The sequence below is a fragment of the Pleurodeles waltl genome, chromosome 1_1, assembly GCF_031143425.1.
Source record: "Pleurodeles waltl isolate 20211129_DDA chromosome 1_1, aPleWal1.hap1.20221129, whole genome shotgun sequence".
NCBI classification, from domain to species: domain Eukaryota; kingdom Metazoa; phylum Chordata; class Amphibia; order Caudata; family Salamandridae; genus Pleurodeles; species Pleurodeles waltl.
Genome location: NC_090436.1, coordinates 777,712,367 through 777,856,545, shown reverse-complemented (window position 1 = coordinate 777,856,545; position 144,179 = coordinate 777,712,367). Strand labels below are relative to the sequence as shown.

Genomic DNA, 144,179 nt, shown 5'->3' with positions numbered 1-144,179 from the left:
CTCACCCTCCTGTATTTCTGCACTTTTGTCTCTCACTGGGGTGATTGACCCATCTTCCACCAACTCAGGATCAATCTCAGGTTCGACTTGTTCCGGTTCTTGCTCAGGTACAACTATCTGTTTTGCTGCTGTTGGTACTCTGACCAATACTTCTTCATGCTCTTGCGGACTCACCACTCTCTTTGTATGGCTTGCATGTATCCAATTCGGCAAACCTGCACAATTCACAGCTCTTGCAGTTGTCAGCACCACCTGGTATGGACCCTTCCAACGCGACTCTAAACAAGTCTTTCGAACATGCTTTTTGATGACGACCCAATCTCCAGCTCTCAGATTGTGACCTGGGTCATGGATGGGTGGCAGGGTGACAGCCTGCATCTGCTGAGATAAAGATTGAACCTTCTCATCCAGACCCTTGCAGTAGTCCAACACCATATCATCTGTAATATTGACAAGAGCATTAGCTGGAATTGCTGGCAAGGTCATTGCTCTGCCCATGAGAATCTCATGGGGTGACAGTCCTGTCTTCCTGTCAGGAATATTTTGCATTTACATCAATACCAAAGGTAATGCGTCGGGCCTCCCCCAGTTACCAGTCCTTTGCGAGGCGTTTGAATTCTCCATGTTCAGCGTGAGCAAGGCCCAGTGGAACTAGGCCTCTGGTTCAGCTAACTTAAGATTATTGAATTAATACAAAACATAGGTTATACATCTCATTATGACATATTAGTACATTTTTCTCATATATTTTCATTATTTCGCATATTGTATGTTATTTTAGTACACAGATGATCATACCCAGAAGGCACTTTTTTCAAACGCACACATTATTTTCTGTTATTAATTTCTCTATGCATTTTCTCATTAGTAAACACACATATGTCATTAATAATTTCTTAATTAACATATCTGCTCCAACACTTACATCGCTAAGACACTGCTGATGACACATCTCGCATTGCGTGGCTCAGAACCGAAGCAACACCTACATCCAGTGGGATTGATGCCAAAGCATCACCTCCTCTGCTCCACGCATTGAGCCCCATCAAATGTGCAACAAGGTAATTTTTTTTAAGGGGGGGAAGGTTGGTCCCTGTATCCGACCCACGCTCCATGGCTGTCAGTCTGACTTTTCAGATTTCACCCGGTCAAATGCAACAATATAGACACAGTTGGCGCCATATTCATTTAAGCACTATATTGCATTTTAATCTTTAAAAATGTGCATCTCTACTTCTACTTATTGGATGTGTGTCTTTTTGTTCATTTTTGTTCAATGAATTATGCTCTATTTTATAACCTGGTGTGGATTATTTTTGTGTGGTGTTTTCACTGTTTTAAGTGTTGCACAAATACTTTACACATTGCCTATAAGCCTGCCTGCTCTGATCCAAGCTACCCGAGGGTGAGCACAGGATAATTTCTAGCGTGTATCTGACTAACCCTGATTAGGATTGTGGTTCCTGCTTGGACAGGGTGCATACCTCTGCCAACCAGAACCCCAATTTCTAACAGTTTTCATGGGAACTTTACAAGTTTCAGTATTCACTTTGCTCCCTTGTAACTGTCAGGGTTAGGTGAACTGACTCAGGTTCCATACTCGTTGCTGAATTATTGCTGACCTTATGAAAACAACATTGGCAATGCCAATAGGTCTTACCTATGTGAACATGGCTGCTGTTCAACATGGATGAAAGTTAATGACATGACGAGTAGAGTGGCGTAGAGGAGAGTGGAGTAGAGTGGCATGTAGTTGAGTGGCACAGCACAGAATATAGTGGAGTGGTGTAGAGCAGAGTGGGGTGGCATGGAGAAGGGTAGAGTGGAGTGGAGTAGAGTGGCACAGAGTGAAGTAAAGTACCAGAGAGTGGAGTAGAGTGGCATAGAGTGGCACAGAGTGGAGTGGCGTAGAGTGTCGCAGAGTGGAGTGGCACCGAGTAAAGCGGAGTGCATTGATTGGCCTTGTGTTGTGTACAGTGGAATGGCATACAGTGGCATAGACTGGAGTGACAGAGTAAAGTGGCATACAGCAGCACAGAATAAAGTGGTAAAGAGTGAAGTGGCACACAGCAGAATGACGTAGAGTAGAGTGGCACAGAGCGGGGTGGCGTAGAGTTGAATGGCATAGAATAGAGGAGCATAGCATAGAGCGGGATGGAGTGGTATAGCGTGGCATGGAGTAGAATGAAGTGCAGTAGATTGGCATGGAGTAGAGTGGAGTAACTTAGAGCGGAGAGACAGAGTGGAGTTGCAGGGAGTAGATTAGAGTGACGTAGAGTAGAGCGGCATGAAGTAGAGTAGATTGGCATGTAGTAGGGTAGAATAGCATGGGGCGGAGTAGTGGGGCACAGCGTGGAGTGGCGTAGAATTGAATGGAGTGTCACAGAGTGGAGTGGCATAGAGTAGAGTGAGGTACAGTGGAGTGGTGTGGAATACAGTGGCATAGAGTAGAGTGGTGTACAGTGCCATGGAGTGCACTGTGTTGAGTGGCAAAGAGTGGCATGGCATAGAATCGAGTGGTTTAAAGTAGAGTGGCGTTGAGTGGAGTGGCGTCACGTGGCAGAGAGTCGAACAGAGTTGAGTGACATAGAGTAGAGTGAAACAGTGTAGTGTAGAGTATATAGCACAGAGTAGAGTGGTGCAGAGTGCAATGGTGGGGCATTGTGTGGAGTGGTGTAGAATGGAGTGGAGTGGTGTAGAGTGGGGTGGCATAAAATGTAGTGATGAAGATGAGTGGCATAGAATAGAATGGAGTGGCTCAAAGTACAGTGGAGTGGAATACAGTAGAGTGGAATAGAGTGGAGTGGCATAGAGTTGAGTGGTGTAGAGTGGCATAGATTACAGTGGAGTGGTGTAGAGTGGAGTCAAGTGGAGTGGTGTAGAGGTAGATAGGGTGAAGCAACATAAATAAGAAGCCATGTGCCCGTGTTAAAAGTAGGAAAGCACATCGCACATCCACAAATACTACCAAAAATCTTTGCACCATTTTTTGACACCTCCACCCACTCGTGATTTTCGCACAGGAGGATAAATAAGGCATAGGTCCTTAGAATCATTTTTTGCCCTGGAACTCCTACCTTGCATCTCATTGATGCAAGGTAGTCTTCCGCAGGCAAAAAATGACTTTTAACTCCAATATTTTGGTGCTAGACATGTCTAGCACCACAATATAAATATGGAGTTAAGTTTGCGCCGGATTTGCAGAAAAATAAAATGACACATATCTGGTGCAAACAGAGTATAAATATGCACCACAGTTTTTGTTTATATTTGGAATTAGGCAGCTGAATAAACCCATGAGCACTATTCCTCTGCAGTAAAGCATGTTCATGCTGAAGTAGTCCACTAAGAAACACCCTACCTTCTCTGAGCATAGTCCTGATTGTCAGTCATTTTCAACCCCAAACCACATGCTGGAAATGTTGCTGATCTGTGATGACAGACTGACATGCCAGTACTCAGTTTTTCTTTTTATCTTTCTGGACTTAACTGTGACCTCTAACACAGTGATTCCACTCTCCTGCTGCAACAACAAGAATCCTGTTGGTGGGTTGTAAGTGTTGCAGGTCTTTTCTCCCTGAGCTTCCAAAGCAGGAAAGAGCAGACAGGTTCATCTCAATGCATCTTTAATGTTAATCTGAAGCCTGAACCTCAGACTGCACTTGGGCTCTTGGGAAATATCACGCAGGTTTAATTCCAGATCAGAGATTTGCAGGAGAAGCCTTCCGTGCTGGCTCATGGTTTGTTGGTGATAATGAAGATGTTGATAATGCTGAATTTTACTAATAAATATTCATGTATTCTGAAAGTTAAATCTGCATAGAAAATTAATTAATATAGAAAATAATGCACAACTTTGAAAATGTGCCTACTTGACTGACTTCCAGTAATCACAAATTGTCCTTATTAACTGCTTTGTAAAATGGAATGTCATGCTGATGTTTAGATTAATGTAGTAGTATGTTATATTAATGGTCATGTATTATGTATTTGCTTTATTAATCCTAAACCTTAAATTAACAAGGTATTGGGCCTAGTTGCACATTTTCTTGTTAAGTTCCATTCCTCAAATGAGTCACACAAAATGGCTGCATAGAGAGTTAGATTTGTGTTTTTCCACTGCGTTGACCGAATGCTAGTAGTTAAATTTTCTTTCCCATGAGAACTGCTTGCTAGAAAATGTTGAACTAGATATTGATACTTTGTAGAATTTAGGGGCATGTTTATACTCTGTTTGGGCCGAATGTGCGTCAAAAATGTTGACGCACATTTGGCGCAAACCGTGCACCATATTTAAACTTTGACGCCCAAGCCCACGGACGTCAAAATTCCTCAGTGTGCGTCATTTTTGGGATGTGGGAAACTGCATTGCGTTAATGACATGCAGCGTAGGCGTTCCCGCCCAAAAAATGACTTTAAGGCCTGTGCCCCTTATTTATACTCCTGCATCATTTTGACGCACAGGAGGGGGCGGGCCTTAAAAAACAGCACACAGCCTGATGTGCGCTGTTTTTTAACGCCTGGGTGAGGGCAGGCGTTAAGGGACCTGTGGGCTCACTTCCATGGTCTCTGACCATGGGAGGAGTCCAGAGGTGCCCTTCCCTGCCCCCAGGGACACCCCCTGCCACCCTGGCCCACCCCTGGAGGACACCCATGGATGGGGGGACCCATCCCAGGTAAGTACAGGTAAGTTGAGGTAAGTATTATTTTGTATTTTTTTAAAGTAGCATGGGGGGGCCTAATTTGGGCCTCCCTACATGCCACTGTGCCCAATGACCATGCCCAGGGGACAGAAGTCCCCTGGGCATGGTCATTGGGCAAGGGGGCAGGACTCCTGTCTTTGCTAAGACAGGAGGCAATTTAATGGGGGTTGTGCGTCAAAAAATTGCGCAAGTCTGGTTTGAGGCATGATTTTTGCCACAAACCTGACTTGCACCATTTTTTGACGCACAACCCCCATTTTCCCCTACGCCGGTGCTGCCTGGTTTGAGTCATTATTTTTTACTCTGACCAGTCCGCAGCGCCGGCTAACGTCATTCCTTAAATAAGGCGCCTGCATGGAGCGTAGGAATGGCGTTAGCCGGCAGTAAATTTTTTACGCAAACCAGCGAAGGTAAGAGAGTATGACGGTTAGTCTCCTAAAAAAAGTAATTTGCAGATTGGGTAGGAGAAACTGGTGAAAGTTCAAATTTCCAGATTCAATAATACGAAGGGGTGAGAAAATGTGTCCCACAGAACTTAGGATGACTTTCCCAGAACTTTGGAGCTTGCCAATGATTGTTTGAGGATGTTCTTGGCATTCTAATGGCTGTAAATGGAATATGTTTCGCGCTTGTACAGCTTATGCAAATCGCAGGTGAATTGTGATATCTGGGAGGGTTTAGGGAGTCTGCGTACTCCAAATGAAGTTGTTGAAGGCGGTTGCGCATTCCAATTGAAGTTGCTGAAGGAGTTTGTGTACTCCGCAGTGTGAGAGTAGGGAAGTCATTGAACTTCACATGTGTGTGGCACTTTGTGCAAAAAAATTGTCCATGTGGTTGTTGGTATACGGCCCCTGCGAGGTCTAATACTTGAGAGTATATTGAAAAGTGTATGAGACACTTGGTTTTGCTGTAATTTGTCTGGTTTAATAGGTCAATCAGGCGTGGCTGACAAACTCGAGAGTGTGTGTTAAAATGAGTAAAAGGTTTTTCGACTAAGATCTGGCGAATCCTATGTGCACCGGACAGACCCACTGATCAGTTGAGAGCAAATTTTGCAGGTAGAATTTTGCTTGCGAATCAGGGAAACTGAGAAAGGAAGAGTAGCTGCTAGCGCAAAAAGCAGTCAGTGAAAAATCTGTAAGGTTTCTGAAGAGATTGTGTTACTTTACTGTAGTAAACGGACAAATTGGGTTGATTTTATTTAGTGCTTGCAATAATTTTGCATTCGTTTTGTGTGAGTCCGAGTTAAAGAGGACAAACCGCTGTATGTGTGAGTGTGACGTTATTGGAGCCGCACTGTGATAGGTCAGTTAATGAGAAGGGTCGTGCACCGATTGGTGGATAACCGTGAGGCGCAATTGGTTGAGGAGGTCAGCAAAAAGGATTCTGGATTGGAAGTCACTTCCTGATTTGATTTAGAATAACATAAAGGTCACAGAAATTAAATTTTTCAAAGCTTTAAAGAGTGCCCCAAGGTGAGATATGTATATTACAACGAGTATAGGAGACATTGCACCGCCAGAAGGTACATCTGCTTATGTTGTATTCGAAGAGAAGGGTGCTGCGCCTGCGTCTTTGGTTGAAACAATGGTGCAAAGTGACAGAGAAAGATGGGAGTTTAGCATTTTTGCCTTGGAACATTTAATTTGAGGACTAGTAGCCAGGCAGCAACAGCAACAGAAATTTGAGAGGAGAATGAGAAAGTCCAAAAAGACACTAGCGGAGGCTAGATGGGACAGCGATCAGAGATTTTGGAGAACCGACTTTACAGGGAATTTAGGGCCAGATGAAGGAAACTCCAATTTTGCGACTTGCAAATTGCGAGTCTGACCGACTCGCAATTTGCAACTCGCAAAATTGGATGCAGAAAGGTGTCTCAGACACCTTCTGCGACTCGCTATGGGGTCGCAAAGACCCATCTCATCAATATTCATGCAGTTTGCGACCCCATAGCGAGTCCCTGCAATCACAGGGATGGTGGCCTGCTGTAGTCAGCAGACCTCCATGTCTGTGACTGCTTTTTCAATAAAGCAGTTTTTTTTTCATTTTGCAGCCCGTTTTCCTTAAAGGAAAACGAGCTGCAAAATGAAACTAAACCGAAACCATTTGTTTATGTTTTTTTTCAGAGTAGGCAGTGGTCCTATGGACCACTGCCTGCTCTGAAGAAATATTTTTTCCGGCATTCACAAAGGGGAAGGGATCCCATGGGGACCCCTTCCCTTTTGCGAATGAGTTACCACCAGTGTGACACTGGTGGTAACTGCGAGTTGGTTTGCGACCCCATTCGCGGTCACAAAGCAACTCTGCATTGCGATGCGGTCGCAAATAGGAAGGGAACACCCCTTCCTATTTGCGAGTCGCATTCCCAAATTGCGAGTCGGTACCGACTCGCAATTTGCAACTCGCAAAATTGGATGCAGAAAGGTGTCTCAGACACCTTCTGCGACTCGCTATGGGGTTGCAAAGACCCATATCATCAATATTCATGCAGTTTGCGACCCCATAGCGATTCCCTGCACTCACAGGGATGGTGGCCTGCTGTAGTCAGCAGACCTCCATGTCTGTGACTGCTTTTTCAATAAAGCAGTTTTTTTTTCATTTTGCAGCCCGTTTTCCTTAAAGGAAAACGAGCTGCAAAATGAAACTAAACCGAAACCATTTGTTTATGTTTTTTTTCAGAGTAGGCAGTGGTCCTATGGACCACTGCCTGCTCTGAAGAAATATTTTTTCCGGCATTCACAAAGGGGAAGGGATCCCATGGGGACCCCTTCCCTTTTGCGAATGAGTTACCACCAGTGTGACACTGGTGGTAACTGCGAGTTGGTTTGCGACCCCATTCGCGGTCACAAAGCAACTCTGCATTGCGATGCGGTCGCAAATAGGAAGGGAACACCCCTTCCTATTTGCGAGTCGCATTCCCAAATTGCGAGTCGGTACCGACGCGCAATTTGGGAATGAGCATTGCGTTCGGCCATTTGCATGCCGCAAACTGCGTTTTTCGCAGTTTGCGACATGCAAACGGCTTCGTACATCTGGCTCCAAGTTGTTTCCTGCAATTACACAGGACAGCAAGAGAGAAGAAAGGAAAGCTACCAGAACGACAAACAGAAGTCCCTCCGAGAGTAGGGAGCAGAAATCAAAGGAGCCTAGGAGATCTAGGAATATCTTCAACATTTGATGAAGAGTCAGATGAGGATGAGTTCATTTTACAGTTACTGAGCAGTCGTCCCCCACCATATGCAGCACAAAAGAGCGGTCCGAGCGCTAGTGTGAAACCCTCTGCACCGACACCAGTTAAAATTACGACGAGTCCAATACAGATTAATCCTAACCTGACACAGAGCTAAATGCAGAGCAGTCCAAATCTGCCTACTACGTCGGCAGCTCAAAACCCAATGCCACAGCTGAAAATCCCTAGAATTTACCCTGATGTACTCATTGTGGAAACTGCAACAAATATAATAGTGCCAACAGGACAGGTTCTCCCGGAACGAACATTGGTTCAGATGGAGCCAACTCCACTCTTACTGCCTTGAGTGCAGACACAAACAATAACAATTACACTCCTATAACAGGAACACAGACAGAGATGTCCGTACTAATGATTCCCAATTCAGGAATCATGCAGCCACAAATCCCAAATGTTAGACCAAATCCAGATGCAGTGTCTGTACCCGTCACCATTGGTCCAGTCATACCCTTGTTTGCTCAGGGAAATAACAACACAAATGGCCAGGGAATCTTGAGTCAATATTTAATGGGAGGAGGACTTAATGAGAGTGCCAGAGAAGCCTCTCCTGTGGGACAGACCTTTGATGGAATAGGATCATTGTTAGTCCTTGGTCCTTTCAGAGCTCCTCCGAACACTGGAGCAGGGTCAAACATCAGTCCTAGCCAGAAGTTACTGACACCGCAATCTCCAAATCTAACTGTACAACCATTGCCAAATACTCTGCCCATCAACATTTCACTGCAAGGTTTGAAAGCCCAACAATTGACCGAATGGTTAGGTAAGCTGAATAGTCTGCAAAGTGCTTCTAGGGGAGAAGAATACTTGAACTGTACTAGACTTGGAATGGAAGAGGGTGAACTTATTGAAGGAACTATGGGTGTGAACCGACTCGAATCTTACACAGAAGCAGAATTACAATACATGTGCCCAAAAATTACAAAGGAAGAGGGTGAGGTACATTAAAGGCTAGCAGACGTAGCAGAGAAATATGGCATAGAAACTGAGAAAACAAAACATTTAAAGAGGAGTTACAGATCTGATTTTGACTCAAAAGATTTCGAACACCTGAGTTCTGCAGGAACGAAAGCACACCTTAGGGAGTTACTTCAAAGCGTCCAACCACGGGGAGCATTAGACAAATGGGAAGGCCGATGGGTAAAGAAAAGATATAAGAAGAAAGGGGATTCCGTGAATCTTACTCCTAATATGCAGCAGGTTGAGGACCTGGTAAAAAAAAAAATGAGAGAAATTCCAGGAGGGAATTTTGTCTATGTCCCTTGGAGCAGAAGTGACATTCTGTCATTTACCAATAATTATCCCATGTTGAGAGAGAAACCAGTAGAATGGTACCAGCAGACAGACAGGTTTGTGAAACTCGTAAAATGCCTGTGGGAAGATCTGAAAACCCTGTTAGAGATAATAGTTCCAGCAGATCTATGGATTGAATGCCAGAGAAGCGTAGATTGGCCGACAAAGGAGCCAGAAAGAGACTCCATTACAGGTGCACCATGTACTGAGGTGATGAAATATTACTATAAAGTGATTGAATTTTTTAAAACCAGAATTTCTCCTAAAAATATTGATTGGCAGCGCAGAGACAGGACATCACAGGAAGCTAAGGAGTCCATACATGTCAAGGAGACCAGATCCTCGGGGCTTGCACATGTTCCCAACATGTCCACCTCTTGGCAGCTCCAAACTCCATTAGTTATATAGCACAGAGTTAAAGAATGGCCAAGTGGGAGAATGGGTTTTGGGTTGGGAACAGCGGGGAAGGAGTCCTGTGGAAGCAAGAGTTAAACAACACTTATGCTGAAAACATGAATGGCCTAAGGCTTCACTATAACTAGGCCTCAAGAATCTAGGTACCTGGAAATCAATAAAGGTTATGCAAGGTTTTCTCATGAAAATTCCAGAATTAACATATTATATTTTGAACAATAAACTCTCTCCAAAATACTTCTTAGAATAATCTCTGCATTGTCGCAAGAATAAAAGAGCACATGGTTGTTTCTCTGCATGAATGAACTGTACAAGTACCATGAATAACACTGCTACGTCACTCTCTGATTAAGAGTTTCAAGACTCAAATGCTCAAGGAATTAATCAAACTGCACATCTAGGTTTCAATGTCTAGAAATGATCACGCACTCCGCCGATCAGTATTTCAAAAGTTAAACACCAGGAATGAATTGCGGATTCTGTTGCTGATTCGAACATTTAGATTCACATGCAATGAAACGATCGCACACACTGCCGATCTATGAGTCAAGAGTTAAATGCTGGGAAAGAATCGCGCACACTGTTGCCGATTCAGAATTCACAATACAAATGCCATGAAATGATCTCGAATACTGCCGATCTGAATGCCAAGAAGCAAATGCCTGGAATGAATCGCGCACACTGTTGCCGATTCAGAATTCACAATACAAATGCCATGAAATGATCGCGCACACTGCCAATCTGAATGCCAAGAAGCAAATGCCTGGAATGAATTGCGCACACTGTTGCCGATTCGGAATTCACAATACAAATGTCATGAAATGATTGTGCACACTGCCGATCTGAATGCCAAGAAGTAAATGCCTGGAATGAATCGCGCACACTGTTGCCGATTCGGAATTCACGATACAAATCGCACACGCGATTTAAAGTTTAGGCCCAAAACTCAAGTGTCACTGGAAAACGGAGTCGGGGGCCTAACCCGACCTCTGCCTTACCGCCCTGCTTGAAGATCACCAAATAAACGAGGGCAGGCCTGGAAATGACTGGATAGGCCTCCGGGACAGGAGCTCTGGAAAATGCTGCTTACTCTGCACCGGGACCTCTGAATAGTGAGCACGTGGAGCTGGGCTGGCTCCCTTATATAGAACCAAGCCCCACCCACGAGCCACACCCAACCATGCTGCAAGAAAGGCTTCTAGAAAGTCTTAGAATAAAGGACCACACCCTGTAGTCCTGCAAACAAGCCTTGCAAATGAACAATGAATTACAAACAGCATTAATGGCTTTTCAAGGTAAAAGCTCTGCAATGCAAAAGGTTAACATACTGCATAGAAACATAATGCATGAAATATTCCTTTGCATAAGGACTGGGTTTTTGCATTTATGTCGCCGATAGAGCGAGTACTGTCCTGATGCTGACAATACATGCGTACTATGAGAGATTGTTACAGGCGTTTAAACATTACAGTGGTACAGAAAAAAATGACCCGAAAGACATGATTCATTTTGTGTTCAGATTTGTTGAAGGATTGAGACCTGAAATTAGTCAGATGATTAATAGTCACTTAATTTGCTGGCAAGCAAAGACGATCGATGAGGTATTGCAGTATGCAAAGTACTATAGTGACGAGATTGAGTTGAAACAGAGAAAGCTAAAAGAGAAGGCAATGGTGATGCAGATTAAAGCAGCACAAACAGGAATGCAGAGAAATTTTCCACAGCAACAGGGAAATGTGGTAATTCAGAATCAGGCGAGAGGTAGAGGTTGTGGAGGAAATAGAAACTGAAATCGTAGTCCTGATTTGAATACTGTAGTAGTTCAGAATGATGAGCTGGGAATGAATAGATTGTTGCCACGTGATGCTTGTGGGGGGGCTCAGACATTGGAAGTGGGAGTGTCCGATGTTAGTACAGGAAAGTGTGGTTTAGCAGACAAGTAACATCAATTCTTTCCAAAACATGACAGGACCAAGAATGAGAGGTCATAATCCAAATTTTCAAAGTGTTATGAATCAGATGTAGAGTTTTCAACCCATGCAACAAGTGCAAATGCCACATATGCAGATGGCACAGTCGCAGCCAAGGCAACAGCAGGTTCAAATGGTACCTAGACAGCAAATTCAAATACCTCAAGCCCCAATGGAGCAGCAGGTGATGCTTTCTCAACAGGTCACCGGTCAAAGGTTTAACCAGAGCAATAACACAGTATATCAATTCCTATTACACAGTGAGAATGGAATACATGGTGATTGGGTGAGTGGAAGTTTGGATGAAGAAGAATGTGTGCCTGCAGCTTCCCTAGCAGTAGATCAGAAAGGACCCTATGTGAAGGGAAGAGTAATGGGTCACAAGGTTTCATTCTTGATTAACACAGGAGCTACAAGCTCTACAGTGAGAACTGCTGAAGTTCCAAATTTGCCCCTTTCAGGAAAAACAGTCCAGATTGTAGGAGTAGCGAATCAGTTCTTGACCAACCCAATTACAAAACCAGTTCAGATTAAAATTAGCAACTTTAAAGGATTACACAACATGATAGTTTGTGACTTGAGTCCGCTATCCTTACTGGGAAGGGACTTGTGTAAAACAAGATGTTCGATTATTTGCTCAAATGACAGAATTGAAATTCAGACAAACAGTGATGATGAAGATGACCCAGAGACAGATTGCGAGACGATAAATGAGGAGTACCCTTTGATTAGCTTCTTTCCTGTTTTCACAGTAAAGGATCTCCCTTCTGATTTACAAGGAACAGTTAAAATAAAATGAAGGTGTGGGATTTGATAGGAAAATACATTGGTCTAATAAAAGGAGTTGAGCCAGTTAAGGTTTTAGTCAAGCAGAACGCGATATTTCCCCATATTCCTCAGTACTACATGACACAGGACACCATTGAAAAGTTTACTCCCATAATTGCAGAATTTGTGAGCGAATGGGTTTTGAAAGAAGTGTTGAACAGTCCATGTAATTCACCGGTAATGGGATTGCGAAAGCCCTGTGGGAAATTTCATATTGTTCAGGATTTGAGAAAACTGAATGACATTGTGATTAACTGTTGCCCCGCAGTGCCAAATCCAGCAGTGAGTTTGTTTCAGATCCCATGTGAGGCTGAATGGTTCACCGTAATAGACCTGTCATGAGCATTCTTTTCTGTACCTATTCATGAGGATAGTCAATTTCTCTTCTGTTTCACATTTTTAAATTGAGTCTACTGTTGGTGTAGAATTTCTCAAGGGTTTTCAGAATCACCTTCTATTTTTAACCAGATCTTGAAAAAGATCTTGGAGTCATTGGAAATGCCTTTCCAATCGACATTGGTACAGTACATTGATGACTTGTTAATTGCATCCAAAACAAGAGAAGAATGCAAATATGATACGATTGCCTTACTGAATCATTTAGGGCAGAATGGTTATAAAGTGTCCCCAGCTAAATTACAATGCTGTCAGCCACGAGTGAACTTTTTGGGTCACCATTTTTTATGAAAGGAATTAGGAAAATATCCCAAGAAAGGGTTACAGCCATATTGTAGATGAATCCCCCAGCAACACAGAGAGATGTCCGAATGTTTTGGGGAATGATAAGCTATTGCCGTCAGTGGGTTCCTAACTTTTGAGTCATTTTGTAGCCATTGCAGAAGCTGACTCACAAAGGAATTACAGATCCCTTAGTGTTAGATCAAGCCTGTATGAAGTAGCTTTAGATGTGCAACACGTAGGAAAGCTTTGTGCATATAGGCCTAAATCTACAACTGATACATTGTTTGTGGGAACGAGTGAATGCAGGCATGTGTTTTTGTTTCACAGTAAGTGGACGTTCATGTTGAATGGACAGGATCTGGCGATTCCTGGAATCTAGTACATCTGTGGACCAAATGCCTATTACCGTCTTCCAAGAGGATGGTATGGCACATGTAACTTAGGGATAGTTTTCCCAAAGATATTTCAACTTGAGGACTTAAAAAGATAACCGAAAATGACGGAATTACATCACGTTAGACAAAAGAGAAAGTCTTCTTCTAGTATAGTTGGAGATATATTTGGAGCAATAATTCCTTCAGTGGGAGTTATCCTAAATTCTATAAAGATTCAAAAGTTGTCTACTATTGTGGTTAACATGTTGACGATTTTTTCAGGAGCCACGATCCTAATGGATACAGAAATGGCTGCGGTAAGATCTATGACTCTTCAGAACCGCCTTGCGTCAGACATTTTTTTAGCAAACGATGGCGGAGTTTGCAAAATGTTGAATTCAAAGCATTGTGGATCATATATTCCTGGTAACAGCCAAGAAATTAGAAGCTTACTCAGTAATCTTACTAACAATAGTGCTGATATGAATGAGCTGAAAGAAGCAGGTGTTTGGGAAAACGTTAGCAAAGGTAGGTGGTTTTTACCACCACTGTCAAAATGCGGGCCTAAATGACCTTATTGACTGCTTATTAAAATTAAATATCATGCTCATGTTTAGATTAATGTAGTAGTATGTTATATGAATGGTCATGTATTATGTATTTGCTTTATTAATCATAAGCCTTAAATTACCGAGGTCTTGGGCCTAGTTGCCCTGTTTCATGTCAAATTGCATTGCTTAAACGAGTCACACAAAATGGCTGCATAGAGAATTAGAGTTGTGTTTTTCCACTGCGTTGACCGAATGCTAGTAGCTAAATTTTCTTTCCCATGAGAACTGCTTGCTAGAAAATGTTGAACTAGATATTGATACTTTGTAGAATTTAGTGTGTGTAAAGACGACGTTCCCAGGAACCAGCAATGGATGCACTGACAGGAGTACAAGACAATAGATAATTGTTACCTGATGAGCCCAACAATGGGAACAGGAGAAGAGGAGCCAGTCATTGACATGTGAATTACAGTTTAGTTTTGTCTTAGATTTGAAGTTCTACTTTTATTGGACTAAATGTAAATGTACGATTCTTTGACCAATAGCAACGTGGAAAGTGTCCTGGATGACTTTAACTTAGCCCAACTGCATAGAGAGAGGAGAGCCCACTCTTTTCTTAATCCTTTGCTGAGAAGCGCCTTTCCAATTATCTCCATTCTAGAGACTTTTCCCGTTTCTTTCTTCATCGATGAGGAGTACTCGTCTTGATCCTTTACTTAGAGAAATTCTATCTTGAACTCTATTGCTATGTTCCGATGCTGATGCTGACTGAACAGATGTTCAATTGACGAAGACAGTTGCAGCTTGCTGATCCACTAAGGAGAGGTACTAGCCTGATGTTCTTGTTGAAGTAATTTGTCTTTTGTCTTTGGGTACCAACCGCACATTTTGATAGAGCCATAGCTAGATGTTTTTCCAAATTTGTGTTGACTAAATTGTTTTGCATGAAGCCTAAACATGCCATTCTAATCAAAAGGTTAGATAGGAGTCTCACAGAAGATGCTTGCTAAATATTAACAACAGTTGATGTATTTTCTTTGCTAAATTTCTAAATTTATGCTATTTCTATTGCACAGTTATTCTTGTTATTGATTTGTAATGTAACTTTAGAATGTGTAGTGATCCATGCCTTGATTAAATTGAGATTCTTTAGAAGATTCGGTCAACCAGTATTGTTTGTGTATGTTTATCATTTGATTTTGAGACTACGTTATGTGATATTAGCATTGATAATATAGGGAAATAAACTTTCTAACTTTTACGTAAAGGTGTGGTTATTCATGGCCAAAGGGGTCATGGCGTGTGGAAATTAATGACTCCCAAGATTATTGATCCTACTGATACAGATTGTTATGGATTGGTGTTAAAATGGAGTCTTTTGGTGGGAATTACTCTAAGCGCAATCAAAAGATCCATCGAACCTCTAACGCGCCCCCTAATAAATTAGAGATAAGAAACCAAATAGGGTCAGATGCGCTAACAATGTTAACATGCTAGTAAGACCTTACTGCAGTAAGACACATTTTTTGTTTCTGAGCCCTCATTCATTGGTGTTACATAAGCTCCCACAACTCCCGCGGTGCAGGGGGGGTGAGCTCCAGAGGGCCTCTCAGCAAAAGTGGTAGGTGATGGGCCGGGGAGAGGGCCCCCTCTCCGTACTTTGCATAGGGGCCTCCTCAAGTTTTGATACAGCACTGCCCCCTTTATCTTTTGTATTCTATCACTTAGAAGCCCTACACCAGTTCAACCACCACACAATCTTTGGCAACAAGACCAAGAACTTAAAGATGGTCTGGGATATCAATCTGGGGATGCTCTCCCAGCTCAGCTCATTGTTGCAGTTTGTATCTATTGAGGCAGCTATTAATGTGCTTTCCAGCACACTTGACTCAATATTGGTAGGGTCACCATTATTCCCAATTAAATTTCCCAGCAAAATATTTCCAACGAAGAAGGATCAGAACACAGAGGCCATCTGGTAGTTAAAGAGTCAGGAATCAGTCTCTTTATTGCTATGACTATACGTCTGGCTCCCTCTCCTCTTTTAAACTCAGAGTAAGATTTTTGTCGTATCTTCAAGTTTCTTGATGGCACTGTGCGTCTTACCTTCATAATGATATTGCACGGAAGACGTGGCTTTTTCCATATGGGTCTTAGTTATGTGGTAGAATCTCCCTATATTTATCACCTAACTACTCTATGCTATCTAATGTTAGCTTAATCTTGGTTTCTTCTAAGCGCCACAATAACGTTCCCTGGTTAAAAACTGTGCTATATAAAAAAACTAACCTCACATCCTAAGGAAGGTGCTGCTCTCAGCTGACTTTGTCTCCTTTCAAGGCCCTTGTGCTGATGAAGCCAGACCATAGGTACAATTTGTTTGTGCACACAGAATCTGTAATGCCTTCTTTCTGGATAGTGGACATTTATTTCCTCCGTTCTGGAAGCTTTAAAATTCACTTGTTCTCTTCAGTATTTTTCTAGTCACCTGCTGTGACTTGCTCGCTTCTCGATTGCCTAGAGGCCTCTACATTACCATTTGTACTTCTAATTGCTTCTATTTGCTGTGCTACTGCCTATGATTTTCTTCGTTTTTAATATAATCTCAATATTACTTCCTATCTGTGGTTTAGTACATGAAAGTAGATTTCTATATGCTATTCAAAAGATGTGAAGACATCAAGTAAAAAAAACAATGGCAAAGATAGTGGGCCTTGGAAAGCCTATGTTTTTTCATTTTTGAACACATATTCAAAATGCATTAAAAACATAATAGTAATGAAAAATAAAAGTGCCACCATCTAGAGGTGACATACATATGCTTGCAAAAAAAGTAGGTAAGTAACGAGCCTTCACAAAAACAAAAGAAACAAAAACATATAAGGAAAGCAGTGATTGGTCTACCGGCACTGGCACTGAAAGGGGTTACATTATAGGCGGATTTACCCGTGTGCAAGAGCAAAACTCCCCTCTTTTACAGTGAAGAGAGCCAATAACTAAAGTGGGCGGACCCAGTATCCCATGCTGTAGGCACTAGGGGACAGAAGCAAGGCGTGGAAGGCACTTGAACAGCCCCTCTCTGTGTGTAGCACCATTGTAGTTATAGTTAGGTTAGATTTTTCATAGGAGGAGCACATTTTTTTTCACAATAACTGTGGTGCCATTTGACGAATCTGCATGAAACTTTTTTTTAAAATCTTTGTTTTATTTATTTTCATGATATGCAACAAGATAAAAACTCAGAAAAAATACAACATAACAAGCGATGCAAAGATCTCCTGTACAAGGACTGTACAGTATGTCCCATTGGAAAAATTGCAATATGCATGTACAAAAAGCATCCCCAAACAAGGGAGTTTAACACAGCCGGACAACACATAATACGGGATACCCGGGCACACTGTCTAAGCCTTCAAACATGTCTCACCGAAGGAGATCGAACCTTACTGCACTTGGCTAACACATCATCTGGTGACAATACACAGCTTTCGGATGCTATGCCTCATATTCCAAGCCAGAGCCCGAATCTGAAATTCACTCATCGTTAACTTTGTCTAGAAGCCTTCCCCATGTCATCACATCTGCAACCTTGAAATCTGTGCGGGAAAGACACGTGTTGCTCCTCCGCCACCCCCCATTCAAGTAAATCCCTAAACCACGAGGACATCTGCAGTGATTTAGTCCCCAGCTATCCATTGACCACCCTTTGCTTAACCAGCAAAAGCGCAAGCTGGGAGAGTTTGTATGGGATCTTTCTCCCCTTAGGTTTCATCACCATACCCTGCAGGCAAGCCCCAAGGTCAAAGGGGATCCCGATGTCAGTGGGCGCTTCAATGCTAGGGGCCACCTCCCTCCAAAACCCCTGAACTGTAGTACAGGCACAGGCAAGATGCAGAAAGGAGACACCCATCAATGCTCTACCATGCACAACCCGCTGCCCTAGTGGGATCCATCTTGTTGAGATGAGAAGGGGTTATATACATGCGGTGCAAATAGTTAAAGTGCAGTCATTTAAACCTGTTATTACATGACACTGTTCTCATGAGTTCACAGGCATACACCTAGTCTGTTTCTGCAGTGGGTTTCCCAGGTCTGCTTCCCAGGCTCACCTGGCCTTATAGAGAGGTTGTATCATCTCCCTCTTAAGAGCCTTATATAAAAGAGAGTAATTAGGTGATGGCCCCCCTTCGCCCCCCAGTGTATTATTCATGCCAAACCCCGTGAGGGATGCAGCGCCACCCGGAACTCACTTCACACCTCCCGTGGCTGTTCGTTCCAGCTTAGCACAATGCAGAATGTGGCCTGGTCCCACATTGAATGCTTCTCTGGCCTCGGGGAAGGAAAGTAAAACCTCGTCCTGATATAAGTCTCCAGCCACCTAACAGCCCCCTGCTCTCCACTGATCCATGGATATGTCAGTATCAATCATCTGAAACTGTGCCAAGTCCCAGAGCCGCAATTTCCTGTTGAAGGGTGCTGTGCGTAGCACCCCATTGACCACTGTTTCCCATATTGCAGTCGCATGCCATACCAAGTACAGGAAAGGGTATTCAGATCAGCCACCTCACATTAATAATTGAGCCAAGGTGTTGCTCCCAAGCATGCCTCAGAACAGCATCTTTTCCTAATTGTCTGGCTTCGCTAACCCACGTGCGGTATGCTGGAGGGGAGCTGCAAAGTGATATAGTTCCATGTCCGGAAGACCCAGTCCTCCATCCTCCATGTCCCTTTCGAGAACTGACAGGCTGGCAGAATCAGTAGGCTATTTACCTTGCAAAAGATTTGTGGCCAAAGTGGGAACAAGGAGTTCTCCACTAAGTAGAGGCAGCGGGGAAAAAAAATTCTTGGCTACTTCCGCCTTTCCCATCACCAAAGGAGGCAATCTATTCCAGAGCCCTATCGAGCCAACAAAACCCTCAAGGACCCTGCCCACATTCAGATGCCGGTGGACAGCATCAGTATGGGTGACCATTATGCACAGGAATCAGAAGCTTTCAGTTTCCCAGAGGATCCCCAGGTCTGGAAGTTGTTCGAGAGGTCTTCCCACAATTCTTCCAAATGTAAATAGCAACATCTTCCTAATATTAACTTGTATGCCAGAAACCTCACCAAAGTCAGCCAGTAGCCTCATCGGGATTGCCACTGCTCTTTTAGGGGAATTAAAGTATATGAACACATCATCTGCATATAGAGAGATGACATGGTTGGTACAACCCACCTCAATACCCCAAGGATCCAATTTACTGCGCAATGCCAAGGGTTCTATGGTGATCACGAATAAGAGTGGTGAAACAGGCAGCCCTGTCTGGTGCCCCTTCCCATCGACCAGGCCGCAGACAGTTCAACTCTGACCTTGACATGCACCACTGCGTCTGTGTACATCAGCTTCACCCAGTCATGGAAGACAGTCCCGAAACGCATCCCAAGCTATACCGCCATCAGATAATCCAACTCCACAGTATCAAAGGGCTTCCTCAGGTCTATAGGTGCAAGAGCCATTTCCCAACCATCAGTCATGGATTCATGAAGCACATGCATGAGCCAACAGGTTAAAGGCTGTACTGCGAGCTAGCATGAACCCACATTGGTCTTCATGTACCAGTCCTCTTACAACTCCCCACTGCATTCTTGTTACCAACAACTTACAAAGAATCTTAACATCTGAATTGAGCATGGTGAGTGAGCAGTATGAGTAGGGGCCCACTGGGTCCTCCGCTGGTATTAGCATGAGGCAAACTGTACCCTCACGGGTGGAAGACGGGAGGATACAGCTCCCTCGTTCCTCTGTAAGAACTTCCAATAATTTCTCCCTAAATGCAGAGGAATAAGTCTGAAGGAATTCAACAGGGAATCCATCTCAATCTGGAGTCTTAGATTTATCCAGATAACTGAGGGCCACTACTAACTCCTCCAGGGTGATATCCGCATCCAGCTCACCCACAAACTCGGGCACCTGGCATGGTAGTCCCCCCTTGCAAGAAACCTCTCTAGCGTTCTCGGGTGACCCACCCCAACTGCTTCATAAATAGTCTGGAGGTGAGCCCAAAGGATACACAGAATGTCCTGCCTGCTACCAGAGTACCACACGGGGCATGGAGATGCAGAATACAGGGGGCTCTAATTCGTGCCTAAGGATCCAAGAAATAAGCCTACCAGACTTATCACTCTCCCTATGCTATCATTGGTGAAACATCTTAAGAGTAAATTTGTCATCTCGGCTCACCCCCGCTCCAAGCCCACCTCAGATCTATGAAGCTCCACCAGGCATCTTGATGTCAGCCTCCAGTTGTCTTTGGACGCCACAGGTGGTCCCTATGCACACCCCTCTCATGACTCCCTTTCCATTCAGTAGCTCTGGTGAAGGTGCTCCCCCAGTTAGCCCCAGACAATCAGTAAATGTGGTCTTTAGTGAGTCCCTGCAGACCACATCTGTTAAGAGCTCAGAAGGCATGCGCCAGCTTTGAGCCGAGCGGGGATCAGCACCCCACTGCAACTGGAGAAACACTGGCGCGTGATCAGAGAGAAACTCCCCTAGGTGAGTAAGGCTGCAGGTTGTACTTCAGCCAACAATATATGATCCAAGTGGCTAAATGTGTTAGGCGTCAGAGTGGCAGGTCAATTCTCGATTCTCCAGGTGAAGCACTCGCCATCCAGCCAAAAAAACCAGATTTTGCATGATTGCAGCGAGTGAGGCAGTCATCAACAGCTTAGTACTAAGCCTCCATGGGCGACGCTCCTGATCACCATCCAAGACACAATTGAAGTCTCCGGCCCAGATCACAGAGGTCTCAAGACTATTGTCCATTAAGTCCTGCATCCCCTCATATAAATTGCTGTCACCCACATTAGGGGTATAGATGTTCAGAATTGTGAGAGCTTTACTGTCCAATGAACCGCTTGACCTCCACCTCACTATATGTGAGGCACAAAAGGAACCCCAGCCGCAATCCATATGGCCATGCCTCTAGCATATGAGTATGTTGCCGAAAAGAGATCACCCCACCATTTCTTCACAAGCTTCTATGATTCAGTTCCCATAAGATGAGTCTCTTACAAGTATGTTATCTGGACCTTATTGTGTCTGAGAAATGAGCGTAACCTGCACCAACTCATTCCTGATGGGATGGATAATGCCTGATCCTAAGACTTTTGCTCCAGCCATCAACCTATATTCAGAAGGCCTGGTCAGAGACTACATTTTCAAGATACAGTTGGGTCTGGAGAATATGGTCCCTCTGGTGTTTTGGAGGGAATAGTGATCATGTGGGGACCAAAGTAGTCACATTTTTCAACTTCCTGTCTGAAATGGTTGAGACAGGATTAGCATATAGGTCTATCAATGCTTACAGATTAGCAATTTCCACAGATCACATTTGTAAATGGAATACCTGTGGAAGAACACCCTATAATTTGTAAACTTATAAGAGTTATACATCCTTCTTGCCCACCAGAACCTTGGTATTCTAACGTCTGGTCAAGGAATGCGGTCTTCTGATTCCTTTCAAGTTGGTAGTATAACAAGCAAAGAACTGTCAGTGAACTTGGCCATGTTATGGATTCAATATCCTATAAAAGAGTCCCTGATGTGGGAGCATTGGATATTTCTTCCAGCCTGTACACTCCAGAGAAGTCACTTTACAGTGTCTAGAAGCACAAAGTCTAACAGACTTTGCATTTCTTAACCGACATTTCCAGACAATCCTAAGCATTATGTATTTAATTGCATCAGGATATATGAGGCGACGGAGAAGATTAGAGCACTTGGACTGCACCAACTTTTCATCACCATCAGGAAGCCCTTTTCTTCTTTCCAACTGCAAGATGGATATGATGGATCATGGCAGAATCAGGGATTATTGTCTGTATTTCTGGGGTCCACTATGCTAATTGTGCGATGGCTTCTAAGGCATTTTCTCTGGAGGGTCAGTTAGAGGATGCAATGAACGCTACGGAATGGTCCACTGAATAATCTTCTAACATTTGTTATTTGAAACCAATTCCTGGAGTGGGATAATAGATGGTTAGTAAGCTTTAAACATCCATAATCTTTGCCTCTGGACCCTACACAGGATGAAACCTTTCCCAGCTAAATGTGAAGGAAAGTTTCAGTTCTATTAAGAATACTGAGGGAGAATTTTCCCATCTCGACGCTGCCTGTAGCTTTGCTCTGTTATATAGAATCAATAGACAATGCTTGGTAGAATTATCTTTATTAATATATGGTTATTATCCGGTGCATACATACTTAGGAAAATATAAAAAGGTATTCTTTAAGGGAAATGTATACCCACAATTGTTGAGACACTTTTGATGGAATGTAAGAATGTGATTATCTTACTTGGTTTTAATAGGAACAGAATAAAAACAAGATTATCATTAAGGATACATTTTTTCCGTAAAGAGGATATCTGAATTGCACGAAGAAAGAGAAAGTGTTTTTTAAGGTGGTTGTTTTGGACCTGGTACAGCCTGATTGGATATGGGGCTGATGCTGTTGTTTCTAGAGACTCATGGGATATGCGTTCTCTAAATTGATATAATTTTATATTTGATTGGCTGCTAAGTGAAGAAATGAATAAATAAAAGCATAATCCCTGCCTTCATGTTCTTAACAGAAACATTCCTTCAAATTAGATAGGAAATGTTTTACTCAACCATATCCTTTTACTTGTGCTCCTCCAACCTATCTAACAGACATCAGTTTTTTTTAAATGGGCAACTCCAGGTCCAAGACGATCCCAATTATCTGCTTAGTTCCTCAGGGTTCAACCTTGTCCCCTGTGATCTTCAACCTTTGCATGGAGCTCCTAGAGCTCTCCTTAACGATAATACAAACATTTGCCAATATGCAGACTAAATATAACTGTATTTGAATGTCCTCTGCTCCAGACATCCAATGCTTCAAACACTGCTTGTATCTCATCCAGACTTGGATGTCTAGCGCTTTCATGAAGATTATCCTTACCAAAGCAGAATTCCTTTTCTTTGTCAAAACCAACAAGCTACGAATAGTGCAAACATGTCTCAATGACTGGAACCTGGATGGATCTGAACCCCAACTTCCACCCCGTAACATGTTTTTTGGATTCATCCTGGACACTGATCTCACTCTCAAAGAAAACAGAGCTAAGTAATTGAAAACAGCCTTGTGGGAGTTCCCTGTGGAAGAAAGTGAAAAACACTGCTCGCAGAAAGTGAGTTCAGAACTGAGGTTCAAGAAATTGTTCTCACACAAGGGGATGGTGGCAATGCTCTACTCTAGTACCTTCTAGACTCCATAAAGGGCTTCCTACTTGCACCAGCACTCCATATCAAAGGCCTGAATACACATGACAAGGCGGCTTCCATCCTGCTGGAACTCTAATGGCTGCCTTGCCAGCCTGCACCGTCTTCACCAGAGGCTCCATCATCTACAAAGGAACGACAACTGGCATCCCTGCCTATGTGGCGGCCAAGCTATGCCTGGTGGCTCCTGGCACACCTGCAGCAAGGATAACATCAGAATGGAGACAAAGAAGTGCAAAAATGAAAAGCAAGGCAACAGGCCTTCTCCATTCCAGGATTTGGAACTACTTCATCATATCAATCAGGAGTAGCCCAACCCTGCTCCAATTTAAGAAAGAGCTGAAGACATACCTTTTTAAACAAAAGTACATCAGAATGTAATAACAGTACACATTTGTTCTTCGAAAACGTCACTCTCCAAGAACACACCGACTGTGTCTTTGCCTTGGACTCTGTGCAACACTTTGCAGCCTTTCAACTAGGTTTGCACTATATTAGTACCACATAACATCCCAAAAACATGTTTTTAAGTTTACGGATAACAGGAAATTCACAGGTGGCACAAATGGAATAATTGTCTGCAAAGACACCATTCAAAAATGTTATGCTCCCAAATACTTTTGTTTGATAACAGGACAGCAGGTATTCTACCCCTCCAGCCGCCAACCCCCACCTCCCACTCCCCCTTGCCAGGTACTGGACACCAGGAAGAGGATTAAGTTCAGAACTAGATCCCTCTGAGGATCCAGCTCAAAAACAGATCTGTGACCCCCAGCTGCAATCTACTTCTGGACGGATGCAGGACAGGAAGTAAGGCGCACACTAATTCTGATTCCAAGGGAATTTTGGAGGCGGCAGGAATGTAGCCTTACAGGACCCTTCCCAAAACCCAGCTGTCTGTAACAAAAGGCCTCCATACTGCATCAAAGTCAGAATGACGAGGAGCAACAACCCCTGTAGAACCGACGTACCTTACTCTTCCTACAGAGGTCAGAAAGGAAGCAGGAAAGCAGAACACACTGCAGGGTGATCCTGGGGAAGAGGTGCTGGGCTTATGCATGCCACTGCTGGAAGCTGAAGTGGAAAAAGCATCATAAGCTTGGCATCCTCTAAAGAATGTTTCACCTGTTTCCTCATTTTGTTCACCAAAGAGCCCCTGTCCATAGAAAAGGAGTAAAGGAGTTTGAAATGTAAGGCTTTCCCTGAAGTACCACTACTCCAGAACACCACTTGGTAGGACCTGCATGCCACAACTGCAAACACAGCCAAGAAAACAGCATCAAGGGCCACATCAGAGGCAAGTTCCAAATGCTTCTCCATCAATTCTAACAGGCGGCCATAATCTTCTGCTTCCTCCATAGCAACCAACAGACCTGCGCTATGTAAGTCACACTGGTCTCTGAATATAAGAAAAAGGTTGTAGTGGAGTGAACCTTCTTCGAGGATGCTTCTACTTTTATCCAAAGGATTAGAAGGACTTTAGTGTGCCCTGCCAGTCTGAGCAGTAGTAAATCCATTTCTAAAATATCGGAAAAGTTATCATCAAAAACTTGCAAGAGACACAGCCTGTGCTGGTAATGTAGGATCACAATATATCCCAGTTCTGCCCACCCCTTGAGGATCAGGGAGGGAATAATGGGAAGGGCCAGGAACACTATCTAGCAGCCAGGCCAAGTATCAACTCATTGGAGGTTAGTTTAGTGCAAATTTGTACATTTCCCAGTATTAGTGCAGATCAATGAACTGTCACGTGAACTGATGCTCTCACAAATCAGCCTGATCTCTGAAATGCACTATTCAGGCTGGTGCCTGTCTGTATCCAAGTCAATGACTTACCTGTGCTAGTTCCCTGTCAGCATTTAGCTTTTGCCATTGTTCGGGGGGTGGGGGCGCATTTACAGTACCGACAATGCAGAGTATTCCATTAGTCATGGCTTAGTATGCCTCTTCAGCGCTGTTGCATCCTCTGTTCTCAGAGGCAGTGATTTCTCATGGCTACCCAATGCTGTGCAGCTCAACTGTATACAGGCAGTACTAGCCAGTCATTCATTCCTCCTTTGTAAGCATATCACCAATTGGCTCAGTTGTGACACCACAATACCACAGCTGCCCTGTATGAACGTCTACCACTCAGCGTCTTGGATGAGATGAAACCCATACCGCCCAGCACCAGTGTCTTGAAATGCCTGGTTCCTAGGGAGTCTCAGAGACTGGACATACACTGACATAGAAACAAGATCCTTATTCACTTGAAAAATACCTCGTTGAAGACACTGTAGGGCAAAATATACCGCTCACCAACTCACCCTTTTCAATAATGAAATAAAACCTCACGAGGTAAGGCAGTACATTATTTCCAACAAATCTTGATTGCAAGAATTGGTCAAAGTAGATGTGTTTATTTTTATTTTCAAGAGAGATTGTAACACAAAATTAAAATGCTTGTCCTAGAGGGTTAGGTACCCAGGTTGGTAACACACAGACCAAGTTTCCAGTGAGAGCAAGCCTCTGTTGCCACTCTGTGTGCAAGGTCAGTGCAGATACCCTGAACCACTGCCAGCATTAAAATAAGATGCTGAGTAGTGCCCGTGGGCGGACGCTGTGTAGGCTAGGAAGCTCAGCACTCATCCTACCAAGTAAAGAATTGCCTCTCCTTTTTGTGTTTTGTTTCCTCCTACCGAGCACAGCCCAATTACTTGTAGCCTTATACTTTGCTGCTTATCTGTTCATTTTTTAGAATATTTTTCTTTTTTGTTTCCTGCTCCTGTTTGTTGAAGCGTTTTGCTTTGCCTTCACAGTTGTTTCCTTCTACCCCTGATGGTGCTTGCCCATCTCCACAACTCCCTCCCACAACACTGCTTGCCCACCCCACCACCACTCTCAGGTTACTGCTTGCCTGCCCCAACTCCTTCACCCCTGTCGCTGCTTGTTTTATTGAAGTTCGATCGCTGCTCAGAAGACCATCTCAGGTTCTTAATGGCAATGGAGATGCTCACATTGCCGAAATGTCCCAGGGACCTCTGCGAGAGAAAGCGGCAGTAAGCAGCATCTGTTGGACATAGCGCTGATGCCCTTAATTCCCGAAAATGATAGACTTTCCGGGTCACATCTCCTTTCCCGAGGTACCTCATGGGTATGATTAGGTGCGTGATGGACCTCACTGTTGTCATTGCGGCTGTTCACCCTTTTAAAAATCGGGGTCTAGCCCATCAACGCTGAAGTACAAGACTGATGGGCGGTAAGGCACTTTGTGAGCGTGACTGGCAACAGAGCCTCCAAGTGCAGAAGGTCAACACCACGTGCACAGTGCCATTCGTTTTGCTGTATGCTACACTGTACTTTTGCAGTAGGCCCCCTCACCCCTTAATAAACTGTTGACTTAGTATCCAATGTGACTAACGGGTCACCGTTTTAATGGTTACAAAACCACGCTCAACTCAGACATTCTCAAAATGCTTGCTTCTAGGGTGCGATGGCATTTCACAGTCACCACTCACTAATATACAGACACCAGAACTCTTGTTTTTCTTAAACAAACAGCGTTTAACAAGGCAAACGTGGGCTTTTACAGATTTCGCTCTTATTGTAACGTGTAGTTTGATGTAATAGATTTTCAGGTCTGCTATTCTTGCTATGTTATCAGATATCCACTATGTTTTTTAATCCTGTACTATAATCTGATGGCGGGCCACTTTAGTTATGTAAACTCATCAAACTCAGTGCATTTGGAATGTGCTGAATCAGAAAAATTATAGGATTCACATGTACTTACTGTGTTCCCCCCGTCCTTCCGAAATCGGACCATTCTGTCCTTTCACAATTATTTGGCTTGTGTTTGCTTGACACACTCGGAACTTCTGTGTCTTGCTGCACATTCTCATTACCATCTTTAGTTAGTGTTTTTGTCACTTCCCCGTGTTTGGAAGAGAATATTTCAAGCTGTTTACTACGAACTGATTTGCACTAATATTTGTAATCTTCTGCACATATGCACCATACCTTTTTTGAATGAGCTTGAATCTGTAGCGGAGTTAGACTTTACTACGATTGCTAACCTGTGGTTTGATTGACTTTATTTATTTGATTATTGGAATTCCCGGCGGTGACCTGGTGTTTAAATGCGTTCAGTACCATCACAAACCCTTCCTTTTGCCGTCCTCGTGCTCTGCATTGCTGTGTTGCAATGCCACTGTGGCCCATTGAGAACTGCCACAATTGTTTGGTTTGGAAGGTTCCAGGCAAATCCTTCACTGCTATTTTGATGTGGTAGCCGTGAAATACGACACCCCCCTTTCTGCTTGTGCCCTTAGGGAATTCATTTTAATGGACAGCCTCATGAGTTGTGCAAAGCATCCTTCAAAAAACCTTTGTTGCTCTTTTAAGACAGCTCCCCATCTGTCAGGTCAGTAGGCAAGCCTATGCATACCTGTATTTGTTTTCAGAGATTGACCCAACGATTTATAATTGACATTTAGTAATTAAGATTTCTTTTCTTTTCTTTTTAGTTAGCAATTGGTTTGCGCAGATGTAACCATAGACTGTTTTTTATTTCTACGACTTATTGTGTGTCTACATTTACCTAGGTAAAGGTTTGTCCACTGGAAGATGCTGTAAGCACTTCACGTTTGTGGGATGGGTATGGTGTGACTTCACAAAACACTCTTCAGTTTTGCCATTTATATGTTGTGGTGTCTGTGACTTTGGTATTGTGCTCACGGCATCTATAAAACACAATCTGTAAATAGTGTATCGTGAGCTCAGTGCAGCCAGACACAGACAGTAAACAATGTATCATTCATTGGGTGCTCTCAGTGCGGTCAGGCATAGGCCACAGACACTGGAATAGTGCACCCTAACACGCATACACACACACTAAACATAGTGTAGTAGCTGTATAGCTCTTCAATCCCTGGCAACATAGCACCCAGGATAATGTGCTGTATGGCTACACACTTATAAGGTCCGAAAGGCGGTGCCTATTGAGTATGCCAATGCTTGTTTTGAAAAGTAATTGCTGCTGCTCTACCTTCTAAAATTCCTTACCGCTGTTGCTTTTATTACTTATGCTGAGATATGTGCGACACACTTTCATCGAGGTCTGACTTACTATTCCACACCTTATTGTGACCCCCCATCTTGCCATGAATTAATACTGCTGCAAGGCAAAAGCCAACTTGATGCTTATTTTTTTGTTCCAACTGCCATGTAACAATGTAATGCTGGTTTAAGGCTGAATGTCTAGCTTCAAGTCGCATAAAAGCAGTTAATTTAAGAAATGTATCTCTTAACTGCTTTGTTGTTTTGTGAGAAAGTGTCATTCAAATGTAATTGAAATGTCACACATAAGCACACTCAAAACATGAAAATCTAACATGAGCAGCCAGAAAACTTGGCAGCATTTCTACTAACGTCATCACCCAGTAATAGAGCTGAAGAGGTGGATGGCTGTTGAACTTCCTTAAACCCCAAATTAAATTCAATATGGACCAATACCCTGACAGTATTTCTCTACATACCTACTAACCATGTCAACGTCCCTATTCATAATATCACCCCAAGAGAAAGGCATCTCCCCTCCCATCAAGCACTGGGAACCTAATGGCAGGAGCAGTGACGTAACGAAACTTGAGGGGACCCCCTGCAAAATACCTTGAAAGGGCCACATCAGCCCTAGGCTCAGTCAGAGGCCTGCCACCCATGCTCAGTGTACTGTACTGAGGGGGCCCCTGGAGCTCGGCCCCCCTGCCCTGCACCGCAGGGGCTGAGGGGGCCTTTCTTACATCACTGGGCAACAGGTTCACCACAGTCTACATAGTGGATTTGTTGAAGCATCGCAACTGGTTTGGTGGCACATTCGTTGAAAATGTCCAACACATTTTTGGGAACAAGGTGAACGGGACACTCACAGGAGGAAAGGCTTACTTCCCTCATCATACAATGCTTCTTGGACTTATGCCTTCTTGTCCCAGTCAGATGAAGAGAACCCCGGAGGGAAGCTTGGGAGACAAAATAGGCTTTTGGTGAATGCTTTCCCTCCACAGAAACAGGAGACAGCAACAGTGGCAAGTATAAACTCATGCTCTATCCCAAATATCTGTGTCCAAAAACTCTGAAGTGGCAGCTCGCCAACCTCACTCTTATAAGCAGCATGTAAAATCCTGACAGTCTAGCAATGTAAAGGAGTCCTGCCCGGGAAAAAGGAAAAATAAGCTGCAAGTATACCCATACTAGCTCAGCAAGTCACCTAAGGCACAGTCCACTGCTGCCAAGGGTGTGGACGCAAGTTACTATTCACAGCACAAGCCTCTAGACTGCAGAACCAACAGTCCTGCAGAAATGTTTGGAGTTTTAATACAAAAATCCATCTGTAGAGAAGCAAAAGGGACAGCATCAAAAGTAGCACAACTTACCTGCACAACAATTTACTGACTGACCCTAATAAGAGAGAGGAAAAACTATTTTTTTTGTTCTAGATCAGCTCCTTCCATGGCATAAGACCCAAGCTTAGGGGCAAGGATCTGGGAAAAGAGGAAAAAAAACAAATTTGCCTTCTAGACGCCATTCTTTGTGGATGATTTACCTTTTCTACGGGCTGTGATGAGGAAGAGGAACAAGATGATAAGGGATGCAGGAAGAGAAGTCTCTTTTGGGATTCACTTTAGAAAGAAAAAACATTCTACTGAAAAAGCCATCAAAATTTAATGGATGGAAATGCTCGAATTGGTCTGAAGCACTGGTAGCTATTCTGGGCCAGTGAGGGAGTTTTTCGGTTGATTTGTGCCAAAGCAGACAGAAAACAACAGTATTGTAGCGAAATATGACCTCCTCACCGCCCCACCCTCCGCCACCACCACAACCACAATCTAGGCCCATCAGCTGGGGCCATTCCTGTGAAAGGGAATACACTCAAACAGTTTTGGCTGTCAAAATAAACATGGCAACAGACGGCTCAACAATACTACTAAGCCTCTCTCACACAGATGTGATGAAGAGTGGGGAGTCACCTATGTCCTACTGAGTTCTTGAAAACACAGTCATCAAGACCCTCTCCAAAAGCCAGCTTTTAGGTCAGAAGTTATAAATAACGTCTCAATTTAAGAAAATAAATAGTGGATATATATTTTCGGATTTCTCTGTGTTTTTGTACTCAATAACATAAAATAATATCTCAGTCTTGCTTCGTGTGGACTCTGGCCTCTCATCGATGTAGAATGCAGTAAAGACGCCATCTAAAATCACACACAATGTCTGCAAAGCAGGTTTCAGTGTCAAATTACACATCCATAATCCGAGGTCTGGGCTTGAAATCTACATTTTGAACTCCAGCTTGATCCAAAAGGGAGTTTATTGGCATGTGGTCCATCCTGTTGCTATCCAGATGCATGAAGTGCACGTTGTTACCTAGAAGAAAAAGAAAACTAAAACTTAACACTTACATATCTTGTGTTGATATAATTACACAACTGGAACTTTTACAATGAAAAGCATATCGTAGATTTCAAATAGAACATCCTACCATGAAAGTCAAATATTTTTATCTTAGAAGGTACCGAAAGAGAGTTTTCACTCACAGAATACATTTTTGAAACAAACACTGGCAAAGCTAATGGGTTCAGCCTTGGCATACTGGCGTGGTGGTTACTTTTTTAAAAACATTACTGGAAGTATATGCCACAGAAAATAAGGAAAAAAGAAAATATGCCACCACTTAAACATGGCTGCTTTATATTTACAATAAAAAAATTTAAATGTAAAAACATTCAATTATATGACTGTTTTACTAGTGATGTATTTAAAGGATATAGCCTTCCAGATACACAATGCATTATTTTTAGGTATTATTGTTTGTGATACAGATAGGAATAAGACACAATCTAACCAAGTGCTGAAATTGTCGTGGGTTCATTCTACACTCTGCTTGGGCACACATATTTTAGCTTAGCTTAATCCTCTGGCCTGTGCTCTTTTACATACATACTACTCAGCTGTAAATTTGTGATTCTGCAAAAGCATTGTTATTATTATTCTGTGCGCAACATCATACCGTGCATTCTTGTCCAAGGTTCACACGAACAAGTGCATGATAATCCAGCTAGCAATTGTCTCCACAAGAGTATGTAAAGAGTTCGACACTTTGGCACATGCCCACGTCAGGCCTTTTTCATGGAACAAAAAATATGTTTCCTATAAAAACACTGTACAGGCGAAGGGACAACAGGGAGGTCATTCCAGTCAGGATTATGTCCATGCTGAATGCCATTTCATTGCTGACCTCAGACCTCTCTCTACAGCCATCCCGGGAGACTGCAGGAAGACCCCTATCCTTCGGGTAATGGGTATGGGTGCTCCTCTCATGTACTAATTACAGACAGATTGGACTATCACCTCCATGCTCTCGCTTAGGAGTTAGGGGTTTGGTAGAATTCATCTACGTATCTATGTATGTTATTCCAATATGTTGGGACTGTTTATTTTCTCCTTGCTGGTCCCCACCATTCTAATACTGTTATCTCTTGTTGCCCTAATAATTGCAGCCCTTATATTTTATCGTAGATTACAGTCTTTTCAATACCTGTATTGAAAACCATCCTGCAACTCTATCTTTGGCGTATGTGTGTGTAAGAGACCTTTTGCTAACGAGAGAAAGGGATGAGACTTGTCAACCATGACTTCCTCTGAGAAGACCTAGAGTGTCATGTTTCAGGATGGTACAAGTCACCTTTTCTTTCAGGTTTTGGTGAGGTGCTGCTAGCTAGCTAAAAAGGTTGGGCCGACAGCTGCCAAGATGGTGCGGCATGACTCAGTCTCCCACAAACAGTAGTGCTGCCACTCCTAATCCAGCAGTCTTGTCCTAACAATGGGAGACCTATGATAAAATCACAGGCAGCTACAATCTCACAAGGTCACTTAAACACTTCATAAAAGCAACTTAAAAAGCTAACAGAAAATAAAACCCTCTCTCACTGGGAGGCTGAAGTGCAGGCAAAATAAATAACCGGATTTTATTGTTAAATTAACAAAATGAATATGAAACACTACTTAAAACTGCTTTGTCACTGATAAGAAAGGAACTGTTTTTAGGTGGGCATCAACAATGTGCACAGGCTTTGTGCAGTCACTCAAAGTTAAAGGAGCCAATAGGAAAAGTGGGCTGTGGGATGACAGTTTAACCAACCAAAAGATGAAGTCTGCTGTCCAAAAGCTCCTCTGTGTATGTACGTTATGTATTCATTGTTTGCAAAAAATAAGAGTCTGGTAAGACAACTTAAGCTGTCGCAAAAACTACAGTATTTTCCACACTGTCTACAGTGAAGATTCTCATCAAACTATACACTTGAAACTCACTCATTGAAAAAAAGCCCCTGACATCAGCACAAGGCACAGAAAAAAACATGAAAATACTGCAAATCCACAAGTCACCCAAGCAAACTAAAGCAACAAAGTTTCCATCCTAAACAAACAAGTGAAGTGGATTCTATTTAGTTTTAATGGGAATCAGGAGTTAGCTTAGCCTTCTGGCTTGCAGGTCTGTGCCCCCATCTCCTAGTATCTTTTAACCTACTTTGCTTGCTCTGTTTGAGCACATGTATTTAATTATTTCTGCCAAAATGGCTGCTACGTTTATAGTTAGGAAGATGTTTTAGTTTCACGTTATTAGTGCCACTCTGCAAAGGTGTCACTATCAGTGTCAAAGATAAATAAGATACGTAGGTATTCACATCACGTACTGTCCCACTTTTGTGTGACAGTAACATAATGTACCTTTTCAGAAAATTGTGCATATATTTGCCATTCCAAGCATGCCATTTTATCTATTGTTTGGAAACATACCTGCATCAAGGGTCCTACAAGAGCTGTATAAATACATCTCACACAGACAAGATTATCAGAGGGATTCCTACCAGACGCCATCAACGCTACCTATACTACACATGTTGCATTGAAGCATGACCCAGCCTTCGTGTCACCACGGAGTCTGATCTAGAGACCTCATTCCAAGGTAATGCGGGTTGGGGGGGGCTCTTCTCATGGACATGGTACTGGCAGATTTGGTGTAACACACCTGGCTCTCTTTCAGTTAGAGATTAGGTTCATCACGCTAGGGTATTAGGATTCATTTTGCATCTATTTCACCTCTCAAGTTATTGCAAGATGGTGGGGGTCTTTGTATTCATGACTCTCATTTTTACCATTCTGTTTCTTGCATTGTTCATTATCCTAGTCAATGCAACCCATGCAATTTACAGTACATTGCAGTCTTGTCAATAAAATCTATTGAAAACTTTACTGCATCTCCTTCCTTGCCTGTGTTTGACTGAGACATGTAGCTCATGTGAGAAAAGGGTAATCTCTGTTTAACCACGACTACCCTGAGATGTCACACTCTTGAGTCCATGCATAGAGGCTGCCACAAATCACCTTTTACTGCTTGTGTTTTTGGTGAGGTACTGCTTGTGAGCCGGGAGGGTTGGGCCGACAGCTGCAACTTGTCGTAGGATTGGCCTAGTAGTCGTCTACAAACAAAAGTGCTGTTGTCCCTAAACCAGCAGTCTTGCCTCGAGCAAGAGTCCAACTATGACACAAGAACCGTCACAAATCTGAAGTCAAGCAATGAGATACAAATGTACAGGTGCCGAAAGCGTTATCCACAGAAACAAGAGAACACAGCAATTTCTACTACAAACATAATTGTGTAAGATCATATCCAGATGGCAGCCTTTAAGTTAATTATTCATGGTAATTAGCACTTATAGGGCGCCAAACGGCATGTCATCGCAGCACTTTTTGGTAGTTCATCGGAAACTGGAGTGTTATCTGGAACTAAAGGCTTAGAAAACAAAAAATAAGGGTGGGTCTGTGTCCTCTGGTGGTCACCTACAATCTAAAGTCCTGAGTACAGCATTATCAACAGCAACAAAGACACCCATCTGGAAAAGCTTGGCCATAACAGAGTGCATGAGTTAGTAATTCTGAAAAGGAACTATAATACGCAGACAGGAGAGAATAAGAACTCAAAATGACGTAAACATGCAAAACTCTACAAATTGAAATAAAAAGACGCTGCAGATGTATGTCCCAGTAACTTTAACACAGTCTACAGAAAAAAAGGGGAACACACAAACTGATTTCTCCCTTGTTCCCGTGGTGAATGTTAAACCAATCTTTCAAGTGGCTGAAATTAATGCTGCTGTGATTTCCGTCTTTTGTTAACAGTAGGTGGTCTATAACTATGAAAGGGCGTTTGTCATTTGCCAATCACTCACTACCTCTTGAAGGTAACTGTTGACCAAGACAGCTGAAAAAAAACCACCCCCACAAACCCACACACTCCACCACCACCACCATGTCACTGAAAGACCAAACGTTAGGGTAACGATTTGGCTTGGAAATAACACTTCAAATTATGTTTAAAAAAACACTACAGAAAACCTCAGAAATTCATGTAAAAACACAGTTAAAGAGCGTTTATGGTTACGAATTGACCTAAAAAAAACACTGAACTTCACAAGTTATGGTTAGGAACACAATTCATAAATAGCACAACAGCCATGCAAACCATAATTTACACACCAAAAGTAATGCATTCCCCCACCCGTTAAGGCATGTACATGTGCAATAGTCTTTGTCACCAAGGTCAACATACCCTTATTTATCGCTGGGGCATTATACCACTTCCCATAGACAGCGTAGTAACAGTGAGAGGTGAACAATTCCATGTTCTGCACAGTATGAATGGGCCGTGCTGCCTTAAAAACACAACTAACCTTATGCACGCTTACACACTCAACAATCATGCATAATAATACACAACGGCAGACACAACCCAATTTCTTCAGAGAGGACCAACCCCCACTTCGAATACAAAAATGAATTGTACGTTCTGATGCACCTAATCTAAAATACTTATTTAACTGTTGTGATATCAACTGACAGCCGCAGGCCCTGTAATGTGCTACACCTTTCAATATCAGAGAATCAAACAAATGTCAGCCACTCACACCATGCCAAGACAGTTTTCTCGTGTAAACGTAATTTCACAGCATGAATTAAAAATACATCATGCATGGGCTGTGAGTGTATGCCTGTGTTTTTTTTTCAAAGGACCTTTGTTGGTTTTAGGAGAACGACAATTGCTGTCTAAATCATTGATATGACATGGCACAGCTGTACACCTAACTCAACAACAACCAAAAGAAAAAAAAAACAGAAGAAAAAACATAACTCAGTCAGGCACAAAGAATACACTATGATTCAACTCCACTGGGTCCTAGGCAAATTGAAGCATACAGGCATTCCATTAGTCCTACCACAGCTGGTGTCACCTAGGATACACAAAGACTATCATGCTGCTATAGATTGGGACTAGGTTTCCAGAAAGGTAGCATGAAAGAGTAGCGCTACTGAAATCACTTAGCAGGTGTACCGATCCCTCTAAGATTAGCATTTCTCAAGGGGGTCTAATGTAATTCTTGTTATCACTTGCAAAGGCAAGCACTATTTCGTTCTAGTGCCTCGTGACAGGCTATTTCGAGAGACCTCTACCTTCCTCCCTAAGTAGTGCTATGTTTTCGCTTCAGACCATTTCTGAACTGACTGGAGCCACTGTCCCATTGTTGGGGATTCAGACTTTCACTTAGGGTTACAGGCCTGTGGCTAACAGCAGGCTGAGGAAAACAAACGTGGACCCAGCTCTGCTGCCTCTCGGACGTTTGTAAAGTGTGAGGAGTCAGCACTGAAACCCAGACAAATGACTAAATCCAGTGGCAGTTAAGGAGCTTCACACACCTCTCTCCAGCAGGAGGCGATGTGGGGACTATCGCAGAACATATGCCTTATGCCGGCCATAGGTGTGTAACATCTGCGGCACTAGGGAGTAGCGGTTGGTAGATATTATTGAATATCCAAAGGGGTCACTGTGTGCCCTGTGCAATATATTAAACTATATATACTCAAAGCAACCGTTACTGATATCTTGAGAGGATATGCTAGGATTTAGCTCCGCTCCTTCTGATTTAACGGCCTTATCTATGTCTACCTACCAACATTCATTAGGGCCTGTAAGGGAAACGCTACATGAGCGTCAATAGACTTCCTAAGCCAAGTTACTTGCTTTTTCCAGCACATAATGTAGCATGGATATGAGGTTCTGTGTCTGTTACTGCCCAATAAGTGTGCAAAGCCCAGACCAGTCTGCTGTAAATCAGAAAGTGCCCCATGTGTCGGTCACACTGTTTCACTAACGTACAGAATAGAAGAAGGGTTCCATCCTGGAAGAGGTCACTCACAGTCAAAAGGGCCACACCCTCCCAAAGTTCCTATGAATGCTTGGAAAGGTGTCACCTATATCTAGGAATACTCTGCACCGGAATTAGAGGGGCACAAAAGATTAAATGACCGCTGACTTGAAGACTCCTTTAATACCAGTATATAGCGAGCTGACAGAGATAATGTTGCAGAAGTGAGGCTTTAGATAATAAAAAGTTGTTATTTCTATTTTGCGCTGAGTGCATGCCTCTCTGCCAGGGATTGGTCAGCCAACCAACAGAAAACCTGCTGAATTGCACTGCTTAGTTAAAAAAATCTCAGGAGCTCCTAGGCTTCCCTGCTGCTAGGGTATTTAGCTTGGCTAATGAATGACACCCTATGTCTACTGACATTCCAAATTACATTTCCCAACATCCTGGGAAACTGCAGAGGCAAGTTTGAGAAGTCATAACAAGGGAAGCATAATAATTCTGGCAAAGGCAGTTCTACAAATTGCAGATACAGGAAAAGATTTCCAAAAGGAGGGCTGTTACCTATGTGAGGTGATTGTTTTCATTAGATTACCATCATGTAAATCGAGGTTGGAGTGATATATGGTAATTTCCAAATAGCAGAAAGTTGTAGGTTTCCATTTAATTGCTGCACTATATATAGTGAGTTCCACAAAAGCAAGGTGTACTGGGAAAAGGTATGACTTAGACCAGTTCATACACAAGCTTGATGTTAACTTAAAGTTATTCAGGATCAGTAAAAATGTGTAGGTTCGTTACTGCGCAGGGGAGTTGATGCGACGAGTCTTTCCTAACAGGAGAGGCGATGCATGGGTTCCTTACTGGCAGGGAAGGTAATGTGTCTCTTCTTTCCTCAGAGGAAAGGCAATGTGTTGATTTCTAGACAAGCAGCCTCGGTTTCTTACTACGGTTAGGGGGTCGATGAGAAATTAACGCCCCGGGGATGATGCATGGAAAATCTAGACACAGTGTATTGATGGAGCCCCGGTGAAACAGGTGCTGCATCGGTTTGGCAGCCGTGAGACAGGCGCAGCGTTGATTCCCCAGCTGAGGGACAGGCACTGTGCCGATTTTGTCCATCACAGTGAATCGGTGTATGGGTTTTCTCCTTCAGGTCATCAGCTTACACTTCCAAAAGGCCTAGGGATTGGAGCTGGCACAACTTGGCAAGTCATGACTCTCAGCAGAAGAGCCCAGGCACTGGCAGATGAAGTCTTTTAATGTCCCTGACACTTCTTACCAAGAGGCACGCTCAGTTCAAGCCCCTGGAGAACCTTGGAAAGCAGGATGTAAAAGCAAAGTCCAGTCTTTTCACTCCCAGGACAGAAGCAACAAGCATCAGGCCAGCACAACAAAGCAACAGGCAGAATGGCAGTCCCTCCTACAGCATCCTGCTCCTCATCTGGCAGAATGTCCTAGGCCAGAAGAGTTCTTACTTTGTGGGGTCAGAGGCCCAGTACGTATACCCACTTCTGTCTTTGAAGTAGTCAAACTTCAAAGAGTAGTCTTTGTAGTGCACAAGACCCTGCCTTTCCCTGCCCTGGCCCCAGACACACTCCAGAAAGTTGGAGACTGCTTTGTGTAAGGACAGGCACAGTCCTATTCAGGTGCAAGTGTCAGCTCCTCCCACCACTCTAACCCAGGAAGACCCATCAGGAAATGCAGGGCACACATCAGCTCCCTTTCTGTGACCATCTAGAGTAAATTCACAAACAGTCCAACCGTCATTCTGACCCAGGCGTGTATTCTACAGACATGCAGAGTCACAGAATGGTTAAGCAAGAAAATGCCCATTTTCTATAAGTGGCATTTTTACACGTACTAGTGAAAATCCAACTTCCCCAAAAGATGTATTTTTAAATTGTGAATTCAGAGACCCCAAACTCCATATCTCTATCTGCTCCCAATGAGAAAATTACACTTAAACTATATTTCCAGGCAATCCCCATTTTAACCTATGGTAGAAATATAGGCCTTGCATTACTGGAATCTAAATTTAACAGTATTACACAATCAGGACATGTAAAACACACCTTTACATGTCCTACCTTTTAAATACATTGCACCCTGCCCAGGGAGTTGCCTTGGGCCTGCCTCAGGGGTGACCTATGTGTAGTAAAAGAGAAGGTTTAGTCTTGGCAAGTGGGTGCACTTGTCAGGTCGAACAGACAGTTTAAAACTGCTCACACAGGCACTGCAGTAGCAAGTCTGAGACATGTTTTACAGGGCTACTCATGTGGGTGGCACAATCAGTGCTGCAGACCCACTGCTAATCCGTGGGCGCTCCTCCTCTATGGCAGCGGAGTGCCACCCCTCTCCAAACAATGAAACAATAATAAACTGTGTTTATTATCGTTCCACTGTTAAATGGGAAAGGTCCTGGGGGATGACGGGGACGAAGTGGAGTGCACTGTCCTCAGTGCAAATGAGTGTTTGGTCGGCCAAACACACATCTGCACTGTGCTCTATCCAATCCGGAACTGTGTTGCTGGGCTGGAGAGAGCAGGCACAGACTTCCAGTCTGTCTGGGAGCGCCCTGGATGCGCACTCCAGCCAATCCTAACGCTGCTCTGAGCAGAGTCGGGATTGGCCACAGGGCAGGCTGGAAGCTTCTGCCTGCCTGCTGTGACCAGGAGAGAGGAGCGGCACGGCAGTGGAGCAGGTAAGTTTTTATTCATTTATTTTTTTAATTAAATGTTTTTGTCGCTGCCCCCCCCATGTGCTGTCCTGCCCCTTTACCGTGCAAGTGCCTCTAGTGCAATTTACTGGAGACTTACAAGGAAATCAAATATGCCAATCATGGAGAAACCAATCACCAATCCAATTTAGACGGACAGCAATTTAGCACTGGTCAGCAGTAATAAACTGCCCAAAGTCCTAAAACCAGGAAAAACAAATCAGAAAAAATAGGAGGAAGAAAGCAAAAGGTTTGGGGATAACCCTGCAAAAAGGGCCATTTCCAACAATGAGGTAGGTGCCCCTTTGCAGAAGACCAGAATAATGCTGAGAAAGTTCCCCATATACACAGTGCAAAAGGACTAGTTCTTATAGGTCACACTGTCTGTCAATCCTTTTCACTCTTTCAAGGCCTCAGCATCCATGTTAGACGAAGAGTCTGGAAATAGCAGTGAATGTGGGTTAGCAGCTGAAATACAAATGACGTCCCTCTTGTTCAGCACCATGAGGGAAGCCGTTGGACCAGGAACCACGGGTATTCCTGAGCAATGGATGGATCTGGAGAACAGTGGAGTAACGGAAAGTGGGAGATAAAGTCAGTAGGGTATTACTCTTTTCTAGGTCTCCACACAATTAGGAAACTATAGTTTTGCAAGAGAAGGTCCTTCCTATTGATCCGTGGAAGCATTCGCACTTTCAGTTATCCAAAGATGGTGAACAGGCAAGATGGTCTGCAACAATCATGAACAACATTCTAAAGTGAAACAAATGAAAATGTTTGTAGCCCAGGGTAGAGCAAGATACTATTTCTTTCGGACAGTATTCATTGCTGGTTAGGTGAGACTATGATTGACACCAAAGAGGGTGGAGCAGTACTGTATTAAAAACACAGACCTTTGTGCAGTGCACACAATGAACTGATGTATTTCAGAGATCTTTTAAATGCGATGATAATGAAAAAGGACACACAGTGAATTAAACAAATTGCCACACTTTGTTCGCTATGTGGAACAAAAGCGGATAGGCACAGAGTTGGACACCTAATAGGATCAATGATGTCCTATTGAAAAGGGTGAATAATCTCAAACTCAACTTGCTTTTAAATGTTGAAAGGTCTCCCCCTGAACTATTGAGCTACTGGTTTGACATTTTCATTTATGTACAGGTGAATCAGATCTCTTTTGAGTTTGCCCATTCTGGAGAACAGTTCATGAAAGTTTGGTGACACTGAAATATTCCGATGTCTCAGTTTGGACAATTAATTATACTACCTGCAGCAGGTCGAGTTAAACTGCCATATGAAAACTCAGAATGCTGTCTATATTTGCATCCAATGCAACCACAAATCTTTAAAATTCTACTTGCCAGACATCATGGGATAATGCAGTTTGAAAACAGCTCCTGCAAGCCAAAGGCACACATTTGAAAAGTGGTCTGAGAAAGAAAATATTCTGCAACTTGTCAAACTTAGTGCCTATCATCAAAATGATTCTGTCTCCTGCATCAACCAAAACAGAAATGTTTATACCATCAATGTCAATATCTGGTACTGGTTCTCTGATGTCATCATCCTCCGTAACAAGACTATTGTGGCTAAAGAATATTTTCGCAATTTAAGGTGGTGTATGCTCTCAATGTGTACGATAGCTGCTGTTAGAGCCCCTTTCAGTTAGTTGTCTCAGTTGGTGTTGTTAATTTGCTTTCCTTTGCAAAGGCTGTGGGATGCACAGGAAACCTGGACTGATAAATGTATCTGGAATGACAAAGTTGGATATGTCCTTTTCTGTTGGATGCATTGTAATTCTCTTGAAGTGGTGGGTAGTCTCCCGCATGGGGTTGTCCGTATCTGCAGCATGGTCAGTCTCCTCTTGATGCTGATGTCCACAGGTGTTTGATGCAAGAGGACAATCACTACAGCTGCACACAGTATGTTGGTGATCCATTTCTTAAGCCAAAACATGGGCAGATAGAACTGCTCAGGGTAGGGGCACAATGTCCATGTTGTTTATGCTCCCGAAACAGTTCTTCTCTTGAACTAGAGGATTTACATCCAACTATGAACTGAAGATATTTTGAAAAAACTCAACTTCAGTTCTGCATCGTCACCAAAAGAGAGTTCACAGGCAATGTCCTGGTAGTTAGAGAAAACAGGTGTCCTTTCATTTATACCTCATCTGTAATGCCAACAGGATAAATGTAGATTTGGACGTGCTTCAACCAATGTGCTCATCTTGGGCCCAGAATTCCCCATTCATCTGTGTGGAAAGGAGGCGGCATGCCCAGTGCAACAGCATCTACCGCTGAATGGTCAATTTTGGTAGAATCTTCCACACCACAGGCTTCTGCACAGTCCCCTTCGGCAAAGTCACATCCACTTTGAAATTACTGCAGAAACAGCAAACTGTGACAGCCAGCTGACTTGGAGTACTCACAGACACACACATCGATGTCGAACTGCCTCATTGCCAGTATAGAGTTCAACAAATATTGACATGAGTACCAGGTGCAATCAAACAGAAACAACTCTTTATTTTAACTCTTTACAAAGACCAGCAAATTGCTTGCTTAATTACTGGTAACAGGGTCTGCTCTGTTCCAATGCCTTCTCATCTCTAAGTCTATGAAAAAGGAGGCTCTGCCACTTTTGAGATAGCCTGCCTTCTGCCAAGCAAAAGCAGTAGAACTGGTGTAGCCGCTGGGGTGCTACCCAGAGACACCTATGGGACCTCCAGGCCGAAGATACTGCAGCCTGGTACAGCAATGGCTTGAGTCTTATTTAAGAAAACATTTAGTAATGCCTGGTAGTACTGCACCTTTGTGAAAGTCTATTCAACAACTACTGTCCAACAAGATGAAATCTAGTAATGGCAGTTGTAGTGTATCTTTGAGAAAGATTCCTCGAAGGCTTACATTTGATTCAAGATGGACTTCTAATAAAGGCTTGCAGGACTGAGGTATGTACAAGCTTTCCATGAGTTTCAAAGCCTGTCATTTGCTAACTTCATGAAGAACTTCATCCTCCCTAATGAGATTAAGCATGAACTGAAAGAATGCAAGCACTGTGGTCCAGCTTAAAACCCACATATTTTCGATAATGTTATACAGCAGGGTCTAGGAGATTTAAGGTCATTCCAGACCGCGACATGTCTTGAAATAGTTCTGTTGGCTATCACAGAATGGAATTACATGTTCTGTGAGGTTTGAGTTGATCAGGGGCTCTCTGGTTTGACTTGTTACAGGAGTGGATCACTCAATCTACATCCTCATTGATGTGCATTAGTATTTGATGTGATTTACTCTGCTAACACATGCAAACATTTGTGTGTGTCCACATCGGCATATTAACACCACACCTACTGGTTTTGCCATCACTTGTTTAGGGAAAGCAGTAATCCAGTCAAACAAGTGCTTGTTAAAAACACACAAACAATTAAAGTTACAAGGTTTCAATATTGTGTCTACTCTACTTAAAATCCACAAACTGACAGACATAATGCAAACCCCTGAACAGTGCTTTGTTATAAACGAATATTGCATTATCTGATGTCACCAAGACAACATTTATACTAATTTGCTGTACATTAAATTCACTGAAACAGATAGAACAGGTTCAGAGTGACATTACAACCTATTTAACAGGAGGAAAGAAGGAATAAAATCGCCTTGATGCAAAGAACAGATGTTCACAATATGTAATTAAAATAGATTCTAAAGTTTATTTATGATTAAACACATTTTAATATATTCAGTATTTAGCTACAAATATGTTGGTCATTTCATCACCCAGTAACAATGTAATCACCACAAACTATTGGTCGGCCCCCATGTATATAATTTCTCAGATTTGTTTCTACAGCCATGCTTCGACCCATGGAATTTCAATCCATCTACCATTTTGGTTGAAGTGTGAAGCACATACCCTCCTTAACTTTTTATACCTGGGGCACCAAGCTTGTGATACTTAATTAAACGAAGGGATGACAGACAAGGAAAAAAGGCATCAGATGTGTCTTATCCTTGTTTTTACTCTAAGCATTTTGTCACCAACTTATGGAAAGATAGACCTCCAGGAGCTTCTCTCACTGTGCCCTAAGAGAGAGTTTCATTAGGATTAGGTGGAGTCATATACCTACCACCATGGTGTTTAATGGACCTGGCCAGTTGCTTGCAATTACATAACACTAATGGGTATACTATGGCAATGAAATTGTGAACAGCGTGGAAATGGAGCTGGATATTTGCTGTTGAGTAATGTGCTGGCCCGATGGCACTACAGACCTTTTCAAATAGTCACTTGACACTCTGTTTCCAGAGCTGGCACCTACGGTATCTTTATGCATCTTAATTTAGAGAAGACTCTGACTACTGCTGACCTAAACTTGGGCTGAGAAGGGATGATTATAATACTCCAGGTCACAGTCTTAAGGCCTAAAACATGCATTCTAGCTTCCATCACAGATAAGAAGGGATCACACTTAAAAGCTGGCCTAATCAACACTAGGTCGATGGTAAAACATGTGTTAGAGATATAAGATTTTATAATGCTCTCTAATCTAGACCTTCTATTTACTACAGAAACCTGGACAAATCACTGATTGACATCAGATATTGCTACGCTTGCTCAACTGGCTTTAAGGGTATTCATTTGTCATGGTCTGCCAAGAGAGGAGAGGCTTAGCTATTATTTTCAAAGAACAGCTTAAGGTCAAAACTCTAGACTCCGTTCGTTATCCAATGCTGAATTATTGGGATTTACTGTTGCGCGGGAAACTAAAACAGCCTTAGATGTATTGCCCCCAAGGACATGAAACTGATTTTGTGGATGCATTAGCTGACTTGCTAGCAAGTGGTTCATGGACCTAAAAATTGGGCTGTACCCATTTTAGATTTAATGTTTATACACCTGATCTTGTTCCTTTTGGTCAGGTGTCACCATTGGTTTGGAGTGACAAATGTATGATACAATTGAATATATTAATTGATCACAGGCTAGGAGATGTTATCGAAGCTAAAGCAGCAGTGGAAGATATACAACACTGGGCTAAAGTACAGAATCTGCTCTGGTATCTATTTTGACGACCTTTGAATGCTAGCAGATGCAAGTAATACATCTGCTCTGCTTTCAGTAGACTGGTCGGCTGCTTTTGATGTGGTGTCACATTCCAAACTCACAGAAAGACTTATTTAAATTAGCATTTCTGGATCTACACTGAACTGGATCAAACCCTGTCTGAATTCCCAAGTCCAAGCTGTTTACTTGCTACTGTATTGGTCTTGGTTTGTGACTGTGCAGCAGGGGCTCACACATGGTTTCTAGTTCAGTCATGCTCTCTTTAACATCTATGTTTGCCTTTTGGCTACACTCATATGCTCTTTTGTTTTCTGATTTAGGAGTTATGCAGATGACGCTAAATTAATTGTCTCACTGGACAGTTTTTCTCTTGGTGCTGTAGCTAATTTTCCAGAATGTATGCTCACAGAAGCACACTGGCAAGCAGACATATCCTCAAAGTTCAATTCTGACCCCTGTCACAAGTCCTCGACAGATTCTTTCAATTAACCTTTGATCTTCTTAACTAGGTACTGCCCCTGTACCAGTATAATCTGTACACAATTTAGGGTTTATTTTTAATCGAATCTCTCGCTAATGCTCAGGTTTATCAGCTGTCAGCAATGTGCTTCACGCTCACAAAAGTGCTGCAGAAAATCTTGCTCTACTATCCCACACAAGAACTTTGGTAATCCAGGCAATGATTTTGAGACACCTGGATTATTGTGACTATGGTGGTCATTACTACCTCGGCCGTCTTTTTACAAGACCGCCGAGGGACCGCCGTGCAGAAGACCGCCAGTGGTGGCGGTTTGCCGCTCAGCGTATTATGACTGCTGGCTGCTCTCCATCCTTTTTCGGATGGAGAGGCGCCAACAGCCATACTGGCGGGCGGCGGGGAAGTGGAGGTTGCTCCACCTTCACCGCCACGCCAAAAGAACACCGCCCACCGAATCACGTCCTGTGATTCGGCGTGGCGGTGTTCCGTTGGCGGTGTGGTGTCGGCGGAGCAGCCCCCATGGATCCCGTCCCCTCCCGGAGGATTGACGGACCAGGTAAGTCGATCGTCCGTTAGGGTTTGGGGGGCAGGGGGGTGTTGTGTGTTGTGTGCGTGCATGGGGGTGTGCGTCTGTGTATGTAGAGGGGGTGTGTGAGTGCGTGTATGCTTGCGGGGGTGTTGCTTGTTTGGGAATGAGTGCGTGTATGTCTGTGGGTATGTCTGTATGGATGTGTGCGTGTATTTTGAATGTGGGTGTGCGTGTCTGACTGTGTGTGTGGATGTTGGCATGTATGTCGGTGTGTGTGCGTGTGTGTGTTGGTGGTGCCTGCATGCGTGTCGTGTGTGTGTGAGTTATGTGATGTTGGGGGTCGGGATGGGGAGGGGGGCCCTGCCTCCTTTGCGGGGTTGCAGGGGTGGTCGGGGGTGAAGGGGAGGGAGTCGGGGTGGGGGTGGGGGGTGGGGGAGACCCCTATCAGTGCCAGGGAAGGAATTCCCTGGCAATGATAGTGCATACCGCCATGGATTTCATGGCGGTTTCAAACCGCATGAAATCCATGGCGGTCAGCCGGGTCAAAATACCGCCGGCGGTATAGTGACGGCCGCCAGGCTGGAGACCCAGGTCTCCAGCCCGGCGGTCGTCTCCGCCATGGCGGGCGGAGCAGGGAACCGGCAGATGACCATGGCGGTGTCATAATACTAAAAAAAAGACCGCCAGCCTGTTGGCGGTCTTACCGCCCCTTCTCCGCCTTCCGCCAGGGTCATAATGACCCCCTATATGTTTTTGGGTGCTTGTGATGGTACTATAGTTTAGCGCCAGAGCATTCAAAATACAGTTGCAGATTTGGCCCTACACAGGATTCCTCTTAATCTACTACAATGGATTCTCTACTACACTGGATTCTCTGCATTGGCTTTTGATTCAGTAAAGAACTATGGTGGTCATTACAACCCTGGCGGTCGGTGTTAAAGCGGCGGTAAGACCGCCAACAGGGCGGCTGTAAAAATGTTGCAATTACGACCGTGGCGAAAACCGCCAACAAAGACAGCCACTTTAACACTCCGACCGCCACGGCGGTACAAACAAACAGCGCGGCGGTCACCGCCAACAGACAGGTGGAGGACAATGTACCACCCACAGTATCACAACCTACTAATCCGCCACCTTTTCCGGTGCGGATTCACCGTGGATAAAAACACGGCGGAAACAGGATTCCAAAGGGAAAACGCTCACCTCTACACACCCCACGAGGAACTAGGACACCTTGGACCCGTAACTCCAAATTCTCCATGCGATAGTCTTCCTGCTCCTTTAGCAGGAGCACGAATGCCGGCGGCGAAGACCACGGTGAGTACTGCACCTACGACACAGGGGAGGGGGGAGGGAAAAAACAGGGACACACACACGCAACACCCCCACCCTCATCCACGACAACACACACGCTAATACATATTGATACATCACAGTTACACCCCCAACCCCCCCGGAAGAATGCCAAGACAACAGAAAATGAGTGTAACCATTGAAATATATATTAAAATAAAGTACACAAAAATATATATATACACCATTAACAAAATATACACCAAGAATAGTAGTCCAGGTAGTGCTCCAGTTAAGTCTGTGGAACACTGGGCCCCAAGGTATGGGCGAGGCCCACACAAGATCCCCGACCATGACGGAGAGAACACTGCAGGGGCATCAGAGAGCAAGAAAACAGGCACCTCAGGGGGAGGGAAAGGGGGGGCACCTCAGCCGCTTGAGTGCACAACGCCAAATCCACGAGAGGGCCACATGCCCACTGTTCAATCCTGGGGAGTGCAAAGCCACAGTCTCTCAAGTCTCACAAGTGGGTGGTCTGCCCACTGCCATATCCTGGGGAGTACAAAGCCACAGTCTCTCAAGTCTTTCCAGTGGGTGGTCTGCCCACTGCCATATCCTGGGGAGTCCAAAGCCACAGTCTCTCAAGTCTTTCCAGTGGGTGGGTTGCACACTGCCATATCCGGGGGAGTGCAAAGCCACAGTCCCTCAAGTCTCTACAGTGGGTGGGTTGCCCACTGTTCTATCCTGGGGAGTGCAAAGCCACAGTCTCTCAAGTCACTACAGTGGGTGGGTCGCCCACTGTTCCATCTTGGGGAGTGCAAAGCCACAGTCTCTCAAGTGGATAACAGTCTCCACTGGTTCTGGAGGGGGCCTTGTGCCCAGAGTGCTTCTTCCTGCTAAGGACAGAGGTAGTGGATGGATCTCTCCACTGGTTCTGGAGGGGGCATGGTGACCAGAGTGCTTCATCCTGCCAAGGACAGAGGTAGTGGAATGGATCTCTCCACTGGTTCTGGAGGGGGCATGGTGCCCAGAGTGCTTCATTCTGCCCGTGACGGACTCAGTAGTGTCAGTGCCCTTTGCGCTAATGGGCCAGCGGTGCTTGAGACGGCGGTGCCCTGTTCAGCGGTGCTTGAGACGGCGGTGCCCTGTTCAGTGGTGCTTGAGACGGCGGTGCCCTGTTCAGCCGTGCTTGAGACGGCGGTGCCCTGTTCAGCCGTGCTTGAGACGGCGGTGCCCTGTTCAGCCGTGCTTGAGACGGCGGTGCCCTGTTCAGCCGTGCTTGAGACGGCGGTGCCCTGTTCAGCGGTGCATGAGACGGTGGTGCCCTGTTCAGCGTTGCTTGGAGCGGCGGGCTCCTTTGCAGTGACTCAGCTGCTGGCGGTCCTTCATGGCCCAGCGGGGCTTGTGCTGGCAGTCCTCTCTGTACCAGCGGGGCTTGTGCTGGCGGTTCTCTCTGTCCCAGTGGGGCTTGTGCTGGCGGTCCTCTCTGTCCCAGCGGCGCTTGTGCTGGTGGTCCTCTCTAGCCCAGCGGGGCTTGTGCGGGGCTTGTGCTGGCGGTCCTCTGTAGTCAATCGGGGCTTGTGCTGGCGGTCCTCTCTAGCCCAGCGGGGCTTGTGCTGGCGGTCCTCTCTGTCCCAGCGGGGATGACGGCTGTGGCCTCCTGGGCAGCAGGGCTGGTGCTGGCGGTGGCCTCCTGGGCAGATGGGCTGCTGCTGGCGGTGGCCTCCTGGGCAGCTGGGCTGGTGCTGGCGGGGGCCTCCTGGGCAGCTGGGCTGGTGCTGGCGGTGGCCTCCTGGGCAGCAGGGCTTGTGCTGGCGGTGGCCTCCTGGGCAGCTGGGCTGGTGCTGGCGGTGGCCTCCTGGGCAGCAGGGCTTGTGCTGGCGGTGGCCTCCTGGGCAGCTGGGCTGGTGCTGGCCTCCTGGGCAGCAGGGCTGGTGGCGGTGGCCTCCTGGGCAGCGGGGATGATGGCGGTCTTCTCCGCCGTGCTGCTCTTCCCAGGCTTGCTGAGTTTCTTGTGCCCCTTCCCCACCTTGGAAGGTGTCGCAGCTGACTCCACACTCCCACCTGTACCCCTGGGAGTGGCTTTGGTGGCTAGAGTCTTCCCCCTCTCCCGCCGGGCACTGGCCAACTTCTGATGCTTGACAGGTGGGGGACTGTCTGTGCTGTGGCTCCGTGCCACACTGGCTGCTCTGGTGGCCGGTGCACTCCAGATTCTGGTGACTACAGGCACCACTGGTCCCAGAGATGTTGTGACTGAGGTGCTAGTTCGGGACCTACGAGACGGACGGGGTTGGGGAGGTGTGGGAAAGAGGTCAAGGTTGGACAGGAAAAGTTTCTTGGAGACACTGGGACGGGTAGCTGGAGGGGGTTTGGGAGTGGAGGAAGAGGTTGTGGTTGTAGAAGGTGTTCGTTTGCTGACTTAGGGTGAAGGTGCATGGGCTGGAGGCTGTCGTGAGGTGGATGGCTGTTGGGTGGGTGTGTGCCTGCGTTTGTGTATCTTGGGAGGTGGCGTCACAGACACACTGGGAGAGGACACAGGGGACGTGTGAATGGTAGTGGGGATGGTGACTACACATGAGCAGGGTGTGGTGTTGGGTGTGCTGGTGATGGTAGTAGTGGCTGTAGAGGTAGTGCATGCAGGTGAGAGTGTAGACGAGACTGGGAGGGAGGAGGGAGACGAGGAGGAGGGGGACACAGTGGAGGCAGTGGATGTTGGTGTGTCTGCATGGATATGATGCTTGCGTGAGTGCCTGTGGGATGTGTGGTGCTTATGTTTGCCTGAGCTTCCCTTGTGTGTTGACGTGTGTGCATGCTGGTCTAGAGGTGTGCTTGGGATAGGCTGGGGTACAGGGGATTGGGTCTGGGTGGAGGAAGTTGGAGGGGGGAGGCTGGAGACAGGGACAATGGCTGCCATCAGTGCTGAGGCCAGAGTCTGAAAAGCTTGCTGAAGGGCCGCCTGACCAGAATGAATGCCCTCCAGGAATGCATTGGTTTGTTGCAACTGCCTTTCTACACCCTGGATGGCATTCAAAATAGTAGACTGCCCAACAGTGAGGGTCCTGAGGAGGTCAATGGCCTCCTCACTGAGGGCAGCAGGGGTGACTGGGGCAGGGCCTGAGGTGCCTGGGGCGAAGGTGATGCCCACCCTCCTGGGTGAGCGGGCACGGGACACACGCGGAGGGGCTGCTGGGAGGGCAGTTCTGGTAGGGGAGGTGGCGGCTGCACCTGTAGAAGTGGGGCGCACAGATGGTGCCGCCACTACAGGGGAGCTCCCATCGGCGGACGAGTCCGTGTCGCTGGATGGTGATCTGGTGGCCGACGTGAAGCTCCCCTCGCCCTCCGTCCCACTGGTGAATTCAGAGTCTGTGGTGTGGCCCTCCATGGCCATGTGGGATGCAGCTCCCTCGTGCTCCGGTGCCACTGTACCTCCGCCTGTTGATGCTGATGTACAAAAGGACAGGGAGAGCAGGAAAAGGGGGGAGACAGAAGAAAGAGAGTTTTAGTGCATGGCATACCGCTACCGTTGGCGGACAAGACAGACGCAGCACCCTTGAAAGACTTGTGATGTGTGACATTGGTATGTTGGCCTTCCAATGGGTAACCTTTTTTAACACTGTAATTGACAATACAAAGTTCACAATCATTGACTGACTCCAGTTTTATTAGTGTTTCAAGGGTGTTTATTTAAGTGCATAACAATGAAGGGGGGTTGTGAAATGGGGATGGGTGATGGTGGAGGAATGTCCATGGCAGAGTCCAGTCTATTAGTCTCACAGGTACATTGCACATCTGGCCATTGGAAGTGGAGCTGGGGCAGTTCCGATTTGGACAGGTTAACAAAGTGGGACAGTGGGAGGACGATCAGGGTGGTCTTATTTCCTGGCGGGGGTCTTGCCATCTTGCTCTGTCCTGTTCCTGGATCTCAGGGCCCGCTTGCATGGTGGTGGTCCGTCTGCAGGGGATGGGGTGCTGGTGTGTTGGTCCTGTGGCGGTGCCTCCTGTCCACTAGCGCCGGCGGAGGTGGTGGGCATTTCATCGTTGTGGCTAGTGTCAAGGGGCCCCTGGGAGTGCCACGGTGTCCCTCAAGGTCTTTTGAATGTCCATCAGCACCCCTACAATGGTGTCCAGGGCGGAGCCAATGGTCCTGAGCTCCTCCCTGAACCCCAAATACTGTTCCTCCTGCAGACGCAGGGTCTCCTGCAACTTGGCCAGTACCGTTGCCATCGTCTCCTGGGAGTGGTGGTATGCTCCCATGATGGAGGAGAGGGCCTTGTTGAGAGTAGGTTCCCTTGGCCTGTCCTCCCTCTGACGCACAGCAGCCCTCCCAGTTCCCCTGTGTTCCTGTGCCTCCGTCCCCTGGACCGTGTGCCCACTACCACTGCCCCCAGGTCCCTGTTGTTGTTGGGGTGGTGGGTTAGCCTGGGTGCCCTGTAGTGGTGGACAAACCGCTGATTGACCTGTCCTGGGTAGGGAGGTTTGGGCCCGCTGGGTGGGTGCTGTGCTGGTGTTCCCAGAGGGTGGCAGTTCGGTGTTGGGCAGTGGCTGGGCAAGGGGAACTGACTGTCCTGAGGCCCACGATGGTCCGGGCTGGTCATCAAGATCCAGTGGGGCAGAGCTGCTGTCGTCACTGTGGGCCTCTTCTGGGGGTGGAGTGGTGTTGTGTGGTGACGTTCCTTCGGGTTCCTGCGGGGGTATGAGTACATGATTATTGCATGTGTGTGTTTCATGATGTGCAATGTTTGGGTGTGCGTGTACCCCAGTGCAGGCATTCCTGTGTGGGGGCTTGTGTGGTGATAGTTGGGGGGTGTTGTGGGTCTGTGCAGTGGACATGCTTTAGTGATGGGTATCCATGCGTAGTTAGGTCATGCAGGTTTTGGGGTTGGGATGGGTGGTTGGTGTCATGGGTAGATAGGTGAGGATTTTGAGTGATAGGGGAGGGTGTGAGGGTGGGGGGGTGTGATAGCATGCAGGTAGGGTGGGGGATATGATAGTTGAAATTTGACTTACCAGTGTCCGTTCCTCCAACGACTCCTGCGAGGCCCTCAGGATGCAAGATGGACAAGACTTGCTCCTCCCATGTTGTTAGTTGTGGGGGAGGAGGAGGGGGTCCGCCGCCAGTCCGCTGTACCGCGATGTTGTGCCTGGATACCGTGGAACGCACCTTCCCCCGTAGGTCGTTCCACCTCATCCTGATGTCCTCCCTATTTCTTGGGTGCTGTCCCACAGCGTTGACCCTGTCGACTATTCTTTGCCATAGCTCCATCTTCCTGGCTATTGATGTGTGCTGTACCTGTGAGCCAAATAGCTGTGCCTCTACCCGGACGATTTCCTTGACCATGACCCTGAGCTCCTCCTCGGAGAAGCGGGGGTGTCTTTGGCGTGCCATGGGGTGGTGTGTGTGATGTGTGGGGTGGTGTATGTGTTGATGAGTGTGGTGAGTGTAGTGGTATGTGGTGTTTTGTGCGTGGGTGCTGTGTGGGTGATGGTGTAGTGTGCCTCTGTGTGATGGGGTTCTCTATGCTGTGCTGTCTCTCTCTGGCCTTCTCTCAGAAATTGTGGTTGTAAGGGTTTGTGTGTGATGTGGGTGTGTGTTTTATATTGTATTGGGTGTGTGGGAGTGGTGTTTGTATGTGTATCAGGTGTGTGTATTTGGAATTGTCCAATGTGGCAGTGTTTTGTATATGTGTGTGTATTTTGAGCGCGGCGGTGTGTACCGCCAATGGAATACCGCGGTTGAAAGACCGCCGCGTGGATTCGTGGGTCGTAATAGCATGGGCGTGTTTCTGTTGGCGTGGAGGATTTGTTTCCGCATGTTTATCGCTGACCTTTGGTGTGGCGGTGTTGTGTGGGTGTCTGAATTTCGGCGGATTCCGAGATGTGTGTCATAATAGCTGTGGCGGTCTACCGCAGTCGCGGCGGTGTATTGGCGGTCTTCTGCACGGCGGTAAGCGCCTTATACCGCCAAGGTCGTAATGACCACCAATATATCTGTGAGAAAAGGGTAATCTCCGTTTAACCTCGACACTCCCTGAGATGTCTTATTTTTGAGTCCGTGCGTAAACGGCTGCCATAAATCACCTTTTACTATTGTGTTTCTGGTGAGGTGCTGCTAGTGAGCTGGTAAGGTTGGGATAACAGTTGCGACTTGTTGTAGGAAAGACGCAGTCGCCTACAAACAAAAGTACTGTCATCCTTAAACCAGCAGTCTTGCCCAGAGCAAGAGTCCAAACTACGACACTAGTACAACAATTGGATAACATTGTGCTCTTTAAGATTCCATTACATTACTCCTACTGTACCTACAAATCTTGCAAAGCCTACATTTATGTTACATCTTCTGCACCGTGGTGAAGGCTAACACTTCAATGTTCCTGCGCTGTCTTCTAGGTGCACTTCCAAGGAACTCTGAACTTTGAATATAAGACACATCTTTTTTCTTCTTGTCTGCTAGCTGTGAGAGTTGCTTGGGATTCCTTCCTGCCCACACCTAAATTTCACCATCTGTGATGCCTGGCTCCTAATCTGAGATCTTGTATGTTATCCACCCGGTAGGAAGGAACAAATGTTTGGCTTGCCTCCCAGGACAAGAAACTCTTCTATTATTTTACTTTCTTCTCTTCATCCTAAGCAAAAAATACCTGCACTGGAGACTTCATTAAACAGTGAATAGCCCTGGTCTGGATTTATAAGAGTAGTACAATTCTGTAACTCCTGCATGACAATGGTACCCCCTTTTACCAAGCCATTGTGTTCCAAACAAACAGCCTGACATTAATATAAGGGTTCTGTTTATAGAGCCCCTGAATCTGAATGACCAAACAGCATTTCAAGCAACTGGAAGAGAGGTGGAAAGCGAGCCACAGAGAATTGTACAAGGAAGAATTCAAATCAATCCAGAGATGCTATCACCAGCAAATCCGAGAAACAAAAATGAAGACCCTAGCCGAGCACATCAACAACAGCCTGAAGAGCAGCAATGATATTTTCGCTATCATCAAGGACTTCACCACACCAGCAGCAACTATCAGCAATTGCCACTCCCTAAGAACGGTATAACAGCCTATCAGATTTCTGCAACAAAATCACAGCCATCTACATCAATTTCAACCCTCAACTGGACCCTGCCAACTCTGCGATCAGTCTGTCAGTATCGAACAAAGGCATCACCTGGACAACATGGAACCTACTACCACAGACTACCAACTCCAGAGCCCTGTGTGGCTCTTGCCACAACTATGCCTTCGACAAAAGTTCAACCACTATCAGTAAAGCCCTCACTCCCATCCTGAACACCACCATTGATACAACCACTTTTCTGGAATCCCGGAAATATGCAACTGTCAATACGCTACTGAAAAAGCACTCTGTAGAGCCAGCCATACTCATGAACGCAACCTACCTCCTACATATACTGCCAAGATCCTAGAAAAAGCAATCCATTGTTGCCTCACTGACCAACTCACCAAACACCAGCTCCTCGATGCCAACCAATGAGGTTTTAGGTCACAGATACAACCCTCACTGCAGCGACAGAAAACATCTGGATGAACCTCGACAGAGGAGAAACCGCATTCTTATCAACCTCTCAGCAGCCTTCAACACAGTCTCCCATCCCTTTCTGATCAGACAACTTCATAAGGCTGGCATCCAACGACCCGCCCTCAAATGGATCTGCACCATTCCTACTGGAAGAAAAGAGTCATCATGCCACCATACTCCTCAGAACCCCTGAAGTTCACTTACAGAGTCCCACAGGGTTCCTCGCTCAGCCCAGCCCTCTTCAACATCTACATCACACCGCGGGCATACTGCATCCGCACACACAACACAACATACTCATCTACGCAGATGACACACAACTGACACTGTCCCTCTCAGATAGAACATTCAGAACCAGAAACAATTTCAATTTGTGCATGACTGGAGTAGCCACCTGGATGAATTCTGACTGCCTCAAACTCAACATAGACATGACCAATGTGGTGATCTTCAGAAAAGATGCCTCACTATGGAACCCGTGCCTGGTGGCAGGCTAAACATGTCCGCCCGGGTCAACGGTGCACACAGTTCATGTTCCTTACCCATACACACAAAGCATCACACCACATACGTCCCGCCTAACTCAACAGATGAGTGCAGTCCCACCAAACCACTAGGCACCTGAGCTCAGACAAACCTTCATTTGCACAAGTACCAAGCATACACACAAGCAGAACAGGAGACCATGCTTTCTTCTGTAATACACCGAAAGCATGGAATAGGAGGCCATGCTTTCTCATACATTACAACTAAAGCGTGGAAAGACCTCCCACAACACATTACAACCTCTTCATCACTTCTTGAATTCTGCAAGAAGCTGAAGACCTAGCTCTTTGAATAAGGTCCCTCGAAGCTAGCACCACACACCTGCTAAGCACCAGGATACCCTCACAGTGATTAGGCTCTATAAAAATCCTCATGACGTAACAATTAGTTTTAAACTGAATTACTGAAACATTAAAGAAAAAACTTGTCAGGCTCAGTTTCATGAGTAAAATGGACCACTAATTGTTTCTACAAATGAACAACAGAGATTAATGAGCACATTTTTTCAGTGTATTAGTACTAATGAGCCACGCACAGATAATGGGAGTCCTCTGTGATAGGAAAGTCAAACAGTAAGCATACAATAGTATAAAGATGCAAGCCTCTAAAGAACCAAAAGAGCAAAAGCCCCTTCAATGGGGTTCTTCCTTGGAAACAGATAAGAAGAACCCACACAGCCAAACTTCTGAGTAACTCATTTTTACCAATGTAGCTCCACTAATGCGGAATTCCTCAAGGGAAAAGGACGCAGGTAAACAAGTAACTGGGGGTGTGGAATTTAATAAAATATCTACTTGTCCATGGGGCAGGTTGCTTCTTAAATCTACTTCTCCTGTAAAAAAATCTACTTGTCCCTTTGGTGGTATGTAGTGTGGTGACAAATTATGGCAGAAGTCTCATTATGTATGAGCTCTGATATTAGCCTCTTTGATAATGCCAGGGCTACTACTATAGTAGGGCATGAATGCTTGTAATTTAATTCCCTACTATAGCAATTTCCTTATTTTGCCCCGTTTCAGCAGATCTACATACTGGGGTTGGAGGAAGCAGTAAGTAATAGTTCTAGGGCCGGAATGCTTTTGAGTCTGCAAACCTACTAACTTGCATATTTTAAGATTTTCACCAGCTCTTCTCTAATCTCTTCCCATAATGAGAAAGGAAGGAAATATACTCCTGACAATGGCAGAAGTAGAAGTTCTTTCAGGGCTGGGAAAAAAAGTGGTTGGAGAGAAAGTGAACTTATAAACGCTCAATAGATTTTCACATGAGCCAATCTACAATATTTGCTCATGCTAAAATATAGTTCACAAATATTCTCTAGGAGTACGATTTCTTAGTCTACTTCTGTAAGTTCTTGTGAATTTATGAAAGCCACTAATTCAAAGACATATATCATGGGTGCACTTTTGTGACTATCTTTAAGAACTGGGTTCCTAATTAGGTCTGGCGTTAAAGACATTCTGCTTTTAATAAATGTATTTTTCGCTCTCTATCGGCTAGCTTCACTGTGAGTGATCGCATTCTATTCTTCCACAAGGAACATACTGGCATACAAAATAGTTTTGTTCAGTGTAGGAACTACTGTGGCAATCAGTGGTGTAACAAAATTGGAGGAGGTCCCCTTTCAAAGAACATGGAGGGCCCCCCTCTAGACTCACTCAGGGCAGGTGCTGTGCTGAAGGGGGCCCCTGTAGGGGGCAGCAGGGCCTTTGTTACACTACTGATGGCAATGTGTGGTTTTTGAGACTAAACACTTCTTTTTGCCAGTGTTTGTTACAATGGCGATGGCCTGGCAACTCCCACAACAATAAAGTGTTACAGAAGCCATGTCAAAATAATACACGCATTGACGAAACCAAAAGACTCACAAAAAATGTTGGATTGGTTGGCTTTGCCAGTGCTTGTTTATTTTCATGCTTTCTATAATCTTACTGAAAATGGCTACACTGATTTTCCATTAGGAATATTTTTTGGAAATACTAGCATGTATCAACACATTTTACTAAATGACGCTTCAAAGAAATAGCATCTAAAATTTCATAGTAGCGAAACTTTTTTCTACTTGCATTTTTTTCTGAACATTTTATTTTGCAAGGAAAGAATCATCACTCTTGCTTCTGCAAATATTTGCATCTAATCAGAGAGCATTCTGGGGGCATTATACTTAGCCTCACTGACTGTAGTGCAGTGAGACCTTTAAACATTTATTTACAGCGCTCACCCTCATAATGAAGGCTTTTCATTATTGAACCATAAATACAAGATTGAACAGCATTAACTTTGGACACACACATTACCTCAATTGCAGACAGTTCCCTTCTCTGTAAACTGGCAGCCAAAGGGTTTGTGCTGCAGGGAGTTGGGCCTACTTGTTGTACCAAGGACAAAATAAACATGGAATCTTGTTGCCCTTCACCCCAAACAATATGTCTAGGAATTCCACATCCCTGAGTAAGAAGGTCAAGAGACCCATCAGCATTAATTAAGAAAAATGGAGAACACTTAAAAAAAGATGAGAACAAAAGTACCTTGTTAAGCTTCCAAAATTCAACAAACCTTTTTAAGGGGAGTTATGCATTTTTCAAATCTACAGATGAGTTGAATGCCTCTAATGAGATACACTGCAATTGTTTTAATGTGTGCAGATTTCATTTAGTTTTAACATTCTTAAAAGAGCAATGCGAATATTTTACATGCACATGCAAATAGATCACACACTAGCACTTTTACATGATTAAATCGCTTAAATATTTGCTTGATTTCAAACTTCCAAAAATGTATATAGTCAATTACACTACATATATAAAATGGTTTTATTTTAGAATATTATTCATATGAATATTGTCTGACATAAATGTTGTGTCCTAAATAAGATTTACAAAAATATCAACCCACTTAGTGTAGTTGTTCTACAATTAACTCCACTGGGACAATAATTTTGTAGACGATATTTATGTCAGCCGATATTCTAGAAGTAATATTTTGGTACCACACCTTGGTGATTTGCTAAAACAATAGTCTTGTGCACAGCATAATAAAAGATTTTTTTTTTTTTTTACAAGTACAGCTTTTAACTCATGAATATGAAATCCGCTAACTTACCAGGACCTAGAATTAGAGCCCCTCCTTGTTGAGCTGGATCTCCCTGAAAATCAAAGGCAGGCCCGGTGACAGCTCTCCATAAGCTCTTAAGGCTTCCTGAGAGCATGTTGGACTTCACATGAGGGCTTGGTGCTGAAACATCACAAGCAACGACTGATGAGTTATTGCACAGTGACACTAGACTGTGGAACACAAATCTAAGATACCAGTAGTAAACGATGCCACAGCATCTTAAACATATTGGGGCAAAATCAGCACAATGGGTCAAGACCAGATAAATCTCACACATGAGGACTGTCTGTTTTGAATCACAAATACTATTTTGGGGTGGACTCTAGTGAGTGGCCAAACAGCAAAATACTGATTCAAATCAGAATGTTACATTGGTGAGTCTATACACATACTAGGGCACCAAACGCTGATGTTCAGATTCAAAAACAGAGTAGTCATGGGTAAACTATAGGTTGGTAAGGAAGGACCGTCTGTACTAGTCTCGAAAAAACCAGCAGAATTACACATAGTACTAGATCCTAACAATGAAGAGCAGGACCCAGTAGCGGATACTGGAGAAACCACAATATTGGAGCTCAGTTCTTATTTTGGCATAGTGAAGTTTTACTATGAATGCCTTAGTTATGGTACAATGTTACATTCATTGCATCACATAATGAAAAATGACTTACGGTGTCAATGGATTTTTTCCTACAATTAAACATGTAAAGCAAAGGATGTTCTCAATCCGCTTTGAACAATGGCATTATGATGCCAATAAATCTGTGAGGATAGTCACGATGCCTCAGTATATGATTTGGATAGTCTAAACTACATGGTGGAAAGAGAATACTTAAGGAAGTGAGACAGCATCAAAAAGAGGTTAAAAATAGGTGGAACAAGAACCATTAGCTCATTAAAACCACAGTTCTACATATACCTAGATATATCTATATTCCTGAAATGCAGAGGTCTTCAAACTGAGGTGCACCCCTGTGGGGGTCGGTGACTGCATTCCCAGGGTGACGAAGGGGAGCATTGTACAAATGTAAATCATTGTTTATATCAATATATATTTTATTAATAAGTAGATAGACTATACTTAAAAGCATTTTTATAACTGTTCATCAAAAGAACACATTGCAGCGCTCAACTTGTAACACCCTTACATTATGTCACTAGAATAATAAATCTTTGTCGCAGTGGAGCTCAAAGTATCTTCATCAGTGAGAGCATACACTAGCTCCCAAGGAGCCTTTATGTTTGTTACTTACCCAACTGCAGAGGGTCCAGTGGTATGAGGGGCCACCTAAACCCAGGATCACTGAAATTACGCAACAGGGGAGGGCCAAATCATGAGAAATGGTTGACTAAATTATGTGGTAAGAAAATAAAAAATTATGGGGCCCAGTGCAGCACGTGTTATGATAGTATAACGTCATTAGTTTATCAATTTTACATTTGTTAACAATGTCTAAGCATAGGTTTCACCGCATTAACATTGATTTAACAACCAAATATAGCAATAAACAATAGAAAAGTGTCCAGCTAAACTTTGTGAAGGGCCTTTTCCTGTGTGGCAACATAAGTAGGTTTGTTTTGAGTAACTTTTAATCCATTTAAATGTGAATTTTATTTGCTCAACGCTGCGGATCATGCAGTAGATGATGGTTTATGTGGCAAATATTGCTAATCCATAATTATGAGGCAAACAACAATGTTGCAAAACTGCATAATTCCAGTGGCCCTGACTAAACACCAGTTATCGTTGTTTACTTTCCTTCCTTGCTTGCATGAGATGCCAGTGCACCCCTGCTGTGCCAGGGCTGCATTCAGCCTCAGCGTAGAGGACCACAGGAGGGGAAAATTGAAGCAGAGGAGCCACCTCAGTTTGGACGTGAGAGATATGACAGGAAGGAGGTATAGGGCAAAATAGGAGCCCATGTTTTTAAGAAAGACAGAAAGACAAAGCAGCAGCTATCATTAATGAAGCTAAGGGACCCACTAGCTAAGTAATATGACTGTCTTTCTCTAAAAGAATACATAGGGGGTAATTTTCTTTCGTAGCATTAGAAGTGAGAGCAACTTTGCTGCAAAAACGAGGGGGCAACACTGCAGCTAATCTTTTTCTAAAAGGGAGGAGATTTATCCTAAGGGCGAGAACTGCCAACTTTGGATCCAGGTTCAAGCTCAGCTCACCTTTCTGTGATTCTTGGCAAATAACTAAATCTTTATTTGCCTAAAAGAAACAAAATCTGACCTTGTGTAATGTAACTGGTGCTTATGCAAAGTATTTCAATGCCCTTGGTCTGAGTCTGTCCTACATTTAACACCACTGGCAAAGAAAAAGGGAGACAAAGGAATGTTTCGAGGTTGGGGTGATGGCCAGGCAAGGTGGGGGGGGGGGGGGTGGGTGGTGAACGAGGCAGAGGAGATAGACTGGTACAGCGATCCACAGCTATTATTAGTGGAGTAACTGCAGTTGCAAGGGGCTCACAACACCCAGTTTATGGGGAGCACAGCATAGGTCTCTGGTCAATTTCTGTTTTGTTTGCTGAATTTGCCCTATTATGTCTCACATGTATTGTGGATGATGAGCTACAGTAAAGGTATCCATGAATTGATCCCATAGGCTCCATGCCTGCGCTCAGCTGTGCTACTCTCGCTCCACCGAGCCCGCATTAAAAACATTTTGTTTTGAAGGGCTCAGAACAAAAAAGTCTGTCGACTTCTCCTGTAACATTACACTAATAACAGCCCACTGGACACAACTTGTCATGTTTTCTTTGATCACAGGTGTCCTTCTGAAGCACTACTCTCTTTTTCTAGCCCTATCCCAAGTAAAAAACAAATATCTACATTTGCTCAAAAGGATAATACTAATAGTGGTGTTTTATTTGGGCTTCCCTCAAGGACATTTTACCCATGAAAATACATTGATCAATTGGTTGACCCCTGGCACACCCAGCCTTTACCAAATCAACAAAATGTTGACTAGCTGATGACAGATGCAACAATGACAGGACCCAAAATTACCCCAGATGTGTTATTTACTCAAACTACCCTACCACCTGGGTCGAAAATGGCACTTGCTGCTGCACGGAATGCCCAAGCAAAAGGGAACCTTTTCATAACGCCACTGGGGGTTGCCACTCGAGCAGTGGGATGTCTATGGGGTACTCTTGTTTTCATACCAGAGAGACCTCCACTACACACTTTCACCTAGAAGCATACGTCAAAGAGTATTAAAGAAGGGGCTATAAAGTGTATGTGGCTAAAATCAATTTAGAAGTCCATTTATATTTTTGTCATAACTGGGGTACCTGTGGTCGGCTTCAAAGAAAAGATATAATCTAGCAAGCAGTACATGCAGACACTCAGGCTTTCGCTTCCCAGAACATTGTGGTAGTGGGCACACATAGATGCATTTGATCTATTGACTCTGAGCTGAACTGCAGACACCTTTTGGATTTATAGGAACATCTATATGCACTTGTTATAATCCCTGAACAATCTATTTGCTCTTGTTGCAACCCGCGACCTACTACAATGTGAGAATCTCTCCCGTATTGGACAGTCATAATAGGAGATATAATAGAAGAATGCATGTTACTGTTTGAATCTGCTCTTTTTGATCATATTACTATCAGTCTCTTATTTGCATACTTTGGTGCAAAGTGAAAACCTGAAGAACTATACACTTCTGACAACTAATCATCTGTGGGAACTAAGGGATACGGTAAGGATAAAGTACTTACCTGTAATCCTAGTTCTATTCCAGGGGAATCCTCATCTAAGTCAAAAGCACTGAATATTCCCGCCCGTGTGCGGGGACCCCAGAGCACATAAAATATATATATATATGTATATATATATATATATGGAAATACCGTTTGTGGCATATAGTGCTGCAGATTAACATGCTATGCATATCTCTTCTGACATCTAGTGTTGGGCTCAGAGTGTTACAAGTTGGTTTTCTTCGAAGAAGTCTTTTCGGAGTCACGGGATCGAGTGACTCCTCCTCTCAGTTACAGTGCTCACTGGCATCGACTCCATTGTTAGATTGTTTCCCCGCAAAGGGTGAAGGAAGGAAGGAGTGATAGCATTTAAGAATATAAAGAGATGTCCATGCAAATGTAAATGTATCTACATATGTTCAAAAAATAAACTTAAACGACTACAGGCTTCCGGGGAGGAGGGAGGGTGCATGTGAATCTGCAGCACTACATGCCACGAACAGATGTACACTAGGTAAGTTACATTTTCCGTTTGATGGCATGTGTGGCTGCAGATACACATGCTATGCATAGACTACAAAGCAGTTAATCCTCCCCAAAAATAAGCGGTGGCTAGCCTGTAGGAGTTGAAGTTGTTTAAAATAGTGTTCGGAAGACAGGTTGGCCAACATTGGCCTGTTGCTTTGAAAATACATCTACACAATAATGTTTTGTAAATGTATGAGGAGTAGACCCTGTGGCAGCTTTACATATATCAGCCATTGGTATCTTTCATAAGAATGCCATATACGCACCTTTCTTTCATGTAGAATGTGCTCTAGGTGTGCTCAAAGTTGTCTTTTTACCTTAATGTAACATATTTGTATGCATCTAACAATCCATCTTGCTAACCCTTGTTTAGAGATAGGATTGCCTTTATGTGGTTGCTGGAAAGCAACAAAAAGTTGTTTTGTTTTCCTAAAATCTTTAGTTCTATCTATATAGTACATAAGAGCTCTTTTAAGATCCAGAGTATGAAGGGTTCTTTCTGCAACTGAGTCAGGCTGTGGAAAGAAGACTGGCAATTCCACTGTTTGGTTGATGTGAAAAGGAGATACTACTTTTGGGAGAAATGTAGGATTTGTTCTAAGTATAACTTTATGTTTGTGTACTTGGAAAAAAGGTTCCTCAAGAGTGAATGCTTGTATTTCACTAATTCTTCATAATGAAGTAATAGCTACGAGGAAGGCAACTTTGCATGTTAAAAAATTGAATTTGACAAGAGTGCATGGGTTCAAAAGGTGGGCCCATGAGTCAGGTAAGTACGATATTCAGCTTCCAAGAAGGGACAGGTGGTGTTCTAGGTGGAATAATGCGTTTTAATCCTTCCATGAAGGCTTTAATAACAGGAACTAAATAGTCTGTTAATATGCAGACATTGCAGTAAGGTGAATTTTGATGGATGAAAAAGCCAAATTAGAGTTTTGCAAATCAAGGAGGTAGTATACAATATCTTGTATTGATGCTGTAAGTGGATCAGTGTTTCAGATTGACAGTAGTAAACAAATATTTTTCATTTGTTAGCATAACATTGTCTAGTAGTAGGTTTACATGCCTGCTTAAGCACTTCCATACATTCTAATGGACGTTTTAGGTATCCAAATTCTATGGCTTCAGGAGCCAAATCACTAAATTGAGAACACTGAGGTTTGGATGACTGATTTGACCTTTGTTTTGTGTTAACAAATCCGGTCTGCTTGGGAGTTTGGAATGAGGTACTACAGACAAGTCTAGGAATGTTGTGTACCAATGTTGTCGTGCCCACGTTGGGGCTATGAGTATCATGGTGAGGGAGGTCTGACGTAGTTTGTTGACCAGAAAGGAAAGGCGTGGGAGAGGGGGAAAAGCGTATGCAAATATCCCTGACCTATTGATCCATAGAGCATTGGCCTTGGATAGGGGATGTGGGTGTCTGGATGCGAAGTTTTAGCATTTTGTGTTTTCACTTGTTGCGAATAGGTCTATTTCTGGTTGAAAGTACTTCTGAAGTACCTGGAAGTGAATCTCCCATTCATGTGTTAGTTGGTGATTTCTGCTTAGGAGATCCGCGGGCTGAATGTGTATTCCTGGAATGTATTCTGCTACCAAATGAATGCGATTGTGAATCGCCCATTCCCATGTTGTCTAGTTTCATAGGGACAGTTGAGATGAATGTGCCGTGCCTTGTTTTCTGAGGTAATACATGGTTGTCATGTTGTCTGTATTTATAAGAACAACCTTGTGTTTGAGAAGGGGTTGAAATGCTTTTAGGCCAAGAAACCCAGCTAATAATTCCAAATGCTTTAAGTGAAATTCTTTCTGTTTGGAATCCCATTCCCCTTGAATTGTATGGTTGTGGAGATGAGCTGCCCAACCTATCATTGATGCGTCTGTTGTTATTGTGGTCTGAGGCACAGGGTCTTGAAATGACTGCCCCTTCATTAGATTGCTGAGATTCCACCATTGAAGGGATGTGTGCGTTTGGTGGTCTATCAACCCTAGATCTTGCAATTGACGGTGTGCCTGAGACCATTGTTGTGAGAGGCATTGTTGTAAAGCCTCATGTTGAGTCTTGCATGAGGTACTATGGCTATGCAGGATGCCATGATTCCTAGAATCTTCATGATAAATCTTACAGTGTGTTGCAGATTTGTCTGTATGTGTGGTGTAAGATTTTGGAAAGGCTATATCCTTTGTGTATTTGGATATGCTAGGACTTTTTGAGTATTTAGAATAGCACCTAGGTAAGGTTGTACTTGTGCTGGTTGAAGGTGAGATTTCTGGTAATTTAGAGTGAACCCTAGCATATGTAGGGTTTCTATTACATACTGAGTGTGTTGTTGGCATTGTGTAAAATTGCTTGATTTTATTAGCCAATCGTTTGGATATGGAAAGACATAAATGTGTTGCCTTCTCAAGTAGGCTGCTACTACTGCTAGACATTTTGTGAACACTCTTGGAGCTGTTGTTATGCTGAATGGCAGAACTTTGAACTGGTAATGTTTTCCTGCTATGAAAAACTTGAGGTATTTTCTGTGAGCTGGATGGATGGGTATATGGAAATACGCATCTTTGAGGTCTAAAGCAGTCATGTAATCTTGTTTCTATAGTAGTGGAATGACATACTGGAGAGTTACCATGAGAAAATGTTCTGACAGGATGTATAGATTGAGAGGCCTGAGGTCTAGTATAGGCTTTAGAGTGCCATCTTTTTTGGGAATGAGGAAGTATAGTGAGTATACTCTTGTTCCTTGCTGAAAATGTGGGACCAATTCTATTGCTTGTTTTAGTAGTAGAGATTGTACCTCCTGTTACAACAGAACGTTGTGTTCTGGGGACAATTTGTGGTAACGTGGTGGAATGTTTGGAGGGGTGGAGATTAATTCTAGGCAATAGCCATTGCAGAAACTGTGGCCTGCGAAAGGAGCCTCTATACGGTGTTGTGTATAATGTTCCCATTGCTTTGGCAGTATCTGAGTCTTTCCTCAGCTTTCCTATGGTCGTATAGACCTCAGGCCCAAATAGGTGTTTCTTATCAAAAGGCATGTTAAGTACTGCCTGTTGAATTTCTGGTTTAAAACCAGAAGAGCGTAACCATGCATACCTTCTTATTGTAATGGCAGTATTTACACTCCTTGCGGCTGTATCGGCAGCATGGAAGGCAGACCTTATCTGGTTGCTACTTATGGCCTTTCCCTCTTCTACAACCTGTTTTGCTCTCTTTTGATGCTCTTTTGGGAGGTGCTGTTTGAGTTCATGCATCTCATCCCAGTGGGCTCTATCTTATCTGGCAAGAAGTGCTTGCAAATTTGCAATTCGCCATTGGTTGGCCGCTTGCGTGGCCACTCTCTTGCCAGCGGCATCAAACTTCCTACTCTCCTTATCAGGTGGAGGAGCATCCCCTGAGGATTGGCTGTTAGCCCTTTTTCTAGCCGCACTCACCACTACTGAATCTGGAGGAACTTGATGTGTGACGTAGGGGTCTGTAGAAGCAGGTTAGTACTTTTTATCAATTTGCAGAGTAATTACTCTAGCTTTGACCGGCTCACTAAAGATTTGGTCTGCATGTTTGACCATTCCAGGCAACATGGGAAGGCACTGATATCTAGAGTGAGTGGAAGACAGAGTGTTGAACAAGAAATCCTCCTCTATGGGCTCAGTATGCATAAGCACCCCATGATAAGCAGCTGCCCTGGAAACTACCTTCGTATATGCAGTGGTGTCCTCTGGTGGAGGAGGCTCGGAGGGGTATAAGTCAGGATCATTATCTGGAACAGGATCCGGGTCATATAGATCCCAAGGATCCACTGTATTCCCATGAGAATACAGTGAGTCCATTGGTGAAGGCAACGGTGGTGGACTATTGTGTGGAGGTGAAAAAGGAAGCCGTGGTGAATGAGGAGGAGAAGTAGGGACAGGTACTGGCTTCTCCTTTTGATTGGAGACTTTTGCTGGTGGTTGAGCAGAGTCTAATTCCTCTTAAAAAGCCAGCTTTCGTTCTGTTTTCAAAGGACTTTGTGTATATGGATTCTGGATTGTGTTTCATCCATAACCTCCAGTATGGGCTGAATCTCAGTGTCCTCATCAGAAGGCCTGTAAGATTCTTGTATTGGCTTCGAACTTTGAGGCGGCTCGAAAGTCCTTGTTTCTCTGTATAAGAAGTTTTCTTGGGTTCCAAAGTTTGGATCTTTTTCGGTCCTGAAAATGGAGTCTGTTGTTTCGGCTCCGAAACAGGGCATCAAAGCTGAGACTTGGAGGAGTGAGGACGCTTACTGGAGTCTGAAGCAGAACTTTTTACCGATTTGCTTGACTCCGAAGTGAACAGAACCCAAAGGTGGGTAGACAACAGTCTTTTTTCGGGTCGAATCATGACCTTCTGGCAGTGGTGTACCCAAGGCCTTTGGTGTTTTTTTGTATGTGGGAGTAGTGGCAGACGTACTCATGTGCTGGCCAGCAGCGATAGGCCTGTCTTCTTCCGATTCTTGCTCAGTGTCGGTGTCTCAGATGGAGACTGCTGTCTGCGCCTGTTCTTCTTCCATGACGTTGAGATGTTCTGTACTTTTCAACGCAATCTCTAACCTTCTGGCTCTCCGATCCCGTAAGGTCTTCTTGGATCGAAACGATCGACAGGCCTCGCAATCCTCTTCTCGGTGTTCCAGAGAAAGACACAGATTACAAACCAGGTGCTGGTCTGTATAGGGAAACTTCGCGTGGCACTGAGGGCAGAACCAAAATGGAGTCCGATCCATCAGGCTTCCATGCGATAGGCCCGAACAGGCCCGAGTCGGGGGCTTCCGCCCAAAAGGGTGAAATCTATATTCCGATGGTACTATTGGTTCGAGTCTAGATGAAACGCGATCAAAACAATACCGACGATTATCTAAGTTTTCCAAGGTTTCCGATTCAAAATCTCGGAGCAAGAGGAAACACGTCCGAAACCGACAAGGGAAAGAAAACAATCTAACAATGGAGTCGATGCCCATGCGCACTGTAACCGAGAGGAGGAGTCACTCGATCCTGTGACTCTGAAAAGACTTCTTCGAAGATAAACAACTTGTAACACTCCGGCCCCAACACTAGATGTCGGAAGAGATATGCATAGCATGTGTATCTGCAGCTACACATGCCATTGAAGATAATATGTGTATATATATTTATATATATATATATATATATATATATATATATATATTATATACATACATATAAAAATGTAGATATAGAATTGTACCTGGAATTTTAACACACACATTTGTCTACAAATCTATGCAGTCTACGTTAAAAGCTATAAACTGCAGAATTTTCGTTAATTTTTTATTTAATAAATATTGAACTTGTCTCAATTATTTCTGTAAGTCAGAAAAAGAGAGGCCTACAATGCACAAATTTCCTTTATTGAAAAGAAACTGCACTGAAATGCAAAGGCATTGTTAGCCAATAGGCTGCATTAAACTTAGCAAAGCAAAAACTGTCACTGTGCCTTTCAAGACCTCCAGTATCCCACAATGCCTCAGAGGTGAGAGTGAGGTGACAGTTAGGGCTGTACTTTTTACAGTGATATAAAGAACAGAACACCACCATGTATTACCTGCTGTACACGAGATTTGTCAGGGAAGGAGGGCAGGCTGCTTATGACTTTGACGAGGAGTCCCCTGGAAGAGAACTAGGATTACAGGTAAGTAACTTATCCTTCTCTTCCAGGGGATCCTCATCAATAGTCATTAGCACTGTATAGAGTAGCAAGCACATCCCACACCACTGAGGACGAAATAAGAGTAAGCAAAGCAGATGACCTGTTTATTTAAATACATTTCTTAATGAGGCCTGTCCTACTTTGGTGTCTGTCTTAGTAGCTGAGCCTAGACAGTAATGCCTTGTGAAAGTATGTACCAATCTCCACGTTGCTGCTTTGCAGATTTCGGAGATGGGGACATTTTTCAGAAGGGCGGATGTTGCCGTCTTGACCCTTGTGGAGTGGGCATTGGGTCTGGCAGACAAGAGCTTAGTAGCTAACTTATAAGAAAAAACAATCCAAGAAACTGTCCATCTGGAAATGGTTTCTTTAGAGGCAGCGATGCTAGCTCCCATAGGACCATAGTTCACAAACAAATGATCAGACTGTCTGATGTCTTTTGTCTTATCCAGATAAAACTTAAGTACTCTTTTCGGATCTAAAAAATGCAAAGTTCTGTCCGCTGGTGTGGATGGTCAGTAGTGAGATATTCTGGTTAATGTGAAATCAGATACAACTTTGAGAAGAAAACTAGGATGGGTCCTCATCACTACCCTGTTATCATGCAACACTCTGTAAGGCTCTTTGGCACAGAGAGCTTGAATTTCGCTAACTCTACATGCTGAAGTGATAGCCACAAGAAAGGCTGTCTTCCATGCAAGATGATGAAGAGAAGCTATATGTATAGGTTCAAAACGCGGACCCATGAGTTTTGAAAGTACCACATTCAGCTCACAAGGAGAAGGTGAACAAACATGAGGAAAAACTTTTCATAGGCCCTCCAGAAAATCTTTAAATGATGTCTGAGAAGGTGGTTTTCGATAAGCATAAGTAGGTGTAAGATGTACCTTTAATCGATGAACACTGCAAACCTGATTTTTCTAGGTGAAGGAGGTATGGTAGTATGACATCCACCTGACTCAGAATTGAATGGAAGCCATTCCGGATACACCACATATAACATCTTTTCCATTTAAATGAATAGGAATGCCTTGTCGATAGCCTTTTTGACTCTTTGCGAATGTTCATGCCTTCCTGCAAAAGACCTAGATGACCATATTGCAGGAATTCAGGAACCATGCTGTCAAGCTCAGCGAGGGAAGGTTGGGGTGGAATATCTTCCCCTTGAGCTTGTGAATGAGATCCGGTCTGCATGGCACTTCCCTGTGTGGCCTTTCCAATATATGTAGAAAGTTTGTGTACCACCATTGGAGGGGCCATCTTGAGCTATCAGGATCATTCTGGTCCTGCCTCTGCAGAATTTGTTGATGACTGTCAGTATCAGGGGAATGGGTGGAAACGCATACAGAAATGTCCCTGACCAATCTATCAATAGGGCAGTCCCCTTTGTGCCTGGTCGGTAAAACCTGGATTCGAAGTCCTGGCATTTTTTGTTGTTTTGGTCAGCAAACAGGTCTATTTGAGGATAATCCCAGTCTTGAAAGATGTCTTGCACAAAGTCCTTGTGAAGAACCCAGGGTAAAGGGACACCTGTTAGCAGATGCTGTTGATGTGTACACCACAGTAGTGAGTTCATTGCCACTGGTGACAGAGTTAATCTGTTTTCTTGGAGTGATGTAATTTGCAATATGGCATTTGGAACAATGAAAATGCAGGAGGCCATGGAACCCAGAAGTGAGGTAACTTGTCTGGCAGACGGACGTAAAGTGTGAAGGAGCTTGTGACACTTCTGCGCTATTGATGGAGGATACACTTTTGTGAGGTTTGTATCCAGGGTTGCGCTAAGTAATGTAGCCTTTGAGTTGGAATATGTATGGACTTTTCTAGATTGACCTGAAGAGTGAGATATTGGAGGGTCTCCAAACAGATCTGGTGATGTTGCATTACTGAGCTACAGAGGAACTGTTCACTAGCCAATCGTCATGGTACAGATAAATGAAGATCTTTTTCCTCTGCATGTGTGCTGCCACTACCGCCACACACTTGCAAAACGTGCGAGGAGTTGACTTCAAACCGAAGGGTAGTTCTTTGTACTGGTAGTTTTTGGAACTGACTGCAAATCGCAGGAATTTCCAGTGTTTCTTTGCTATTGGGATGTGGGATGTGGAATTAGGCACCCTGCAGATCTATGGAACACATCCAGTCCCCCTGATGGAGCTCGGGGTAAATCTGATGGTGGGCACGCATTCTGAATTTTTCTTTGCAAATGTGTTTGTTGTAAAGTCTTAGCTCTAGAATGAAGTCTCTGTTTGGACCTTTTTTCCTCAGAATGGAGTAAAAGGAGTTCACTCATTGACTCCCATGGGAGGGTGGACCTTCTTTGATAGCTCTTTTCCGAAGTAATGTGACAACTTTGTTTTGTAGAAGCAGTTGTTGATGTTGAGATGTTTTAGATGGTGGGACCATTGGGGGAGTGCATATCCATTTTCAACAATATTTAAGACCCAGCTGTCTTTGTTTATTGAACGCCACTCGTCTAGATGATTGCTGATACTTCCCCCTACCGAAGTGGTTGACAGAACTGGGGGAAGTGATGTCTCCTCGTTTGCCTGGCGTTTTGGACGCAGGTGGAAGTTGTCTGTTAGCTCCTCGGTCCCTTGTTGGACTGATATTGAGGTTTCCCTTGTCATTGTTGCTTCCTTGCGGCCCAGTGGGGCGTTTGAACCCTCTGATGGTAGAGGCGTATCTAGCTCTGTTTTTATTTTGGCCATCTCATCATCCGTATGAGACCCAAATAAAGAATTGCTTGTGAACAGCAGGTTCATGACCCGTTGTTGTGTTTCAGGTTTGAGACCTGTCAGGCGGAGCCAAGATGATCGTCTGCCATGTATTCCTTGGACATATTTGTGAATCGTTAAGTCTGAGCCGTACATAGCTGTGCTAATTATCTGGTTTGGCACCAGGCCTTCTTCCTGTAGGATCTCCTGAAAATCCTGTCTATCCTCTCTATGTAGTTTCTCAGCGAATCTGGATAGTGAATCCCAGAGAGACCTGTTATATCTACCCAAGAGCGTGGAAGCACTGGGTACCTTCATAAAGGAGGGTGATGTGCCACACATTTTTCTCTCCAAAGAGTCAATATGTTTACTTTTCTTAGCTGGGGGAAAAGATGATGAAGAAGCAATACAATGTGTCTTCCTGGTGGCCGCTAAGATGACTGAGTCCGGTGGAGGGCCGGCTCTTAAAAATAAAGGGTCCTGATCTGGGGCCTTGTATTTCTTTAGGATTCTTGGTGGAGCCAAATGTAAGGATGCTGGAGTGAGGAAAATGTCCACCATTTGTAGGAGGCCTGGAACCAGAGGGAGGAGTCTTCTTTAAGAGGACCGATGGTGCAGAGTTTAAAAAATGACAGAAGACAAAGTTGTGGGAGCAGATATCTTGATATTTAATTTTTAGTGCCTCTAACCAATACTTCATTAAAGGTGTTTATGATATCCACTGGGGATGCTCTGACGGGGGAATGTCTATTAGAGTAGGGGAGTAGTTTTGTATGGATGATGTGGTTGTGGAGGACCAGGAAGGAGATCTGTTCCTTTGATAATGTGACCTAGGGCGATGAGATCTCCTGGTAGGAGAGTGTGATCTACTCCTTGTTCGTGACATTGGAGTATCAGTCACTCTAGGTACCCTGGAGTGTCTCGGGGACCCAGGTGTTGTCGTAAGCAAAGTCACCATCATCTGAGGAGTTTGTGACAGTGTCCTTGGGGGAGACCGTGTAGAAGAATAAACTTCAAATACTGCGAGGCCAGACCCCATCAAAGGCTCTCCAGCCGTCCTGGCGATAGGTTGACAGGAGACAATTGTTCTCCCTTTGTAGAGCCATGCGAAGAAGTTCCTGATGCTGTAGCCAAAGGGTTTGTGTTCTTTGTTTTTGGTTGTAAGTAAATCTTGTCTAAAAGTTGCTTAATGTCTTGACGTAGACAGAGGCCTCTTAGGTGAGGGAGTCTTCGTGTTCAGTGGTGCTTTGATGTCATACAATGTTGTATTGCTGTTGACGGCAAGTCTACGTCTCGACGCTGAGTGGTGTCTTGACGTCGATTGAGACAGTATAGGGGAAGTGTGTCTTAACGTCAAATGGCACCTGGCTGCTTTCAACAGAGATACAGATGGCTATTTTGATGTCGACGACAAATGGCGTGACGCTGATGAAGTATTCCTCATCATTGCAAGTTATCTCGACCTTGATGGGCTTTGAGGTACCCTCAATGGAGTCTCAGCACGCCGGAGCTGACTCGATGCCGATCGGTGAGTAACTGTCACCAGACTTCTCCAACCTTGCCAACAATAACCAGCGCTGTGTTACCTCTTTTGACATCATGTGTTTTGCCATTGATAGAGGTGTGGTTGAGTCCCTCAATACCGACCGATGTCGTGGATGGGATGACAACAGTGCAGGCACTGTTGACGTCGATCCCGACGGGGAACAGACAGGTATCTTCCTACCTTTAGAAGTAGATCTTGCACGTCGTTTTTCTGTAGTTTGTAGTCCTTTGTCCTTGGAGACCTTTTCATGAAGAGAGGTGAACCGGGATACTCCTGATGTTGCCTTTTCTCTTTCTTGCAGACCACGGAGACAAATCTTCTCCCTGTCTTTCAAAGTTCTCTTTGAAAGGTGTTGACAGTGTCTGCAGGTCTCAGGTGTATGTGTGTCAGGTAGGCATACGATGCAGACTGAGTGAGGGTCAGTCTGTGCTTTCTTTTTGCAACAGGCACGGCACTTGACTTTATTTAATTCTTGATTGCATGGTGTTGATAATATCCCCAGAAATTCATGACTGTAGTCTAGAGCACTGAGAACATTTAGTCTAATTGATGAAAATTAAATATTATGAATTTAGGACACGTACTGTTTAAAAGACTGGATGGACAGATTTGATTCAAGATATAAGATATTACTTTAAGAATCATGTACTTAGGCTCATAGACTTGTGAGTTGGGTTGTAATAATCAACACAGAAACAGTATACATGTATTAATGTTAATAATTGTCAGCTTAAAATGACTGCCACATTTTTCTTTGTGGGCTACACAGGGTTTGCACATTTAGGCCCTCATTTTGACTTTGGCGGTCTTTTGCAAAAACCGCAGTTAAAGCGGGCACCAAAAGACTCTTGCATTACGTGTCACCTATGGATTTCTGCCCATAAACAGGCAGAAATCAGACACCGTCGGCCTGACAGACGGCGGGTGAGAGGCGGTTCCACCACAAGCACTGCTGTGACGAAAGGACTCCGCCCGCCGTATTACGAGCAGTAATATGGCATGGCAGTCGTTGCACGGCGGTGTGGCATTGGTAGTGGAACCATTTACATCCACCCACTCCCGGACGTCCACCTCGATGTGGGCAGCCCAGATAGGTAGGTAAACCAACTGGAAGGGTGTGTGCGTGTGTGTGGTGTGTAAGTGTGCGAGCATGTGTGTGTGTCGGAATGGGTGTGCGTGCGTGACTGTATGTGTGCGTGGTGGTGGGGGTGTGAATGTATGTGGAGGGTGTGTGTGCATGAATGTGGAGGGTGGGGGTGTGTATTAATGCGGCAAGCATGCGTGCCTGTGTGTGAGCGAGTGTGGGTGCGTGTCTGTGTGCGAACGAGTGGAGAAGCGTACCTGTGTGTGTGCGAGTGGGGGTGCCCGTCTGTGTGCAAGCAAGTGGGGGTGCATGTCTGTATGTGTGCGGTTGGATGTGGGTGTTTGTATGTATGCATGTGGTTGAGTGGGGGTGTCTGTATGGGTTGGGTGGGGGTGTCTGTATGTATGCGTGCGGTTGGTGGGGTGTCTGTATGGGTTGGGTGGGGGTGTCTGTATGTATGCGTGCAGTCGGGTGGGGATGTTTGGATGTATGCGTGCGGTCAGGTGGAGGAGTGTGTCAGGACGTATGTGGGTGAGTGTGTCAGGAAGTGTGTGGGCGAGTGGGTGTGTGTGTCTGCAAGTGTGTTGAGGTGTGTGTGGCGTTGAGAGGAATGGGTATTCCTGTTGCTGGGTGCGTTATCGCCAGGGTTTTCGTGGCAGGGCAACAGCCACGAAAAGCCTGCCGGTTTGCTGCCTCGTAGTACGGCTGGCGGTATTAGGCATGTCGCCTGCCCAGAGGAGTTCACCGCCAGGCACACCGGTCCCTCCGTACTGGCAGGACTGGTGGTACTGTGGTGATTTGGCTTCGGCCAAACCGCTGAACTCATAATGCCGCTGTCTTTACCACTGGGACCGCAGCGCTAAGACTGCCACCGCAAGTGTGGCAGTCCTAAGACCGCCACACTTGTAATGAGGGCCTCAGTCTGTTTTTGATGTTTACATTGTATTAAGGCTTTTAAACGTGGATTGTACACTTAGAACTCAGCACATAATCAAGGGGCATAGTGCCGAAACAAGTTGGGTTATTTTGGTTACCCCCTTTTTTGCACTGAAATAAATGTGCAAAAACATTTTGCTTTTGTGGTGGTCTGAAGTGCGTGTTGCCGGTCGGCATGGTGTTTGGAATTTGGAAACGGGTACCTCACCTGTAAACGCACCGGAGTCGGGAGGTTCCCTGCCAAGAGAACTTGTGACCGTTATATACATAATGTGCTCCGGGGTCCCCGTGCATAGGCGGGAATATTCAGTGCTTATGACTATTAATGAGGATCCCCGGAAGAGAACGTCCTTTCACCCACCCCCCAACACATTTGTTTTTACTCCTCAGGCTGAGATGCATTTTAAGATTGCCAGTGTCACATAATTTCATACCTGATACGGAGATGACTTCACCCCTTTTCATGCCAAGCTTTTTATAAATTTCTCTTTCTGGATCTACATAGATTTCATGTGAATAACCTGTTAATCTGCAGAAAGGCTTAAAAAAAGAACAATGTATTTAATATTTGTCAAAAACTCACAACGAATAACCTCAGAATGTGACAACTAGTTACTAATTTCAACATAGCAAAAAAAGAGATCATATTTACCTCGATATGATGGAAAGATGATTGTCCAATAACTATTAGCCTGACATCAGCATCCTGTAAAGTTACAGAAAAAGAACTGAAAATTACCAGACAAGTTTTTAGCATGCACATGTGGACCAATTTTAAAATGACATCATTCTCCGCATTTTTGCCAAGTAAGCCAATTCATTGTTTACAGTCCACACTTTGCAGGTGCTATTTTTTCTAGAAAATCTGACAATCTAGGGTATTTCCATCCTTGGGAAGTTACCAGTGACCCCGGTATCAGTAATTTTGCTCCCAAAATCTTAAAGGAGCTGTTGAGCGTTGTAGTCTGTCTCATTCTGGTAGGAAGGGTCTTTCTTGTTTTCCAGTTTAATGTTAGTTTAGTTGTGCTACAATCATTCAATGCTTTGTGCCTGTTTCAGATCTCAATAAGAAAATATCAGACACTTTGAATTATTTTTGTAATTGTAAATACCTGATTACAGAGAGGGACTGGCTATGGGAAGGCTTAATATTTCACATTAGAGTAGCACCTCCGAAAGGCAGTTTTAGGTGTGGCAGTCGCATTCCCTGGTCTACTGAACTCCGCTTCTGTCCCACCTGTCTTTCAGCCAAACAATGCACAACTACATGTCTTACTTTTAATGCACTGTTACATTCTGGGGAAAAGGTGACATCTACGGGTGTTGTTTTTTTTGCCATTAATGCAAGCACCAGTTCACTGCATGATAGCACAATATACATCGAGTTAATATAATTTGCTATTTACAGAACACAGAGATAAAACCTATAAAGTGGATAATTATTCATGACTGTTAAAATGTTACCCTTTGGGAGCAGATAGAGATGTGGAGTTTGGGATATCTGAACTCACAATTTAAAAACACATCTTTTTGTAAAGTTGGCTTTTAGATTGTCAGTTTGAAAATGCCACTTTTAGAAAGTGGGCATTTTCATGCTTAAACCATTCTGTGACTCTGGCTGCTTGTGTATTCTCTGTCTGGGTCAGACTGACAGTTGGGCTGTTTGTGACTTTCCACTAGACAGTGACACAAAGGGAGCTGGGTTGTAGCCTTGATGAGCTAGAGTGGAGGGAGGAGTGTTCACTTACACCTGAAAGGGCTGTGCCTGTCCTCACACAATGCAATCTCCAACCCCCTGGTGTGAATCTGGAGCCAGGCCTCGGCAATGCAGGATCTTACAGACTTTCCTTTGAAGTTTGCCTTCTTCAAAGGCAGAAAGGGGTATAAGTAGTGGACCCAAAACCACAGATTTTCAGATTACTTCTGGATTCAAGAGGAAGAACCTCTGCCAAGGAGAAGAGTTGAAAAGCTAGAGGAGGAGTACTGACCCTGTGACTGTGCTTTGCTGGGTTGGCCTGCAGTTGCTGCTTCTGCCTGAAAGAGGACAAAGATGGGACTTTGTGGTATATTCCTGCTTGTGAAGTGTATCCAAGGGCTTGGACTGAGCTTGCCTCCTGATTTGAAGTCTCAGGGCCATCAAAGACTTCCTCTGCCAGCACCTGGACTCTCTGTTGAGACTCCTGCCCTGCCAAGCGGTGCCCTATCCAGTCCTTGGGCCCTTGAACATTGAAGCTGATAGAACAAGGGCTGAAATCCACGCACAAAAAGACGTGCAGGGAAAATTTCGACACAACACCTGCAACATAGCTGTAAAAACGACGTGCCACCGCCTTGCAGCTGAAATCGACCCACCACCTGTTTCGCGGCTGGGAAATTGTAACTGTATATATAGAGCACTTAATACCCTTTGACGAGGAGTCGAAGCACTTTTCGGCGAGTAACAGGTTACTCCGGACCCAAGAGGAAGTAGTGGTAGATTGGTATAGTGAACTATGAGTACAGTACTAGTATGATTTACTTTGAGCAGAGGATATGTGAGGTTGTTAGTTAGATTCACAAGAGTAATGGAGGGATAGAGTAGGGAAGAATCCAGAAGTGGTAATTGGGAGTTTATAGTAATAGGATGAGGCTTGGGATGAGTAGAGGAGAGATGGTGGAGGGAAGAGTTTGTGGATAGGGGTGAGGGAGATCATAGAAGCAGAAGGGGTTTTGGATGAGTCAAAGGTGAGATAAATGACGGGAAATTAAGTAGGGTTCTTTTGGAGATCATTGTAGTAAACTGAAGTTTAGGGTGAGCTAGAGGGAAGAGCTTCGGAAGGGTCATTTTGGAGATCAAAGTAGTCAAATGGGTTTGGAATGAGTCAAAGTGGGGATAGAGGATAGATTTATAGAGACATAGGGTGATGGGGAGACAGAGTAAAGCTTACGAGAGAGTAAAATGTATATTATTTTTTATTTATTTAATTTAATTATTTATTTATAGATTTATTTATTTATTTTTTCTCTAGTACAGTAGGACTAGAGTAATAAATAAATAGATATGTAAATACATAGCGAGGGAATACACGTGCAAGGAATATAATAATGGGTAAAATAATGTGAAAAGTAAAGTTGTATTGTATAAACAGACTTTCAAGATTTGTAATATGTGATGTGAATTAATAAGTGTACTTTTATAACATTCATTTATATTTCCTCAATTTTTCAATAGTGAAATGCTTGCTGCTAAACAGTTAAGATAATATTTGCTCACTGTGATATAAAAAAAAAGAAAGCAGGGATTCATGAGTATCTAAAATAACAACTTATCTAGGAGCTATGCAATGACCTATGAACATGTTAAGCATAGAATTAAAAATCATATATGTACATAGACACACACACACCTATTTAACCATGAGTAACTACAGATTTGTTAAACAGGCTTACCGAGTATGTGTATAATTTAATTGTTATGAAATAGTAACTATACATATTTCTTAAAGAACTATACATATCTAGAACATACACAATCAAATTATAAATATTTATCATCACAGGCAAATAAAAGAGCCAACTCTTGAGTAATCTTCTGAAGACAAGATAGTTATCCGCGGATCTTATATTTAGGGTAATAGATTACATAGTTTGGCTATTTGAACAGAGAAGGATGTACCACCTATTGTCTTTTTCTTGTATGGTGGTTTTTTAAGGCGGGGGACAATCTTGAGCAGAGATTTCTTTGTTGAATGTATTTGGTTATTTTGTTTCTGATGAAAAGCAGTTCTGTTCCATGTATAGCTTTGTGGGTGATACAAAGCAGCTTGAAGGTGGATGTTCTGGCAACCAGTAACCAGTGTAGTTCTCTCAAGGCAGGGGAGATGTGTGCTTGTGATTTTACATGTAATAGTAGCCTGGCAGCCGAGTTCTGAATACTTTGTAGTTGTTTCATAATAGATAAAGAAGACCCATGGTAGAGGCCATTGGCATAATCCAGTTTAGATAGTACAATAGAGATACTACCCTGCACCTTGTATGGAAATCCGAGGTGGGGAAAGATGAGTTGCAGAGTCTTCAAGGTGATGAAGCTTGATTGTGCTAATTTGTCCACTTGGGCATTTATTGTTAACTTGGAGTCCATGGTCATACCAAGGTTTTTAACTTCCTTGGATACTTGAGGAGTTGGTCCCAGATAGTCAGGCCAGGCATACAGTGGGTCATCATTTTTCCAGTTGCCACATGTGAGTATTTCCGTTTTGGAAGCATTAAGTTTGAGATGGCTCCAAGTCATCCACTGATCAACCGTTCTGAGGCAACTTGAGATTTGTGAGTTTTCAATGTCTTTGGGGCATTCCAATTTCAGGAGTATTTGTGTGTCATCTGTATAGTTGTAGCATGTGAGTTGAAAATCATTGATCAATTTTGATAATGACATCATGTAGATGTTGAAAAGCATAGGTGAGATGATTGATCCTTGGGGGGGACCCTGTTTATGTGAGGTAGGGTTTGGACAAGGGGGAGAATAGATATTATTAGTTCTGTTTTGAAAGTAGAATTTAATCCAGTCAAAAGACTTGTGGAGTCTTTGAATTAGGGCGTCATGGCCAACAGTATCAAAGGCAGCCGAGAGGTCCAAGAGAAGTAGTACAGCAACTCCATTGCGGTTGACTGTGTTTTAAGATCCTCTCAGATTGCTAGGAGTGCCGATTCAGTGACTCTTCCTGGGCGGAATCCAGTTTGGTAGTGTGAAAGTATCAAGTTGTCTTCAAAGTATTGTGATATCTGGGTGAATGCTGTTCTTTCTATCAGTTTGCCCCAAAAAGGTCCATTTGTAATTGGTCTGTAGTTGTTGGGGTCATGCGGGTCTAGGTTTGCTTTCTTTAATAATGGACCTGTGTATGCCTTTTTCAGGTCTTCAGGAAAAGTTCCTGTAGTTAAAGAGTTATTGATGATTCTTCTTACAGGTGTGGCAGCAGAAGTAGATAAAAGAATGTTCTTGAAGATGTGTGGTGGACAAGGATCAGAAGGGCAGCCGGAAGGCCTGCTTGTTTTGACCAAATCCATTCATTCACCTTGTGATATTTATTTAATGGAGTGCAGAGACTGGGTTGGTTTATTCTTGGAGGGGATTTTAGGAAACGGGTTAGTGCTTATGGTTTTCTTATGTTTTAAATAGAAGTCCAGTGTGTCTGTCTTGGTTGTGTAATGAGTTGTCAGTTTGTTTGTGAAATCATAAGTAGAGGGATGACTTCCTTCCATGCATTTAGGTTTTCAAAATTCATTGAGAATTTTATTAAATTCTTTAGTTGCAGATTTAGCATTTACAATTCTGTCTGAGTAGTACCTTTTTTGTCTTTTTAGGTTTTTTGATTGATGATTTGTATATTCTGTGTAGCTGATGTTTGTCCCGAATGTTGTTTGTTTTGTGCCGGGTACATTGCAGCCTTCTGATTTGTTGCTTTATATTTTTAAGTTCTGTGTTTCTCCAAGGTGTTGGTTTTCTTTTGTCCTATTTAGTTTTTCTGAGTGGTATAAGGATATCGAAAGCTTCCTGTAGACATTCATAAAGTTTTGGAACAGAATTAATTAAGTCTAGATTTGTGCTAGCTGTTAGTTGTGTTTCTAAGTCTTCAAAATTGAGTTTGCTCTATGGTCAATAGATGCATGTATGTAAGGTGCATTGGGATGTGTTGATTTGTGGTGTTTTAGTTGAAAAGTTACCAAATAGTGGTCTAACCATGTGATTGATGTGATGCTTTGAAAGGTAACAAGTTCAGGGTTTGCAAAAATGACATCTAGAATCAATGCATCACCCGCATCGTGGCTGGAGAAGCGACACAACACCCGCTTGCGGCTGCTGAAAACGAAGCAAATCCCACATACCATGGGTTTTCCATCACCATGCAGCCGGATTTCACAAGCATCATCGCTGCGCATCAAAATCAACGTGAACCTGCATGGATCGGAGGTGCCCCGTCCGGAAATCGACGCATCGCTCTCTTCTGGGAGAGAAAAACAGTGCATCACCTACCTCAGCGGTTCCCAACCTGTGGTACGCGGACCCCCAGGGGTCCGTGATACATACCCAGGGGATCCGCAGGCCTGGGCAGAGAGAAAGGCACTTCTCTAGCTGGGGCCTCTAACAGTAACACATGCGTGTTTTTATTTGTGCAGCAATGTAAAAGCCCTCAAAGTTCAGGGTAGAACCAGCAGCCTTACAGAGAACATAAAAGCGTCAAGATAACTCTGGTGATTAATGTACCTGCTGGAGCAAGATGGGAGTTTTGTCTATGGGCAATTTTGGCTCATCTAAGGTAGCACAAATGGTTAATATGCCTGCTGCAAAGAACTGTATTTTATGTGCACAGCACAATGGGTTACTGCTTTTGTTACAGAGATTCTTTTGTTACTATGCAGTTTATAAATTACAATCATAACACAGCACAGTGAGCTATGATCAAAGAGCTGCATGCAAATTGCATGGCTCAAATTATCAAGTTTGTTTTTCCCAGTCTCTCATTATCCTTATACTGCTAAAAATGGTTTTGCTTTCGTAGAAATGCATTCTTATTATTAATGCTAGCCACTGTGTTATGTTCTGAAACTTGAGTTTATATTTTTCCAGACCAAGCACTCTTAGAAAATGCCTATCAGTGTGGATGACATGTGAAGCCTGCATCTTGTAGTCCCCTGTAACGTGCACCAATAACCTGCAGTGGTATGAGAGGTGCTATATAATAAATGAATTACATGTGACAGAAAGGCTATGGAGATATGAGAGGCTCTTGTGGTTTTACTTCCTTTCCCCACCACATATTTATGTGAAAAAAGCTCTCAGATCTTATATACCTAAAAAATAAAAACAGAAATCGCCTGGGAGATGTAGAATCTGACCTGAGGAGTCAGCTTTCCTAAACAAAAACCAAATATTGAAAGGTTAGTTGCCAAGATGCAGCACCAACCTTCCCATTAAAATGTTTAGATTTTTGCATATTTTTTCAAAATAAAATAATTATATCATTAGCAATTCTTGTATGTGTTTGGTGTGTACTTGTTTATGTATTTTTTGCGAATTACTGTTTTAATGTTTGAAATTTAAATTGCACAAATTGCTAGTAGTGATTCAGTGGGGGTCCTCAGGAGTCAAAAGGTTGGGAACCACTGGCCTACCTGACCGGAGAAGAAACAATGCACAGCCTCACTTGTGAGTAAGGAATCAATACATTGCTGACTTTTACCATGCACGATCGCCCATTCAGCTTTATTTTTTACTCTAACCAGGCACTTTGTGTAACAACAACGTTTCCATTGTTTTCTATGGGATAATACTCTTTTTACTTTAGAAATTCATAACTTGACTTGCGTATATGAATTGTTGTCGTTTCGGTCTTGTTTGATTTAGGTAAAATTTGCCTATTTTTCTAAACTGGTGTGGTGCCCATTTTGTAGTTTTTTTTACTGTATTACTGTGTGTGTTGGTAAAAATACTTTACACTATGGCTTTGAGAAGCCTGACTTCTTGTGCCAAACTATTAAGGGGGTGAGTGTGGGTTGTCTTAGGAGTGTAACTTCCTTACCCTGGGTAGAGTGAGGGTCCCTGCTTGGACAGAATGCATACTGACTGCCAACCAAAGACTCCATTTCCAACACTAATGCATCCAACCCAAAATAGGAGGACCATCTTCTGTCATGTACACCTTTACTTTGATCTCTCTCCCCTCAAATTTCACAGTTGAGTCCATGTACCCCACCAAATCAATGATTCCACTTGGTAACCTCCAGGATCGACATCCTTGGGCAGCAAAACAGTGTCTGACCAATATTCAGCAAATAGTTCTCTGGGAATTATAGTATACATGCAGCCTGAGTTTACCATAAGTTCAGTTTTCCTATTGATTTCAAATTCTGCTTTGGGTCTGCATCTCCTCCCTTTTTCCATGCCTACATCCCCCACACTCACACACCTTCACCATACACCCCTCATCTACTGTAGCTACTCTTAGTTTGCTTCCCTGTTTGCAAACAAATGCAAAATGGCCTTTACAACCACATTTTCTGCACTCCTTATTGATCGCTATGCATTTGTGATAGACTGCAGTGTGAAAATAGCTTCCATATCAATAGCATGATTTATGGTGCTGTTTGAGCTTCCCTGTGGTAATGTTTCATTTAGGTATAGCACCTACATCACTCTACTTTAGATACACTGGAAACTTCACCAAAGTTGGTGTCTTTATTTTCCATTTCCCTCATGCACAGTTCCGATTGTTCCACCACGTTGGAAATGTCTATGGCACGCTTCAGGGATAGCTTTTTGCAGCCCATAGTGGCTCTTGAATCTTTTTACTTTTACAATGGACAATCAACTGGTTACAAATTAGTTCATCCATCATTGCCTCAAACTTACATTTCATCGACAGTTCCTTAGGTTTGGAAACAAACTCATCAATTGACTCGTCCTTATTTTGAAAATGTGTGTAAAATGTATGCCTGGTCATGACTAGGTTAATTACTTTAGCAAACCTGTATTCAAGATGTTTTTTTGCTACAAGATAAACATATTCAATTGGATCCCCATTAGGGTCATTTGCTAATGGTAAATATGTAAAGATATGCTAACCCTCCTTGCCCTGTTTATTCAAGAGTAAAGCATAGTGTGATGAAATTAATAATTATAGCTTAAATATGCAGGCCTCGAAAAATCACAAAAATGTTACTAGACCTCCAAGTCGATTAGTTTGAATAAGCTACTCGAACTAACTGTAATGTATTTGACCTGGAAACAGGTCTCAAATTGTGTGATCCTAAGCAAATATTTTTTATTTTGCAGTCACCTTTTTCTTCATAAAGTGTCGGAAGTCACGGACGTCGATGACATGGCACTTCGAGACTCACAGAGTGGAGATGCACGAACAGCCCAACTGTCAGTCTGACCTAGACAAGGAATCCCCAAACAGGCAGAGTCACAGGATGGTTTAAGCAAGAAAATGCCTACTTCCTAAAAGTGGCATTTTCAAACAATCTAGAAACCAACTTCACTAACAGATGTATTTTCAAAGTGTGAGTGGGGAGACCCAAAACTCCATTTTCTATCTGCTCTTAAAGGGAAACTCTACTTTAAGGATATTTAAAGGCAGCCCCCATGTTAACCTATGAGAGAGATAGGGTAAGCAATAGTGAAAATCGAATTTGGCAGTATTTCCTTGTTAGGACATGTAAATACACACCAGCACGTCCTACCTTTAACATAAACTGCATCCTGCCCATGGGGCTACCTACGGCCGACGTTAGGGGGTGCCTCACATGTATAAAAAGGGAATGTTTGGGCTTGGCAAGGGGGTACACTTGCCAAGTCGAATTGGCAATTTAAAATGGCACACAAAGACACCACTGCAGTGGCAGGTATGAGCCATGTTTACAGGACTACTCGTGGGTGGCACAATCAGTGCTGCAGGCCCACTAGTAGTATTTGATTTACAGGCCACTGGCACTGCTAGTGTACTTTACTAGGGACTTACTAGTAAATCAAATATGCCAATCATGGAAAAGCCAATTACACATACAATGTCCCATAGGGAGCACTTGCACTTTAGTACTGATCAGCAGTGGTAAAGTGCCCAGAGTAGCAAAAACAGAGTCCAGCACACAGCAACAACCTGGGAAGTAGAGGCAAAATGTTAGGGGAGTAGGGGAGACCACGCCAAGGATGCCAGGTCTAATATATATATATATATATATATATATATATATATATATATATATATATATATATATATATATATATATAAAGTGTCCTCCAAGGTAACTATAACTTGTGCCCTTGCCATGCACTGCTAAATACCCCACAAATTCCGGCACTCATGACATCTTTGATAACATCATTGATAATATCAATGTAACATTTGCAGTAAAATCTTTGCTGAAAAAACTGTGCATGGCAGGGGCGCGAGTTATGGTTTTCTTAGGGCATGAGTTATAGTTACTTGAGGCAACTAACTATAGTTGATGAATTTCTATGGTTTCGTACGTTTAAATGTGAGCCTAACTAAATGTCTGTGTAACCTTTGTTTATTTAAGTGAATTTCTATGTTGTTTTTAATTCTATTTCCTAACAATAATGTCCCTGTAACCTTTGTTTTTTTCAGTGAAAAAAAATAATATATATATATCAAAACAAATCCCTTTCAGGGTTAGAGTGACACATAAATTATACAAGAAAGAATAGATAACTCTGGGTAGTTCCCAAGTTTAGGTGGAGAGCAGCTCTAGTAAGGAGCACCCTGCAACACCAGTGACACTCTAGATTTGCTCAACTCAAATGTCTGTTTATCTAGCAAAGTTTTTAAGCATAGGATCAGCACAGTGCTATCCACGCCGAGCTAGATAGTGACAAAGTCTTTTGCCATTTATACAGCAAAGTCTTTAAGCATAGGTTTGACCCAGTGTCAACCTTGCCGAGATGTAAAATGACAAAAGCCATTTACCACTCCAAGCACAGTATTACAGCTCTGGGCTGGTAAAATACTGCCCAAGCCAACCTGGAATGAGTAAAAGAAACCCCTGACACGTTTTTCGCTCTCATTAGAGCTCATCAGAGAGGTTTAGCTTTGTCCAGACACAGGGGAGCACCCAGTATAAGTCAAAACAAATCCCTTTCAGGATTAGAGTGACACATATATTATACAAAAAAGAATAGAGAACTCTGGGTAGTTCCCAAGTTTAGGTGGAGAGCAGCTCTAGTAAGGAGTACCCAGCAACACCAGCGACATTCTAGATTTGCTCACCTCAAATGTCTGTTTATCTAGCAAAGTTTTTAAGCATAGGACCAGCACAGTGCTATCCACGCCGAGCTAGATAATGAGAAAGTCTTTTGCCATTTATACAGCAAAGTCTTTAAGCATAGGTTTGACACAGTGTCAACCTTGCCGAGCTGTAAAATGACAAAAACCATTTACCACTCCAGGCACAGTATTACAGCTTTGGACTGGTAAAATACCACCCAAGCCAACCTGGAATGAGTAAAAGCAACCCCTGACACGTGTTTCGCTCTCATTAGAGCTCATCAGAGAGGTTTAGCTTTGTCCATTCTCATTCTCAAATACATCAATACAAATGTTTTTTTTTAAAGTGAGCTCCATCTTGTAAGGACTCCTAGACATGATAAATGCTAAATCCATATAGGTGCTTGGATCAGTCAATTAAATATGGCTTATAATCCATTACTAATATATACAAATTCATTATCCTTAGTCAATTGTGTCAAATTTATTTAAATACTCCATCTCATGGATAATTAACTCAATCTAAACCAAGTCCCCATAATCTTAATCACCATCACTATCTTTACTTAATATTTCCCACCAGAATTGTATATTTTGAGTCTCCAAACCCCCAACATAAACCCTTAAAATACCATACATTTAAAAAAAACCAGCTCGATTACATTGTTAAATATTATAAACAAGAAAGAAAAAGAAGAAAAATAGAAAATATCCGGAAAAACTTTCATCTACCCAGGTCTTCACTTAAATTCAAACCTCTAGGGGAGAGAGTCATAAAGTTAATAATATACTTGGATTCCAAGATACGTAACATTTTCTGTCTGTCACCTCCCCGGGAGTTTAGTTTAATTTGATCGCACACCAGATAACTGAGTAACCATTCATCCCCTTGATGCATCTCATGAAAATGTCGGGCCACAGGGTAATTGCGATCAAAGTTGCGAATAGCCCTTACATGTTCTAACATTCTCTTTTTTGCCTTGTGTATCGTACTTCCCACATATATTTTGTCACATGGGCATCTCAAACAGTACACAAAAATCAGTATTACAGGTAAAAAAATCCCTTGATCTCATAGTCTTTTGTCCATTACCCAATCTAACATTTTTACAGTCCTTACTGTACTTACATGCTTTACATTGATGGCAACAGTAAAACCCAGTCACTTTAGATCTCACACTATCAGAAATGTTACTACTCACCATCATATTTTGACTAAGATTGTCTCGTAATGATCTGCCCTTTTGGTACGTTAATGCTGGGGCACTTCCTATAAAATCTTCTAGATCTGAATCTGTCTGAAGAATGTGCCAACTTTTGGTCAGTGCCTGTCTTATGTTATGTGGCTGATTTGAATAGGTTGTAACAAACCTGATTTTTTCATCAGTCATAGTATGATGTTGTGCTCGATATAACTCTAATCTCGAGCATCCCTCTACTTTTTTTTACAGCCTGCATGATGACACTATCACCATAACCTCTTTCTTTAAATCTATTGCACATGGTCATACATTCCTGCTGGTATTTTTCATTAGTACTGCAAATTTGTTTTGCTCTCAGTAACTCTCCATATGGAATGCTTTTAATCAAATTCGGTGGATGGGCAGTCATAGCATTTAATAAACTGTTGCCTGCTGTTATCTTCCTATATAGTTTTGTGTGCACCAAACCATACTCTACATTCACCTCCTGTGATGGGTCTCCTCAATCCGACCCACACTCCGCCCGGACTTGTGCTGACTCTGCCTTTGTTGCACCAGAAATGTCCCTGGATGACTGTGCTACCATTGGTTGTATTTCGAGACCGCGGTACCTACCGGGATTTAAAAGTCGGCTTCCTCTGTCGTCGGACGAGCACAACGGGAATAGGAGCTGGGAGGCATCGGAGCTCATGAACTTGGATGAACAGACGATTGGAGAAACTGCCGGGACCAGAACAGAAGCAGCCGCTCTGTGGAGGAGCGGAGCGCCGCCCGAATCGGAATCAACGAGAACCCCGAGGACGACCGCGGTCCCCGGGAAGCTGAATGGAAAAGCCGCCACGCTTCAGGAGAAGCGTGGCCTTTCCAGGTACGGGGAGCGTTACAAGGAGAAAGGGCGGGACGACGGGAGGTAGGAAGGGGGAGAAAAGGGCAAGAAGGGAAAAGAAAAGGCAATACGACACAGGAGCACTACGAAGGAAGGGAAAACAAAGGGGGACGAGGCCCGGGGAGCACTACGAAGGACGGGGAAAACAAAAGGGGACGAGGCACGGGGAGCACTACGAAGGACGGGGAAAACAAAAGGGGACGAGGCACGGGGAGCACTACGTACAAAGGAAATCCAAGGGGGACACAGTACGAGGAGCACTTAAAAAGGGGGGGTGGGGAAACGGGGCCACAACAGGAAATACTGGGAAGAAACAAAACGAACAGAAGAGCGATAGAAGACAGAAGAAGAGTCGTAAATGAGTATGATGAAAAGTTAAAAGCAAGGAATCGAGAAGGGGAAAACAGGAAGAAAAGAATATCTAGAATATTCGACCCAGACGAAGGAAAGAAAGAAAGAGAGCAAGGAGAGAAATAGAACAGGCCTCAGAGAAAGCCAGAATAAAGAAACAAAGGAGAAAAGACAGGAGGAAGGGGAATACAGGCGAGAAGAAGAGAGAGAGAGGGAAAATACTAAGAGAGTAAAACCACAATCCCACACTTACCGATTCTATATTCTTCTTTTTTCTCACGCTTCCCGCGAGGTCCTGGGAGAAAGAGAAGAAGAGGAGGACACGAGAGACGCGCCTGAGGGGGAAGTCACCACCGCCCACCAGAATAGAACAATCATCTGTAACTGTTGCCTATATATTACCTATCAATCCAATAAATCCAAATCTACTAAACCACAGACAACCCGCGCAGTCTGGTGTATCTATCCGACAATCCTACCACACCTCCACATCCAGAAACTGGATTGATGTATTGCTATGCTGCTCACTTAATTTCAAATTATAGTTATTATCATTCAAAGCCTCAACAAAGTTTAGTGCCGATTCTACATCACCTTTCCAGATGATGAAAAAATCATCTATATACCGGCATCACAACATAACTCTGTCTTCATAATCTGCTATGTCAAATGACACCTGTTCCTCCCAACGCCCCATAAAGAGATTTGCGTAACTGGGAGCAAAGCATGTACCCATAGCAATCCCTTGGACTTGTTTGTATATCTGATCACCAAACAGAAAGAAGTTATTGGTGAGGCAATACCAGATCATATCGCAGATCATTTCAGTATGCATTAGATGTGATATAGATCTTGCTCTCAAATAGTGTCTGACCGCTGCAAGGCCCAATTCATGTTGGATGCATGTATATAAGCTTGTAACATCTGAGAGAGCGTATTTTGATATTACATATTATAGACGTGAAATGCTTATGTCTAACAATGCTGTATTAATAAAACATTTATTAATAGCGTATTCATAAAAATGGAGAATCGTTCACATGTATAAACTAATGTCAACTGTAAGGAATAATCGTTTATAGTTTGCCTAACTGAACACATTAAAACGTATAAAACTGCATTCATTAAACTGTTATATCTTAAGTTAGCATGAGCAGAAGCTGTGTAGCTCTCATATTAAAGGCGTATTTTTCCTGTTTCTTCAGTGTGCAGAACTTGCAAACGACCATAACCCAGCTATTGTTCTCTCTGTATTAGTTCGACACATCGGGATAATTTCCCATCCGCATGCTAACATCTTTTAGTATAAAATGATTGTGCTTCGAAACATTTGTAGATACTTCCAAGGACAATGAGACGAGGGAACGAGAACTTTTAACCTGAGACGTGTGCCAAGCTGATGAAGTAACCCCGGATATGCCACCTACCGAAGACCAATTATGAAGACCAATCAGAAGACGATATATTATCGAGAGATGACAAATGCATGACTTAATGTATAATTTGATAGGTTAACGATGATGGGGTGTATTGACTAACCAATAGAATTTTGGGGGAATGAATTACTAGAAAGAGATAAAAACCCATGACACAGGAAATAACCAGACATTAGGTAGGGAATGATATTGATTACATCCCGAAACTCTGTCACACTATTTTGTGATTTGAGACTTAGACAAACCATCCTTGCCCATATTACTGCCCCTTACACTTTTCTCCTTAAGAGGAGAGTGTCTCTTGCCTCTAACTTAGATAGACTGACGGCGATCTAACTGATGTCCTGAAGACGAAGACTGATCCTGAATGCTGACTTAATCAGAGGAGGGTAATTATATAAAATTGCTAATGAGAACTCATTTTGCCTTTCTTTCTAGGTACCAACTGCTGTATGTTTTGATAGAGACCTTAGTTAGATGTTTTCCAAATTGGTGTTCAAAATTGTTTTGCATGACGCCCAACATGCTAATGCTAATTAGAGGTTAGATGAGGTATTCACTCTGACTGACAAATGACGTGACTGGCGTGGTGCTATGCTGAACTAGTATCTTAGAAAGTTCGATGTGTTATAAACTACTTATATCTATCTGATTGTCTATGCTACTGATCTTTGCATTATCAAAGGTTTATTGTGGTTGTCATCTTGTAATCATGCTTACATGTTTATTGACTTTGAGATTAATGCCTTTACTACTAGATTGTAATCAATAGGGAATAAAACTTATTAACTCCATTAAGGTGTGGTTATTCATGACTGAAGGGTCATGGTTGCGTCGAATGTTCGTTAATGTCTAAAGTGAGAGGTGTTTTGAGGTTAAACGTTGACAATGATATTGAGATATTGATTGATATTTTATTTAGTTATCTCGTCCTACGGTGTCTCACCACTGGGCCCAAAGATTCATTGGCCTAAAACGAGTCCTGATGTGTATAAATTGACATAGACGGACGCGTTAACACATCCAATGTTAAAAACAGAAAATCATCCTCCCATCCTAGGCCATTCAGCATCTTTAAAAATTGCGTAGTATCCTTCACATAAGAAGGTAGGCTTTCCACAAAAGGCCTAAGGAAAAAATCTATATATCTTGAAGTGTCCTCAAGTAATGATCCTATTGCTGACACGATCGGTCTGCCAGGAGGACTTTGCTTGCTCTTATGCAGCTTGGGTAAAAGATAAAGGACCGGAATCTTGGGTTGATCACATTTAAGGAACTGATATTCATCCCACTCCAATAGACCCCTGTCTCTCGATTCTACCAACAGCCCATGATACTGTAGAATGGAAGTTTTTAACTCCATCAGATTAGCACGAGTATAACATTTTACATCACACAGCTGTCGCTCTCCTTCTTGTAGATACTGACTCTTATTCAGGACAACTACATTGCCTCCATTGTCAGATTCACAAATAACAATACTTGAGTCTCTTTTTAGACTATTCAGAGACAATTTCTGTGAGGAGGAAAGATTATCATATCTTTTTCAAATACCTGAATAGCTTCACTCTGAACAGCTGGTAAAAAGGTCGATTTGGGCTTAAATGGACTGGGGCACGAAATATCTGTTTCTATTCCCAAGATATCCAAATTCACAAATGGATCGTCATGTGCCTGTGTGTCATCATCCAACACAGATAATGTATGCAACATATCAATATCTGAGATGCATAGTTTACTAGTGTTAGTTTTTTTCCATCATAATAGTTTCACCTACCACTTTATCTTTATACCATTTTTTCAATTTTAACTTTCTTACAAAATGGAAAAGATCTATCCGAGTCTGAACATAATCAAAATTATTGGTAGGGCAGAATGATAAACCTAGGGCTAGGAGACTTTCCTCCTCTTTAGTCAATACTCTTGTTAACGCGTCCCTTTATGACTAATTTATACACATTGGGACTCGTTTTAGACCAATGAATCTTTTGACCCTGACTGAAGACACCTTAGGACGAGATAGCTAATCAACATGTCAATCAATACGTCAATAATGTCATCAATATTTACTATAACAATGCAATTCACTTTAGTCAATGACATTAATACAACTCAGAAACCACCATGACCTTTAAGTCATGAATAACCACACCGGTTTAGCAAGATTTAGTGATATTTATTTCCTATTGGTTACAATTCTAATAGCAGGTTTATTAATCTCAAAAGCAAAACGCTCATTAACATTGTCATAATTTGGCAACTTGAATAAGACTTCATCAAAGCAAAGATCACAATTATTAGAACATAACACGGCGTCAACATAGGTTAACTTCAGCAGAGTATTATTAATGCATCAGTTCAAAAAAGCATGGATTCAGTCATTTGTCTATTTGCTTCAGTTTAGTGAACCCCTTTCCTAACCTCGAATTAGCATCGGCATGTTGGGCTTCATGCAAAACAATTTAGTAACACTAATTTAGAAAACATCTAGCTATGGTCTCTGTCAAAATAGCAGTTGGTACCTAGAAAGGAAAAGCAAACAGACAATCACAAGTTCATTGTCATATAGTTACCCTCCAAGTTTGGGTCAGCACTCAGGTTCGGTCTTCGTCTTCAGGACATCAGTTGATTCGCCATCAGTCAGGAACTCAGCTCCGGTAAAGGGCCACTTCCCTCATAAGGAGGTAAAGTATAAACTGGGCAATCTAAGGACAAGGACGGTTTTAACTAAAGTAGTAAGTCACTAAGCAAAGTGACAAAGTGTCTAGATCATAGCAAATCGCATCAGCATCTCCCCTAGTCTCTCTCCTAGTCTCCTATTCTCCAATCTCGGATCTACTTCCTGGTGTCAAGGGTTTTTATCCCATTTTCGTTGTACATTCCCCTAAAATCTAATTGGACAAGGGGTTGCACCCCACTATCTTTAACCAATTAACTTTACATTAGGTCATCGAATTTGTCACCCCATTACAGTTCTCACGCATTTTATTGGTCCTTATGATTGACGTCTCTAGAGGTAGAATGTCCGGTATGATTTCATCCTTTTGTAATTCTTTGCGCATTTTCAGTCAGTAGCTCCATTGTCCGTACCAGTTTAGGCGACCTTGTACCTAACGTTAATCTACACTGTTGCATTTAGCTAAAATGTTTCTACAATGAGGATCAACTTCATGAGAGCGGATCTACTACAGTTACATTCAGCTTCTAGTTTGAGGAAAACAAGAGTTCATGTCCTTTAGCAAGTCATCACACTGCACGTTTAGAAAAACACATTTAATATGAGAGTCAGGCAGCTAGGCCTCGACTCATGCTAACTAAGGCCTAAAAGATTTATTAGCAAACTTTAGTAACTTAACCATTAATAATTAGTATAAAACTATCTTTAAATGCAATAACTCATCAACATTAGTCATTTTCATTAGTCCCCGTATACATTGGTAGCCACTCCCCGTGGGCACATTTCAAACGCACGTTTTTAGCAAAACATATTAATACATTTTCTATGCGGCATTATTGCACATTAGTTCATAAACATTTCATGTTAATATTAAATATATAAGCTACGCTCTCTCACTCTATTGGACAAGTTTACCACAGTCATTGCGGTGCTGTGCATGCTCACAGTTTTAAAAAATTCGACCTACTAACACTCGTATCCCCATCTGAATTTTTCCCTAAAGAGATGTCCGGTACTTCAGAAAGACTACCATCCGATACGTCACTCTCTTCAGGCAATCGTAGATTGATATCAGACACTTCATTAACAACTGAAGATATGGGTTCCTTGTAATCTTCTGAATACATATAATCATATTTATGATGAAAAGTTAAAATTCTCCCTGCCTGGTAATCCTTAAAGTCCTGGATAGATTTTCTCTGTTTTTTTACAGTAATCTCCTCTTCAAATTTAGAAAGTTTTTGATCCAAATTCCCTTTCACTTCATCAAGGGTGCTCCGCGAGACTAATGTCAAAATCAACTTGGTGGTTTTTTTCAATCTCTTACAAGATTTTTTCTCAATCCTTCGAAGCATATTTTATCAGAATTTTCATCATGTTGACGGAACTTACTTTAGAATTTTCTGCCCATTCCTCCAACAGTTCCAGGTCTTCATATGCCGGAATTGTGTAAATACGTAGACCCCTAGGACCCGTTCAACCTCGATATATTGCTGAAGAGACTCAATCTCCCACCACTTGGAAAGTTCTTTTCTCATAAGCTTCTCCAATTTATCATATAGTAGTTGTATTTGTAAACCAGAGCTCACAGTAGAACCCCCTTGGTGTGCATCTCCCTCATCAGCATGCTTGGTGAAGAGTTTACTAGATTTCTCTTTCCTACGAGATTCTAATGAGGAAGCCATCTCTCTAACAACCTCCAAAGTTCAAAATTTCTAAAAATTGCAACTAACCGAATGTGAGCAATATTTAAAAATAACATACTGATCCTAAAGCCCACTCCACACCACACAGAGTCTGTCACAATTTAAATAAGGAAGAAAGGGATATTCTTTATCTTATTCTTAGATGCCAGTCATATACATTTGGGCCCTCATTCTGACCTTGGCGGGCAGCGGAGGCCGCCCGCCAAAGTCCCGCCGGCAGAATACCGCTGCGCGGTCAAAAGACCGCCGCGGTTATTCTGAGTTTCCCGCTGGGCTGGCGGGTGACCGCCAGAAGGCCGCCCGCCAGCCCAGCGGGAAACACCCTTCCATGAGGATGCCGGCTCCAAATGGAGCCGGCGGAGTGGAAGGGGTGCGACGGGTGCAGTTGCACCCGTCGCGATTTTCAGTGTCTGCATGGCAGACATGGAAAATCTTTGTGGGGCCCTGTTACGGGGGCCCCTGCAGTGCCCATGCCATTGGCATGGGCACTGCAGGGGCCCCCAGGGGCCCCACGACACCCCATACCGCCATCCTCTTCCTGGCGGCCAAAACCGCCAGGAACAGGATGGCGGTATGGGGCTCGGAATCCCCATGGCGGCGCAGATGGAGGATTCCCCAGGGCAGCGGAGAACCGGCGGTACACCGCCGGTTCTCCGTTTCTGACCGCGGCTGTACCGCCGCGGTCAGAATGCCCAAGGGAGCACCGCCAGCCTGTTGGCGGTGCTCCCGCGGTCGTTGGCCCTGGCGGTTTTTACCGCCAGGGTCAGAATGACCCCCTTGGTGCTGAATTATTATATGCTTGATTAAACATTAAATCAGATTCCAGTGTCAAAAAAACGATTCCAATTCACACATGCTGTCAATGTGTCCAATGTTGTGTCCAATGTTCTATTTTTCTTCTTTTTTCTTACTTGTTTATAATATTTAACAACGTAATCGAGCTGTTTTTTGAAAATGTATGGTATTTTAAGGGTTTATGTTGGGGGTTTGGAGACTCAAAATATACAATTCTGGTGGGAAATATTAAGTAAAGACAGTGATGGTGATTAAGATTATGGGGACTTGGTTTAGATTGAGTTAATTATCTATGAGATGGAGAATTTAAATAATTTTGACACAATTGACTAAGGATTATGAATTTGTATATATTAGTAATGGATTATAAGCCATAGTTAATTGACTGATCCAAGCACCTATATGGATTTATCATGTCTAGGAGTCCTTACAAGATGGAGCCCACTTTTAAAAAAAAAATTGTATTGATGTATTTGAGAATGAGTCTTTCTTTTATGTTTATGGGTTGTGTATTTAAACATGATGTATTGAGCAATCCCCCATCCGTGAACAAGGCTACGGCTGAAACGCGTTGGGAGGAGGTCTTTTTGTACTTCTGATAATAAAAAATTTTTTGCAACTACCGAAGGTGTCTTGGTCCTTTCCGTTAAATGGATAAGGATGTATTGGAAGCAATTTAATGGGATTCCCGATCCCGTGCCAAGACCGCTACATAGAGACTCGATATTTCGGGAACATTTTGTGGAATATATATATATATATACACATATATATATATATATATATCTCATCTTAAGCAGGCCGACTTAGCTCATTGTGAAAAACGGAGAGTAACCCCAGGTTAAAGGTCTGTACTTGTGTGGCGCATAAGTTATTGAAATCCCATGTCAACGCAGGGCCCTAGCAATGTGAATACCCAGATATTTAAAGTGGTCTGTCACCCGTTGCAGCAATGGATAGGCTGGCCAGTCTAACCAACCAACTTTAATCATCACATATGTATTTTTAGTTCAGATTATATGAAGGCAAAATGCGTTGACATGAATATGAAAGATCTCAAAAAATCTGGTGACTGAGCACTGAGGCTCTAGTAAATACATCAATAAGAATAGAGACTATCTTCTGTACTGTTTGCCTGTTTGAACCCCCAAATCTCAGCACCTTACCAAAGTCACCCTGCTAGCAGTTCAATAAGTAGGGCAAAAAGAAGCAGACAACGTGGGTAACCCCACTGAGTGCCTCTCTATATTGGGGAGAGTGATGAGAGTGCCCTGTTGAGTCTAATTTGTGACCATGGCTTAGGATACAGGGTTTAACACAACTAAGGAAAAACAGTACAAACATCATTTTATGAAGGACTTAGAGAATAAAGAAACAATGAACGTCAAAGGCCTTTTTGAAATCCACTTATACCAAGGTCAATGGTTCTGTAGGCACCTTAGCTCTGGCAAAACTTATGTAGCACCATCTACAACAGCCTTGGCTACTGTTTCTAACCAAGGTCAATCTTACCTTGCAGCTGAGTATATGCCTTAACAGAGAAAGAAAATGAACATCTGCAAGAGTATCTAAAGACGCTCTTGGTGAATGGGTTAATCCAATACTCAACATCTCCAGTGTCCTCGACACTATTTTTGTCACATAAAACAACAAATAGAGAACTTAGGCCATGAATATACTACAGTGCCTGGAATAAGCCACTGTAAAGAAGAGGTACTTATTAACCTTCGTCCCAGTACTCCTGGACCAAATATGACATGCAGTTATTTATACAAAACTGGACCTATAAGAGATGTAACATCTTGTCAGAGTCCAAGATGGAAAGGGCTGGAAGACCACATATCATACGAAACACAGTCTTCATGAGTCCTCTGCTATGTCTTTCAGGCTCTGTAAAGCTCCAGAGGCATTCAATTTTATTTTTTACTTTTTGAATGGTTGTGTGATCATCCACATGTGTGATATTTTAATCTACTCCAGTACTAAAGCTAAGCAAAATAGATGATGGCTGTCACTCAATATCTACATGAGCACTGTTGTTTCTCTAAGCTTGAAAATATACAAATTAGGAATGTTTAATTTCTAAGCTTTTATCATCATCCCACTAGTCAAAGATGGTGGAAGGCATTTTCAACTGGCTTCACCCTTATGTCAAAGTAGATCCCAAAAGTAGAAACAGCCTTCTAAACGTTGAAAGAGGAGGGTTTCACCTCCGTGCCTATCCTTAGGCACCCAGACCTTGCACTTCAGTATATGGAGGCTGATGCTTTTAAATTTGTGAGACCCAAAGACTGGAGAACTTTACCCTCATATGTTTTTCTCCCAAAATCTTTTCCCTTCTGAACAAAATATTACCAGCATGAATGAGCTATTAGCCATTAGAGCATCCATCCAAGATTGGAAGCATTACTTCCCCGTGGCCTGACCATTTATTCAGACCACCAAAACCTGCAATGGCTTCACTCATTATGAGCACTGTTGCATGGACAAGTGATTAAGTTGTTGTTTTTAGGTGACTTTGATTTTGGCTAGGAACCTTACTTGATGAACCAGAGAACAACATTCTCCCTTGACCATCCTCCATGAAGGAACCAGGATAGGCCCAATAGCCTGTGACATTTTTCTTGACGAAGTCAGTTCTGCTTATGTTCACAGAGATCACCTTAAGTGGCTGCAAGGTCTCGAAAACACTATTTGAGATGGTCAGTCCTTAAATATTGTGCTTTGTGTGAGGTATATGGAATCCAATTATAATTCCGCTCATTCTTCCCTCTGTCTAAAACACTTGATGGCACTGTTTGCTGTTACAGTCACAGCATATAATGTTAATTTTACATTTATACAAATCTGGTTTTCCAACAATAGTTCTTACTGTATTAGCCCACATTCCAGTTTCCAACAGTTTCTACTCTTTTAATGGCCTTGTTTGCACAAACCAAGCACCTTTGTGAGTTTAATTAGTTACTATTCTATGTATAAGTATCAAAACAAGCATGCTGTTCAGTGGTGCATGTCGCTACACCATAAAAACACAAAATGTAGAGTGTGCCCAATAGGGGACACAGCATCAGCAGCAAGAGTAATTCACTCCAAACAAACCAAGGGGGCAGGAGCAGCAGTGCACGTTTTATTCACATTTAAAATAGGGGCAGCATGAACATCATCAAGGCAAAATAATAGGTATTACCTGGGCAGCAGAGAGACAAATGGGATGGCATAGGCATACAGTAGGTTATCCTCTCCTCAAACATATATAAAGCTAGGTGTATGAGGAAAGGGCCTTTGACTAGGCCCTTCTTTTCACAATTGTGTGCCACAGCAAAGGTGAGAACAGAGGCCTGCCTACTCCTGCCACCACCAATTAAGGCAAGAGAGATGTTGAAACCAAGGGCTTCTGTTGTAGCCTCTGCCATGCCTTGCAGCTTCTTGTCGTGCCTCAGAGACCTTGTGCAAGCCATCCCTCCAAACAGACTTCTATATACACAGGGGAGTCTCCAAGTGTGTAGCCATCCTCACTCAGCTCTTACGATCTGCCTTTGCCATGAATGACCATTTACAAGAGATAGCAAAAGGGAGACCTTGTACAAACTTTGACTCCTAACAACATTGCAGGGTTGACTCCTTGTCCCGTTGTTATTCTCTTAAATGTTCCTAAGAGGCTACAGGAAGAGTAATGAGTGGAAACTACACAATGTAAATAGGACTCTTAGGGCCTCAGTTTATTTTCTATTTCAGCTGCTGCCTTCATGACCTCTGATACCAGGTGTAGCAAGAGCAGTGCCAGGGGTAACCAAAGGCAATCCGGCATAGCATCTGCTACACTTGGCTATTCCAAATTGACATCTCCGGCCTCAGCTTGCCATGACAGTTCATATTCTGGCTCTCAAAAACGCTAAGCTAGTAGTCGCATTTACCTCATCCAACCCTCAATGAGATTCATCAGGCCCTCATAGCCTATCATCCAACCAATAACAACCCTTAGGTAACTCTAGAAGATTCCAAACTAAACCTCTGCCAGCCATAAGCTAGCACTCAGCAAACCTCAGTTAGTACTAAAAAGTCCCTTGGCTGTGGAACCCTTTGCTGAGCATATAAGGTGGCATCCAGACATATCTGGCATACCGATGGTCGGCAGATCTCATAAATTGGCTCTTTATGCAGACGATGTGCTCCTCCACTTGTTCCATCCTCAGTCCTCCCTCCCAATGGTAATGGCAGAGCTGATGTGTTTTGGTGAGGCATCCAGTTTTTAAACCGATCTCACAGATCTCACTAAATCGTCCATTTTGAAACTCACTACACAGGAAGCTGAAAGGGCCTCCTTAGAGCCTACCCTCCACTTTTCGTAGGCCACGCAAGGGATTACTTATCTAGGCCTGTGGGTATTACCTACGCTGTAGGCTACAGTAGAAAACAATTATAATACGATCCTAAGTACTGCACGCTCGGATTTGACGAAGCACATGGTTTCTCCTGGCTTGGCCGTTTTAGCTGCGATTAAGATAACACTCTTGCTTAAGGTACTCTACATTATGCAGACTTTACCTTTGCAACCACTCCCCAACCTATTAGACAAACTGCAAATGCTTATCTGGGAATACATCTGGGATGGCAAGAGGGCTAGAATGGCAAAGGCTCAGGCCTACCTGCCACAGACTAAGCGAGGACTCAGGGTTCCACACTTGCTGAGCTACTACCACGCAGCTCAGTTGCATTATATGGTTGAATGGGCACGACCACTCATGGCTAAGTACTGGTGCTTTATCGACAAGGTACAGGTTAGGAAAGGGGTGTCCACACCGATCTCCCCACAGACACCGCTCATTGGAAACCCAGACTTTCTACCTGTACAGAGAAAATCCTCATTCGCAGTCTGGCAGTATTCAAATTGTAAGAGGACAGGTGATCTCATTGATGAGGAAGGGGTCATGGATTTTAACCACCTCCAAGAAGGATACGGTCTCAGCCTCCACTCACTGGCAATACCTGGTGGTCCACCACTGGGTAACCTCCGCGGTCCGCCCACATGCGAGCTGACCCCTCTCGCGATTTGAAGAATGGTTGCTAATGGTGAGACGGATAAGCGACTCCTGTCCGATATTTACGCTTTTTTACTCTCACCACCTGAGCTGTCCAAAACATCAGCAAGGTGTAGATGGGAGACAGAATGCAAACGCACTTTGACATACAGGTAATGGCGAGATGTCGTACACTGGGCACGAGTCACTGCGTGCACCACGAATACCAAAGACATTTTTGGGAAAATAGCCCACTAAATGTACTATACACCTGCGAGGGTTGCCAAGTGGAGGGTAACTGTCGATGGCAAGTTTTGGCGTCAACGCAGGCAGGAAGGCACACTTACGCAAATTTTGTGGCACTGCCTAAAATTGCTTTCTTCTGGAAAACCATCCTGCAAGTGGTAGCCAAAATATATGACACTAACATACCAAGGTTTCCTAGCTACGTGTTGCTGGGCCTCCCCAATTCCCAAACAAACCCATTTCGCACACCTAAGGTTCAGGCTATCTCTCTGTCTCTGGGGGCAGCTAAGCACCTACTACTTTCACTATGGGGTTCAGACGCCATTCCCACTCACACTGATTGCCTGCACAAACTATGGGCTCTTATGGGAATGGAAAAACTGACAGCAGCAGTAACTGGCCTGCTGTCCCTTTTCGAAAAAACCTGGGGCCCCTGTATCCAATATATGTCAGACGAATTCAGGGAACTAACATGCCCATTATACCAATGTATTCTCCGACTAACATGTACCACTGGAGACCTCCCTTACTTACTCTGAATAATGTGCTTCCAGTGAGAGACCCCTCGCTTGCAATGTACATTTTTAGTTTACCCATTGAGTAATGTAACTGTCACAATGCAAATAAAGGTGCCTTATCCTCACTCCCCCTCATTTTCTCTATCTTTATCCCTATCCCCCCCACCATTTCCCTCGTTTTATATGTGCTCCCCACCGGCCAGTGGTTGTAGGTGGGAGAAGTTGTACTGTTCTTATTTCCTATAAAAAGTTAATAAAAAAGTTCTTAAATCTAAAATCCCTTGGCTGGTCTGCAGCTAGACCCTTGGGGCCAGCAATCAATCATCGCACATCCTCAGCTTGCACCCAGTTCCATCAATGGTCACTCTAACCCCACAAAATTACACCACGCAGGTTTACAAACATATAGAATATTTATCTGAGTAGATTAAGGTCAAAATGATCCAGATTTGATATATACAAGTTGAAATATCACTTTTGTAATGACAGTCTTTAGTTCTTAAAAACAACAATGGACGCTTGCGAGTGCAAAGTACCTGGTTTGCGTCAAAATTATCCACACGGGACCACAGAGGAGGAGATGCGTGGAAAACGAGGAGGTGTGCGTTGGTTTCTTTGGGAGCACACAGAGAACGCGTCAATGCTTTTCCACACAGCAAGGGCTTTGTGTCGATTTCCGGCATGCAGACTTGGATCCTCTTCGGGTTGCGGGGTATTTGGACGCCCCATGGACGATACGGAGAAATCCTGGGCGTGCAGGATGAACTCACAGGAGCTGCGTCGATCTGGTGGGAGATGTGGGGAAATTTGTCACATGGCAGGCGCTTCGTCGATTCCTCTTACATGAAGTTGGGCTGTGTCGTTCCGGCTCGGCAATGCATCGATCCGGTGGGCTGTGCTTCGAAGTTCCAGTCGCAATGCTGGTGCTGCGCCGATCTCCACTCAGGGAGGCGGACTGCGTCGTTCCGGTTCAGCGATTTTCTCTCCGCAGCACAGGATGTGCGTCGATTTCCGTCACATAAGGAGTTATTTGCAGAAATGAAGTATTTTTTGCCACAAGACTTCAGGAAACAGGAGGCAAGCTCGATCCAAGCCCTTGGAGAGCACTTCTCAGAAGAGCCAGAGGGCAGCAAGGCAGCAGGGCAACATCAAGGCAGCAGTCCTTTACAGCAAAGCAGTCAGGTGAGTCCTTTGGGCAACATCACAAAACAAAATAAAATGATGGACAGAGTGTTGAAACTTTTCAAACACTCACACCCAGTCACAGATCTGGGTTTAATCCATTGTTATTTTGCTTGCCACGTCACCCCAGTTTAGACCCAGCCATATGCAAATCAGTCTTGACCCTGTTCCTCATGGGAACAGTCCAGCCCGAACTGCTAAGCCAGGTCCTCCCTGGAAAGGAAACAAGCATCCTGGGACCGGTTTCAGGGTATCACCCTTCATCAGCCAGGCTAGCTTGAATTCAGTGATGCAGCAAGCAAGGGTGAAGTGCTTCAGCACCGCTCATAGGGTAGTAAGCACTATACAAATACTATGACACAATAATATTGGCCATGGCATCAGAGATATAATTCCAGTAGCTCCTAAGTGAGTCCCTCGACACCTGGACCCCAGTGCAAGTCACATGAGAGACATAAACAATGAGCTGGCTGGTAAAAGGCAAAGAGCAAATAAGTAGACATCTGTGATGGATATGAAGCTCTTGTGAGAGAAAGACGTCTTGAAGGGAAATGCTTCACACCTTTTGAGTGTGGCCCATGGACAAAAACTTCCATTAAGGACAGAATGGTGACAGCAGTGCATGGCATGAACAAGGTGGTACCTCTTAAGAAAGTTCAATTACATCCATTGACATCTGATATAGAGGCAAGCAAATTGACTCACAGTTGCTGTCCAGTGATGACCAAAAATGGGAACAATAGGACTTTTTGACAGTAAGCCAGTCCTCACCAACAGCGACAGTCATTCCAGCAAGGCCCACTAATGCAGCTGAGACAATGTTGATGCAACTCGGACTCCTCCAGGAGGGCTGAATTGAGGCACTTGTTGAGATCCCATCCTCAATCTTCCCAAAGGCGTAAGACAATGGGGGATACACATTTAATTCCAGTAACTATAACACTAGTTAACTGCCTTGGTCAGGTTGAATAAAACTAAGTTGGAAATGGATGTAGCGTGCCACCTGGTACAGACGCATGCATGTATACACCGTGACGATAGGCATGTTGTCACTGGCACAATTAAAAAGGTATCTTCTATGCACAAACTCGATTCCAAATACAGTAATATGTCATCTGGTATCTTTCACTGCTACACCGCCACCAACATGCAAAGCATACATACTTGCTTTATACACAAAACAAAATTGTAAATCACCCTGGATTTCTCAGCATAGCATCCAGATGTGTTTATGTCATAGCTAATGAAGATGACACAATACTTAGGCCTAGCCTTAAGAGTCAGAAGCTATCTCCAGAAACTTTAAAATATGTGTGGCATGAGTAAGCAAACTTCCTCCCTCCAGTTAAACGCTAAAGGTAGAGGACAGCCTGTGGTCTGTTGATAAAGTAACCCATGACCTACATTATAAGGACAAGGAGTAAGATTATGGGACTCCGAGATGACGTGCAATATCCTTATCCTGTATTCTATAATACATGGTCACACCAATAACTTTCCTACAAACACCTAAAATCCTTGGTGATTAGCTATTTCATATGAAAGAGACAGCATATTTGCAAACATGAAGAATAAAAATAGAATCTTAAGTGTGAAATTAAACACATCAAAAAAGCTGTTAGTTTTGTAAAAAAAGATATTAGAATTTGTTTAATACAAGTCTGTTTAGGAAAACAGAAAGTGTAGATACATACAGAAGGACTAATTTTCTAGAATTCCTTAAGAAGTATAGAAGAAATAAACGTGTGGCTACAAACATCTCCCTACTACTTGGCACTGTACAGATAGAAAAACAGAGCAGAAGAAAGGAATTCCATATTTCTTTTTTGTTCTTTAAACTGTGGCTTTAATTATGCTATATGACAAAACCTGACTTTCCCTGGGCAGCTGGCTCAGGCAGCAGGAACTGAGATGTCAGAACTCAAGTGAAATAAATTAAAGTTGAGCAGCTATGCTATTTCTTTATATTAGGCGACTGGGAGTGTCACAAGTCGCCTTTTAAAAAGAAATTAGAGACATGTATTTGTATAGGGATTGCAGACTCCCATGTATTATAAAGGCTCATGTATTAAACATGCATATGGAATGGTAACTTACTGTCAAAAAACTCTTGGGAACTTTGGCAAGATCTTCCACATATTCTTTTGTGGTGTAACACAGGAAATGCTGGAGGGTAAAAAAAAAATAAAAGAATCATCAGAAACAAACGTTTGCTAAGCAACAAGCTTGGCACGGCTTCGGTTCTTTCAAGTCTGCTGAAAACAATGAGAATCCCAAACAGAAAATAACACGGGTAAAGTGTTCGCAAACGTTGATCAACCTTCAAACAAACACCAGAAGCTCAGTACTACTAGCTTATTGCCACAAAAAAGCACCTTCCGCCCACGGCTATGTAAGGGCACAGTACTTTAATAATTCTTCCGGGTAATTTTGATTCATTAGTGTTGTTTGTACTATATCTTTTTTTGTTTTCTTTTATTTGAATACCATATGCATGGCTGTGCCAAATTTTAACACAACGTGGCTATGTTGTTTGCTTGACACATACATCAATCAGCCTTCCTGCTTCATGCAGTCTTGGCGTGTTGTAAGTGTCATACTTGGCAAGAGTTTAAGAACTGGCATCGGAAACATTGATGAAACTCCTGTGTTTTTCTTTTCACAACGGAAAGTTATCACGGCGGTTTACAAACAAATTAGCTCAATATTATGGACGGTTTTGCAGTCCTTAGACACTCATTCAACTGTCCACTGCATGTAGGCGCTTTAGAAAATCCATGCCCCAGAGAAGCTCGCATGTCCTTATTGGGTAATCCAGCATGCGTGGGCGAGTATGTGGTTTCCTGCAAAGGTTCAATGTGCCTCATTCTCCTGAAATCATTTGTTAGGGTGGCTGCGCTATCTACACACTTACCCGAACAAACACAATCAGTGCCCTCTGCTCCCGGAAGAGGTCCCCGAAGGGCAGGTGAGTCCCGGTCCGGTCCACCACCGGGCAGAGAGCCGCCTCTGCCAACTGTGCTGCTCTGGGCAGGTGGGCAGCAGGAATCCCCCTCAGCCGCCTGGGCTCCCTCTGGATCTGCTGGGTGACGGGTGGTTGGGGCAAGGCCATAGCGCCGCCGCTTGTGCCTCGGAGTGTGCCACCCTGGCCCCTGTTGGGCTCAGGCGAGGAGGGAGGAGAGCGCAACGTGAAGAGCTGTGCAGGGCGGAGCCACAGAGAGCCTGGGGTTATGGCAGCGAGAGCGGTTCATGCTCCTATTGTGGAGTCACAATAAACAGAACTCGAAGCTTGACGATTCATGCTAGCAATCTACTGTAATCTATTCCGATTTAGAACTGTTTTGACAAAACATTTAAACTCGGCGAGTTTTAGACCGGCAAATGTTTTTTTGGTTAGATTTTCACGTGTTTGTATTTTTCGAGAAATCCGTAACTTAATCTGTGCGTTTGGTGCAGCCAAGGAAGCCTTAATTTTAATCCGGGGGAGCAAATTCAAGCGTTTTTAATCAGCAGACGAGATGGATCAGTGGGTTATGTAGTGTTGGGGCCCTAGGCCCCCATGCTACTAAGAGAGTGAGGACACGGACACAGTTTCTTGGTATCTGCAACTGGCCCTGGGCACGTGTGCCCGGCCCTTTTTATTGGCAGGGTCACCTGACCGGTGACGCCTGTGTTGGGTAGGTGTGGGGTGTAGACAGAAGGCCAGCCCTCAGCAGAGTGGCTGGCAAAAGACTAGAACGTGTCCAGCAGGATACTACATTCCTCCAAAACTTTATTGAGGAACAAAACAAAGTTCAACCTGTAAAATAAAACACAGTAACAAAAACACCACCATCTGTCTCTCGGCCTCAAGAAGGCAGGCCGCAGGATTACAGTGGGCAGGTGCAGCTGGGAGCACACAGATCCTTCTGCACGAGTTCATGATTTAACCAGTCACAGCCGGGCACGAACACTGTGTGGAAGAAGTCTGGACTCTGACAGTCAGATGGTTGGTTAAATGCCCCACTGATGCGTTGTGGTTCAGTCCTGTGGGCACTCGTGGCGAGGCTGGTGGTGTTTACAGTGCAATTTGTTCAAACAGGGTGTGTCATTTGAATTGGGTGTGTCATTCGAATTGGGTGCATCACCCGAATTGGGTGCATCACGAGCGTTGGTGGAGTCTACTGTGAATCTGCTTGCCGAGACATCCTGGCTTCACGAAGGCCAATCCCTTGAATACGGATGACATCTGTGATGGCGTGAGGTCCTCCTCTGAAACCTTTGTACGTTCTGACCCTCTGATAGCTAAGCTGCTTCCAGACCACCTCTCGGTTTTGGATTCTTCACTATGGAACTTCCTCGAGGCCTTTTCGAAGGGTTTGCCACAGGATAGGCATGGACTGTGCTGGGCTGCGTGTGGGCCATCTGCCGGCCGCTGCAGGCTCTCCGACAGGAGCCATGGTCAAATCATTTGTGCAACCACAAGGGTGGATGTTCCGTGGTCAGGGCGCTTGCCGACATGGATCAGGTGCATGTGGGCTCTCAGACGATCTCAGGGCAATTGTCTATCACTTTGCCTGGAGGGTGTCTTGTTGGTGTCATGTTAATTCACTGAAGACAGTCTTGGTGTGCTGTGACCTGTTGGAATCTCCATTGCACAGCCCTGTTTGTCTCTTTGACTTCATCGGTGGGGCAATGTCCAGTCCTCTCTCAAGCTTAAGAGGCCCCTTGTCTGGGTTGTCACGGGACTGCTTGTGGTCTGCGCTGGGGCTGCTCGTGTGCCACATAGGGTAGCTGCAAGACCTCCTAGGAGCCACTGCCTAGTCGCTCGTACAATTGCAGGGGTAGATGGGTCTAGGTCACGACTTGCTCTTGTCACCGAGAGCAGGATACAGTCAGGGCGAGCAGTTGGTCATTGGTTGACTGGTTCTTCAGAGCATTAAAGCAGAGGTGTAGGACTCCAGTCTGGTTGTTTAACTGCTCCTTTGATGGATACCGTGATGCACATGGCAATGATGATGTTTGCCATTTGGAGACCTGGACGACAAGTGATGTTGCTGGAGTAAGGGTGATTGGAGTAACTTCGTCATAGCGAGTGCAGTCTTTCTTTTGCTCATGTGCAGATGCTAGCAGTGGTGCCATCTGCTTCAGGCAGCCGATGACAGGTGGCTTGGATGGTCACCTTTGACGTGTGGGGTAAGTACGCGGTTCGCGCATGGCGTCTTACATTTTTGCACTCCCGCTGAGCTGTCTCCAGTGAAGTCACCGCACCCCGGTGGCTGTCTTGTCTGTGGGTGCACTCTTCCTTTGTTGTGTGAGTCCTCCATCTCTCCACCCTGTTGATCTTCCGTTCTTTTTCTTCTGTGGTCGTCAGGTGCTGCAGTGTGACAGGTGATGTCACACAGTCTCCTTTCTTTGTTGCAGTGTGACAGGTGATGTCACACACACAGTCTCCTTTCTTCCTTCTTCAAAGCGTGGTGCTACGCCACCACTTTCTTCTCCTTTGTTGTGGCGTCTGGCCACTTGTCTCCCTTTCTTGTGGACCTTCCGAAGGTCCTGTCCTGCCGAAAGACTAGGGGCTCTTCCACGTGTTGCAGTGGTGGCATCGTGCCACTCAGGGTGTGCGACTCTCCTCTTGCGAGTCACTGCCAACTCCGTCTTGAGGCAGTGTGGGGGAGGACACTCCTTGCTGAGTCTCCGGCCCGTTGCAGGGCAGTGACGGCGGGTCACTTTCTTTTCTGCTTCTTCTTCATTGGAGGACGCAGTGCTTGCGGCTTAAGGCAGTGCCTTCTCGGCACTGGGTCCTGCTTGAAGTCTTTGTGTGCTTTGCAGGGTTGGTCGCTTCAGATGACCTTCTGAGTGATGGGCCAACGGTGGCCATCTTGTGTTGCAGAAAGGCCGGCTGGCACGGCCTCTTGTCCTGTGCGTTATGTCATGCTCTCGGGTGCTCTCTCCAATTTTGTGGGCGCTTTTCCATGTCGTCACGTTCTCTGGTGCAGCTCTCTGCACATGTGACATATGGCCAGATGTAGCAAAATAACATTTTGCGACTTGCAAATTGCGAGTACTAGCGACTCGCAATTTGCAACTCGCAAAATGTTATGCAGAAAGGTGTCTCAGACACCTTCTGCGAGTCGGTATGGGGTCGCAAAGACCCACCTCATTAATATTAATGAGGTGGGTCGCAAATTGCGGCCCCATACCGAGTCTAGGCACTCGCAAACATGGAGGCCTGCTGTCGTCAGCAGACCTCCATGTTCGTGACTGCTTTCAATAAAGCAGTTTTTTTTTTTTTTAAGTGTAGCCGTTTTCCTTAAAGGAAAACGAGCTGCACTTAAAAAAAAAAATGAAACCTTTAGTTTCGTTTTTTTTTCAGGGCAGGTAGTGGTCCCTTGGACCACTACCTACCCTGAAAAAATATTTGTGGGTCCATTCACAAAGTGGAAGGGGTCCCATGGGGACCCCTTTCAATTTGCGAGCGGGTTACCATCCACTTGAAGTGGATGGTAACTGCGACACCATTTGCGACCGCATATGCGGTCGCAAATGGTATTGCATACCACTCGGAATCGCAAATAGGAAGGGAACACCCCTTCCTATTTGCGATTCTGAAATGCATATTGCGAGTCGGTCCCGACTCGCAATATGCATTTCTGCATAGCAAAGAGGCATTTGCGCCTCGCAAACGGCGATTTTCGTCGTTTGCGAGGCGCAAATCCTTTGCTACATCTGGCTCATAGTCTCTTTTCTTTTCTGGGCGTCCTTTGTTATTGTCTGGCATGTCCCTTTCTTGTCCTGCGGTGATGTCCATCACTGCTGAGACTTGTGGCGTTCTTTCGGCGATGGCGGTGGATGGCCGCCAGGGGCTGCGCTGTCCATGTGCGCACTCTTCGTGCCTTACGTGGCACTCACGTCCATTTCTCATGGGTGCAGCTTGGTTGGAGCAGCTTCAGTCTTCTCCTTCCCTGTGCAGCGCCGTCCACGTCGCGTCCTTCTTCTTCGCTGTTTCCATCTTCTGCGCCATTTCTGTCCAGGGGCGCACTCTTGGTTTGGAGCAGTCACTTTCTGAAAGTGCTGCTGTAGACTTGCCTTCATCTAATCTTGTTTTCCTTTTAACACAGGAATAGGGTGCAGTACCAACTTTGGCCACTGGATGCCACTAGTGTACCTTTCCATGTTTGAAAGACACTCTTTCTTCCTCTTGTGCCTTGTTGATTGGAGACAGACACCGGAGAGGGTCCAGGCTGGAGGGGGCTCTGGAGGAGACTGCAGAAGCTGCAGGTAAATGTATTTTCCTTTCTTTTCCACTTTTCTGTCTTCTTTTTTTTTCTCCAAAATGTATATATATTTTTTCTTCTTTTAGCCTGATTGAAAGAGGCTGTCTGACACTACGACGTTTTCAGTGGGGGGTTTGGGGGCTCTGGGCACTATTCTCTGTGGGTGCGTGTAAGCACCTCACTTCTTCATTCATTTCTTGGAGGTGGGGGCGCGGCCTTTAGCAATTATCTTGTGTTTGGTGCGTGTCAGCACCATGTATTTCAAGTTTTCGGTGCGTGTCTGCACCGACGTTCTCTGTGACTTTGCTTCTTTTGTTGTGTGCGGCCCCAGCAGACTTGTCAAGGCTGGGGGCGTGCTTCAGCTGACAGGTGGGGGCGGTTCCGTGCATTTTCACTCTGTGCACAACAGCACCATTTTCTTCACACGCGGGCGCAGCTTCTTTCATGCACGCTGCGGGCTGCGCACTTCTGGCGCTATTTGTAAAAAAGGGGGGGGGCGACCCTGGGCAATTTCTTCGGTGCGCGAGAGCACCTTTATTTAAAAGGAAAAGGGGCGACCGGCCCCAACCCCAATTTGGCACCTTGCTCTCCTTCTCCTCACGGCACGCGACAGCTTAAAGGAGAGAGGGGGGACACGGCCCCCGGTCGTCTTCTTTATTCCTGGTGCCCGATTGCACCATGTACTTCACATGCGGCAGCCGCAGCTTCTTTCATGCACGCTGCAGGTCGCGCGCTTCTGGCATTATCTTTAAAAGGGGGGGGCGGCCCTGGGCTGGGGCTGCGACGGCCTTCTTCTCCCCCAGCACATCGCAGAAGATGCTCCTTGCCACGTGGGATCGGACCCTCTCATCGCCAATGTAGTGTTGGGGACCTAGGCCCCCATGCTACTAAGAGAGAGACGACACGGGCACAGTTTCTTGGTATCTGCAACTGGCCCTGGGCACGTGCGCCCGGCCCTTTTTATTGGCAGGGTCACCTGACCGGTGACGCCTGTGTTGGGTGGGTGTGGGGTGTAGACAGAAGGCCTGCCCTCAGCAGAGTGGCTGGCAAAAGACTAGAACGTGTCCAGCAGGACACTACAGGTTAATGCTCCTTGCTGGCTGATTCAGGGAAGGTGTAGAGTGCCACCAGGCTTCACAATACAGTGTGGCAGCATCGCACCCGAGGACCGGGCTCTGATTGAGGGGATAAAAAAGGGTGTCTTCTGTGCAGGTGGAGGATCAGTCTATGGTTGATGAAAGACGTTCGGTGGTTGTGAAGCGCGTGTAGGCATGCGTGAGTATCTTGAACTGACAGCTCTTCTGGAAAGAGAGGCAGTGGAGGTCTCTGAGGTGTGGGTAAATTTGAGTCTGTGGCAGGAGGTGAAGGTGGTGCTGTGTGTGTGTCTGGTGTCGAAGCAGATATGCTAATTAGAAATTATCAATAAATGCTTATATGTTATGTTTATAAAAAGTTCACAGAGAAATTAATGGTAGAGACAAATTAATGTGCACGTTTGAAAATGTGACCACGTTTAATGGCAGCCACTTATACGAACTTGTACTAAAAGGACAAAAAATGTGTGATATAATGAAAATGTATAATAATAATGTAGTAGTATGTTATATTAAGATGTATAACCTATGTTTTGCATTATGTTGTAGAGTTAACTTAGGCGAAGTTGTGGCCTAGTTTTCCAGGCCTCATACAGAAGCTGAATTTCTAGCGCACTGCAGAGAAGCTGGTGCAGGGACTGTCCCTGAACTGCATACATTAATAAAATCGGCATAGCTACAATTTTCTGCAATGTACCGACCAACAGGAGATGAGGGACTAGGATATGTAACAAGTTTGGTGTAAGACAGATTCAATGTACTTTACCAGGACTCGAACAATAGAAGCACTGACTGGAGAAGAAGATGCAACATTTTCAATACCTGGTGAGCCGGATGATGAGGACATTGTACAGTGAACTGTAGTGTGGTTAGTTTTATGTATCCTTTGCGCATTAGCTTCAGGCTTTAGGCCTTTGTGCACTTTGCCCTGGATGTATTTTTATTCATTTGCTTGCAGCTTAGAGCCTTTGTGCACTTTGCTCTACATGCTTTTTATTAGGCTTCGTACTGTTATTTTTCAAATAGCCAGTTCTACGGTCTTGTTTTATATTCATATCACACTGTTTAGCCTACTTCAGCACTGGAGTTCTCCATAACACATTCTTGTTCACTCTGTGCTTCAGTCAAGGATACAGTCTGGTACATTGCCGATAGACGTGGTAGGAGTTTAGTCTTTGGCATTCCTGCGTAGGGACATTTTGTGATCACGCTGACATGTTAGTTATAAAAACACTTCCTTGTCCCAATACACGCAGGAGGGAGATTCCGACCAGGGAACCACAACTAGACGCTGACTGCCTCGTTGCAGATGCTGAACCAAGATCACAGGCCTTTGCTCAAGTATGAGGGCTGATGTCTCCCCAGGGATTCAGAAAGGCAAGTTAGAAGCTTAACATGCTGTGCTCGAAACAGACCAAGCAGAGGAAGAGTAGAAACTATTAGACACCATGATAGCTTTGTTCTTATGTTTTACTCTCCTGGTGACTATTTCAAACCTACCGTGTTGTATCGTTCTGGTTATTGCGGCTCACGCCTCATTATCTAAAATGCAGTCGTTTTATTAAAACATTATATAAAACTTATACTGCCTTTGTCATTTGTATATGAGATCATACTGTAAATGAGAGAGTTGGTTTGGATCTGAGTGACCACGACTTCCCTGAGAAGTTCCAAAGATGTCATGCGCTCGGCTGCCCAATCATCTCTTCCCCTTGGGAGAAATGAGGCACTGCTAGTTATCCGGAGCACAAACCGGATTTAGGGTGACAGAGTTCCTTACACGTGGGTCCGACTCAGTCCCCCACACCGTGATCGATCCTGCTGCCTAGAAATCCAGTAGTCTCATTTAGGATAATGAGAGCCCACGCGACATGGCGCCGCCAACGATTGGTCTGGCTCTAATTTATAGGTCCGGCTGACTCTCTCGGTCTCATATATATATATTGACTCCTCGGTTCCGTAAGCGGAGACGTCCGTGGGGATGAGGGTTTCCGCCACCACGGGATAGGTACATCCTATTACTTAGTGGTTGGTTGTTCAAGCTTGAACTTTAAAAGGAAAACCCGATATTGGTGTGCCTTCTCTGACCTAGTGCTGTTTTTTACAAATGGCGAATCCTAATGTAGTGAATATAGCAATAAATATGCGACAACCGCTCACAGGACATCTGGTGGCACATGACCTGATGGTCCAGGGGGGTCCGGTCACTTTTGTGGTGGATGCCCATGCAGCCTATAGAGCAGAACTTTTTAATTCTTGGGTCGTATTTCCAGCAGTTGATGGGGGTACAAACACTTTTCACGAATATACTGTTGCGAATGTCCCTGGACAGTACAGGGCATATGCATACTTAGAGATACCTTTATCTTATCAAGAACACCATAATTGGCTTGATGGCGCCCTCCCACACACAGTAGCACAGGTAAGGTTAGGTCCACTGAGTAATGATGGTCCGACCTGGCCTTTATTGGCTACTTACACACCATATTCTGCGGTTGCTAACTTGGCAGTGGCTGACGTTCGTCGTTTATATATAGACATGGCAACTACATACAGAAGACTGGTTCAGTTTGTAATGCAGGCATTAAATACTAATGCAGCGCGTGCTGCTCCGGCACACCCATAGGCGGTGGTTCCGGGTATCAATCCGGCCACTGTACACTCAGTTATGGGTAAGGTACCGGCTAAACGTGAGGAAACTCCATTTTGGCTGGCGCAAAAAATTAATACGCTGGAAGCAGTATTTCCCCATACAGTATGGGACCTCAGGATAAACATGGAATATTGACGATGTGTTTGCCGTATGGGATGGTTCCTCCGGTGGACCTTTGTAATACCTGGGGCACGGTGTTTGCCGCGCTCTACACTACGGCACACGGTACACCGACGTTAGCTAATTTACCGGAAGTGCTTAAACAAATTCAAGATGAATATGGGGCTGCCCCTGCCTTAGATTTGGGCATGCAGTTGATGGGCAATCTTGCTGCGGTTTCTTCTATTATTTTGAGTAATCTCAAGGGAGAGGCAGTAGCGCTAGCAGTGCGAATGCGTCTTCGGGACGTTCCGCAGATTAGTCAAGAGCGGGAACTCCCGAGAATAATTGCAGAAACATATTCTAGTATTGGTCGTGATAGCCTAGGGGCTAGACCACAAAAACCCCAATTACAGGGTAAAAATAATAAAGACAATGCTAAACAACAGCAACCTGAGGGTACTAAAAAGCGCTGGGATAAAAAACAACAGCAAACACCTAAGAAAGATGGGTGACAGTCTCCGCAACCAGAGACCCCGCAGAATAGGTATAATCTCAGGAATAGGGATAATTTGAAGACGCCTGAAAGATATCAGTATACTGATACACACCAATCTCGTTCCTTTCAGGACTCCTCAGAGAAGAGAAGTGAGAGAGGTGGGCGGTCAGAGCGGAGAACTGAGTACGTGAAACCAAGACAGGATTCACAACGCTCAACGGAGGTTTCTATTAAACAAGAAGAGAAACCGCTGCAACAAAAACAGCAATTTAAAAAGAAGAAAGTGGCAGCAGTCTCAGTTAGACATGCCGCTCAAGAAGAGAGTTCTCTTGACGAACAAGACATGGGCGTTGGCACTGTTAGACAGCGCGGCAGAGGTCACAATAGTTCACCGGAGTCTTCTAGAGCATCTGGAGGTGAAAGCAACTGATGACTTCATAGAAGTCGAAACGGCGGATATGCAAGTCTCTGATCCTGATAGAGTATATAAGGTGACTCTGCAATTAGAAGGGGACATTGACCGCATTGTACACGCCATCTTTTGGGACCATGTGGTACAATCATATGATGTTCTGCTGGCCGAACAAGATTGGCCGCCTGACTTTGTTCACGACTGTCCAGTGGGGGAAGAGGTTATTACACCTTCCTTCTCACCACTTGTTCCGAGAGAACTAGCGGAGTCCTATAGTAAATTATGGGCTCTTGCACAGGGCCCTGCTCTATATAGAAATACTGTGGGGTGGGATAGACAATCACCTTATCATGTAATTCCAATAAAGGGTGAACCTCAGCCGCAGCCGCAGTATCCTATCAAATTTGAAGCAAGGGCATCGGTTAGGAATATTCTTACACAATTGGAGTACCAGGGTGTAATTGAGCCCTGTGTCTCGCCGATGAATAATCCCTTATTTCCGGTTACTAAACCGGACCATTCATATAGGATAGTGGTGGATTACAGACATTTAAATAGTCATACACGCACATATGCAATACAGAATTCACATAGCGCAGCGCTTATGAATAATATAGTGCGTAAAAAATACAAAACAACGTTAGATATCTCAAATGGATTTTTCTGCCAAAATATAGCGCCCGAAAGTCGGGACTATACCAGTTTCAGTGCGTTTGGCTTTCAGAAAAAGTTTTGTCGTTTGCCTCAGGGGTATAGGAATAGCCCAGGACTGTTTTCGGCTCGTGTAACAGAAATTCTGCACGAGTTGGACCCTGAAGCGTTATCATATGTTGATGACATATATTTGACAGACAATGAGATTCTGCAACATCTAAGGCGTGTAGCACGCATTGTTGTGGGGTTTGTTGAAATTGGCTATAAATTTAATTTTAAGAAATCGAAGATTGCCTTCCTCAGCGTCATTTTCCTGGGATATGAGCTGTCGAGTGAGGGCAAGAGCTTAGCGCCACATTTTTTGGAGAAATGTGCTTTATTGCGGCCTCCTAATACAGTTCGGAAGCTCCAGTCATTGTTGAGTTTTCTGAATTTTGGCAGAACTTACATTCCTGATTATGCTACGCGTATAAAACCCTTATATGAGTTGATTCGCCCGAATTTTTAGAGTAGATTTTGGACGATTAAGCATACACATATACTACAAGATTTGCAAACTAATTTCTTAGCAGTTAAACATTTACACACACAGGACAATAAAACGCATTTAGTCATCAGGGTGATACCTGGGGCTGTTGGGTTTACATATGTCACCTTTAATGAGGGTGAGACAGTCCCGATTGCATACAAGTCCCACTTGTATTCTGCTGCAGAACAACGATTTGCGCAAACTGAGAAAATACTCACTGACGTACAGATGGCTGTGATTTAAGAAAGACCTCTTGCCCAGGGCCAACGCATTATTGTCGTTTCTCCGATTCTGGCCTTAGAGGCTGTTACAAAAGCGCGTGTCCCTAATTCGAAAGTTTTACACCCTCGATGGATACAATGGGCTACGTCTTTGACAGCCACTGATGTAGATTACATATTTGACCCTAAACTGCAGACTCAAGAATTTCTTCAATATGAAATGGAGTACCCAGTTCCTGCTGGCACATTGCCTATTGACCAATATCAGGTGGTCATGTATACCGATGGCTCTGCGCAACCAGCGGTTGGGACTAAACAACAGTATTCTGCTGCATGTGCGGTGGTGAGCGGCACTATGGAGGGGGAAGTGTTCTGCCCCGACATACTTATACTAAAACCTTGGGAGATTGCACGGCATAGCTGGCTGAGCTCAAAGCTCTATTGTTAGCGTTGGAGCACGCGGATCCGGCGATTTGAACCTTGCTGGTCTGTGACTCCTACTACTGTGTTCAGTCTTTCAATGAATATCTACACTATTGGAAGTTGAATGGGTTCAGAGATTCTAACGGCAACACCATTAAACACAAATTGTTGTGGGGTAAGGTTGTGGATCTGAAAGAGACGCTTCCTAAGGTCCATGTTGTGCATACACTTGGACACCAGCACGTTGGGATACACGTTGCTGGGAATACTTTGGCTGATGAAGCCGCGAAGTCGGCAGTGACTGTTGCCACTGTGGCCGCAGTGACTTGTTCGAGTTCCAAACCAGACACAGAGATCTCGGCTGCCATAAAAGCTATGGCTGATGGCACGCCATTTCCTTAAGGATTTCCTTCTAAGTATCGTTACTGCTTGAGTAGTGCGTTCAATGCTGTTGTTAATATTCCAGGCATTGGTGTACGTGATTTACCAAATAAAATTGAGAGACCTCGATTAATTTCTGCAGCACATGAGGGGGCGGCATCTGCACATGCTGGTGTGGCTGCCACTATTTCGCTTTTACAGGCTCGTTACTGGTGGCCTGGTCTCTATAAAGAGACAAAGCAATATGTCCTTTGTTGTGATGTTTGTCAACAAATTAAAGCTTCATCGGCTAGACGCCCGCAGCAGACGCCCCTTCTGATTTCAAATAAACCTTTACAGTGTGTGTACTTGGACCACTGTGGTCCGCTGACACCAGACAGTGCATACAAATATATATTGGTCGCTGTAGATTCGTGCTCCAGATTTGGGTGGGTCTAGCCACAGCGCTCGGCTGACGCTCGAACTGTTATTAAAGATTTGCGCATCTTTGTCGATACATTTGCAGTTGCGGCTTTTCATTCGGACCAGGGCCCTGCTTTTGCCTCTAAGGCATTCAGGGACACCATGGCTTTGTTGGGGGTCCAACTCCAATTCTCGTCTCCATTTCATCCCGTGGGAAATTCTGTCGTGGAGCGTTTAAATCGTGATTTAAAGCAATCCTTAACGGCCAGAGTTATAGGTACGGGTCGTAGTTGGCTAGCCCACCTGTATGGAGTACAGAGAACACTTAATAACTTGCCTAGAAGGTCACTGGGGGGTCGTACTTCATATGAGTGCCTGTTTGGAACACAAACGTATGTTCCTGATCTAGATGGTCCTGGTGTGGAGGTGGCAGATACACCCTTTGACATAAATTATCGTGTCACTGTTTTGCAGGATTTACAACAATTCCGTGAAGATAACTCTTCTGCAAGTGCTGCCTCCTCAGGAATTAAGGATGAGCCAGTAACTCCTACTGGTTGGATACCCAGGATTGGGGATCTAGTGCGTGAAAAGGTTGCAGTAAAGAAAGAATTTGGTCCTTCTTATCGAGCACCTGTCCCTGTGTTAGGGGTTAGCGGCACGAGAACTGTGATTTTACCGCCGCTGCAAGGGGCCAAAGGAAATCGCTTTGTTTCCATTGATAATGTCAAGTTACAACATGTGGCCGATTCTGCACAGCAGACCAAGAGGGACACCCAGTAGTTCCGGAATCCCTCTCACTACTGGGGAAGAAGTCCCGCTGCAGGTGATTTACACCAACGCTGTTTCCTCTCCGATCTTGGGGAGGGTGGAAGATGATCTTGCGATTGTTCCACAGACAACGATTAATTTGGAATCTTTTGATCAAGTTGCTGTACGTTCTACTGATGTTTCTGAACATGTGGTTTATAGTGTGCCAAGGCGAGAGCCTTCATCTGCTTCTTTGTTCACAGTTGCACCTTTTGCAAGAACTGCCTCTGGCTGCATCAACGACACTGATGATGCAGTGTCCGGCTCCTCGTCCTCAATGTCTTCAGTCCGAGGTCCACGTAAGCTGCTGTGTTGGCTTAAACGCACATATTTTGTTTTTCCTTGGAACTATTTGTGGCTTTTTATAGCTGTTATGACTGTTTTTTTGTGGTTGGGATTTGTGGTTACTTTTTTTCTAGTAATACATGGTCATTTTCTTCCTGAACGATCTGACATTGAGCACGTGGAGACAGTGTTAAAACCACATTTTTCGTCTCATATGGTTCGAATAGACTTGTCCAATGTAAACATTTCTGCAATACCGATTCCGGATGGGATTGTGTGGGATAAAGTAATGTTTGATATATATGGTCCCACTGAATTGATTCAAATACCGTATGTTCTAAAGTTATCAATGAATGATATTGTTATCCAAGGCATTGTTTCTGATGATTGGGATGTGAAGACAGTAGATTCTATGCTAACAGAATTGCAATATTATACTGTCTATGACGATGAAGATGCTTACCTATTTAGAGATAATCATGGTGACATGTTTTGCTACAACTATTATGGACACCACTTTATTCATAAAGCAAGTAGCCCTAAGTCCATATTTGATTATGTGCAATGGGAACATTGCCCAACTCCTCCACAAGGGAGTTCAAAAACGTATTATGATAAATTTGCATACTTTTCTGGGCATAGTCAACAAAATGCTAAGTCTTACTATTTTAAAGTTACTCCGTATGCTAATAAGCAAATGTTATTGACCGATACTAAATTACTGTATTCAAATTTGTTTGTGTCTAAACTTTCGGTTGAGGGCTATGAATATTGGTTTAAGACTGTTGATTTGAAAAGTGTCTGGGGAACGAAAAATTGGCAAATGCAAGGCAGGGACACATTATTTAGAGCATGTATTATCCCTGTGCAGATGATTTTCCTCAATGACACGGTTCAACAGACTAGCTGTTTGGGCTTGGCAACGATTAGAGAGTTAAATTTGCCTAGTATACCTGTCCCTTCCAAATTGAACAATTGGCAGCGATATGTTAATGCTACGTTTAGTGAGTTTACACGCTGGGTCCAGAATGGTACGCTTAACACTTCATTGGTACATCCGGGCGGGTGGTTAATATGGCCTGTAGACACTAATAAGTGTCATCAACATTTTGTCACCTCTTTAGGGGGGTTCAGGACTAGTAGGGCAGACCCTCGTTACATTTCACCAGAACATGCTGATATCATAACTACATACAGCGTGGGAAAGCTTTGTCAGCAATGGTTGAAGTCGTCCATGCTGGATGCAGTTAAATCACATCTCAGGTTACTGTCTAATGTTACTGACTTACAAGATGTTTTGTCAGGACCTAAGGTACCACGGAAGAAACGGTTTTTATACGAAGTATATAATGAGATTTGAAAGCTTTCACAGCAGGAGGCAGCGGCCCGGTTGCGGCAAATTGATCAGGAAAACCTGATGCAGGCTTTGTCTGTTGTAGATAATGGCATGCATACCCTTTCTGACCGTGTTTACATAATTGACAGCATTGCTTCCTCTGCTATAGACATTATTAAATCAAATATGTCTTCTTTATATCATGGGCAGAGTCAGACGCGGTCCATCATGCAGCTGGGTTGGACTCTTCAGACCTTGAAGGCAGGTCGCGTTCCGTGGCAGCACATTCGTGCCAGAGAGATCTTTGTCTCCTTTAATTTAACTCGTCAACAACAGCTGATGGCTAAAAAGGAAGCAACATATGTCATGTTGAATATTGAAAAATTGGAAAAACTGCCTTTCACGGTTGCTGAGATTCCGTCAGCTGAGTGGTTGATTCATGGGGTAATTAATCTGCCTATCTCCACTCTGCAATTTACTTCTTGTTTGAAGCACATTCCGGTGGGTAGATATGAACGGTTGGGAGACAGTTACATACACGAGGTGTGGGAGCTTCCCTTTCTATACAGATGTATTAATGGTTGGAGGGAGGTTTTTCTTAGCGGTAGTGAATGCGAAACTTCTGTCAGCCATTCCATGGTTTGTAAACAGCTGTCCTTGCACGGGCATGTAACGCTTCGATTGCTAACTTAGCTTGTTATCTGAAGGGAGTTCCAGTCCCGGTTATTAAAAACACTTTCCAGGTGCTTTCTAACGGCAGTTACATTGTTCTTAACAGTGAACGCTGCTGTGGCATGCGTGCCGGAATAGTTTACGTGGTCGTTGTCACCAAGGCCGTTACGTGCTGCGGGAATGTGTTGTTTCCCCCCACTCAAATTGGGGAGGTAGCAGACATCTGGTCTCATATTACTACTTCCAAGGTGAATTTCGACAAGTTGAGTCGACTAAAGGCTCTATTGTTTCAAAAGCGTGTGGCCCTTACATCTGCTAGTGAGACCTACGCACTTCAGGTGGCAAGGTCGTCAGTGGAAATACAGTCCCTTTTAAATACGAACTTTCCGAGTCACTTTGGTGAACTTGTGGGACGTATATTTAATGCGTCCAGCACTGCTGGAATTGCACATTTTTTCAAAGCTGTTGGTGTTGGTTTTGCTCACACCTTCTCTTCCATATTCGGTTTAATACCTTCGGCTATACACTCTATTTTCTGAAGCATTTTTGGGGGTTTCCCGATTACTTTGGCTTCGTTGGCTGGAGTCTTGCTATTGTTGCTGTTCTTCCACAATGGCTGTCCCACCACGACGAGATCCTATATTGCTGCTCCCGTCAGCGCAACTGTGTCGTGAGCGTATGATGCAGTATTTTGGAGCAACACTCCTGGGACATTTGGAGTGTGACTGGTCACTGTCATTCCGACCAGCTTTGGATTGTGTGCAACCCGTGTTTCGGTGCCTTTGGTGCTCGTTTGAACATGCACTGGCTCTCTGTCTCTCACTGCAGCGCCCTCCAGTGGTCGATACTGATCTGTTGATGTTCCCGATTAAGGCTCATTCCCAGACTTGTGCACTACGGTTGCGTTTGCTTCGTGAGGCAGTTTATGAGATTCCCTTCCTGGAGGAAGATGGTATTGTCTCATTCATAGGCCCTGCACGGCATGCCGCCCTGAATGGTTTTGGGGCTTTGGAACACACCTGCCCCATGGTACTTTTTGGCGTGGATCTTCCGATATTGACATATATCGAAGTGGAGGAGCTCCTGCTTTCTATTGCTTCTGTCTGACAATTGGATTTTTTTTCCCCTCGAAAATTGACATTATATTGTATTTGGCTTTATCGTCACATGCTTCCCAAATTTATGACTTTGTTGTCCTCTGACCTTGTCGAAATATATATATTTTTAGGTATTGTTTATATCTGGGGCATGTCTTTTATATTATTGGAATCACTTGCTACCGACAAGGGGAGGGTGTAGTGTGGTTAGTTTTATGTATCCTTTGCGCATTAGCTTCAGGCTTTAGGCCTTTGTGCACTTTGCCCTGGATGTATTTTTATTCATTTGCTTGCAGCTTAGAGCCTCTGTGCACTTTGCTCTACATGCTTTTTATTAGGCTTCGTACTGTTATTTTTCAAATAGCCAGTTCTACGGTCTTGTTTTATATTCATATCACACTGTTTAGCCTACTTCAGCACTGGAGTTCTCCATAACACATTCTTGTTCACTCTGGGCTTCAGTCAAGGATACATTGCCGATAGTCGTGGTAGGAGTTTAGTCTTTGGCATTCCTGCGTAGGGACATTTTGTGATCACGCTGACATGTTAGTTATAAAAACACTTCCTTGTCCCAATACACGCAGGAGGGAGATTCCGACCAGGGAACCACAACTAGACGCTGACTGCCTCGTTGCAGATGCTGAACCAAGATCACAGGCCTTTGCTCAGGTATGAGGGCTGATGTCTCCCCAGGGATTCAGAAAGGCAAGTTAGAAGCTTAACATGCTGTGCTCGAAATAAACCAAGCAGAGGGAGAGTAGAAACTATTAGACACCATGATAGCTTTGTTCTTATGTTTTACTCTCCTGGTGACTATTTCAATCCTACTGTGTTGTATGGTTCTGGTTATTGCGGCTCACGCCTTATTATCTAAAATGCAGTTGTTTTATTAAAACATTATATAAAACTTATACTGCCTTTGTCATTTGTATATGAGATCATACTGTAAATGAGAGAGTTGGTTTGAATCTGAGTGATCACGACTTCCCTGAGAAGTTCCAAAGATGTCATGCGCTCGGCTGCCCAATCATCTCTTCCCCTTGGGAGAAATGAGGCACTGCTAGTTAGCCGGAGCACAAACCGGATTTAGGGTGACAGAGTTCCTTACACGTGGGTCCGACGCAGTCCCCCACACCGTGATCAATCCTGCTGCCTAGAAATCCAGTAGTCTCATTTAGGATAATGAGAGCCCACACGACAGAACCAATCAACAAATTGGGGATGGGGAAATATTAGAATTCATAGATTTGTAAAATTAATATTATAGGTTAGAGTCATAACTGCAGATTGACTGACCAATTAGGAATTAGGAGGGTGGACTGAAAAACTCTAATAAAAAGTCACGACAAGGGGATAAAACTTCAGAGGCAAGGGGTGAAATGCTGATGCCAGAAGACACCATTCAAGATTAAGGGGGTCATTCCAACCTTGGCGGTCGGTGTTAAAGCGGCGGCTAAACCGCCAACAGTCTGGCGGTAAAAAAAATTGAATTCCGACCCTGGCGGAAACCGCCAACAGAGACCGCCACTTCAACACACCGCCCGCCACGGCGGGACAAACAAACAACGCGGCGGTAACCACCAACAGACAGGCGAGAGTCAATGTACCGCCCACCCCATCACAACCTACCAATCCGCCACCTTTCCCGGGGCGGTAGCCCCGCCGATAAAAACACGGCGGAAACAGCCATTTCGAACGGAAAACGCTCACCTCCATACACCCCATGAGGAATCTGGACAGCATGGAACCCGAACTCCACATCCTCCCAGCGATTGTCTACCTGCTCCTCTACCAGGAGCACGAACGCCGGCGCAGAAGACAACGGTGAGTACTGCACCTACGACACAGGGGAGGCAAAAAATTACGGGGACACACATACGCGACACACCCACCCCCACCCTCACGCACTACAACACACACATCAATGCATAGCAATACATCACAGTTACCCCCCCCAAACCCCTTGGAAGAATGCAAAGACAAAAGGAAATGATTCTAAACATTGGAATATATTGTATCACTGGCTTAAAAATATATCACACATCTAAAACCTTTATATACATAAATTTTAAAGTCCGATCATTGTAGCAGGCATTTTCTGTGGACCACTGGGCCCAAATCACATGGGCAAAGCCCACACAGGATACCTGACTCCAACGGAGAGAACACTGCAGGGGCATCAGATAGCAAAACTACAGGCACCTCAGGGGGAAGAGAGGGGGGGCACCTCAGCCAGATGAGTCCACGATGCCAGATCCACGATGGGCCTCCATGGCCACTGTTCCATCCTGGGGAGTGCAAAGCCACAGTCTCTCAAGTCTCTACAGTGGGTGGTTTGCCCACTGTACCATCCTGGGGAGTGTAAAGCCACAGTCTCTCAAGTCTCTACAGTGGGTGGGTTGCCCACTGTTACATCCTGGGGAGTGCAAATCCACAGTCTCTCAAGTCTCTCCAGTGGGTGGGTTTGCCCACTGTTCAATCCTGGGGAGTGCAAAGCCACAGTCTCTCAAGTCTCTACAGTGGGTGGCTTGCCCACTGTTCAATCCTGGGGAGTGCAAAGCCACAGTCTCTCAAGTCTCTACAGTGGGTGGTTTGCCCACTGTTCCATCCTGGGGAGTGCAAAGCCACAGTCTCTCAAGTCTCTACAGTGGGTGGTTTGCCCACTGTTACATCCTGGGGAGTGCAAAGCCACAGTCTCACAAGTGGATAACAGTCTCCACTGGTTCTGGAGGGGGACTGGTGCCCAGAGTGCTTTGTGCAGCCCTGCCCGACACAGAGGCGGGCCTGCCCTTTCCGCCAATGGGCCAGCGGTGCTTGAGATGAAGGGCCCAGTTCAGCGGTGCTTGAGACGGCGGTGCACAGTGTAGCGGTGCTTGAGACGGCGTGCCCAGTGTAGCGGTGCTTGAGATGAAGGGCCCTGTTCAGCGGTGCTTGAGATGAAGGGCCCTGTTCAGCGGTGCTTGAGACGGCGGTGCACAGTGTAGCGGTGCTTGAGACGGCGGTGCCCAGTGTAGCGGTGCTTGAGACGGCGGTGCACAGTGTAGCGGTGCTTGAGACGGCGGTGCCCAGTGTAGCGGTGCTTGAGACGGCGGTGCCCAGTTCAGCGGTGCTTGAGATGAAGGGCCCTGTTCAGCGGTGCTTGAGATGAAGGGCCCTATTCAGTGGTGATTGAGACGGCAGTGCCCTGTTCAGCGGTGCTTGAGACGGCGGTGCACAGTGTAGCGGTGCTTGAGACGGCGGTGCCCAGTGTAGCGGTGCTTGAGACGGCGGTGCCCAGTGTAGCGGTGCTTGAGATGAAGGGCCCTGTTCAGCGGTGCTTCAGATGAAGGGCCCAGTTCAGTGGTGATTGAGACGGCGGTGCCCTGTTCAGCGGTGCTTGAAACGGCGGTGCACAGTGTAGCGGTGCTTGAGACGCCGGTGCCCAGTGTAGCGGTGCTTGAGATGAAGGGCCCTGTTCAGCAGTGCTTGAGATGAAGGGCCCTGTTCAGCAGTGCTTGAGATGAAGGGCCCTGTTCAGCAGTGCTTGAGATGAAGGGCCCAGTTCAGTGGTGCTTGAGACGGAGGTGCCCTGTTCAGCGGTGCTTGAGACGGCGGTGCACAGTATAGCGGTGCTTGAGACGGCGGTGCCCAGTGTAGCGGTGCTTGAGACGGCGGTGCACAGTGTAGCGGTAATTGAGACGGCGGTGCCCAGTTCAGCGGTGCTTGAGATGAAGGGCCCTGTTCAGTGGTGATTGAGACGGCGGTGCCCTGTTCAGCGGTGCTTGAGACGGCGGTGCACAGTGTAGCAGTGCTTGAGACGGCGGTGCCCAGTGTTGCAGTGCTTGAGATGAAGGGCCCTGTTCAGCGGTGCTTGAGATGAAGGGCCCAGTTCAGTGGTGCTTGAGACGGCGGTGCACAGTGTAGCGGTGCTTGAGACGGCGGTGCCCAGTGTAGCGGTGCTTGAGATGAAGGGCCCAGTTCAGTGGTGCTTGAGACGGCGGTGCCCTGTTCAGCGGTGCTTGAGACAGCGGTGCCCAGTGTAGCGGTGCCTGAGACGGCGGTGCCCTGTTCAGCGGTGCTTGAGACGGCGGTGCCCAGTGTAGCGGTGCTTGAGATGAAGGGCCCTGTTCAGCAGTGCTTGAGATGAAGGGCCCAGTTCAGTGGTGCTTGAGACGGAGGTGCCCTGTTCAGCGGTGCTTGAGACGGCGGTGCACAGTGTAGCGGTGCTTGAGACGGCGGTGCACAGTGTAGCGGTGCTTGAGACGGCGGTGCCCAGTGTAGCGGTGCTTGAGACGGCGGTGCACAGTGTAGCAGTGCTTGAGACGGCGGTGCCCAGTTCAGCGGTGCTTGAGATGAAGGGCCCTGTTCAGCGGTGCTTGAGATGAAGGGCCCTGTTCAGTGGTGATTGAGACGGCGGTGCCTTGTTCAGCGGTGCTTGAGACGGCAGTGCACAGTGTAGCAGTGCTTGAGACGGCGGTGCCCAGTGTAGCGGTGCTTGAGATGAAGGGCCCTGTTCAGCGGTGCTTGAGATGAAGGGCCCAGTTCAGTGGTGATTGAGACGGCGGTGCCCTGTTCAGCGGTGCTTGAGACGGCAGTGCACAGTGTAGCGGTGCTTGAGACGGCGGTGCCCAGTGTAGCGGTGCTTGAGATGAAGGGCCCTGTTCAGCAGTGCTTGAGATGAAGGGCCCAGTTCAGTGGTGCTTGAGACGGCGGTGCCCTGTTCAGCGGTGCTTTAGACGGCGGTGCCCAGTGTAGCGGTGCTTGAGACGGCGGTGCCCAGTGTAGCGGTGCTTGAGACGGCGGTGCACAGTGTAGCGGTGCTTGAGACGGCGGTGCCCAGTGTAGCGGTGCTTGAGATGAAGGGCCCTGTTCAGCGGTGCTTGAGATGAAGGGCCCAGTTCAGTGGTGCTTGAGACGGCGGTGCCCTGTTCAACGGTGCTTGAGACGGCGGTGCCCAGTGTAGCGGTGCCTGAGACGGTGGTGCCCTGTTCAGCGGTGCTTGAGACAGCGGTGCACAGTGTAGCGGTGCTTGAGACGGCGGTGCCCAGTGTAGCGGTGCTTGAGACGGCGGTGCACAGTGTAGCGGTGCTTGAGACGGCGGTGCACAGTGTAGCGGTGCTTGAGATGAAGGGCCCTGTTCAGCGGTGCTTGAGATGAAGGGCCCTATTCAGCGGTGCTTGAGACGGTGGTGCCCAGTGTAGCGGTGCTTGAGACGGCGGTGCACAGTGTAGTGGTGCTTGAGACGACGGTGCCCAGTGTAGCGGTGCTTGAGACGGCGGTGCACAGTGTAGCGGTGCTTGAGCCGGCGGTGCCCAGTGTAGCGGTGCTTGAGATGAAGGGCCCTGTTCAGCGGTGCTTGAGATGAAGGGCCCTGTTCAGCGGTGCTTGAGACGGCGGTGCCCAGTGTAGCGGTGCTTGAGACAGCGGTGCCCAGTTCAGCGGTGCTTGAGATGAAGAGCCCTGTTCAGCAGTGCTTGAGATGAAGGGCCCTGTTTAGCGGCGCTTGAGACGGCGGTGCCCTGTTCAGCGGTGCTTGAGACGGCGGTGCCCAGTTCAGCGGTGCATCGGATGAGTGTCCAGCTCAGCGGATCCGGCCATGGCATGGAGGTCATTCACCACCTGACATTTGGCTGGCGGTGCCTTCCTGCCCATCTGTCGTGTGGCTGGCGGGGTCCTCCTGGGCTGCAGTACCGGGCCTGTGGGTGTCCTCCTGCCCACCTGGGATGGGGCAGGCGGGGCCCTCCTGGCCAGCTGGGCTGCTGGCGGACTTGTCGGGCGTGCTGCCCTTCCCAGCCTTCCCTGTTCGCCTGTGGCCCTTCCCCACCTTTGGCGGTGTGCCAGGTGGCACCACACTTCCTGCCGGAACCATGGTCGGGATTTTGGTCCCTGGTGTCTTCGGCCTCTCGCGCCGGCCACTGACAATCTTCGGATGTTTTACCAGGGGTGGGCTGGCCGTGCCTTGGCTCCTTCCTGAACTGGCTGCCCTTGAGGGTGGGGGACTCCACAGTCCATGGCACACTGTCATTCCAGGTCCCGCTTTTGTGGTGGCTGATGTGCTGACTGGAGTCCTATGAGATGGACGGGGTGGGGGAGTTGTAGGAAAGAGGTCAAGTTTGGGAAGGAAAACCAATTTAGGAACAGAGGGACGGGTAGGTGTAGTGGGTATGGGAGTGGAGGAAGAGGTTGTGGTTGTAGGAGTCTTCAGTCTGGTGTCTTTGGGTGCAGGTGCTTGGGCTGGATGCTGTTGTGAGGTGGATGGCTGTTGGGTGGGTGGCTGCCTGCGTTTGTGCAGCTTGGAAGAGGGGTCACAGACACAGTGGGAGAGGACACAGGGGACGTGTAAATGGTAGTGGGGGTGGTGACTGCACGTGTGCGGGGGGTTCTGGTGGGTGTGCTGGTAATGGACGTAGTGGCTGAAGATGTTGTGCATGCAGGTGTGAGTGGAGATGTGACAGGGAGGGAGGAGGGAGACGAGGAGGAGGAGGACACAGTGGAGGCAGTGGGTGTTGGTATGTCTGTATGTGGATGTTGCTTGTGTGAATGCTTGTGTGATGTGTGGTGCTTATGTCTGGATGAGCTTCCCTTGGGTGTTGAGGTGTGTGCAGGCTGGTCTGATGGTGTGTCTGGGATAGGCAGAGGTACAGGTGATAGGGTATGGGTGGAGGAAGTTGGAGGGGGAAGGCTAGAGACAGGGACAATTGCTGCCATCAGTGCTGAGGCCAGAGTCTGAAAAGCTTGCTGAAGGGCCGCCTGACCCGAATGAATGCCCTCCAGGTATGCATTACTCTGGTGCACCTCCCTTTCTACACCCTGGATGGCATTCAAAAGGGTACACTGCCCAACAATGAGCGTCCTCAGGAGGTCAATGACCTCCTCACTGAGGGCAGCAGGGGTGACAGGGGCAGGGCCTGAGGTGCCTTGGGTGAAGGAGATGCCCACCTTCCTGGGTGAGCAGGCACGGGGCAAACGCTGAGGGGCTGCTGGGAGGGCGGTGCTGGTGCGCTGGGTGACGGCTGTACCTGTTGTTGCGGGGGGCACGGATGTTGCTGCCACCACAAGGGAGCTCCCTTCAGAGGACGAGTCCGTGTCACTAATGTCTGCACGAGTCCCCGCTGTAGAGCTCCCCTCGCCCTCCGTCCCACTGGTGTACTCGGAATCCGTTGCATGGCCCTCCAGGGCCATGTGGGATGCAGCTCCCTCGTGCTCCGATGCCACTTCTCCTCCGCCTGATGATGCTAATGCACACATGAACAGGAAGACCACAAAAAAGGGGGGGGAAATATAGACATGTTGAGTGCATGCATTGGCGACACAGTTGGCGGAGAGGACAGACACAGAAGCCCCCTGCACTACGCTGCGCACTTGGGGTCCACTACTCAATCCGTGCGACATGGCCTACAAGCCTATGGACGACAACTGCACACATAGATGACACAGGGCCATGGATAACTGTACTTGGCACCCTACAGAGGTGGGGGGAGGGGGCACAGGGCCATGGATAACTGTACTTGGCACCCTACAGAGGTGGGGGGCGGGGGCACAGGGCCATGCCTTAAGGAGGGGCCTGGCCTACAGAAGTCACCCTGGCCTAGGGATTCCCACAGCCCTCCTCCCCCACCCAGACACCTCCACTGCGTGCAAAGTCAGCAGAATGAGGTTGTACTCACCCCCTTGTGTCTGCTGTGATGTCCTCACGCGCCCATCCAAATCGGGGTAGGCCACCGCCAGGATCTTGGACATCAGGGGGGTCAAAGTACGACTGGCACCCCTCCCACGTTGGGAGGCCATCCCCAGCTGAGCCTCTGCCGTCTTCCTGCTCCAGCGTCGGATGTCCTCCCATCTCTTCCGGCAGTGGGTGCCCCGTCTGTGGTGGACCCCCAGGGCCCGGACGTCCTTGGCGATGGCACGCCAAATGGCTATCTTCTGGTGGGCGCTGACCTATGTGAAATGTACAGGGGGAGAAAAAGAGTCATCACCTTCTGCACCCTCAATGTGAGTGGCCCCCCATCCCTACCCTTGCCATGTGGCACATCCTGTTATCCGTCGTCTGATGCATGCCTCATTCGCACCCCTCCCCACCATCTTTCATCCACCCCACTCAACACAGGCATTGCCCCCAAAGCATGGTCCCAGTGTACTTACCTGTTGGTCTGGAGGACCGTAGAGTAGCGCGTTCTGGGGGAAGACCCCATCCACGAGTTTCTCCAATTCCTGAGCAGTGAAGGCAGGGGCCCGTTCCCCAGTCGCATGAGCCATTGTCTCTTCCAGACCGAGGTCACAGCAGCCCTTGCAGTGTAGGTCCTCTCCTGTCGAAGATCAGGTATCGAGTGATTAAGCTGATAGAAAATGGCGGTCACGCCCGCGGCGGTGCGTACCGCGGCGGTGCGTACCGCGACCGCCGGCGCACATCGTCATTGGCTCCTGAGACCCATAGGGTTCAATGTTAACCAATGCTGCTTTACCCCGCGGTCTTCGACCGCCTACCGCCACGGTGTGCCACGCCAGCACATTGACCTCACATCCCATTGTCACACTTCACAGGTCAGGCAGCCGCCATTTCAAGGGCCCACATGGCTTACTTTTAACTGCGTCACACATACCTAGGCCTTGCAGCAACACTCCTACAAACCATTCAATGCATTGGGAATTGTGTTTTTTGGAAACTGTGGTTACGTACCTGTGGGCTGATTGACTCTGTGCTCGCTGTTGTCCTACATAGGCACCGTCCGCTGGGACATGCGAGGAGATGGAGGAATCTTCCCGTGTACAGACCGCTGGTAGACCTGTCGACAATGGAGGAAAGACATGTCATACTGACATACAGGCTTGACCGAGCCACTATTCAGGAACTGTGTGCCCAGCTGGAGCCAGACCTGATGTCACCCATCCGCCAACCCACAGGGATCCCACCTCTAGTGCAGGTGCTGTCAGTACTCCATTTCTTTGCAAGTGGGTCATTTCAAACAACAGTGGCCATATCATCAGGGATGTCCCAGCCTATGTTTTCCAAGGTGTTGTCCAGAGTGTTGTCTGCCCTTCTGAAATACATGCGGAGCTACATTGTTTTCCCTGAGGTGGAGGATTTGCCTACAGTGAAAGGTGATTTCTATGCCCTTGGACATATCCCCAACATCATAGGTGCCATTGATGGGACCCATGTGGCTTTAGTACCCCCCAGCAGGAGTGAACAAGTGTACAGAAACAGAAAGAGTTATCATTCGATGAATGTACAGATGGTGTGTTTGGCAGACCAGTACATCTCCCATGTTAATGCCAAGTTCCCTGGCTCAGTGCATGACGCGTACATCATGCGGAATAGCAGCATCCCTTACGTGATGGGTGAACTCCAGAGGCACCGTGTGTGGCTAATTGGTGACTCTGGTTACCCCAACCTGTCCTGGCTACTGACCCCAGTGAGGAATCCCCGGACAAGGGCAGAGGAACGGTACAATGAGGCCCATGGGAGAACTAGGAGGGTGATCGAGCGGACCTTCGGCCTTCTGAAGGCCAGGTTCAGGTGCCTCCATATGACAGGTGGATCCCTATTGTACTCACCAAAGAAGGTGTGCCAGATCATCGTGGCCTGCTGTATGCTTCACAACCTGGCTTTGCGACGCCAGGTGCCTTTTCTGCAGGAGGATGGTCCAGATGGTGGTGTTGTAGCAGCTGTGGAGCCTGTGGAGAGTGAAGAAGAGGAAGCCGAAGAGGACGACATAGACAACAGGAACACAGTAATACAGCAGTATTTTCAATGACACACAGGTAAGAGTCCAACCCGTCATTTGACATATACTTAACCCCTACTACCTCTCTACTGTCTGACCTTTTCCCCCAGTGTATCGTAACTGAGTTGTGACTTTCCCTTCCAATTTCAGAGATGTGGCCCCCAGTGTGTGACATCTGCTTTGTTTCCCCATGGACTACAGCTGTGTGACAGTGGTATGTTGGCATCAGAATGTAAATATGCATTTTGGGACGGTAATGTCTAATACATTAGTACAAAATCACAGCCAGACTCCTGATTGTTTTGTGCAATAACTGTGTTTATTTCAGTGCTCTATATTGGTGGGTGATTGCAAATCGGTGAGGGGTGATGGTGGAGGATTGTCCATGGCAGAGTCCAGACTATTAGTCTCACAGGTGCAATGTCCAAATGCCTGTGGAAAGTGGAGCATGGGCAGTATAAGAATGGACAGGGTGTCAATGTGGGACAGTGGGATGACAATCAGGGAGGTATCCTTTCCTGGCGAGAGTCTTGGCATCTTACTCTGTCTTCTTCCTGGATCTCAGGGCCCGCTTGCGGGGTGGTTCTCCTTCTGCAGGGAGTGGGGTGCTGGTGGCCTGTTGGTCCTGTGGCGGGGCATCCTGTCCACTAGCGCCGGCGGAGGTGGTAGGCAGTTCTTGGTCCATGCTAGTGTCAGGGGCCCTTTGTCCTGCCACAGTGTCCCGCAATGTGGTGACTACCTGATTCAGAGCCCCTACAATGGTGGCCAGGGCGGAACTGATGTTTCGTAGTTCCTCCCTGAACCCCAAATACTGTTCCTCCTGCAGAAGCTGGATTTCCTGAAACCTGGCCAGGACCGTCGCCATCGTCTCCTGGGAGGGGTGGTATGCTCCCATGATGTTGGAGAGGGCCTCGTGGAGAGTGGGTTCCCTTGGCCTGTCCCCCCCCCTGTCGCACAGCAGCCCTCCCAGTTCCCCTGTTTCCCTGTGCCTCTGTCCCCTGGACCGTGTGCCCACTACCACTGCCCCCAGGTCCCTGTTGTTATTGGGGAGGTGGGTTAACCTGGGTGGCCTGTAGTGGTGGACACACCGCTGATTGACGTGTCCTGGGGACTGAGGTATGGGCCCGCTGGGTGGGTGCTGTGCTGGTGTTGCCAGAGGGGGGACGGTCTGCTATGGGCTGTGGTTGTCTGAGGGGAACCGACTGTCCCGAGGTCCCCGATGGGCCGGCTGGTCATCTAGATCCAGGTCGACAGAGGTGCTGTCCTCACTGTGGGCCTCTTCTGGGGGTGGAGTGGACATTTGTGGACCCTCCTGCGCGGTGATGTGGCGTTCGGGTCCTGCAGGGGTATAAAAGTATGGTTATTGCATTTGTGTGTGCCATAGCGTGTAGTGGGTGGGTGCCCTTGTACCCCAGTGCTGGCATTCCCGTGTGGGGGCTTTTGTGACGGTGATTTGGTGGGGGATGGGTATGTGCAGTGGGCATGCTTTGGTGATGGGTGTCCATGCTTTGTGGTCGCATGCAGGGCTTGGTGTTGGGATGGGTGGGCTGTGATGTGGAGACATTTGCAAGGAGCAGGATGTGATGGGGGTGAGGGTGAGGGTGGGGGTATGAGTTGGCATGCTGGTGGGGTGGGGGGGATGAAGTAGTGAAGATGAGACTTACCAGAGTCCATTCCTCCAGATACTCCTGCGAGGCCCTCAGGATGCAGGATCGCCAAGACTTGCTCCTCCCATGTTGTAAGTTCTGGGGGAGGAGGTAGGGGTCCGCCGCCAGTCCGCTGCACCGCGATGTTGTGCCTGGATACCATTGAACGCATCTTCCCCTGTAGGTCGTTCCACCGCTTCCTGATGTCGTCCCTATTTCTTGGGTGCTGTCCCACAGCGTTGACCCTATCGACTATTCTGCTCCATAGCTCCATCTTCCTGGCAATGGTGGTGTGCTGCACCTGTGTCCCGAAGAGCTGTGGCTCTACCCGTACAATTTCCTCCACCATGACCCTGAGTTCATCCTCGGAGAACCTGGGGTGTGTTTACAGTGCCATGGGGTGGTGTGGGTGATGTGTGGGGTGGATTGTGTGGTGATGTGTATTGGTGTGTTGTGTGAAGTGCGTGGAAATATTGCTGGGTGAAAGTTAAATGTGCGTCTGGGTGCTCAGTTCTCTTTTTCTCAGTGCGTGGTCCCGATTCTGTAGAAGTGGGTGTTTGTGGGTGATGTGGGTGTGTGTTTTATATTGTATTGGGTGTGTGGGAGTGGTGTGTGTATGTGTATCAGGTGTGTGTATTTCGAATTGTCCAATGTGGCGGTGTTTTGTATGTGTGTGTGTATTTTGAGCCCGGCGGTGTGTACCGCCAATGGAATACCGCGGAGGGCAGCGGAAGCACCGCCAACAGGCTGGCGGTGCTTCCTGGGCTATTCTGACCGAGGCGGTAAAGTCGCGGTCAGAAAAGGGGAACCAGCGGTTTGCCGCCGGTTTTCCCCTGGCCCTGGGAATCCTCCATGGCGGCGCTGCTTGCAGCGCCGCCATGGGGATTCCGACCCCCTTATCGCCAGCCTGTTTCTGGCGGTTGTCACCGCCAGAACCAGGATGGTGGGAACGGGTGTCATGGGGCCCCTGGGGGCCCCTGCACTGCCCATGCCTCTGGCATGGGCAGTGCAGGGGCCCCCTAACCCTAGGGGGCCGGCGGGCGACCCCCTTTTGGCGGTCGCCCGCCGGCCCAGCGGGAAAGTTGGAATGGCCGCCGCGGTCTTTTGACCGCGGGGCGGTCATTCGGCGGTAACCGCATGGCGGGCGGCGACCGCCGCGGTCAGAATGACCGCCTGAGTTTGTTGCTGATCCATTCCGTGGATAGGTAGCTATGACAATGTGACTGATTAACTTTTGTGCCTTTCTTTCTAGGTACCAACTGCGCTGTTTAATAGTTATTCTCTTAGATGTTTTTCCAAATTCATGTTTGTAAATTGTTTTTGTGTGAAGTCCGACATGCTAAATGCTAATCTGGGTTAGGTAAGGATTCTTTGGGAGACGCTGACAGTGACAAATGATTGACAAACTGATTGCTGAACCCTGCTATTAATGCTGTTATATTCATCTTTGTTGGCTTATGATGAAGTATTTGAGCATCTTTCTAGATCAAGAGGAACCTCTGCCAAGGAGAAGAGCTGAAGAGCTGGAGGAGGAGTACTGCCCCTTTGCTGTGTTGCTTTGCTGGGTTAGTGTTCAGTTGCTGCTATTGTCTAAAAAGAGAGCAAACGGTGGACTTTGCTGGGTATCCTGCTTGAGAAAGTTCTCCAAGGGCTTTAGTAGAGCTTGCCTCCTGTTAGGAGCCTCAGGGATATATAAGACTTCAGTTTCATCTGTCTACAGCACTGGGAACTGTGTGTTTTGTGCTGTTCATGAAGAAAAACCAGCACGACTCCGCCAACGATGCAGTGGCCTGCACAGTGACCGTCCGACGGAGCCGCACCACCCCACTTCGCACTGCAACCCTGGACTCACCGGCGCCGTCACCTTATGCCGCCACCTTGCCGCTGCTTGCACCGTGACCTGTGCCCTGCACTCCGGCATCGCCTTGCTCACACCGCAGCCTGGGCATCTCTGCCGCCGCTACTCTTGCTGACACCAGCGCCACTGCCTGCACTGTGGCCTGTGGACACTGCTCATGAGGTACACGAAGCACCGTCCCTCCCGTCCCGCACCACAGCCCTGGTCCATCGACGTCAGCACCATTGACTCAAGTGTCGTAATCAGGCATCCCTGCCTGCATTGCGACCTGTGGGTGCCACACGGAGCTCGTCCCGCGTCGCACCGCCGACTTGGGCAACCGATGACAGCACTTCAGCTACAATGACGCTGCTGTCTGCACCGATACCCGGTGACACCGGACATCGCACCACCCCTGTTTCGCACTGCAGTCCTGGTCTCACCGACACCACTGGACGCCGGCACTGAGCCGCTGCCTGCACATGACCTGGGGGCACTGCAAATCGCATTGTCCTGCTTCGCACTGCAGCCCCAATGCCATCCACGGCAGTGCTCCTGACTTCATCAGCCCGGAGTTCGTTCTGCAACGTGTGTGACTTTAAGGGCCCGACGACCCCCGCACCGACCTCCGGAACCGACGCCTGCGACGCCACCAACGCTGCTCTCTGGATCTCATCGCGAGGATAACAACGCCCTACAATTCCAAAGGTACTGTTTACAGGTCTTCCCGACACAGTAGCTGGCCTGCGACACTGCAGCCGGCCTGAACTGTTGGTTTTATTGATCACAACGCCGTGATAGCCCCAGTTGGAGATATCGACTTCAAGGAACTGTATTTTTAAGTTAATTCTTACAAAATTCATATCTTTATTACTGTATGTTGGATTTTTTCTCATTTTGGTCTTGTTTTATAGATGTAAATATTGGCTATTTTTCTAAAACTGGTTTGTGCACCCTCCACGCACTCAACACCAGACGAGACCACCCCCGCTACCGGGCCACCCTGAAACGCACCCAGGGGCCTTTCACCTGCCGGAACTGCAGATTCACCAGCATCCAACCCTCCACACCACCAGCCAGAGAACCCAACCACCTCCTCTGCATCCTCCTCAACACCTGCTCCGCTCGCAAGCACGCCATCGAACTTTGGGACCTCCTAGACTCCACCGCCCCGACGTCGCCTTCCTGATGGAGACCTGGCTGAACGCCACCTCAGCAGCAGACATCGCCATAGCCATCCCACAGGGCTACAAGATCTCCTGCAGAGACCGCACCAACGGAGTGGGAGGAGGAATCGCCATCATCCACAAAGACTCCATCAAAATCTCAACGAACACCGATGACACCCTCACCACCGCCGAGCACATGCACTTCCAGATCCACACCGACCCCAACACCACCCTCAGAGGAACTCTCATCTATAGACCTCCCGGACCCCGCCCACAGTTCAGTGACACCATCGCCGACCTCATCCGCACCCACGCCCTCGCTTCCACGGACTACATCCTCCTCGGGGACCTGAACTTCCACCTCGAGAACAACAACGACGCCAACTCCACCGCCCTGATCGACAACCTCGCCAACCTCGGACTCAAACAGCTCGTAACGACACCCACTCACACCGCTGGAAACACGCTCAACCCCATCTTCTCCGCAAGCCCCCACGTCTCCTTCAACCACTCCACCGAACCACACTGGCCCGACCACAGATGCGTCCACTTCACCTTCAGAAAACCCACCACACACCACCCCCCCAACAGCTACCATGCCGCTGCTGGGGCAAGGTCACCGAGGACCAACTGACTACCGCCCTCGCCCTGAGACCACCCACCGACCCAGACACCGCCGCGACCAACCTCACACAGTGGATCAACGACTGCGCCAACGCCCCTCTCAAAACCTCTACAACCAACCACACCAACAAGAAAGCCGCCTGGTTCACCGAGGACCTCCGGATCTCCAAGCACACCTGTCGGAAGCTGGAGAAGAAATGGCCCCACGACCGAACACCAGACAACCACACAGCCCTCAAGAGCGCCACCCACAGACATCACCAACTCATCAGGACCGCCAAGAAGACCGCCTTCAAGGACCGCCTACACAACAACGCACACAACACCAAAGAGTTCTTCAGCATCGTGAAAGAACTCTCCAACCCCAGCTCCATCACCAACGACATCCCGCCATCTCAAGACCTGTGCGACTCCCTGGCCACCTTCTTCCACCGCAAGATCACCGACATCCACGACAGCTTCAACCCCGACCCCCCCGCACCCACCACCGAGTCCACCACCCCTGCAACTACCACTCGCACCAGTCGCCTGACCGTCTGGTCCAGCGTCAGCGACGAAGACACCATCAAAACCATGAACTCCATCCACTCCGGATCCCCATCGGACCCCTGCCCTCACCACGTCTTCAACAAAGCCAGCGCAGCCATCGCGCCCTACCTCCGGAAAACAATCAACTGTTCCTTCGAGACAGCAACCTTCCCAGAAATCTGGAAGCACGCCGAGATCAATGCCCTTCTGAAGAAGCCCAAGGCGGACCTCAAGAACTTCCGGCCCATCTCCCTGCTCCCTTTCCCGGCAAAAGTGACTGAGAAGATTGTCAAGAAACAGCTGACCCGCTACCTCGAAGTCAACAACATCCTGGACCCTTCCCAATCCGGTTTTCGCAGTAACCACAGCACCGAGACCGTCCTCATCGCCGCCACTGGTGACATCCGGACCCTGATGGATGAAGGAGAAACAGCCGCCCTCATCCTCCTGGACCTATCAGCAGCCTTTGACACGGTCTGCCACCGCACCCTATCAGCACGCCTCCATGACGCCGGTATCCAAGAGAAGGCCCTGGCCTGGACCACATCCTTCCTCTCCGGCAGAACCCAGAGCGTCCGCCTCCCACCCTTCCGCTCCAAAACCACTGAGATCATCTGCCGCGTCCCACAGGGATCCTCCCTCAGCCCGACACTGTTCAATATCTACATGGCCCCCCTCGCCCACGTCGCACGACAACACAACCTCAACATCATCTCCTACGCCGATGACACCCAGCTGATCATATCCCTCACCGAAGATCCCCACACCGCCAAAGCTAACCTCCACCGAGGAATGAAGGCCGTAGCCGACTGGATGACGGACAGCAGACTGAAGCTGAACTCAGACAAGACGGAGGTCCTCATTCTCGGACCCACCCCATCAGCCTGGGACGACTCTTGGTGGCCCACGTCACTAGGCACAGCCCCGGAACCCACGGACCACGCACGCAACCTGGGGGTCATCCTCGACTCCACTCTCTCCATGACCAGGCAAGTCAACGCCGTCTCCGCGTCCTGCTTCAACACCCACCGTATGCTCCGCAGGATCTTCAAATGGATCCCCCTCGACACGAGAAAAACCGTTACATAGGCCCTCATCACCAACAGACTCGACTACGGGAACGCCCTCTACTCAGGAACTACAAACAAGCTCCTGAGACGACTCCAACGCATCCAGAATGCCTCGGCCCGACTCATCCTCAATGTCCCCCGCCGCAGCCACATCACACTCCACCTGAGAGGCCTGCACTGGCTCCCCGTCAACAAAAGGATCACCTTCAAGCTCCTGATCCACGCACACAAAGCACTGCACAACACCGGACCCACCTACCTCAACAACCGACTCAGCTTCCACACCCCCACCCGAAGCCTCCGCTCAGCCAACCTCGCCCTCGCCACAGTCCCCCGCATCCGAAAAACCACCGCCGGCGGCAGATCCTTCTACCTCGCTGCCAAGACCTGGAACACTCTCCCCACCATCCTACGACAGACCCAGGACCTGCTGGCCTTCAGAAGACTCCTCAAGACCTGGCTCTTCGACCAGTAGCACCCCCCCTCCCCAGCGCCTTGAGACCCTTGCGGGTATGTAACGCGCTTTACAAATGCAGTGATTGATTGATTGTGTCCTTTTGTAGTGTTTTCACTGTATTACTGTGTGTTATGTGCAGATGCTTTACACATTGCTTCTGATATAAGCCTGACTGCTCATGCCAAGCTACCAAGGGGGTGAGCAGGAGTTATCTGAGCTGGGTATCTCCCTTATCCTGACTAGAGTGAGGGTCCCTACTTGGACAGGGTGCAAACCACCTGCCAACTAGAGACCCCATGTCTAACACATACCATTTACTGACACCCCTATTTCGATCAGAGTGGGTACCATTGTGCCAGTTATTTGGCAGCGTGGTTGGGGCCTCTGCCCTTTGCTGTGGGGAACCGTGTATGATATGAGGAATACTTCTTTGTCATCCTCAAAGGTCGTCCCATAGGTTTGCCACTTCTCCGAGGTTCTCTCCGCCATGTTGGGCCTGCCAATGGACAGCTGTCTGAGTGTTCTGGTGAAAGGGTGTTGCCCTTGTCCTCTTCCTCTGCACACCCTGGCAAAGTGGTTTGGCTTGTTGCATGCGGAGCACATGTGACCTGCCGCTGGGGATCTTTCTAGCGGGTGATTTTCTAGGCCACAGTTCTGACATGAGGCCTATGTGGTTGGTCCTGCTCTTTCTCGATGATTCACCGGCATGCTCCTGATTGCGTCCACTGCTTCAGTCTTGATTGTAGGGCTCTGTCATGGATTTCGTCCCTCCACCCCTCTGTTTAGTGCTTTTTCCATTATTTCTTCCCTTGCGGTAGATAGGTCATATGTACGTGCAAGTATCAGCATATCTTCCAGTCAGAGGCCTGTCTGTCGTAGAATTATTTGCCTCAGTTGTGCAGACCTCCACCCTTGTATTGTCTGGGCTCTGACTTAGACAGGTCACCATCAGTACACATGCTTGCGAGTGTCCGTAGTGGTAGATCGTATCTACTGATTCTCCCTCTCTTTTTCTGGCTTGACGCAAATTAAACCGCTCAAAATCGGGATTTAAGGGGGGGTCAAAGTGTGCGTTTAGTGCACTGATGGCAGCATCGTAGTCATCAACACCTCCGGTAGTGGGAATAGTTTATATATTTGATCACCCCCAAAGTGTAGTAACAGGGACCTTTTGACTTCATTGTTGGTTTGTCTGGTCGCACGGAAATAGTTTTCTAGTCAGCCCACCCATGTTCACCATCTAGGTCTCACCCATGCTGCTGGATTTGTCTGTAGCCCTGGCGTGAGGGCGCTGTGCATTGGGCTGTCATGTGGATAATGTAGTGGCTTGCCCACTGCGCTTGTCGTCTATTTTCTATTACTTCTTTCTTTCTTCTTGCTTTAGCTTTTCCTTAGTGCTTGTTCAATATTATTGTTACATTTTGCTCTCTTTTTTCAGCTTCTTTTTTTATTGCTGATTGCTGTTGTAGATAGAAAAGGGTTTTGGATGTTGAGCCCACCTGTTGTGTATCATTTGTTGGATTACATGGCACTATTCTTTACTGCCTCGCAGTTGGTCATGGCTGGCATGTCGTCCTTTCCATTCCTGTCCATGGCGCAGGGACCAAGAACTGATTGATTCATCTTAATCGTGCGTGTCCACTGCTTCCGACGTGATCTTTCTACTATTTTGTTCTTTTTAACTTCTCTTGCCCTTCAAACAGAAGGCTTGCTAGTGGCAAAAACTGCCAGTAATGCAAACAAAATTGCAAAGTTGTATTTTCTAAAGGTAACGTTTTATTTTATTTTGCCAAGTCTTTTTTTCTCACTTTGCACTCATGTATTGTTTAGGGGGGAGGGTTAGCAGGTACCTCGCCGACTTGGCAGCTCTCACAGCTTCTCCTAAGTGAAGACTCTCTCTTTCTCTCTCTCCCTCTATCTCTTTTCTCTCTCTCCACTCGCTATTTGCCCAGCTCTATCTCTTTTTACCTCTTTGTTTATTTGTGTTCCTTCTTTCTATTTATTCCTTTTTGCCCAATGACTCCTCTCTTCTCTAGGGAGATGGCACAAACCATAATGTGTCTGCGACTTCTTATCTTTTAAAGAGCCATGTCACCATGACACAATACATTGTAATGTATTTCACGGAGGGGTCAATTACATTAATAACGCTTTGTATGTTGCGATGGGGCTTTAAGCGCTATGTCCTCTCCAAGGGCCGTTTCAGAGTAGTGCTTCCAATGTGTGTAGTAGTGCACATACCATGTGTTGTCACCCAGCAGTGATGCGTGTACTCCATGTTTCGACATGGAAAGCATGAGCAAACCTTACTGTAAAATTTATATAGTGCTTTATGTAAAGCTGACAAGGTGGCTAAGAGCTCAAATTCACATCATAGTGCAGTGAATGGCTACCTGTGTCTAAGCAGAAGGTGCTGCAGAACAGTGTGAGTAGGGGCAGGACCTACCTTAGCTGAGCCTACGACATGCATGCCGGTTTTAGTGCGTCTTTGTAGCAGGTACATTATCAGATGGTGCAGTATGTGCTCATGGAGGCAAAGGTGTTCATATTTTTCAGAAGAGGGATATTAAATGGGTGGGTATAGCGTAACAGATTGCAAAGGGGTTCTGGGGCCACAGTTTCCCCAACACTCCAGTGCGCTCCTGCACTTCACCTGGTACGTACAGTACGCAGCACAGACTGAATGGTGTCTTGGTGTCTAACTAACGGCTGTTACTACACAAGTCATGTGTACTTACTTCGTCAACCTCTGAAGCAGGAACGACTGCTCTGGCATGGTTAAGGATCAGACCTGTGGACTTCACACGAATATCTGAGCACTTATTGCATTTTCCACTTACTGTTTATGTGAAAAATGGGGTTAGTGTGATGTTCTGACTGCAGTTTGTATTTGATGAGGTCTCTGCTGAACACAGGCAACGTGAAGAGAGGTGATACATAGTACTGTACATTCCTATACAGCTTTATACCAGTGCAGAGGCTGCAAAGAAAGAAAGGTTCTTCTCTTACCAGGATAACTGTCTTAGGGCCAGATGTAGGAAAGCTTTAGCGAGTCGCAAACGGCGAAAATCGGCGTTTGCGAGTGGCTAAAGCCACTTTGAGATGTTGAAATGCATTTTGCGAGTTGGAACCGACTCGCAAAATGCATTTCCGAGTCGCAAATAGGAAGGGGTGTTCCCTTCCTATTTGCGAGTCGCAATGCAATGTAATTCCATTTGCGACCGCGAATGCGGTCGCAAATGGACTCGCAGTTACCATCCACTTGAAGTGGATGGTAACCCAGTCGCAAACGGGAAAGGGACCCCTTCCCCTTTGTGTCTGGCATAAAAAATAATTTTTCAGAGCAGGCAGTGGTCCAATGGACCACTACCTGCCCTGAAAAATACCGAAACTAAAGGTTTCGGTTTATTTTTCAAAGTGCAGCCCGTTTTCCTTTAAGGAAAACGGGTTGCATTTTATAAAAAAAAAAACTGCTTTATTTAAAAGCAGTCACGGACATGGAGGTCTGCTGTTCCCAGCAGGCCTCCATCCCCGTGAGTGCCCTGAATCGCTATGTGGTCGCAAATTGCGACCCACCTCATTAATGTTAATGAGGTGGGTCTTTGCGACCCCATAGCGACTCGCAGAAGGTGTCTGAGACACCTTTCTGCATCCCAAATTGCGACTTGCAATTTGCGAGTCGCAGGGACTCGCAAATTGCAAGTCGCAATTTGGGATTTTGCTACATCTGGCCCCTAATTCGAGCCTCAGTATCTTGGATAATGGAGAACCCCAGCCTCCCATCACATCCCTTTCATCAACCATGGGTCCCCTGGTAAAGGTGTATATTAGAGATAGGCTGCAGGACCATCTATAAACATTCAGGGAAGATGGGATGAAGGGTCTCTAGCTTCAGTCTGTCCAAAACCCCTTAAATAGTGTAGCATGGCGTGTTGCTCTTTGACAGGCCCTGGTTTAAAATGATAAAAGAAGTGAAATGGGCACAACCCATATGTTTCATTGTTTACCAGAGGTAAAAAATTAAAGCTCATGGCACAATGGAATTCCATCTCAGTTTGCCTACACTGGGGCACTCTACAGTACCTACAAGTTACCGGGCCTCAAAGAGCTCCAGAGAGAACTATCAAGATTTGGTGGCTGTTTGTTTTCAAGCTTCTCCCTGGCCTCGGTATATACTGTTTTTACAGTATATTCTCCGAGTTTTCTTATGTCTTTTCCCCTTTTCCTCTTTTCGTTTTTTTTCTATTTTTTGTGTTTTAGGGCCTTTAATAGTGGAATAACTGTTACAGCTTTTCAAGACAGTTTTCAATGGTATTTATATCATTGGTACTAACTATTTGTGTTATTTTTCAATTTGCCTGCTATACTTGTGGATGTATGTTCAATGAAATTAATAAAAACAAGATTTGGTGGCTTCTTAGCAGGCAGTCAAAATGATCTAAATGGAAACTAATTCTGCCTAGTAACGATGTGGTCCCTCACAATGGCTGAAAGATCCGCCTTAGTTCACACATTCTGCTTGTCCACTTTGAACTTTCTATTCCCTTGTGGGTTTGTTCTGGAGGTGTGCAAGGATTTTTTCCTGTCTGTACATTTTTGAATATTAACCTTTCCATATGTAAAGATTTCTGCTGTATACCAAGATACTCCTGTTCCAAGAATTGTTCTCTGAAAGTTTACCTTTTGCAGAGGGTTTCCGTGCACAATGGCATTGTGCAGTAGAACAGCACTAACAATTTCTCAAAAGTACACATTTTACAGAACCGTTTTGATAGTCTTCAATTAGTATATGTTGATGTTCTGCTATTTGGCACTTAATTAGTGCAGAGTTGGCTATTATTACAGCATTACAGCGCATTCATTAGTCTAGGATGAATTTCCAAACAGTGCAGTTTTCATTACATAGCGGAGTCTGAGTAGGTATGCGGAGAAGCATGTGCAACATACATTGTTGCAAAAGTCCCAGTTTTTAACAAAGATGCAGCAGAGTAGAAGAGCCTGTGAACTCATCTGCATTGTTAAGTTTTCCAGAGCCACAAAGGCCGGGGAGCTGGTTTTACAGCTTTGCTGTTCCCAAAAACATTACCCCATTAATGGTAAACCACTCAGAAGCCCTTGTTAACTAACTGTTGATAGAGTATCTTTACTACGTTTTTCTGTTCAAGTGGAAGCTTGTTTTAGAGTTAGATGCTTGTTTCCAAGAAAGCTCAGCCCACCATATCTGCCCAGGCATTAATATGGAACAATTTCAGAAATCCCTCTCCAGTCCAATACAGTCTACCTTAATCCATGCTACTTCTGTCCAGTCCAGTCCAGTTAAATCCACCTCACTCCAGTTTAATCCACCCCAATGTAGTCCAATTCACCTCACTCCACTCCAATTCACCTCACTCCACTCCAATTCACCGCTCTTCAGTCCAATTCATGTCACCCTAATCCACCCCACCACTGTGCAATCCACCCCTCCCCTATCCATCCCACACCATGCCAGTCCAGTCCACCCTAATCCACCCCACCCCAATCCACTCCACTCCACTCTAAACCACCCAACTCCAGTCTACCCCACCCCAATTCAGTTTAGTCAACCCACTCCAATACACCCCACTAAAACAACTCTATTATGGTCCAATCCACCTTACTCTACCTCATATCAATCCACCCCACCCCAGTTCAATCCACCCCACTCCAATCCATCCAACCCACCCTACTCCAGTTCACCCCACCCGGCTCCAATCCAGCCACTCCACTTTGATCCACCCCATTCCCATCCACTACACTTCAGTCCAATCTAATCCACCCCACTCTAATTCATCCCACTCAAAACCACCCCAACTAAATCCAATTCACCCCACTCTAGTTCTATCACTTCAGTCCAATCCACCCACCCCAATCAAATCTAATCATCCCACTCCAATTCACCCTACGTCAATCCATCTCACCCCATTTCAATTCATCCCACTTCAATCAACCCCACTCCATTCAAGCCCCTCTACGCCAATCCAGTCCACCCCACTCTACTCTGATCCACCTCACTACCTCAACCTACTCCAACCCACTCCACCCTATTCCACCCACGCCACAATACTTTCTGCCACTGAACCACAGAACTCTACTCTCCAGCACTCAACTCAAAGTAGGTTCAAAGAAACCTCCCAAGGGGTCAATGTTCATTTTCTTTTGCTATGTTGCTCAAGTGTTTTATGATGGGGACAATTGAAAACCTCAAATCATAGTTAGAATAGAATATTGATAATACTTCTGCTGATAAAACTGTGTTAGTAACAAGCTACAGGAAATTCCATAAGTTGCTGGAAATCTATGATAGGTGACTCCCTCACTTACTGATGAAGGTAACAGTGTACATACATAGCATCTCTAGCTTCCATGGTGTCAACATATCCATACAACAATTTAAAATACAGGTTTGCTGATAAATCACCTCTTCTCATTATTGTAAAGTGAATTCTGATCTGCAATGGGATTTGCTAAATTAAGGTCAAGTGGGGGTGCAATCCTGAATCATCTGCTGTGGGCAAACCCGAACCTATGAACAATAATGTAATCATGATAGCTGTCACTACTGCCAAACCCATGCATATGTATCTACACTTACTATCTCTACTGCGATTTAACTTCATGATTTCTCTAATTCCAGACCAAAAATAAAAAATGCAAGGCGGCTTTTGTGTATCGCTGTCACTTTTCAGTCCTTTTTATTTGTAAGCAAAGCAAAAATCAAAAAAGACTCTTCAAAATGCAATTATTCACAACATTTCTTGATCTTCTAGAAAGTTCATCAAGACTTTTCTTCACTTGCAAACGTTAAAACCCTTCCACTAAATGCTCAATTGTCCCTAATAAAGGAGCAGTTTGTAATCACTGATAAAGTGTAATGTCTTCGCTCCTCAAACAGCATTGAGATTTCAAAGTTCAGCTCCAAAGCAATTTCAATCTCAAGAATACTGAAATGGATGTGAATTGTTAGCACAAAACATAAAACAGTCCTGTTTCCAGTCATCAGGGGAAAAATATGTCCATTCAGGTGCTGATTATTTTTGGCTTTGCACTCTTTCTCTCTTTGACCTTCTGTTTGCTCGGCTCTCAGCATCACTGTCACTGTGACTCAATTCTTCAGTTTCTTATGCAATAGTCGAAGGTAATTGTACAGTAGGCACAGTTTTCTCTGTAGGCCAATTGTCTCCTGGTACAGTTTTATTACTTACAGCAATTTATTCTTCATCAGTATCCGAGCTAGCATGAGTCAAAGGACTGTCTCAACGCTTCTGCACCGTTCACTGTTGTTGACTCACTCAGAACCCTATCAGACCTTGCTGTAGCGGTCACTTGTCCATCCCCAACAACTTGACTAACTTGATCCCTATCTCTCACTGTAACCAACCCTTCTGGAACAGGTGCTGCTTCATCTAGGCAACCGGGAACTTTACGGATGTGGCATGCGTTT

The 144,179-nt window shown here is 45.4% G+C and overlaps 1 protein-coding gene across 2 annotated transcripts; it reads right to left on the bottom strand.

Annotated features, from left to right (window-relative positions):
• Positions 1-30,020: 30,020 nt before the first annotated feature.
• Positions 30,021-104,450, bottom strand: PRXL2C (peroxiredoxin like 2C). 2 transcript variants are annotated; one of them, XM_069227706.1, is made up of 6 exons: positions 103,774-104,442; positions 102,957-103,025; positions 74,735-74,788; positions 74,517-74,622; positions 57,858-57,989; positions 30,021-30,747 (listed from the first exon to the last, which is right to left on the bottom strand). In XM_069227706.1, exons 1-6 carry the CDS (start codon positions 103,969-103,971, stop codon positions 30,620-30,622), a joined length of 687 nt encoding a protein of 228 aa, XP_069083807.1. In that variant the 5' UTR covers positions 103,972-104,442; the 3' UTR covers positions 30,021-30,619. The 2 variants fall into 2 exon arrangements, with proteins under 2 accessions (XP_069083807.1, XP_069083817.1); XM_069227716.1 differs by lacking the exon at positions 57,858-57,989 and having other exon boundaries at positions 103,774-104,450.
• Positions 104,451-144,179: the final 39,729 nt, after the last annotated feature.

Excerpts from the sequence above, each read along its gene's own strand:
- PRXL2C (XM_069227706.1), bottom strand. The coding sequence starts at position 103,971 with ATGGCCTTGCCCCAACCACCCGTCACCCAGCAGATCCAGAGGGAGCCC. Across the intron at positions 74,623-74,734 it reads CATCTTTCCATCATATCGAG|CCTTTCTGCAGATTAACAGG; the intron begins GTAAATATGATC and ends TCTTTTTTTAAG. Across the intron at positions 30,748-57,857 it reads GGCTCTAATTCTAGGTCCTG|GTAACAACGTGCACTTCATG; the intron begins GTAAGTTAGCGG and ends TTTTTCTTCTAG.